The sequence below is a fragment of the Miniopterus schreibersii genome (assembly GCF_964146895.1).
Source record: "Miniopterus schreibersii genome assembly, chromosome: 12".
Lineage (NCBI taxonomy): Eukaryota > Metazoa > Chordata > Mammalia > Chiroptera > Miniopteridae > Miniopterus > Miniopterus schreibersii.
The window spans coordinates 7131103-7275281 of record NC_138112.1 but is presented as its reverse complement, the minus strand read 5'-3'; the positions used below and the strand labels follow the sequence as shown (position 1 = coordinate 7275281).

At 43.0% G+C, this 144179-nt stretch overlaps 2 protein-coding genes and 1 pseudogene across 17 annotated transcripts in view; 1 reads left to right on the top strand and 2 right to left on the bottom strand.

Moving 5' to 3' along the window:
* Window positions 1-12896: 12896 nt before the first annotated feature.
* On the bottom strand, window positions 12897-14518 carry LOC308564929 (protein FAM118B pseudogene; annotated as a pseudogene). The gene is made up of 2 exons: window positions 14387-14518; window positions 12897-13762 (listed from the first exon to the last, which is right to left on the bottom strand). The product of its transcript is annotated as a protein FAM118B pseudogene (transcript).
* A 26938-nt stretch (window positions 14519-41456) lies between these two features.
* USP28 (ubiquitin specific peptidase 28) lies at window positions 41457-102763 on the bottom strand (the record flags this gene model as incomplete). Of its 15 annotated transcripts, none has more annotated exons than XM_081155699.1 (26): window positions 102512-102763; window positions 85945-86022; window positions 84784-84916; window positions 82045-82150; window positions 80960-81119; window positions 75210-75296; window positions 74104-74241; window positions 73093-73166; window positions 71312-71388; window positions 69765-69913; window positions 67861-67988; window positions 65647-65742; window positions 62468-62647; window positions 56160-56374; window positions 55360-55430; window positions 53791-54019; window positions 51267-51455; window positions 50292-50431; window positions 49952-50137; window positions 48842-48937; window positions 47987-48165; window positions 47798-47876; window positions 46364-46443; window positions 45685-45808; window positions 44122-44317; window positions 41457-43052 (listed from the first exon to the last, which is right to left on the bottom strand). In XM_081155699.1, exons 1-26 carry the CDS (start codon window positions 102575-102577, stop codon window positions 42877-42879), a joined length of 3432 nt encoding a protein of 1143 aa, XP_081011825.1. In that variant the 5' UTR covers window positions 102578-102763. The 15 variants fall into 15 exon arrangements, with proteins under 15 accessions (XP_081011825.1, XP_081011818.1, XP_081011826.1 ...); XM_081155692.1 differs by having other exon boundaries at window positions 71312-71391; window positions 102512-102708; XM_081155700.1 differs by having other exon boundaries at window positions 51267-51452; window positions 71312-71391; window positions 102512-102708.
* A 34351-nt stretch (window positions 102764-137114) lies between these two features.
* HTR3B (5-hydroxytryptamine receptor 3B) overlaps window positions 137115-144179 on the top strand; it is a 26999-nt gene continuing 19934 nt past the window's right edge. The window contains exon 1 of the mRNA XM_081153596.1: window positions 137115-137325. The gene's annotated coding sequence lies outside the window, so the exon portion shown is untranslated. The remainder of the gene's footprint in view (window positions 137326-144179) is intronic.

Here is a 144179-nt window from a genome sequence, read left to right as displayed (position 1 = left end):
GACTTTCTTTTTTGGCTACGATTACATTTCTTTGGTTAGCAAAAAATATTATTCACAGGTTAAACAATACAAGTTTCGATTTCATCAGAACGCAACAATTTTGACTTTTATTTTTTAGAATAGAGGAGAAAGGAAAAATCAGTGACCTATAGAGTGATAGATGCGGCTTTGTTTGCAGCAGTAATATATTAGTTTGTGAGACAGAAATTTTATATGTTTGCCTGTGGTTACTACTTCTTGTGGTTATATTTTGACTATGGACCTATTCATAAGCTATTATATTCTTCTTGCCATTTTCTTCTAAGAAAAGAGTGCCTTTTGCCATAGCTATTGATTAACTGCTTAAGAATGCTTTTCGTTTGTTTCTTTGGGAGCGAGCACCGGCGTGGCCGCCGCCTTGCCGAGCGTTTCATGAAGGGCAGGTTTTCATACTGAACATGCCTTCCATTTACAGTAACTGTTCTGATACCGTTCCCATTGGAAGCACCTATGTAAGGCAGAGGAGGGTCTGGTAGTCTTTTCACACTGTTAGCCCCTTTAGGGGGATGCCACAATCTGCCATTTATTCTACGTGCTACCCAGGGTGGTCCTTGTACAGCAGGCGGGGGCGATGGCCTTTTTCCTGTCCTCGACTAATCCTGCATTCATAGGCGGAGGCACTTGAATATAGGCGGCTGTGTGAGCTCAGCTTTCCCTAGTTCCTCCGTAAATTCCTTATTGGGGGCGCCAGGGGGAGTTTTCCTAGCTTCTTCTAATAACAATTTGTTAAAGCATCCGGCACATGTGATAGTGACTGGACTTGGGGAAATCGGGACTTCTTCAGAAGTGATTTTTAGGGACACATCATTATTTGCCATTCCCAGGTTAGTTATTGATTTTACGGCCCAAAAATCCCCCTCCAAGGAGGAGAAGAGATATTCCCATTAAGCCAATTCCTCCCACCCACATGCCATGTCCTCTCCCCAGAAGACACCTTCCGTGAAGCTTCCTCTCCAAGTCCGGACCTTGTCAGACAACATGGTTGGAAGAGGACGTGGCACCCCACCCCACCCCCATTCAGAGTCAAAGTAAATCCTTTCAAAACAACTATCTTTCTTCCCGAAACTCATTGTGTGAAAGACCCCATGGACCCCAGGAAGGCACACGGGCTTGTTTTCTCCATCCAGCTCTGCGGCTGGTGATTTAGACCCTGTGTCCAGGACCTGGTCCTTGTCTGGCTACCATATGGCTCAATAAACCCTTTCTTTCAGGACAACTTTCCGTTTGGAAGGTTTTCCTTTAACATCATTGACAGGCTACATTCGTGGATTTTAAGGCCTATCTGAGGTTAACAAACTGTAATCATTGTACATTTCGGTTGTTTTACAAATATGTCTTGTGCTCCGGTATGAATGTGAGGGAAAACTGGTGGTTAAAGTTTTCCGAAATTAATAGCAGGATAACAAAATAAAAATAACTATGGGAACCCTGGCTGGTGTTGCTCAGTGGTTAGAGCGTGGGCACCAAAGGCCCAGGGGTTCAAGGGCAAGTACCTGGGTTGCAGGTTTGACCCCCCATCCCCCAAGCATGCGGGAGGCAGCTGATGGCTGTGTCCCTCCCACTCGCGTCGTTTTGTCTTCCCCCCACCACTGGGTCGCTCTCTGGCCCTCTCTCTAGAAATCAGTGAACCAGGGACAGTAGTGCAGTGAAGGCGGGGAGGGGTCAATGGTGGAAAAAGGGGACATCTGTAATACTTTCAACAATAAAGATAAATTAAATACATTAGAAATCAATGGAAAAAATATCCTCTTTGAGGATTAAAAAACAACACACAAAAAACAGTGGGAAATTAACCAACAGCGAAGAGAGCGGAGGAAGATTGTGAAAGGTGACATTGTACTAGACGCATTTTTATCAGTCCCTTTTAAAGGAGATTTAAAAATGGTAATCTTTTAAATTCTCATTACAACCTAGCTAGTGTGCTCCATTTTACAGTCGTGCAACCAGCCTCTGAGGGGCTTGATGACTGTGCCGGAGCTGGTGCGGGTGCGGGTGCGGGTGCTGGTGCAGAGGGAGGCCTGGAACCCAGCCCTCCAAAGCCAGGTCAGGCCGCAGCCCTTGAGGACAGGACACATCTTTTCTAATGATGCCTGACTGGAAGGCAGCAGAAATAATGAAAGGGGAGTTTGCTGCCTGCCACCCTCCTCAGGATCCCGGGCGATCGACGCCTCCTTCAGAAGTTATTTTATGTGCTGGTTCTTTCTTTGAAGGAGTCTGTTCAGGGTAAAGACATTTTTATTTTTGTTTTTACTTAATTTTATATAAAGAAGCATGCACTTTCATAGATATGAAATATGAATCCCAAAGATGATTAAAATCAACTGATATAGAAAGTATTATGAAATAAAAGGTGCTTAAAAGGATAACTTTAAGGAAGTAGGAAAATCTATGTTCAGCTCCAGAGAGGTCTGAGAATTGAAGGCAGTTCTCTTATTTGCAGCCTGAGCTAGTATCAGTTGGTCGTGTATGTTAGAGAGAGGCAGGTAATTCTGGTGCGATGCGTTTCTCATCTCTTCCAGTGACACTACTTTCCAACATATTACACTGTTTCTTGTTTTCTTTAAACTGAGATGTTTTAGCATGTTATTTAAAAGACTGTACAATGCGTGGATGGCTTCATCTATTATCTCCTCCATTAGAGAGGCATGAAACTTACAGACATTTTATTAACCTTTTCAATTCTTTCTTAAATGTTGATTATAGCTTACCTTTAATATTATTTTGTATAATTTCAGATGTACAGCTTAGTGGTTAGACAATCATATACTTTACAAAGTGATCCTCTTGATAGTTCCAGTACCCACCTGGCACTGTACATAGTAATTACAATATTATTAACTCTATTCCCTCTGTTATACTCTACATCCTATGACTGTTTTGTAACTACAGATCTGTACTTCTCAATTCCTTCACCTTTTCACCCAGCCCCCCCAAACCCCCTCCCCTCTAGCAGTCATCAATCTGATCTCTGCAATTATAAGTCTATTTCTGTTTTGTTTATATTGTTCTTTAGATCCCAGATATAAGTGAAATCACATGGTTTTTTCATTTCTCCGTCTGACTTATTTCACAGAGCATAATGTCCTCTAGTTTTTTATCAGGGAGGACCCCCATATAATTGTCTAACCACTATGCTGTACATCTGAAACTAATACAAAATAATATTGAGTGTAAACTGTAATTGAAAAATAAAATTAGGAAAAAAATAGTTGATGGCAGTTTTCCTTCCACTGACCTAAACTATAAAGCATTTTTAATGAGTTAAAATTAAGGAAGAACTACACCTACGAGAACAGAAGAGAAGGAAGTTTTATTAGTCTGAGCTTTAGGGTCTCGCTAGGGGCCAGCTGAGGCGGGGACAGAGTGTCAGCACGGCAGGCGGCTTCCCCGAGGGCTCAGCGCTTCAGTGGGCTGAGTGCTCCAGCAGCAGAGCTCACTGACCTGCTGCCAGTTTCTACACTGCTCGGCTGGGCACAATTCAAAAAAGAAAACTCTTATTTATTCCATTCTTCTGGAGCTCGGTGATAGCATTTGATAACACCCCAGCGGGATGTCTTCCTCATATGTTATTACGGTATTTCTCCAAGCAGGTGCTGAAAGATAAAGGGTCTCTTGTTCTGTTAGGCTCACACCCGTTCCATCCAGCTGTTCGTGGGTCTCCTGGGATCCGTACCCTTGCGGCTTTAGCACAGCGCAAATGCATTTCAGCACCGTTCGTCTTCATCTGTCTGCAGAGACAGGCATCCCAGCATTCCTGCCTTTCATAGGTGCCTGTAAATCTTTTTGGGAGGAAGAAGGTCACAGAGAGTGTCCCCCCTGGAGAGTGCACGCCAGAGGGGGGCACGTGATGTGAGGGCCTGAGGGTGAGAATTCTCAGGTGACAAATGGATCCGCTTGTCTGTAAGCATGAGCAGCACGGGCTTGCCCTGCATGGGGTGTCCTGCGTGGGGTGTCCTGCGTGGGGTGTCCTGCGTGGGGTGTCCTGCGTGGGGTGTCCTGCAAGGGGTGCAGTAGTGGCTCTAGCAGGTCTCTGTGTAGACTGTGCCTGTGAAAGACAACCTCTAGCTGTGCCCTCAGCTGCCGTCCTGAGGCTGTGCCAGCTCCTGGGCCGACTGGCTCCCCAGCAGACCACTCGGTGCACGGTGCCCGTCTGGGTGCCCGTGCCGCCTGGCCGAGGGGCAGGAGGTTGAATGAGGAGGAGGCGGGTGGCAGGAGACCTGAGGGAAGGAAACGAGGGTGGGCCCAGCCCCTGAGGAGACACAGCGTAGTCTCCTCTAGTGTCTTCAGCCCGGCCCAGGAGGAGGAAGAGGTGGCAGCTGGGGCAGTGGTGGCTGAAGCAACAGTCACTGCGAACTCCGAAGACCTTGGGAAAATGTGGCCCTTGGAGGCTTCACAGAAACCCCAGAAAGCTCTGGCCTCGCCCCAAGTCCCGCCGCTCCCCAGCAGGGCCTGGTTCTGACCAAGGGCCCCACGGCCTCCTCCCCTTCCAGCTGGACTGCCAGAGCCACCGCTGGTCACCCCACCCAGTAACTCCCTACTCCTCTTGGGACTCCCCCCGGGACTCCCCCCCCCCCCCCCAGAGCAGCCTGCAGCATCTTCCAACAAGTTGTGAGGACAGTGCCCAGGTGTTTGGCCAGATGCACACCTTTCTGACCTGCTTCCTGAAACAGCCACTATATTTTCTAACAAAGCATCAGCTTCTGTTGTAACTTTGAGACAAGACCCTGGGAAACAAATTACAATAGAGAGAGCTGTTGGCACCTTGTTGGCAGTAGACTATAGGAAAATTAATTTACTCACTTTTTTTTTATATATATCTTTATTGATTTCAGAGAGAGGAAAGGAGAGGGAGAGAGAGAGAGATAGACACATCAATGATGAGAGAGTCATTGATCAAGCCCACTACCAGGGCATGTGCCCTGACCGGGAATCGAACCCAGATCTCCTGGATCCTAGGTCGACGCTCAACCGCTGAGCCACGCCCAGCCCGGCAATTTACTCACATTTTTAAATTGATTTGAGAGAGAGAGAGACAGGGACACCAATGGGAGAAAGAAACATTGATCGCTTGCCTCCCGTTGCCTTGGAAGGGGGATGGAACTCACAACCTAGGCGTGTGCCCGGACCTGGTATCAACCTTTTGGTGTACAGGAGGACACTCCAACGAGCTGAGCCACTCGGCCAGGGCTAATTTATTTACATTTTAAACTTCCAACCCACTTCCAATTCACCAGGTGTCTAGTAGAGCAGCTGAATTGGAGTTAAGCTTTAAGTAGCTCTTTGTGTTTGTGTCCTTACAGCATACAGAGTGACACTGCATGAGCAGATACCCAGCTCCTTTCTCTAGACAAGACAACAGAGAAAGGCAACACTATGCAGTGACTGAGAGAATGGGAGCTGGTGCCTGATGATGACCTGGGTTCAAATCCCAGTAGAAGCCATAGGACCCAGCGGACATCATATAACCTTCTACAGCTCTTTTCTCTGCACTGTCGCATAAAACTTCAGTAAGAATGGATTGAGCAAACACACACAACACAACACATAGACACAGACAGCAGTGCTGTGAAATAGCAGAGGGAAAGGGGGGTAGGGGTGGGCGGAGGTGGGCAAGGGGGTTATAAATGGAGAAGGAAAGAGACTTTGCTTTGGGTGATGGGTACACAAGGCAGTGTGCAGATGGTGTTTCATTGAGTTATACACTTGAAACCTGTATGGTTTTGTGAACCACTTGTCACCGCAATAATTTTAATTAAAAATAAAAGATCTACATACTTGCTTTATGCTCTGATGCCTTTAAGAATCAGTGAGGTTACACAGTGATACTCTGTGAGGTTGACACCAGGCCTCCCTGCTGGCCCCTCCCTTTCCCATCACGAGACCTGCCCAGCAAGAGAGCTGGAACATGGTCCCCTTTCTAGGGCCAGGTGCACACTTTGTGGGTCCATGCAAAGTGATGATGTGGGACCCCTTATGCAAAATGTAGAGAATAAAGAGCACTTAAATATACAGTGGTTTTCTTTAAGATATTATAGAGCATAATAGTGGGGATAAAGATACACACGTAAAAGCATAAACTCACACATCACAAAATAATACTGTGGTGTCATAGTATATGTAACCCAATAAATATAACTTTATTAATTTATATCTGATTGATCACACTATTTTTAGAAATTCTCTGTTAATGCATTTTATATCCTGAAAATGTATAATTTTAGCAAAGTAATATTTAATCAATATAACTAAAGGCAATGTTAGTCACTATTGCTAATTCAAGATTTCAAATAATTTTTAAAATTGAGAAAGATCTTCCTCATGACACAACTGTTATTGGAGCTCACAGAGCATATTCTAGGCTGTGACAATGAATTTCTGATAATTCTTTGAAACGTAAATTGTTGTTTTTATAAGAGTTTCTGGTTCTTCGAGAACAATTTAACTCTTCAAACATGTGGATTACAAGTCAGTCTAAATTTATTTATTATTTTTACAGTAGCATTTTAAATTAAATGTATTGGGGTGACATTGGTTCTATTCACGGTGGCCAAGACATGGAAACAACTGAAGTGTTCTGCAATAGATGATTGGGTAAAGAAGATATGAATTTAATTTTAAATATGAACTTCCAAAAGTGTAGTTCATTCTTTTTTAAAAAAATATGTCTTTATTGATTTCAGAGAGATGGAGGGAGAGGGAGAGGGAGAGACATCAATGATGAGAGTCATTGATCGGCTGCCTCCATCCTCGGACTGGGGATGGAGCCCAAAAACCGGGCTTGTGCAGAGACCAAGAATCAAACCACAACCTCCTGATGTGTGGGTTGATGCTCAACCACTGAGCCACACTGGCCAGGCCCATGTACTTCATTCTTCATCTGACATTTCCTATAAGTTGTGGAGGTTGTACAAGTAACCAAGTTGGAATCTGGATTTGTGTATAATTCAAAATGCCTGTTTATTTAATAAATCACCATTATCTGCAATCATGAAGGAAATTTAATATTAAGATTGTTTTCTTCATTAATAACGGGCTCTTCTGAATCTTCATATTAAAATAAATTTTCTGGTTTTCTTACTGCAATGATCCTTATATTAAATTTATTATTTCTTCTTTTAATTTAAATCATTTTTTATTTTTCAATTACAGTTGACATACATTATTATATTACTTTCAGGTGTACATCCCAGTGATTAAACATTCTGTAACTTACTAAATCTTCTGCTGCTAGCAGTACCATGAACAATCTGGGTCTGGGTCCTGGGCCTAAACACATGCTAGGGGCCTGTCGTCCCTGAAATGCTCAGGGGTACACACACACACCTGGTATGGTAGCCATGCCAAACCCTCCACTGCATGGTGCCCTCTGCCTGTTGGGTCTCGTGCCTGACCCCACAGGTACACAGACTGCTACCTGGATATCTCCTATGCTCATGCAAGGGATCTGTAGTCCTATAATATTTCAAAACAAAGCAAAAGTTCAAAGATAAAAATTAATGTACAAATGCATAATTTGTATGTCCATGAAGAGGACCCAGCCACCTGTCCCACAGGCTTCCTTCTGCAGCTCTAGGAGAAAGACCTGATGTCATACCCACTGGACTGCACATTTATAAAGAAGTGTGGCCACATACTCTCCCCCTGGAAGCACTCAGGACTCAGTCTGGGTGAATGAGAAGCAGGTGGAAACCTCCCTCATCACTGCGCCCCCAACATACAGCCGCACCTGATTCTTGGCTCCAGCTCTTCTGTGTATTGAGTTCAGGGATTTCGTGCTAATCAAGAGAAAACATACCACGAAAGTTGGCAGCAACACACAACAGGCTTTATTTGGGGAGCACTTTGACAAACTAGCAGGCATTGGGGAGCACTTTGACAAACTAGCAGGCAGGGGGGAGTTCATCCCAGCATGAGGCCTTCCAGAGACAACAGGATGGGTCCCCATCTAAAAAATAAAGGCAGGTAGCTCCGGACAGAGAAGAGAATCAGCCAGGGACCTGAATTGTCCAGTGATTTTGCTCAGGAGCATGGTGAGGGGCTCTGGGTCAGAGAGCCCTGAGGGCTGCAGTGGGTTGAGTTCGTTCATATCCTCTTGGCATCGTCTGGGCAAATGGACTGAGGAGATAGAAAAGCGGTCCTTCCTCCCTGCACCGGGGGCCTGAGGGAATGATGTGATCCCCTGGGAAGCGTGTGAACCGGCAGCTTCCTAATGAAGCAGGCTCGGTGTCCAGGTCAGCTCCCCAACCCATCAGGCTCAGCAATGTCCAATTCCCTTTGCTCCCTTCCTTCATTAATATTTGGCTACTTACGCTAACATATTCTCATGTAGTTTATCTTTCTCCACAGAAGAGCCAATAATATGTGTCCTTGTCACTGGGTTAGACTTCCTTGGGGCAATCCAGGCCACCAGCTTAATACTTGGAAAATAAATGCAGGCAAAGGCCCGAGGCAGGAAAAGATTCTGCAACCTGACCAACGTCCTGCTCATTTTTTTCCAACCAAAGCCTCTCTGAGGTCCCTTGGGAAAAACAAACACTCAGGCACCCCCCTCCATTTTACACCCCCCCCACACACACATATTCAGGGTCAGATCTTTTGCCCTGAGCCCTTCTCATGATCAGGTGACCACACCAGTGACCAACCGTCTGCTTGGCTCTCAAACTGTCTCAGAACCTGGAACATTCCAAACCAACTGCCACGTGACAGCTTGGCCAGGCATCAGCAGTTATTTCAACTGACCGACCCTGGAAGAGCAGTTAAGGCAACCAACTGGGAGAGCAGCCAGCCGGGCAGGAGCTTTGCTGGGCTCACGCGTTCGGTCTGTAGGCCGACTCTGGATTCCAGCTACTCTGTGCAGCCCTGACCGGGGCCTGATGAGCCTGGCAGCGGCTGCCCTCACACTTGACTTTGAAATGAATCAGTCTGCTTGTAGCAATATTGATGGACTCAGTAAAATGACTTTCCACGTGTAAAAGAAAGCACGGCATTGCCTTTTCACAGCTTTCTCTTACACACGAGGCATTAAATAGCTACAATGATTAATTTCGAATCAACTGGAAGGTATAATTTCCACAGTACCTTAACCTGAGTCATTTGTAGGGTGCACCCGGTACTTGGCAGGATGTAGTTTTTTTCAAAACTACTGACTGCTCTTGGAAAACGTCTCCATTGGTCCTACCTGGAATCCCGTTACCCAGCAGGACAGATTTCATCGTTACTAACGCTTTCCAAAATCCCCATAAAAAGAGACATCTAGGAGAAAGTTAGGCCCTGGCCGGTGCGGCTCAGTGGGTTGGAGGGTTGTCAGTACACCAAAAGGTGGCAGGTTCAATCCCCAGTCAGGGCGCAAACGGGGGCAACCGATCGATGTTTCTCCTCTCTCTCCCTCTCTCTTTCTCTCTCTCTCCCTTCCTCTTTCTAAAAATAAAAAGCATATCCCTGGGTGAGGGGAAAAAATTTTTTTAAAGAAGAAAGTTATGAGGAAGGAAGGGCTCACTCACCCCTTTATCCAAAGACCGGCAAGGCTGTGCTGGCTGACACCAGGTCACCGGCTCTTTCTTCTGCATTCACAGCACAACCAACTCTTCTTTTTTTTTTTTTAGCCAGTGAGTGATTCCAGAATTTATACCAACATCGCTGACACTTGAGGCATCTGCATTTATATAAAACACTGAGGGCTAGGTCAAGCTATGCAATTTTACACACAGGTCTGTTTTAACTCTCGGTAAACTGAAAAGCCAACAAACAGCAAAAAACAACAACACGGACCTAAAACAAGTTTTGAATCAAAGGTCAGAGACCCCAAAGCAAATATAGATGACCCCTGTTGAAAGGCAGGGGCCTTTTCTGGAGCATGGTACCTATCAAGTTCATTGGGAAACCAATTAAAAATACTTAACCCAACGTGGGCAACTAGGAGGGACAGACTTCCCCATCCAGTTTATAATGGATGCTGCGTTTTCAAATGTCCTTTTCAATTAGATATCAACCAGGAAAAGACATAAGGTCAACATTAACCTAAAACATCCAGGGCACTGTGTGTGTCTTGCAAATTGCACATGATCAGATTTTTATATCTGAATTTAATTAAAAAGGAAAGAACCTGTTAAAGCAACATTTCTATATAACATCAGCAAAGGGGTCCTTACATGAACACAAATGTTTTGACTTCAGAAGTTACATTCAACAGGGTCTCAAATAAAGCTAGAGGGACACAAAATAGCCATCAGTACCCTGGTGGGTGCTAATTAAATATTCAGGGAGCTCGTCTTGGTTTGGACAAGGGGCGAGAGGGCGTGAAGACGGTTAGTTGACAAGTATGGACTGAGCTGCTGGGCCATCACACCAGGTGGAAGACAGGCTACAAAGGGGAGGAGCAGGAAAGAAAACAGAGTCTTTATAGAGTTTTCTCTTACATACAAAGAATTTAAAAACTTAGTTATTCGCTGTGTACTACCCTCAATTTAAACATAGGTTTGGTGCACCATGGTGCTTGGCAGGACATAAAGTTTTCAAACACACTGCTGGTATATTCTGGCTGCTCCCGGGAACCCTACCCCCTTTGGTTTTTCTGGAGTGTTACCCAGAAGAACAGAGTTCACCATCACTGACACTCTTCTAAATCTACCCTGCGGAAACAGATATATCATGACTGGAGTTGTTAGTGAGAGGGGCTCACTCCTGCCTCTGGACGCCAGTGAGGCTGTGCCAGCTGGCGTCAGATCACCGTATTCTTTCCTCGAGTCACAGCACTTCCCTGGAGACTCACTCAGCTCATCATAGACCTACACGTGGGCCCATTTTCTCTAACCACATCCACATGCTCATTTTGGGACCCAGAGTTAGCAGGGCTCTATAGGTAAAAGCCAACTTTTTTTTTCAGCCAGGGAGTGATTCCAAAATACATACCAATATTCCTGATGCTTGAGGCCCCTGCAGTTATAGAAAACACTACGAGGGTTAGATCAAGTTGTGCAATTTTACACAAGTCTTTTTTTACATTTAATGAATTTTTAAAAAGATACAGAACTGGGGTTGAGTCAAAAGTCAAAGATCTCAAAAGAAAGTGTAGTGGACACTTACAAAATTGAAGCAGCATGTACCTCTCAAGTACTGTGAATTACAAATTCTTAATCCATTGAGGCAAAATGGTCTTGAGAAAAAGACCGCCATCCAATTTGTAATAGATGCCATCATTTCCAAAAGTTGTCTTCTATCAGGTATCAACTGGTAAAAGACCCATAGTCTGTGCTAACCCACCACATTAGGGGCACTTTTATGTTATGTATACTGTATGTTGTCAGACTCTTATATCTGAATTTGATTTAAAAATAAACAAAGCAAGATTTCTATATAACATAAATAGAGGGGCCCTTAAACAGCAGAAGTTCTTCCTTCAGTAGGCGCCTCGGAGTTCTCAGATGGAGCTAGGGGAACAGAGAGCAGCTGTCATTACCTTCGTGGTTGCTGATCGTGAATTACACAGGGAGCTTTGAGAGGTGTGAACAAGGCACTGGAGGGTATGGAGGTGGCTGGTTAACCAGTGTGGACTGAGCCTCTGCTGGGCCATCCTCCCGAGTGGAAGACAGACGACAGAGAGGAGCGGGAAGGAAATGATACAAAGGGTGTTTGTACAGTTTTCTCTTACATGTGGGAAATTGGAAAAAAAATCACAATTATTCATCTTGAATCAAAATAAAATTTGAATTTTTACAGTACCTCCAATCCAAACATAGGTAGGATTTACCCTGTTGCTGGGCAGGGCATACATTTTTCAAACCCACTGATGGTATATTCTGACTGCTCCTAAGAAGTCTCCCCACTGGTCCTACCTGGAATCCTGTTAGCCAGCAGGACAGATTTCATCAAAACCAGCGTTTTCCAAAATATATTCTGTCAAACCATAGACAGAAGGAAGAAAGTTATTAGGGAGAGGGGCTACCCCTTCCTCCCGACACTAGTGAGGCCATGGTGGCTGACACCAGATCACCTGCTCTTAACTCTGGATTCCTAGCACTTCCCTAGAGTCATGCTGGCCATGGTCTTACAGGTGACCACGTTTTCTCTCACCACACCCTCACGCCCATTTCAGTACCCAGAATAGGTGGCTACACAGATGAAACACAACTCTTTTTTTAATTCAGCCAGTGAATGATCCCTGATACTTGACTGCATCTGCAATTGCAGAAAAGAAAACACGATAGGGGTCAGATAAAGCTGTGCCATTTTACACAGGCACGTATTTGAACATGCTAGGGCTCTTGCACATGCATGCGTGTGCACGGGAACAGAGGCACACACGTGTGCTCACCAAGGAGAAGGACTGGAACACCGGACACCACCATTGAGGGTGCGCCTCCTGAGGGGGAAGGACTTTATTTTTTGGGTTTTTTAATGAACAAGCTTTTAATACAGCTCAGGTATGTAAAATATTGTACACTGTAAAAGGTTTCGAAAACTAGAACTTCAAGCCTTATTTTTAAAAGGCCATTAAGCTTAAGTGAAAACCCAAAAGTAGAGTACAAAACTGCAGCGAGGGCCATGATGCTTCCACGGCATCCACATCCCGAGTCCTTCTTGCGGGACGGCAGCTCTCTCGGTGATATCACACTGATCTGTGGGTGGACACGGGGGCGGGGAGCTGCCTCTCGTCCCACTGTGACCTGGGTATCCTCGGACTGGAACAGGCCACATAAGAGCAAGAACTGGCCTCACGAAGAATTAAATTGGAATGCCGCCCCCCCATACTGCGTAGCCCCAACCTTCACCATCTGGGTTTTGGATCTTCCTAGGAGCTGTGTTGAGTTCTTGCAAGTTTACTGTTCAACACTGTCTAAGGAAGGGCCCTCCAGCTTGGCCTAATGGTGGTGATGTCTGCAGCGCCCTCGTGGACGGCAGTCTCTCACTTCACGGCGTGCTGCAGACGCACCATTTAGTTGAGCCTCTCACCATCCCCTCTCCACCCCTCGCGGAGAGCCCACAGGTCAGTCGCTTGGAGTATTCTGGGTGATGAGCACATTCATTTCCACAGGAGGTGACCATGATAGCTTTGTCCAGCATATTTCCCCAGAACTCCTGGAACTCATCTACATCTCCCCTCTGAACAAGCATGAAATGTTCTATGATTTATGCTTGATGGCCTCCAGAAAAAGGGCTTGGAAAATGGTGTCATCCACAGTCTGGCCACAATCCAGGAGGGGGAAATGGCTTGTTTTCATAGAGTTCCTGACCCTCTCTCGGAACTTCAGTGTTTCTGAGCACATTCTGATACCCAGCTGGATGGACGGTGCCACTAGGGCCGGTGTAGACCCCATGGGTGTGGACCACGCTCAGATTCCACTTCTCTTGAGCCCACTCTGGTTCCTTTTGTTCATCAGTAAGGTCAAAGGATTCAGGTTGTGTTCCCTGGTCTGCTGCATACAGTTCCAGGAGAGTGTTGAAACCCGTAGTCAGTACCAGGGCCTCATTTTCCATCAGGTGGAGAGCTGACGGAAGTAGCTGTTTTCCAGAGTCTTCATCTTCGACTCCCAAGTCATTGAATTGCATATAAACAGTCCTTGAAATACGTGGATGGAGCATTACTAGTACGAGGAGAGTTTCTGCATAACATGGGCAACGTGAGCAAGATTCTTGTCTTCAGGAGACGTTTCTGAAACCTTTTGCTTTCCTCATCTTTTAGAAGATCAAAGTCAGCGGCAGCCTCGGGAAGGCCTAGCGGCGTGGGCTGTGGAGGAATGCACAACGGAGGGAGAGACAGATGCACGGAGGACAGTTATTTTACTTCCAAAGGAGGAAAGGGCCGTGCGTTGCTAGTCAAGTCAGGGTGGGGGAAGGAAGAGCGGCTTTCACTTTTAAAGAGCAACCAATTGCTATTGCTAGGCGACAAGGGGGGGGGGGATTGTGTGGGAGCCAAGCAGATACCGGGATGTCTTAAAAAGCTAGTTTGTTTGCTTTCCAGAAGACAGTCTGGCAAATGTCTCAGGGAGGGGTCTTACCAGTATTTCTCCCGAGCCTGTAAAGCAAGCTCAGAGCATAAGTTACGAAGTGTTCAGAAGAGGCCTGTTTGAGGGGGTGGGAGCAAGAATCTCTCTCCTAACTAGAGACTCCTCCGTGGGAACTGTCCTGTCCTTGAGCTGTGCAAAGAGCAGGGCGGAGGGGGATGTGGGAACGCAGCCTTAGGAGTAGCTTATCTTGTCTGAGGTTTAAACAGGGGGGCTGTTTGAATCAGAGGAGCCAACAATCTTGGGGTTTAATTTCCGGGTGTTTTTCATTAATTGTGGAAGGCCACAGCAAAGAAGAGGAGAGGCCTTCTTCTGTCCTTACACTAACCCCTTCCAGGATTTCAGGCCTGGGACCCGAGGTGCAGCTGCAGCACTAAGGCCCGTTCAGCACTAAGGCCTGTTCCAATCCCCAGCACAAGTCTCAAGAATTTCTTTCTAAGCTTAGAAGCAACGTCCTGGCTTTTTGGTGGGGGCGCCATCGCTGAAGCATCCAAAACTCTTGTCTGTGTCAGAGGACTGGCTCCCTGTAGAAGCCGTCCAGTTCCTTTTGGAAGCGCCTGACACTTAATTCCATTCTTGCCTCCTCTGGATACTGTGTTTTCCTGGTTTTCCTCCCATCCTGCTGGTGGGAGCTCTTGCTCGGCTCATTCTTTGTCAGCTCCAAAGACCGCCCCTCTAACTCCAATCTTAATTCCTTTAGAAATCACTGTTTACCATAATAAACCCTTACTGTCCTTGTCATAATCACCTTTAAAAATTCAAACTGAATAATTGCCTTTACTCCATAAATGAGTAATAAGTGAATAACATTAACATAATTTTAATGTTTTTAGAATTATAAAAGTAATGCACTGTCTAAAAAATTTAACCGCCACCTAAAGGAGAATTAATTCGCAAGCCTCGCCTCCAGAGGTGACCATCAGGGGTGGTCTGGTGGGTCTCTCTGGCTCTCTGCTTCTCATTCTGTCTTTTTCTGTCTGTCTCTGTCACGTGCATTTACACATGTGCATGTCTGCCTGTTGAAATTACATGTCATGTCTAACTGGTGGGATTCAGGGCAGACGGCTGGTCCACGCGTCTCACCTAGAGAACCGCTGAGGTCTTTATCTGTGGCACATAAAGACCCTGCACCTACTTTAAGAGCTGCTCAGCTCCACTCCTCCGTGTGAACCATGACAGATAAAATGCCAACCTCTCTACACAGACATTAGTGTTCTTCCAATTCCCAGCTGTTTCACCAGTGCTCTGATAGGTAGTCTTGAAAATATAGCTCTTTAAAACATTGGGCAAGTATTTCTGTGGGGTAACCTCTGAGAGTGAGCACTGCCAGGTGAAGGTGGGCACCCGTAGAAGTTCGAGAGTTCTGCACCCCATCTCCCAGAGCTGGGGCCTTTCCCCCTGCTGGGGCCTCTGCTTGCTCACTTTGTCCCCAGTGTTTACAGGGCTTGTGATCCCACTGGGAAGGTCAGGCATCTCTGAAGTGTACTGGAATGTGCCCTGCATCTCATTGGAAGTGCATATGTTTGCTCTTTGCCCATTTTAAAAACAGTGACTTTTGAGAGTTTTCTGCACGACAGGAATGTTAAACTTTTCTCTGGCCTTGGGTTGTAAGGAGTGCTTTTCAGTTATGATTTTTCTTTCCAGCTTTCTGCACTTTTCTTGTTTTTTGTTTTGAGGACAGGAAGAACTAGACATGTCCTGACTGGTTCCCGGCTCTGGGCTTACACTTATAACAGAGGACTCTACTATATATACCCTGAGATTACGCACATACTAACAGGGCTTCTTTCTTTATAGCTAATCTCTAGTTCATCTGGAATTTTCCTTTCAAATAACACAAATGCTAATTCAAATAAAAACTGAAAACAAATTAACCAGTCCCTTCTTGAAATATGTGAGCAGCCACAAAAAAGCAACTGTGGTAGATTCCATTTATAGGAAACATCCAGAATCGGTAAAGGAGCGGGGACAGAAAGCAGATCAGAGGCTGCCAGGCTCTGAGGAAGGGAGGAATGGGGAGTGAGTCTTTTGGTAAAGGGTTTCCATTTGGAGAGAGAAAACATTCTGCAGAGAGAGTGTGGTGATGTTTGCGCAGCCTCGTGAATGTACATAGTGCTCATGACTTGCACAATTTAAAACGAAAACATTTTATGACATGTAATTTACAACTTGAAATAAGTTAAAATATACAATAGTTAAAACAAAAATATAAAATATAAATAACACCAAGACAAAAGCTCAAAAGGGCGAGGGTAAAGGGACCTCTGGGAGGAGAGCAGGTTCAACAAGAGGCTCCACAGCCGGCACTGAGGAACTTTCTAAAACCGGCTCTTTTTTCACGGGTGGTGGGTAATGTGCCAGCTCCTAGTCTCCTGCAAAGTGCAGTGCAGGGGCAGGTGAAGGTTCTACCTGCAGGGGGCTGGGCAATGGGCCAGCTCGTGGGTGCAGGTACAGGTGATGATTTTCCCAGGGGGGTGCAGGGAACGTTGCTCCACACGCTGCCTCCTGCCCCAGACCTGCTGGTGGAATGGCTGCTGGTGTTGCCGGCAGCCCTGGAGCGGCTGCTGGAGGAGGGCTTTCCCCCAGTTTGGGAGCAGCCTCTGCTTCTGCACTGGTTTCTGCACCTGTACCTGGCTCCTGAGGATGTGCAGGCAGTTTCCAGAGCTAATGCTGGGGCTGGGAGAGGAGAAAAGATCACCCGTGTGCCTGCCTTTCCATGTTCCCCCAGGGACAGAGCCCAGCCAGGGCCTTCTAGAGAAGCCCCAGCCCAGGACCCACCACAGGGTATCTTCCCTGCCTTCAGCCCACCAGGTGGGTGGTCTGAAGCCAGACTTTGTTCCTGGCCCAGTGACAGCCTCCAGGTTTCCTTGCTGTGTGTCCAGCCCAGCCCTCCCTATGTGCTCTCACGTACTCCTAACCCCACTTCCTTCTCAGGGTTGCCCTCTGCTTTTGAGGCTCCAGGTTCTCAAGCCAGTGCTCCAGATCAGGGCTGCACATGAAGAAATGCACAAAGGCATGGACGGGACCCTGGGAAGTGGCCAGGGCAGCCTCTGGGCCATCCCCAGCCGTACCTGGGCCCTCTCTCTGGAGACCCCTCAGTAGCCACATGAGCCCAAGCCTTCACTGACCCTCACTGGCTGCGTGGCACACATGAGCTCCACTAGGGGAGAGGGAGTGGTCCCCTCAGGGGGACTTCCTGAGGAGAGGGCCTCCTGAGTGGAGCTCTGCAATGAGAATGACCATTAGCTCACCTGGAGGCATCAGAACCCCAGGGGGACATAAGAGTCCCCTCGGGGCTCAGGCTGAGGACACTGCCCCACACTTCACATCCACCCAGCCAGCCTTGACCTGTGGGGTGAACGTGACCAGCCCACCAGGCTTCTGACACCTCCTCAGTCTGCTCTTTTTCAGGGCACACCCTCCTGCTTCACACAATGGAAGGGATATAAAGATGTCCAAGTGGGGTTATCGTGGTGGCCTGGCCTGAACTGGGCCACCCGGGGTCCCCCTGCGTTACCTCTAAGTCCCTCCAGGAAAAAAAACAGAGATGTCTGGGGTGAGATCTGACCCAAAGTCTGCAGACTCTAAAGAGACTGTCACTGCAGGCTTTCCCAAGGCCAAGGCCTTGAGACCTGGGATGCAATAAGTAAACATGCTGCTCTCCTGAGCAACTCCAGCTAAGTGAGCTGGGTAGAAGCATATCTAGAATGTGGCTGCCCGGTTACCAGGGTTCAGAGTTCTGTTGAGCTCTATCATGAGCCTGGGTTCCCCTACCTGAGCTTCCTCATGAAACAAGAGCTTTCCAAGGGCCCCTCTGAGCTGTTGACTGCTTCCCCTGCACCTCACACCACACACAGTTACCCAATAACTGTCCCTACAGTCTGCCCAAGTGAAGGGCTCAGTTTACTTCTTTCCTTTCTTTGCTGTCCTTTGCCCCCTGCCATTCGGGAACCACTGGGGTTCCTCTATGACACCCTTCTCAGGATGGCAATGTTGAGGGATGCCCCTTGGCCCTGACCCAAACGCTGTCCTTCATGCTACAGAGTGAGAAGCTCACCATGCAAAAGCCAGAAGCAAATCTTTGAAGGTGGTTGCAGAGCCTGCACTGGTCGACTAGTGACCACCTGTCCCATCTGCCCCTCACTACAGGCTTCCCTGTAGACCATCTCCTCCCAGTATCCTTGGTGGAGCTCTGCAATGACAGTGATGGGAAGCTGGACTGGAGGCATCAGAGCCCTGTCATTTCATTGTCACTGCTTCTTTTCAATCTTCTGCTCTCAGATCAGGCTGGAACCTGTGTCTGCCTAGACCTCCACTGGGGGGAATGAAATTCACCTCCAAGGATCAGGCTAAACCTCAGGCAGAAGGATCTGCCCCACACTACAGATTGACTCTGCCAGACTCGACCTGGAATATGAATGTGGCCAGCCCCGAAGGCTTCAGAACCCTCCTCAGGCTGCTCCTGCTCAAGACAGGCCCTCCCATGTGAACCTCTCTTCTTCCACACACACACACAGAAGAGATGTGGAGATGCCCAGGTGGGGTCAGAGTGGTGGCCTGGCCTGAACTGGACCACCCTGGGCCTCCACAAGTTTGTTGCCCTTTGGGTGTCTCCAGGGAAATGGCCAGAGGCTTTTGGTGAGATTGACCCAAAACCTGCGACATCTAAAGAACCGGTCATTATGGGCTTTCTTTTGACCACAGCCTCGTGACATGTGGATGCAACAGATTAATATGTCACTCTATTGAGCTTCTCCAGCAAAGGAAGCTAAATAGGGGCATCTCTAGAATGTGGCTGCTGGGTTACCAGGGTTTAAAGTTCTGTTGAGCTTACCAACAGGAAAGGAACTCAGTGCCTGGGTTCCCCAACCTGAGCTTCCTCATGAGACAAGAGGTTTCCAAGGGCCCCCCTGGGTTGCTGACTGCTCCCCATGCACCCCACACCACGCACAGTTACACCATAGCTGTCCCTACAGCGTCTGCCCAACTGAAGGGCTCAGTTTACATCTTTGTTTGCTTTCTTTTAACCCCCTGCCATTAGGGAACCATAATGCCATTAGGGAACCACTGGGGCCGCTCTATGACACCCTTCTCAGAATGGCAATGTTGAGGGATGCCCCTTGGTCCCGACCCCAATGCTGTCCTTCATGCTTCAGAGAGAGAAGCTCACCATGCAAAAGCCAGAAGTGACTCTTCTAAGGTGGTGGCAGAGCCTCGTTGTTCTCAGCCAGCCCTCTCCTCGGGCCACCGCAGGATGCCTCATACCGTTTGTTAAGCACCTGGAGCCTTGGGAAGGGGGGATATGCGTCCCTCCTCGAGACAATTCAGAAATTAGTAGTCAATTACCTCTCTGCTCCTGCAACATGGAGGCTCCTTTTCCGTAAGGTGTGCTGACAGGTGACGAATCATCTGCAGAGCCAGCCAGCAGCCACACACCCGGCAAGGGGAGAAAGGAGAGAAAGAGAGCAGGCCGTGCACACTGGATGGTGGAAAATTAGATAAGTACCCCTCGCTGAAAGCATCTTGGACTTTGCATTCAAAATGAAGGGATTTGGCAAAAGGATCGCTGACGTCAGGTAATGGGTAATTCTATTTCAGAGAAGTAGCGCGGCGGGAGGATTCAGCCATCCCGACGTGCTCCAGTCCCTCATCTGTCCCCTGCCCCCAGCGTTTCTTCCTATAATCTGAGCTCAGCCACATCACCAGAGGGAACATTCTCAAAGTCGTGCGGCCTTTTTATTTTAAAAAATGGGGGGGAGGGAAGGGGCATCCTTTTGCTTCTATGACCCCCTTCAAAAAAAGGAAGACTTGTGTAATTTAGCCTTTTTCTGCATTTTCAGTCTCCTCTCTTACTCCCCTAATATGGTCACATACGTTACATTTCAGCAGCTCTGTCTGTAGGTCCCCAAACTCAGCGCTGTTTGGTGAATCCATGTTCCCTTCTTTCTAAACTCCCTTAAATACACCACCCTCCACCCTGGTGCTCAAAAGTCTGGGGGCCATTCTTTTTTTTTTTTTTAATATATCTTTATTGATTTCAGAGAGAGGAAAGGAGAGGGAGAGAGAGAGAGACAGAAACATCAATGATGAGTCACTGATCGAGCCCACAACCCGGGCATGTGCCCTGACCGGGAATCGAACCCCGATTGCCTGGATCCTAGGCCGATGCTCAACCGCTGAGCCACGCCTGGCCGGGCTGGGGGCCATTCTTGACCACTCTTTCCTGTCCCCCACACCCCATCCATCTGTAGGTCCCGTGGACGCCCCTCCTCCATTTCTCTCCCTCTTCCCTCTAACAGCCTGGTGACTCTCCTGCCACCGGGCACAGGAGCAGCCTCTCCAGTGCACGGCGCACTGTCCTGACCGAGCTTCCCTGCCTCCCACTGGGCTCCTCCAACTGGAAATCAGCTCATATTATTTTTGAGCCTAAGACTTTCCATTGTTTTTGTAATGATTTTTTTCACGGTGTCCCACATCACTCCCCTATGCTCCCACCCCACCATTCGGCTCGCTGGCCTCCTGGCGCGCCCTCTGCCTTCGCCCTGTCAGCGATGGCACCCAAGTCATCCTCATTGTCTACGCCGCACTTGTCACCTCTCCTGTTTCAGTTCTGTGTGAGGGCTTCTGCCTCCTCTGCCTCCAGCTCGGGAGAATTCTCTACTTTTAAATGCTCATGTAATTAGATGGTGCTCGCATTAATAATTCAGATATTTCCCTATTATAGCATCTGTAATATTCCACTTGCAAAGCAAAGGACTCAGTTTGCTTCTTTCCTTTCTTTGCTGTCCTTTACCCCCTGCCACTCGGGAACCACTGGGGCTCCTCTGTGACACCCTTCTCAGGATGGTAATGTTGAGGGACGCCCCTTGGCCCTGACCCCAATGCCATCCTTCATGCTTTAGAGTGAGAAGCTCACCATACAAAAGCCAGAAGCAAATCTTCGAAGGTGGATGCAGAGCCTGCAGTGACCTGCTGGTGACCTGTCCCACCTGCCCCTCACTGGTGCATGTGGCTGTCGCCATAGACCATCTCCTTGAGATATCCTCGGTGGAGCTCTGCAACAACAGTGACCGGCAGCGGGACTGGAGGCATCAGAGCCCTGTCATTTTGATCTGCTCTCCATGCAAAAGCTACAAGTGAAATTATATAATAAAATTATTCTGCCTCTGGCTTATTTGATTTACATTATGTTTGTACTATTGCAGCAGTGATATGGGACTTAACTTTCATGTGCTGTAAGATTATACTTTATGAATATACCTCTATTTATCAATTTTACTGTTGGACTTTTTTCCAGTTGGGTATTTTATAAATAATACTGCCGTAAAAATTAGTTAACAAATTTGTAAGTGTATATACGTTTCTATTGGGAATATATCGAGTAGTGGAATTGCAGAGTCATTGGGTAACTAATTAGTTGTTAAATAATTTCTAGATATTTTTTAACTTCATTTCTTGATATACCAACGTAAAACTAAAGTGTTTCTCATTGTGATTCTCAAGAAGAGTAAACTCCCTTAGATTATCTGATGGGCCCAAAGTAGTAATCACAGGGGTCCTTATTAAGAGGAAGGCTGGAGATCAGAGAGAGGCAGGTATGTGGTAACGGGAGCAGAGGGAGGGTGATGCCATCGCTGGCTTTGAAGATGGAACAGGGCCACGAGCCAAAGAATGGCAAGCAGCTTCTAAAGGCTGGGAAAGGCACGAAACAAATTCATCCCTCGAGCCTCCAGAAGGAAGGCAGCCATGCTGGTACCTCGATTTCAACCCAGTCAAACCCCTTTTGGACTTCAGTTCTGCAGACTGCAAGATAATCAATTTATAATTGATTATAAACCACTAAGTTTGTAGTAATTTGCTGCTGCAGCAATAGTAAACCAATGCATAGCTCTCTTAGCTTTATAGTATAATTTTTTAAGTTTCTAAAATATTAATTCTATACATTAAACAGAAGTCCTGAGACAGGCCAGGAATAATGCACTTCAGCAGCAAGACACTTTCCATATGAAACTAATCTCATAGATATGAGATTTAATTCTAACAGGAAATGATAGGGAAAGATGGGCAATAAGAATAGAATCCATTGATTAACAGCTATTCGCTGTATTCACTATAGATAAGAGATTTTCTTACCCTGGGAAACTGGAGGAAATGTTGTAAGAAGAAAAACAGAGTCATAAAGATAAATCGACCTTGAAGTCCAGGTGGCTCCATCACTGAGAAAAAAGATACATTTCGAAGGCAAATCAAGGACAGGACACACCTAAAGGGAGACAAACATCTGGGGGCTAATCTTTATGACAATGATAGAAACTCGAACTCACATGATTTTAGATTCTTTCCCACCCTCTAATCCAGGGGTGGGGAACCTTTTTGCTGCCAAGGGCCATTTGGATATTTATAACATCATTCGAAGGCCATACAAAATTATCAGCTTAAAAATGAGCCTGCTATATTTGGTCAAACATTTAACTCAGCCCTAATGTGATGGCTGGAGCCGCTTCTCTTAGGTGAGGCCTGTGATGGCAGCTGGTGTTGACGATGTTGCTCCTCGCAGCTGCTGTTCCAGGTTTGCGTCGGTCAGCCTGGAGCGCCGTCGACTGCGATGGTAAGTTTTGAAAAGAATTGCTCACAGCAGTAGGTTGTTCCAAACACAGATGCACATCTAACGCATGTCCCCTCAAAGCGGGAAATTCACCCCTGCCTGTGTAACGCTGTGGCACTCGCAGCGGGAGCTGTTGCCCCCAGCTTTCAGCCCACCGTCGCTCCGCAGCTGAATGGTTTCGTGTTGTAAGCTATCAGGCCCATCAGCTGGGCCCACACTGAACGAGTAGCAAAGAGGTTCAGTTCCCCTTGTTTCCTCTTCAGGTCCCTGAATCTTCATTCACTGCCTCAGTTAGTTTTGCACGTTCACCGGCATCTTCAAGTGTCGAGGGGGCTTTTGTCCTTCCAGCTGTGCCTTCCCCAGCCTTCGTCTAGCTTCAAGTGCTTTCATGGTTGGAAGCGGGGGGCTCAAAGCTGGTTGGGGCCCTGCAGCTTGATGGTCAGCTCTGAGAGGGACTTGGTGATGTCCACCACGACGCTAGATCCCACAGCCACTGCTGTCACTGAGTTCCCCGACAGGCTTCCCTTCATCTCCATGAGCTGCTTGACTTCATCCCGCAGTTCATGAAACCTCATGAGCATGTTCCCGCGACTCAGCCACCGCACTTCACAGTGATAAACAAGGTCACCGCACTCAGAGTCAAGGTCATTCAGCAGCTCCTTAAACTAGCGGCTGTTAAACCCTCAGCTTTTGACAAAATTTATACACGACACTACTGCTGGCATCACATTGTTGAGGAGCAAAGACTGCAGGCAGACTTTCTTGGTGTATGGTGCAGTGGCAGGTAATTAAATCACTTGGATCCAGATGAAACGATTCAGTTCTTTCTTGACAAATGCAATTAACCCTTTGTGCAGCCAGCCATGGCTGGAGCTCCAGCTGTAATAAGGCCACTTAACTTTTCAGATGTTAGCTCAAGTTTTTTCACTGATAAAGCAAGTCTCTGAAACAAGTGCTCACCGCTTGCGGTGCCAAGCGTGGCTTCCAGTGACGGCAGCCGGGCTCACGTGTCAAACGCTGCAGTAATCCCACAAACGAAAATGGCCGGTTGGGCAGGATGTGTTAGGTCCGTTGTCTCATCACAAGCCAGAGAGAAAACCTGGAAATCTCCTGCAGAATCCTTCTGTGTTTTTTCAATATCTTGTGCTAAATCAGTAATCCGATCTGAGACAAACTAACACTCTGGGACGATGTTACTCTGTCTGGGACCGAGCCCCGCAGCAGCCGCCGGGCCCTCTCAGGAACTCTCCCTCTGCGCCAGGCCTCACCTTTGCAACTGGCTCGCTCACGACACACCTCATCTGAATTACTTTGTCACAACGGGGCCCAGTGAAAGTGGCTTGTCGTGATTCCAAACTCTGCTGAAGAGCATTGATTTTTTGCAGACACATTGGGGCTCCCAAATCGCTGAGTGTAGCTTGTTTTGAACCCTAATGACGCTCCAGGTTGGCTTTTCTCATTCTTGCTAACGCATCGCCACAAACTAGGCACACAGGTTTCCCTTCGGCTCCGACAAAAAAATAATCATTTGTCCATTTCTCTTGGAAAGCTCGACACTCTGCTTCAGCTTTTCTTTGTAGTCGCCATTTGTAGGATGTCGAACCTCTTAAATTTTAATAACTATGCACTGTGTGTTGCCAGCTACGCGACTATTTTGCTTTGCTTGCAAAATAATCTTGCACCTTGGACTTGGAACATATCCAACGTTCCTATCATCCACTCTTGAGGTCTTTCCACGTGCTCTAATTCCCTTCATCTTCATTTGAGATTGGGGTTTTGCGAGGGTTGTTGATCATGGACATGTGGATAAAGGTTGGACTGGAGTTACCATCCGTGTCGACAGAGAAGTCAGCGACATCGTCCTCAAGCATCGGAGGCAAGGTCATCATCTCATCACTTCTTGTCCCTCATCACCGATCGCCGGGGTTTCACCACAGTGGTTAACACTTGTGAAACATGTACATGCCCAGCCTCCTGGCACTGCCTGGCCTCTGAGCCACCGAAATACAGGCAGACAGGCCATGGGCAGCCGACCAGAAGCATACGTGTCTGTCCTGTCATGTACTAGTAGGTGTCCTGTCTGTCCCGTAATGGACGTTCCTTGCTTGTCCCTCAAAATTTATGTTATTATTATGATTCACTTAATATACATTTATGTTACTATGAATAAAGCTCCTAGATTTATTGAATTTTGAGTCGTGCCTGCGGTGGCCTTGGCAGGATCAGACCAAATGATTTCTCAGGCCGTACACAGCCCGTGGGCTGGAGGTTCCTCACCCCTGCTCTAATCCTATATAATGGATGGCTTGAGAGAAGATGTTAGAGTGGTTTTTCAGGGTACTCTACCTGCCACTCTCCCAGATCTCAAGCATCTGAACAAAAGCACCTCAGATTCAACCTTGTCTCTGCTTATTGACTGGTAGTGACAGGCAGCAAGCTCGGGCACACTTTGTTCTGGTTTCAGTCCCATGGAACCTAGTGACCACTCTAAGTAACAGACCCATGTTAATGTTGTACAGCGTGAGTATATTTAGAGCCTATTAGCGCAAAATGTATTTGAATATAACTTAAGAAAGTCTCTCTGTGTAGATAAAACATGCAATTGCATCTTCATATTAGAGGGCACAAGATACTGGGAGAAGTTAACTTGATCAAGTTCACAATAGAGCCAGGCCTTAGACTGCAACCTACTGTGTCCCATTTTCTAGAAAACACCCTGTTTATGCTCTCATTGTCTTTGGCATATTAAGTCAAAATGTTATATATTTGGACTACTAATGTACCCATAAACATACAAATTACTTTAAATCTCAGATTTCTACACTCATTCAGATATATTAAATAATCCAATATTTTAAGCAACATTTAGGACATTTTTACCGTTAGATTATTCAAGGTGATCGAGAAGGATAATATGAAAAATTGTTTTCCTTTTGTGAAAAGCTGGGGTTTTGTAGTTGTCTTTAAGTAATCAGCATGTAGTATCATGTTGTATAATGGGGGATTTAATTTTTACTTTTATTTCAGTAAGTGAGGGAAGATGTATGCTTTTAAACTTATTTTCAAGATAGTTATATCATTATGAGGATTTGCATTAACTTGTTTTACTCCCTCCTGTAATAAATTTCTTGACTGATTTGAAAATAAATTCTTTCAGTTATGAGTCCTATTAGTAACTTTTTATTATAACACTTCATATTATAATTTAACATTTATGTATATGATTATTTATTAAGCATCTCTCTCCTTTGGTAAAAAAGCTTTGTGAAGTCAATGCTGGGAACTCACTAGTTAATCATCAGTGCTTTTTATGTATTGCATACCCTGTAAGAGGTCCTCAAAAAATTGGTGTTAAATTAATGAATTTAGGTGGTGGGAGAACGGTAATGCCATCGGAATGTTACAGGGCAGTAAGGAGCTAGGAAAGTTCCAGGGCAAGTGGAAAAGGGAAACTGAGACGGGAAAGTTAAAACAAGGCCCAACAGTCGGGCAATTTGCAGCTGGCTTGTAAATAACAAGCCATTCTCTTCCCCAGCCAAGGACACTTGAGAGCAAAGGGTTAAAAGCCTCCCTAAGGAGAGAAGGCAGGAAAGGAGGGGGGAAGGGGAAAGGAAAAAAGGGCAGTTTTACTCCCTAAGCAGAGAAGCCAGCAGTCTGGGGCTTGGCAAGATACAATAGCAGGTGCTTCTCATGAACTCTGGGAAGGCCACACCAAGTACAAAGGGACCTTGAGAATTAATCTGTACCAAAATACTCAGCAGGGGAATTTGAAACCAATAGACAGGAGGGTGTATAACGCCTCAGACCGCCATCCAACGGGCTCTGCAGATGAGCTGAGATCTGCCCTTCATAAGCCAGGTGTATAGATTTGCTCTCCTTGCTTCTTTAATAAAGGTTTAGTTGCTCTTGCTTGAGTTGCTTTAATAAAATTGGCTTACTCACAATGCAATCAAGGTCTCTCGTATAAATTCATTTACGTGAGAAGACAAGGATGGAGTTGGGTTCAGCCCTCTCCCAGGGACTCAGGGGGCTGCCTGGTAACACTGCTCTGGTGTCGAGAGAGGAGAGAGGCGTCTCTAACAAGAACATGTTGTTGTTATTAATCCTTACCCGAGGATATTTTTTCCATTGATTTTTAAAGAGAGTGGAAGGGGGGGCGGGAGAGAGAGAGAGAAACATCGATGTGAGAGACACATCGGCTGGTTGCCTCCTGCACCCTGCTACCCAGGTACGTGCCCTTCACGGGACTTGAACCTGAGGCCCTCTGGCTCACGGGCTGGCGCTCTAACCCCTGAGCCACACCAGCCGGGGCAAAACTATAACTTTGGAGACAGCATGTGAGATGGCATATTTAATAGTTACATTAATAGTAGTCAAACCATGTTTAGATAGTTATATTGGAGGTAATAAAAATGAATGGATGTGTTAAAATAGGGAGAAAGAGAAGCAATAAGGAGAAGGCAGGAAACAGAGTGTAGCGGGCGGGAAACAGGGAACACAGTGAGAGGAAAACAATGAAACTTCTTCTGTTTAGTGAAATGGGCCCGTCAGAGAAAGACAAGCACCATATGGCCTCACCCACATGTGGAATCTAATGGACACACTGAACCAACAGGCAAAACAGAGGCAGACTCGGGAAGACAGAGCAGGGGGGGGGGGAAGCTCGTGACAAGGACAGTGGTGTGGTGACTGGGGAGGGGGGGGAGGCGGGAGAGGGTATGAGGCATAAGTGGTGATGGGAATAAAATAAAATTTAATGAAATTTTTAAAAAATAAAAATTTAGCATCAGCCAGCAGTGCTCAGCGGTTCGAGCCGGCCTGCACGCCACAGGATCACGGGGCTGATTCCATTCCCGGTCAAGGGCACTGCCTGGGTTGCCGGGTGCAGGAGGCAACCAAATGCGTCCCTCTCACATCGATGTTTCTCTCTCTCTCTCTCTCCCTCTCCCTTCCACTCTCTCTAAAAATCAATGCACCAACATGGCCGTGGGCAGGACCGGAGTGAGCGGGTGAGTGTGAGTGGATGAGTGTGTGCCAGGGAGAGAACGCGTGGGTGTGAGTGCGGGTGGGCATCCGCCTGTCAGTGCAAGAGCTCCAGGCGGGCAGTTGGGGTGCCCCTGGCAGAGGAGCTGCGGGTCGCCTGGGAGCTGCTCCGCCAGGCCTTCTCCCCCCGAGGTTGGAGAGCGCACCATCTGGAGCAGCCGCAGGCTCTCCCTGCAGAGGGGAAGGCTATAGGGAGCGGCAGTGCTCCGGCTCCCCGGGGTCACAGACAAGCACATGCCCCCCGCTGGGACCCGAGGCCCAGGGCCCAGGGGCCAGGCCGGACATAGGAGCCCCTCGTTCCTGAACCATGGGCCCCAGACGACCAGCCCACTGCCTTGAAGGGCGGCATGTGGGGCCTGACCCACCGGACTGGCGAGGTGGGCGCCCTGCCAGCCCTGCCCCCTCCACGAGCAGCTGCCCCACAGCCTTGACAGTTTCAAATGGCCGCTGAGCTGCCGCGCCCACAGGCCATTCTCAACTCCCGCTGCGCCCGAGGAGCGCGGCCTCGGCACCTGCCGCGGGTGCTCACTGAGCCGCCCCCCCGGGCTCGGCTCCAAGGTGCCCTCCTCTGTGCCCTCCTCCTGGCCCGGGCCCTCCGCATCCGCTGCTCCCTGACCCTGGTCACACCTCGCCCCCCAGACCCCGTCTCCCTCGGCCTGGTCCCAGCCTAAGGCTCGTCTCTGCCCGGCTTCCTCCTTGGCCCTCAGCTCCAGATCCGTGTATCTAACTGCCCACTGGACATACTACTTGGGAGCCTAATAGGTTTTTAAAAATTAACATAAATAAATCAAACTTCTTATTTTCATCCCCAAACCAAAACGACCATTCTCACCTTCATCCAGAAAAATACAACTAAATTTTTTGTTTCAGCTTTTCTTGGCAAAAATCTAGAATTTTCCTTCACTCATGTCATCTTTCCTACTTTAATCCCAAGCTCTCAGGAGTGGCTCATAAGCCTGAAGAAGGAGCCCAACCTCGTTGCCCTCCGAAAAATCCAAATGCAACCATGAGACCACTTTATCACCCAAAGGATGTCAAAAATTAGCATCCCTGAAAAATATCAAGTGTTGACTATGTCTAATACAGAGACATTATGCATTATAAGTCATTCATTATACATTGTTGACGGTGTTGTAAAGTGGTGTGACCCCTTGGGAAATCAATCAGCACTACATACATTGAATAAGTCTGAACAATTACATTTTCTGCGCGCACCACATCAGCCATTCTCCTCTCAAATCCGATAGAGGCTTTTGTTCTCTGTACCAGAAAATTATACAAGTTTATTCAAAGCCACATAATTTGTAAAAGCCAAACTAAAAACAATCCTAATAAATGTCCTTTAGAAAATGGACAAATAATGTGTACTGTATTTATAATTTAAGGGTAATATATGCGTAATAGATGGAATAAATTTGAATGAAGCGGAGGTACCACCGTGATGTGCCACAGCATGGGTGACTCTTGGAAACATCATGTTGAGTCCAAAAACCAAGTCCCAGGAAACTATACCAGTATATGTCCTTCAAAAAATTTACAAGTAAATATGCAAAATTAAATTTTTTGTTGTTTGGAGATACATTCACATATGATTAAAGCATATTTTTGAAAAAATAAGAAAATGATGGCCTAATGTAGGAATGTTTGTTCCTGGTGAGAAGTCAGAGTGAGGCCAGGGCCGGATAGAGGAAGCACATGTTGGCGCCCTCCTTCGGTGGCAGGCTCGCTGGCGTTCATTCTAACATGCTGCTTCACACATTTTATGTTGCAAAGTTACATATACATATATATTTATATGTAAAATATTTTTAAAGAGAGTGAAGAAAGTATAGGAAATTCATGTAGAAATGAAATTGACATGTGAAGTGGTGAATTAGTGTCCGAATTCCATTTGGTTGAGTATTTGCCAACATTCCTGTCTCACCCAGAAGTAATTTGACTTTTGTAATTAGAAAACACTTTTAAAAATGAATGAATGAGGTTGCTGTAATTTTTCTTTAATTACCACAAATATATTGGTAGCTACTCTGGCAAGTTTACATATTCTGTGCATTTTGTTAATCCTTCTACCCATCAAGCAGTGTGTCCTATAGCAGGATTTTGGAATTGTTTCTTGATTTTCTTATACCTCAAGAAAGCAATTTTTAAAGAAATATATAAATATAGTGCATTGAATTTAATACAGTTTCAATATAAGAATTTTAAAACTTTGATTTGAGAGAGAGAGAGAGGAACATCTGTTTGTTGTTCCATTTATTTGTGCACTCACTGGTTGCTTCCTGCATGCGCCCTGACCTGAGATGGAACCCCAAACCTTGGCACATGGGGACAGCCCTCTAACCGACTAATCCACCCGGTCAGGGCACACAATATTTTATCATTAGGTTTTGCCACTGGTTTTGTAATGCCCTTATGGTTGGTGTGTGTATGTGTGCAAATTTATGATAAACTTATGTTTTCCAAGATTAGTATTTTTAAAAATGAATTTAGTGAGGAAGAGTATACAGAAAATCATTATGTAAGTTTCTCGAATATTTAAATTTAATTTATTTTTGTCTTTTCGAACTTTAGCCCAATTAGTATTATAATCATTTATAAAATCAATGTAAATTAGGAATTTTAAATGCCTTTTTTGAATTTATATATAGTTGTGATTTTTTTCTAAAAAACACCATTGAAATGTGTTCAACATTTCTAAAAAGAAACCTGTGTGACTATGCACTTGGTCATTATATATGTATTTTTTGTTGATTAATTTTATAGAGGAAGGGAGAGAGCGAGAAAGGGAAACATCGGTTGGTTTGCTGTTGCGCTTCTGCGTGCGGTCGTTCACCGATTGATTCTTGTGCCTGCCCTGAGTGGGATCAACCCTGCAACCTTGGTGTCTCCGGACGACACTCTAACCAACTGGGCTACCTGGCCGGGGCCAATTGTTACATATTTTTGACACATTTAGTTATTTTTCTATATGGACTCAATAATTTCTAGATATCTTAAGTATGTCAAACTTTAAACATTTATGAAATAATAATTAGTTTTTATTATACAATTATTTTATGATACAAAGATGCCTTTGGATATGCAGGTCATGTTATAACAATATATAGGCTATTTTTTTGAAAAGTGGACTCTGATATAAATATGTGTCCTTTAATGTTCTTGACATTTAATTTAGAAGTAGTGAAGTGATTGTATAAAATAAATGGTCAATAAACATTTTCTGATTGTGTAGTTGTCTAGTTAAAAACAATTGTTATTGATTTTTAGAGAGAGAAGAAACATTGTTTTGCTGTTCCACTTTATTGCACTCACTGATTGATTTTTGCATGTGCCATGGCTGGGAATCGAACCTGCAACCTTGGCGTATTGGGACAATGCTCTACCCAACTGAGCTACCCAGCCAGGGCTGTGATTATTTAGTTTAAAGTACAGTTTCTAATCCATCATTCCAAAACTGGAACACCTTAAATATGTAAATAAATGTGACCAATTATCTGTGCTCTAAAATATTTTTAAACTTTATTCTCTTGAAAACCTAATTTTGTGATCTTGGAGAAGTTGTCAATATTTCTTAAAATTTAATTTTTCCATCTGTATAATGGGAATATTGGGAATACTATCTGAAATGATGCTATGAAAATTGTATATAAATAGCATGACTTAGAGTGTTTTCAGAAAATGTTAGTTTTGAACTGGTACAGAGTAACTGTAGCTTCCCTTAGAATATCATATATTAACAAATCTAAAAGAATTCACAAAGAGTTAGTTCTGGGATGTATAATTTGAAATTTCTGTTTAGAGTTTGAGGTTGCTATATGAAATTTTCTGTTGCTAAAAACATATTTATGAGAACAAGTTGCTCTCTGTGAGATAATCAAACAGGTATTTTGATTATGCCACTTTCAGGTGAACAAAAAAATGAATGTTTATGGAAAGCAAATTATCTCTAGTTAATGATTAGTAACTGCACGTGTGGTTTGCTTTTAGAGTATTAGTGCTGCTTTACTGAAAGCAGGGTAACAAATAGATGTTTCACAAATTTGCTCTAGAAGATTGAACAAATATTACTCATGGAACAAAGTGTTTGAACTTGCCTGGTGACATCTTTTGTTTCGTGTTTTAACCACTGTTTTACTAGTTTAACTCAGTCGGCTTCTTCACTAAAGGCCACCTCAAGTCTTTCGGCAACACGCCCCGCATAAACAAGTGATCGTGTGTAACCTTGAATCCTTGCCTCGCTCACCCTTGAACAGCCTCCACAGTCCCATAGTGATGGTGCATTACCCCGATTGGAGCTTCATGTTGCACCGATGCGTGTGTCCCTTTTAAAGAGAGCTCCTAGCCCTGGCTGCTGGGCTCACTGGTTAGAGCACTGGCCTGTGCACTGAGGGGTCTTGGGTTTGATTCCCGTCAAGGGCAGGCACCTGGGTTGCAGGTTTGACCCTGGGCCCCAATCAGATTTGGGGGAAATGTGACATTTTTTTCTAACATTTAAATGGAAAGATTTAAGTGTAAGACTACTGTTTGCAAATCCATTTTGCACATGAACTAAAAGGAAATGGAAATACATAGTAATATGTTGAGATATTTTTTTAAAAAAAAATTAAAGATGTTGAGACTGTTGCAGAAACCAAACAGAACAACCACCCAAAAATCAATGTGCAGTGAGAATCACAGTATCAGAGTCAGCCCTTGGGTGTGTGAATCGAGAGAGCATCCGGCGGAGCTGCGGGAAACAGCTGGGCTTCCAGGGCTTAGGGCCATGGGGAGATGTACGTCCTGTGACCACAGGGGGGCACTGTGGGAACATCTTTCAGTTCCTACGTAGCTGCTCCGTGAGGATTTTTCATTCAAAGGAGCCTGGGCCTGGGGGCTGAGCCAGACGCTCACAAATGAGGACTCCGACGTGTCCTCTCTAGCCTAGCAGAGTCGCCTGAGCCAGTCCTTCCTCCCACAGCTCTTCCAAGGGGTAAAGCTAACCTTCATCTCCCTCAGCCTGGGTGTGAGCTGAGCTCCAGCACCAGGCTCAGGGAGGGGCTGCGCAGTCAGTGGATGAAGGCACATTTGCGGGGACAGCCCCTCCTCTGGCAGAGACTGGAAAGAACAGGAGGCCTGGGCCAGCCCAGCCCCACTGCGAGGCTCAGGCTCTGCGTGCACCCAGGCCTGGTCTCTGCTCCACCTTAGGCTCCTCCCTCACTGCACAGGCCTCAGGGACAAGGTCCTAATTCTCAGTTTTATTCCTTACATGTTTACTTTCCTAAGACGCCTTACCCTGCTTCCTGCCCCATCTCTGACAAGTGTCTGTGTTGGCAGATTTCCTGTTTCAGTCTGTGCTGACTCAGCCACCCTTCCTCTCTGCGTCTACAGGAACAACAGCCAGACTCACGTGCACCCTGAGCACGGGCTTCAGTGTTGGCGACTCTGCTGTAAGGTAGTTTAAGCAGAAGCCTGGGAGCCCTTCCCACTATCTCCTGTCTTTTAAATCAGGCTCGCTAAGCACCAGGTCTCCAGGGTCCCTAGCCAATTCTCTGGATCCAAAGATCTCTCAACTAAGGTGTTCTGCACATCCCTGGGCTGCAGCCCGAGACTGAGGCTATTACTATGATATACGGATCGGCAACTCTACGACTGACAGTGTTCTAGAGCCACAAAAAAGTGAGAAAAAACCTCCTCTCTGCTCTCCCTTTCTCTGCAGTCACCCCTGCTCGTGGCTCCGACCAAGTCAAGCTCAACGGTGACTTGTGTTGTCAGATCTTCATCCAGCACCTGCTTTTCATTGGACCAGGAGTGCTGACAATGTGACACCCTTTCCTTTAGTTCAACTTTTAGGTTGATTTATTGCTTATATATTCCCACTTTGTTCATGTTTGCACAAGCAAACTTTTTTTCGCTCAGAGATTTAAAAAATCCTAATGCAGCCCGGTCGGGCGTGGCTCAGCAGTTGAGCATCAACCTATGATCCAGGAGGTCGCGGTTCGGTTCCCGGTCAGGGCACATGTGTGGGTTGTGGGCTCGATCCCCAGTGGGGGGTGTGCAGGAGGCAGCCGATCAATGGCGACTCTCTCATCATTGATGTTTCTATCTCTTGCCCTCCATATCCCTTCCTCTCTCTGAAATAAAGATTTTTTTTTTTAAATCCTAATGTAGATATTTGAGGAGGTCAAATCAGGTTGATTCAGGCAGTGCCCACTATAATTTTTATTATTTCCTTTCTTCTACTCACTTTGGGCTTTGTTCTTTTTCTAGATCTATTAGGTGTAATGTTAGATTGTTTATTTGAGATTTTTCTTGTTTCCTAGGTAGGCCTGTATTGCTATAAATTTCCCTCTTAGGACTTCTTTTGCTGTGTCCCATAGATTTTTGGTTTGTTGTGTTTTCATTTTCATTTGTCTCAAGGTTTCTTTTGGTTTCTTCCTTGATCTCATTGTTAACCTGTTCATTGTTTAGTAACATGTTATTTAGCTTCCATGTGTTTGTGTGTTTTTCAGTTGTCTTCTTATAACTGATTTATAGTTTCATGCCATTGTGGTCAGAGAAGATGCTTGATATGATTTCAGTTTTCTTAAATTTATTGAGACTTGTTTTGTGGGTTAACATGTGGTCTATTCTGGAAAATGTTCCATGTGCACTTGAAAAGAATGTATATGGTGTTGCTTTGGGATGAAGTGTTCTAAAAACATCAATTAAATCCATCAATTAAATCTGATCTAATGTGTCATTTAAGGTCACTGTTTCCCTATTGATTTTCTGTCTGAAAGATCTATCCATTGATATCAATGGGGTATTAAAGTCCCCTACTACGACTATATTACTGTTGACCTCTCCCTTTATGTCCATCAATATTTGCTTTATATATTTAGGTGCATTGGGTGCTAAATATTTACAAAGGTTATATCCTCTTGTTGGATTGATCCCTTTATCATTATGTAATATTCTTTTTTGTCTCTTATTATTATTATTTTTTAAATATATCTTTATTGATTTCAGAGAGAGGAAGGGAGAGGGAGAGAGAGAGATAGAAACATCAATGATGAGAGAGTCATTGATCTGCTGCAGCCCACAGCCGGGGCATGTGCCCTGACCGGGAATCGAACCCTGACAGCCTGGATCCTAGGCCGATGCTCAACCGCTGAGCCACGCCCGGCTGGGGTCTCTTATTATTTTTTGTTTTAAAGTCTATTTTGTCTAAGTAATGCTACCATAGTTTTTTTCATTTTCATTTACATGAAATATCTTTTTTAATTGAATTTATTGGGGTGACAATGATTCACACCACCATATCGGTTTCAAGTGTTCAACTCAACAAAACATCATCTGCACACTGCAGCGTGTGCCCATTGCCCAAAGCAAAGTCTCTTTCCGTCCATTTATCCCCCATTTGCCCACCTCCACCTACCCCCATCCCCCTTTCCCTCTGGCTATCACCATACTGCTGTATGTGTATGTGGTCTTTATATATGTATTTTTTGCTTAATCCCTTCACTTTCTCTCATCCAGACCCCCAGTCTCCCCCCCCCCCCAGACAGCTGTCAGTTTGTTCCATGCATCCATGCCTGTTTCTATTTGGTTCATCAGTTTATTTCATTAGGTTCCACATATAAGTGAGATCGTATGGTATTTGTCTTTCACTAACTGGCTTCCTTTTGATCCAGCAATACCACTTCTGGGAATATATCCAGAGAAACCCGAAACACTAATTTGAAATAATATATACATAAAATATCTTTTTCCATCCTTTTAGTCTGTGTGTCTTTCAATCCGAAGTGAGTCTCTTGTAGTCAGCATAAGTATGGGTGTTTTTTGTTTTGTTTTTTTAAATATGTCTTTATTGATTTCAGAGAAAAGAGGAGAGAGGGAGAAGGAGAGATAGAAACATCAATGATGAGAGAGTCATTGATCAGATGCCTCCTGCACGCCCCACACTGGGGATCGAGCCTGCAGCCTGGGCATGTGCCCTGACCGGGAACCGAACCGCAATCTCCTGCATCCTAGGTTGATGCTCAGCTGCTGAGCCATGCCGGCCGGGCTGGGTGTTGTTTTCTTATCCATTCAGCTACCCTATGACTTTTGATTGGAGCATTTAATGCATTTACATTTAAAGTAGTTATTGATAGGTATGTATCAATACCATTTTATTATCCATATTTACATTCTTTATTTGCCTTCCTAAAGAAATCCCTCTAACATTTGTTATAATACTGCTTTGGTGGTCATAAACTCTAGCTTTTTCTTGCATGGGAAGATCTTTTTCTCTCTTTCAATTTTAAATGATAGCTTTGCTGGGTAAAGTACTGTTGTAGGTTCTTGCTTTTCATCATCTTGAATATTTTGTCAGTCCATTCAGGCCTGCAAAAGCTTCTGTTGAGAAATTAACTGACACTGTTATGGGAGCTCCCTTATAGGTAACTGCCTTTCTTTTACTGCTCTTAAGATTCTTTCTCTTTAACCTTTGCAGTTTTAATTATGATGTGTCTTGGTGTGGGCCTCTTTGGGTTCATCTCGTTTGGGACTCTCTGTGCTTACTGGACTTTTATGTCTATTTCCTTTGCCAGGTTAGAGAATTTTTTTTCAAATAGGTTCTCAATCTTTCTCCTCCTTCTGGTACCCCTATGATGTGAATGTTGTTACACTTGATGTTGTCCCAGAGGTTCCTAAACTATCTTCATTAGTGACATTGAGCATCTTTTCATGAGTCTATTGGCCATCTCTACGTCCTCTTTGGAGAAGTGTCTGTTCAGGTACTCTGCCAATTTTTAAATGGTATTTTCTTTTGGTGTTGAGTTGTATGAGTTATAAATTTTGGCTATCGAAAATTTATTGAATGTATCATTGGCAAGTATCTTCTCCCAACAGGTAGGCTGTCTTTGCGTTTTGTTGATGGCTCAGAGAAAAGTAGTTAATGACTGAATAGCTAAGAATTTGAGCTGTGAGCAAACTTTAGGAAACTGATGTGTTTATGAAATTAAAACAAAGGTTAATTATACAAAAACAATTATTTTTCTGTGAAGACCTTGGGGGTGGCAGGGGGGCAGTGGAAGGGGTCAATGGGGAAAAAAGGGGGACATCTGTAATATTTTCAACATAAAGATTAAGAATTTTTTTAATTTATTTATACTGTATCAAAGTTGATTATAACATGAGGAATGTGCCAAAAGTAAAACATATTAAGAGCATGAATGTCAACTATTATTGAAGAAGGTTCTACAGTCTTTTAATGAAACCATAGAATTCAGTATGTTGATGACAATGTAAAAGCCACTTTCTAAGTAGTTCTCAGCCATGACTGTGTCAGAATCACCTGCTTTCGAAGCATGAAAGCATCAGGGGCCCGGAGCAAATCTAACAAGTCAGCAGCTGTTCTTTTGTTTTGTTTTGTTTTTAATTGATTTGCGAGAGAGAGGAATGGGGAGAGGGGGTGGGGAAGAGAGAAAGAAACATCAATTTGTTGTATCACTTTTTTTATGCATTCCTTGGTTGCTTCTTATATGCGCCCTCACTGGGTATCAAACCCACAACCCTGGTGTATAGGGATGACGCTCTAACCAACTGAACTACCTGGCCAGGGCCTTGATAGCTGTTTTGTTTTGTTTTGATTAATCTTCACTCAAGGTTATTTTTTCCATTGATTTCTAGAGAGAGTGGAAAGGAGGGGAGAGAGAGGAAGAGACAAGAGAGAAACATTAATGTGAGAGACACACATTGATCAGTTGCCTCCTGAATGCACCCTAACCAGGGTGGGGGTCCTAAAACTCAGGTATGTGCCCTTGACTGGGAATCAAACCCGCAACCCCCTGGTCTGAGGGCCAACACTCCAACCACTGAGCCAAACCTGCCAGGGCCTTGGCAGTTGTTTTGAAAAATCATACAGCTGATTCTGAACTGTTGGCCAAGGTTAAGAATCACTGACACACTTTGACTTAAATCAGCCAGGGGAAAAAAAAAAAAAAATCACTTGCAAAAGAAAATAACAAACATAGTTCTATGAAAACACCAAATAATAGCATTCTTATAAACACAAAAAATTCTAGGCTTAGATGGCTTCGATGATGAACTCTTCTGGACATTAAGGAAGAAACAGTTCTATCTTACTCAAACTCTTTCAGAGAACAGAAAATGGGAGAACATTTCCCAAGTCAGTATAAGAAAAAAAATTAAAGGCCAATCTTTCATGAATATATATGCAAAAATTATAATCATGTGAAAAATAAATCCCACATACATGGAAATTATAGCATGATCACATTCAGTTTACTCTGTTAACACAGTTTAACATTTGAAGTTAATGTAATTCACACATGAGCAGAATAAAGGAAAAGGTTCATGTAATCATTTCAAGAAAAAAACATTTGATAAATTTCAACATCCGTTCGTAATTTTAAAACTCTGCAAACTAGGAATAGAAGGAATCGGTCTTTAATAAACAGAATTTACAAAAAGCCTAGAGTATATTTAATGATAAAATATTTGAAAATTTTTACCCTGATATTGGAGAACAAGGAAGCCCACTATGGACACTTCTATTCAGCATTTTATCAAAGGTCCTAGTAAGTGTGACCAGACAAGAAAAATAAATGTTGTAAGAATTTGAAATAAAGAAATAAAAGTCCTCATTCAGATAACGTAACTGTATACATAGAATATCTAAAAATACTACTGATACTCTATTGGAATTGATGTGAATTCTTCACTGTCATTGGATACAAAGTTGATATAAAAATATCAATGGCTTTCTGATCCGCCATCTGCAGTGGAGCCCCCACTAAGATGCAGACTTTCATGAAGACTCTTATGGGGAAGACTGTCACTCTCGAGGTTAAACCCTCGGATACAATAGAAAAGGTAAAGGCCGAGATCCAGGAAAAGGAATTCCTCCTGATCAGCAAAGACTGATCTTTGCTGGCAAGCAACTGGGAGACGGACCTACTTTGTCTGACTACAGCATTCAAAAGGAGTTGACTCTTCATTCTTGTGCTGAGACTTCATGGTGGTGCTAAGAAGAGAAAGAAGCCTTATGCTCTCCCACGAGGAGTGAGCATGAAAAAGGTGAGGCTGCTGTCCTGAACTACTACACAGTGCATGGGAGTGGCAAAATCAGCCACCTTCGTAGGGAGTGCCCTTCAGTGAATGTGGTGCTGCAGTTTTATGGCCAGCCACTTTGACAGACAGTATTGTGGCAAATGTTTTCTGATCTAATGCATCCACAAACCGGAATTCAAGTACTTGCATATGGGTTAATAAAAGACAAGAACTAACATTTTTTAAAAATCCCACAAAAAAACAAACAAGAAAACCCACATCAATTTTTTAGATATAGCAACAACAAAAATGGAATTTAAAAAATGACATTTACAATAGCTTGGAAAACATCCAGAAATAAATTTTATGGAAGATTTGGAAGATTTTTATACAGAAATGAAAGAAAACCTAAGTAAATAGAATATATCATGTTCATAGATCAGAGAATATCAGTTCTCTCCAAATTATCTCTAGTCACTGTAAATCTAATCAGAATCCCTGGAGATCTGTGTGTGCATGTATGAAGTTGACAAATCCATTCTAAAATTTATATGGAAATATACAAGATCAAGACTAGCAGAGACGATCTTGAAGGGTGCAAGACTGGGTAATGCATTGTGCGGAAATGAAGACTTACAATGCTATACTAGTTCAGTGTTCTGTTGGTACAAGCAGACAAGCCAATGGAACAGACAAAACAGCCCAGAAACAGACCCCGACACAGACCCTTGATCTATGACAGATGTGTAGCACTGGGAAATCGTCAGTTTTCAATAACTGGTGTGAGTTGATTAGCTCCCTGTGAAATGTAAAATAGTAAAACTTCTGGAAGATAGCACAGATATCTTCATGACCTTGTAATAATTTCCTCAACAGGGCATAGGAGGCACTAACTAAGAAGGAGAAGACACCATGGTAAGCTGGCTACATTCACTTAAAAAACTGGTTTTCATTGAAAGATATCAAGAGTGCAAAACCAGAGTGGGAAAAGATACACGCAATGCATAGGACCAAAAGTTTCCATACCTAGAATACATTTTTTACTCCTATAAGTCAATAAATAAAAGACAATAAATCCAACAAAAAAGTGGGCAAAAGACTTAAATAGGTATTTCACAAAAGATCACAGCCAAAGGCCACTAAGTATACAAAGAGATGCTCAACATCATCAGCACCTGAGAAGTGCAAATTAAAACAGAATCATCTCACATCTACCAGAAAGGTAAATTTAAAAATATTGACAAAATCAAATCTTGACAAAGATATGGGGCAACTGGAACTCTTACAAACTGCTGGTGGGAGTTTAAGTTGGTGTAACTGCTTTGGAAAACTGTTTGGCAGTCTCCAATAAAGATGTATCTATCTATTCCTATGACTCAGTAATTTCACTCATAGTTACACACCAACAGAAACGCATTCGTGTGTGCATCAAAAGACATGCACATGAGTGCTCCTGGCAACAGTATGGGTAGTAGCCAGAAACTGCAAACAACTCAAATAACAATTAGTGAGTAAGTTTTAAGGTATATTTACACAATGAACCAACCAGTGGAAGTGGATAAACTATAGCTACAATTAACCCCCCCTGTCCTATCCCTGCTGCATCCCAGGATCCCATTCAACACTAGCCTCTAGTTTACTCACTATTTAAATTGTTCTATACCCACTTCACAGCTCTTTCTTGAAGTGGGCAGGGTAAAAATGAGCTTACATACCTCACAGTTCTTTAAAGAGTTAACAATCCACACAGAAGAGGGCTGCAATTCCAGCTAACCAGGGAAAATCTAACCCAGTCTCAAGGGAGTGTCGACTTGAGGCATTTTAGGTAAGGGTTACACAGGTTCCTCCTCCTCCCGCCCGCCTTGTTCATTTTACACAACCCTTTAAACACGTGAAAACCATCCTGAGCGTGGGGCAGTTAGTGAACTCGGTAAGAAACCAGGCCAGCCAGAAGGCAGCCAGCAGTGAGGGAAAGAAATTAGTTCCCAGCACTCCCCCTGGTGGTACGAGGGAGTCCCAGCCTTGCAAACTCAACATCGCACACTATAGACGCTCTGTTCCTTCCTTGGCCCACTGTGGATTCCGGGTAGCTGACCAGGAAATAACTAATGTGGAAAGGTACAAAGCAGATTTTACAAGACTACCCAGTACCGTTGAGCAGTTGTTAAAGCACAGGCTATGAAGTGAGACCACCAGGGTTAGTGTCCTGGTTCCACTACTTATGACACCTGACCCATCACCATCCCAGGGTTGTTACATGAAGGGAAATAATGTAACTGCACAGTATTCAATAATGACAGGGATTTAAAAGTGAAAGGCAAATGGCTTATAATTTCAAACAGTAAAAGGTAGTCAATGGGTAAGAAAATGGATCAATTTCCCATGAAATAAATCTTTGCAGTAACTTTAAAACACAAAAGGTATCTCTGAATATCTGTAAAAGATGACCAAACCATAAATTTAATAAAAACATAAGAAATTCAGTTAAAAGGGTTTTTTTTTGCCTTATAAATTTGACAAATTACAAAGTGGATCACTTACATGCAATACAACTAGTTAAGTGGGATGAGAAGGTATCAGTCACCACTAGGTGCTGCTCAAGAGCTGCCTGTTTGTTGCCTGCTCCTATTTCATCCCCATTAAACTTCTTAACCCTTCAATTTACTTTTTTCTTTCAAAAAAGAAAAACTGAAACATGACAAATGCTTACCAACTCCATTTCCAAACTACAAAATACACATTTAAATACACACCAAAGGTAAAACAAATACTTTTATTGCACATTTATAAAATCTGCATAGTTGTATCAAGTGTTCTTCCCTCCCACAATTCCCTCATTAATCTGAAAATTTGGTTAAAACACTATACCCAAACTGGAGCCTTTTTAAAATGGTCAACAGGGGATAATTCTCTCTCTACATACACACACACACACACACACACACACACACACACATTTTTCTTTTTACAAACCCACATCCCTTATTTTTTCAAAGCAAAGAGGAAGAGGGTATCAAAACATTCTTTTGGGCCAGCAGCAGCCCAGGACACGTTTCCGACAATTTTCAGACCCTAGAAAATTTTACCTAAATGGTTAACAACTATCAAAATGCTATCTTTAACCAACAGTTGGATCTGTTCCTATGGGTCTGTTTTTGTTTGGTTTTGGGGGGGAGAGGTGGTGGGAGGGATGGGTGAAACAGGTAAAGGGAAGTATAGCCAATAACATTGTGGTAAATTTGCATGGTGGCAGATGGTTACTAGACTTAGTGTGGTGATCACATCGAATAACTCTACTGTATCCCTGAAACTAATATAATATTGTATACCAACTATATTTAAATTCAAAAAGTAAAACAAAGGCTCCCCCACCAAAAAACAACAAGGTCCACTGTACTAGTATGGGACACCCAAGAGTTTACATATGCTCACTTTCTCATTTAAAAACAAAACAAACAACCACACAAACCCATTACCATTGTCAAGTTTCACAATGTTATTCCGTCTAAAGTCCTTAATGTTTTCCTTTCTTTCATTCAGGACTGAGCATGAGGTTTTCTGGTTTATTTAAAAATATAAAGTAAGAGAGAGAGAAGAAAGGAGGGGCAGCTTTCTTCCGACTGTTCAGCATCTTACGGCCACATGACCTTGTATTCTACCCACACATAAAAGGGTGGTGGCTTATCAGCAACCCATTTGCCATCCTGTCAAGAGCCAGGCAAGGTTTATATTTCTTGTTTCTGGCAGTTAAAAATTTTCAAATGTCACCTGTAAAAACTAGGAGCTTTCATCTAGTTCAGGTTCTGATGAATCACCCTCCTATTCTGCTGTCAAAAATATTAATGACTGAAGGACAACTTAAAAAGTGGCAAAGGCTTAGAGTAGCTCAAGCATCCCGGTAGGCACAAGAGGCCACCTCAGGTCCTTGGGCATAATCCAACACCTCAACGCACTGGTTCCCACCTCTTTCAGTAAAACTGCTTTAGTGATTCTGTTCCTAAAAAGTGCAATTTTATTTTTAATCCTTTGTTACACAAAAGCATGGTTGGGGTCAGGGTCTGAATCTTACTTTTTCACCTAATTCCTTTCACAAAGTAAACAGTGGGTAACAGAGTTCTGTTCAACAGGTAGGCGACCAAAGACCAGGACGGGCCTTGAACCCGTCTATGAGGCTTATTTCACAGTTACAGTTGAAACCCCTTGAATCGACTCCATGACGGCTGCAAACCGGCTGCAAAGGTCATAAGGAGAATTAGGTCGAATAGTTGGAGGTTCCTTCAAGACAATGATTTCTGCAGAAGGATCTAGAAGCCTGGGTAGAAACTCTCCTAAGCACAGCTGCAGATTTTCTGTGGAGAGAAAATGGATGGTTACATATATAGCTAAACAGATCTCGGAGTAAAAGTAATTAAATCTGCAACCCTATGGGAAGGCCCTCCATACAGCCCACTACCCAATTTCAAAGATCTGCTCGGGACAGCTAACAAAAGACGATTCCTCTGGGCCCAACCAGAAGAAAGATCTACTCGCCAAATATACCAAAGCTTCAGGTCACTGCTGTCAGCCACCTGGCACATGGCAGAATAACTATACTGACTTCATTATGGACAGGTCTCCCAATCAGTCATCCTTTTAAACCTTGAGAGCAGATGTAACACTCTGTACCATAAATATAATGGAGCTATTTTCTTTCAAAGGATTAAAATGTACAGTGTATGCACAGAGCACTAAGTTAAGCTATATATCACACATGGTCTAAACAAAAGCTGAAGACATTAAAAGGAAATTCATACCTACTAACTATAATAGCGTTTTTCAATAAATATTATAAATAAGCACTGTAACAGTCAATAGACTATGTCTACACCAGTGAGAAACTAATAGAGAGGGTTCATATTAGAGTATACACCAACATTCTAAGTCCATCAAACTCTCCTAAAAGTAACTAGCTTTGGGATCCCTCCCTAAAATACTTCAGACAAGCAAGAGTCCATTTACGAACTGACTGGGCTCAAGGCACTTTGGGAACATGGTATGTGTTGACACTTCAGGCCTGAGGAACCTGCAGTGACGGCACCACTGGGTAACCAAGCTGTATACAGGGATTCTGATTTTTAAACTATGAAATTAGAATCCAGATTTTGGCAAATGAAAACAGAGGCCGGACACTCCTGGAAAGCAGTGACATTTCAGGAGGGGACACTTCAGCAGCCACAGAAAAGGCAAGGAGAGGCCAGGAGGAAGAGGCATGGCTCCCACCCGTTTCTATACAGCAGACCCACTTAACTCGAATATATCCTAGGGGTTCCCATAATTGCTTGATAAGGTTTGGCAACCGGTGCTATAGAGGGAGCCCACTGAAGTTTCTACAATTCCCAAGAGACTTAAAAATTATTGGGATTGTTAAAAACAACATACCTGCAATATCCTGCCCAAGATAAGAGCACCAGTGTTTTCTCATGACCTCAATGGCATCCAGGTCATCCTTGGAGATGTCATTATTGATGATGAGGTGAATGCAGGGAATGATCAGCTCGTTCATCACATTAATGCCCTCTGTTACCGCATGGTCATCATTGGTTTCAAAGAGAGAAGCCGCTTTGGCATTCAGCTCCTACAGATAAAAGGAAGAGTGAAAAAAAAAAAAGCCTGAAAAACATAAATATCTATTTGAGAAGATCCTAACACATGGTTTCCACACTTTACTGCACATTGGAATTGCCTGGGGAATCTCTAAAAACCATTTGATCCCTCCCCGACCCTATAAGCTGATGTGATCCTATGAAGGTAACCTGGGCATTGGGATTTTTAAAAAGCTCCCAAGGTGATTCTCATGCAGCTAAGCCTCTGATGCACTGGCCTCAACTTACAAGTGAAGATCGTGCCTAACACCTGCATCCACTCTAAGGCCTATTCCCTGGCTCCCATCTCCACAGAGCATCAGAATCACCTGCAGAAGACACGCAGCTGCTCAGGCCCCAGTTTGGCTGCCTGGGGAGGGACCTGCGCCTCACCCCCAGTGAAAGCTCCCCAGGTGATCTTGATGCACACTGAGGGTAGAAAGCCAGTGATGGGTACCATCTAATTCACTATCACTGCTACCTGAGCAGGACATTCCAAATGTAATCTATCTTCGGCCATTTAAAAAGTAAAAGTACAACTCTAATAAAATTCAGATCCATCCAATCTACAAGCCCCTTTCTTCAGCTTCCAAATACTCTGCCACACCTGTAACTAACACAGAAATCAAAGTATAAACCAGAAAGTGAAGCTCCGGAGGCCAGTGTGTGTCATACTTGGCCTCCTCCATTCGGTACTAACAGGGCAGTGGCAGAAAGGCTGCCTGACTGCCCTGGAAGGGCGTTCTGCTGGGTCAGGTGGGGTCAGGGAAGAAGCACAGCACACACTGAGGGCAAGCCCCACTTTGTAGTTTCCTGAAGGAAACGGGCCTCTTTAGACGCTTGGAGGCAGAGGGGTATCATTCTGCCTCTCCATGTGGCTGCCTAATGCAAAGCAGGCCAGGGGACCTTCCGCAGGTATGACCATAGGAACGGGGGGCCAGGGCCCATTCTTATGGTTCACACCTTAAAAAAAACTGGAGTCTCTTTAGAAGGAACACAAAAAAAACACTGCATTCCTTCAACACACATTTATTACATGTGTACTATGTTCCTGTCACAGAGAAACAGCCAACTAAGAAAATCTTGCTCCAGGACCCAGTCTGGTAGGAGAGCAATGTGATGAAGGGCAGGTAACATAAGGGCACAGGAAAAGGGACAATCCACTCTCAGCCCGACTTCTATTCAGGCCTGAAGAAGAACCAGATTCACTTAAGCAATTTAAAATAACCGGTATCAATGTTAAGCTCCTCTTGAGAGTCTGGAAAAATCTGAAGCCTGTTGGAGATTAATTTCTTCCTGGCTCCAGGAGCAGAGGCAAAGACAGAGCAACAGGGATGTAGGGCTTTACAGAAACACAAACCAGAAGGCATTTTCTCCGGTACAGAGCGATCACCGCCTCCTTCACGCCGCGGCGGGGCCCCTTGGTCAGCAGAGTGGCGTTGCTCTGGTAGGCGTACACCAGGTACGAAAGGGCCTCTTGGTACCTTAGGAAATGGCAGGTAAACAACAGCTGAGCGTGCTCCTCCAAAACCCAGGGCTCAGACCTCCCGTTTCCTCAGACAGGATTTACGCGGCTGCATTACAGAAAATTCTGAGAGAAGGAAGCAGCAGTGGGTACTGGGAACAGCCAGCGTGAGGGCCAAAGACAGCAGCGAGTCTCAGCTCTTCTACAAACTGGCCAATGCCCAGGACCAATCCTGAAAGCTCCCTGGGCTTCGGTCTTCCTGACAGAGATGTGGAGACATGGACTAGATGCTCAGCTGAGGGCTGCACCAGCTCAAAGATTAATTCTCTGAGTTCATCTCATTTATCACAAAGAAACCTGGCCACTAAGTCTCTGTACTAATACCTCGGGCACTATGTGAAGGATGGAAACACAAGTGTGATGTTCAGAGCAACACCAAGGGCAACACTGGGAAGTAGAGACACACAGCACAAGTGACGGGTGGTGCATGCCTGTGCCTCTCAGTATTCCTGGGTGGGGGTCGATAAATCAGTGTCCCGACCAATAGTCTTAGTGACATAAAAGGAAAACTTACTTTCCCTTTTGATAGAGTTCCAGGCCCGTCAGCAGATACACAGACACCTTTCGAAACAAACTGTAATCTTCATGCCACTTCTGAGAAGGAATGATTCGTGTTAATGATTATGACCACGACAAACTACTTCCACACTGCCCACCACATAAGTTTTAAATTCCGTACAAACATTTACTGAGCACACGTGGCCAGGCACAAAAACAGCAAACATGAAAACTTTCACATAAAAATATACTCAACATTTAGAGCAAGTCTACTGTTCACCTTAATTTTTTTTGTTTTTTTTTGTTGTTAATCCTCACCAGAGGGTATTTTTTCCATTGACTTTTAGAGCGTGAGAGGGAAGGAGGGAAGGAGGGAGAGAGGGAAGGAGGGAAGGAGGGAGAGAGGGAAGGAGGGAAGGAGGGAGAGAGGGAGGGAGGGAGAGAGGGAGAGAGGGACAAACATCGATGTGAGAGAGACATCGATGGGCCACCTTCTGCACACGCCCGACCAGGGCTGAGGATCGAACCTACAACCCAGGTACGTGCCCTTGACCAGGAATCAAACCCATGACCCTTTGGTGCACAGGCCAATGCTCTAACCACTGAGCCCACCAGCCAGGGCTTGACCTGAATTTTTAATGTCCTGTTCCTTCTAAGGTATTCATCTGAGCTTTAGAATTATCATCCTGATTTCCCACACCCACGTCAATGCCATTCCGCTCTGGTTCAAATGAATGACCTCTCTGGTTCTGAGGAAACTGTCCAGATGTGGGAAGATGAAAGGACAGGCCGTCCCACTCGCACCGGACAACACTCAAGCTCAGTAAGTGTGGGCACACCTTAGGTGGCACGTAACGCTGTTTTACGTACAACACAAAGCTTTCTTAAAAAGCTTGTAGTTATATATGCATTTTAATGCACAGAAACTTAATTTCCAATACAGAAATATTAGAAAACTATATTATTTAAAACAAACTCAAACCATGAGTTCAGGAACTCTATTGCCTAGAACAAGCCTAAAGCACATGTTTACGAAAACGAAGTTCATTCATTCTGAAAATGGAATAAAGTAATGGGCTATTCTGAGGGTAAGAAAAGGCCATTCACCCACCCTTATCCAGTGTTTTGTGGGGTGGGGGTGGGGGTGGGGAACCAGTCACCAAATTATTAGTTTAGCCCCAGGGAGGAGTGTTCGATTTTTTTTTTAATCCTCACTCGAAGACACTCTTCCCACTGCTTTTCAGAGAGAGTGGAGGGGGGGAGAGAAACATCGATGAGAGACACACATCAATTAGATGCCTCCACACAAACCCCGACCGGGGCCAGGGGTTCAGCCTGCAACCAAGGTACGTGCCCTTGACCCAAGACCCTTCAGTCTGCAGGCCGACGCTCTAACCACTGAGAAAACCGGCCAGGGCAAGGCTTTGTAGATCTGAAGAAAAGACTTCACCTTATACTCCTCCATATTCATGTCGTCTGGACCGATCTCCTTCAGCTTCGCCTGGGCCACCTTCATGATACTGATGGACCTGTGTGGGACAAGGTTCAGGAAGCAGGGAAAGTGCCCAGGGCGTGGCTTCCCATCAAGGAAGGGTCAAGCCAGACCCAGGAGGGGATTCGCAGGAGCAATCCCTCTCACCTTTCATCATAGCTAAGATTCTTATCTGCAAACTGTTCCAAAAGGGTCCGCTCCACCACCCTTTTGGGTGCTTCATTCTGGAAGAAGTAGACAAGCACGTGCTGCAGTCGAGGATCACTGTGCGGGGTGGGGGCCTCTCTAGCAAGCTGGTAGAGCCGGGAGTATTCTTCGTGGAATGCCTATGAAAGACAACGGAGAGTGAGAAAGGATGCCCCGTAGGCGTCTATGCAGACACTGATGCCTGGGGGCCTCAGAGGCTGTCCTAACTCTGGAGAGACTCCTGAGAAAGTCTTCCTACTGAGGAATTGGACACAACCATGAGTCTGCAGGCCATTTGCATGTCATCAGGGATGAAGCTCCTCTGGTACTATGGCACCAAAGACATACTATATTCATAAGTTGGCTTTTCATAAAGTTCTCAGAAAAAATATTTAGTTTTAATTATTTCAGGCATATCCTTGAGTCCCAAGGGCCCAAATTTTAAAAATCTACATGAATGCAATTTATTCACATACCTTAAATTTTATCCTAGCACGTTAAAAAGCATGGCCTACCTTCTCATATTAGAGCCATCCAGTTACAAAGGCAATGTCTCAATCACAGCTTTACTACCAGACATTCCCTAAGAACAGCAGTGAGCCCTCGGGGGGGGGGCGGTTGACAGAATGGCACTGCTCACCGCGGCAGCATCAGTGCCAGGAGGAGCGATCAATACGGCGGGCCAGCCTATTCACTAGACCGGAAAGGGAGTTTTTTACTTCACTTCAAAGTGTAAGCAATAATCCTATTGTTTACCATCTGCCCCACTATTATGATACCTGTGGTACAAGGATAAGAAATTAAAATCAGAGATACCTTAATAAGCCCTGCTTCAGACCCATCTCGGTCAAAGGTCTGACGGGCTTTAGCTATGGCCAGGATGACCCCTTGCATGGCAGGGCTCAGCATCACCTACCACAGGAGGGCACAAAACACAGAGAAAAAGCAGAGAAGAAAGGATCAAAGGAAGAGTGTATGAGACAGGTGAGCAGACTGCTGAAGGAAGTGGGAGGGCTGCTCCTCAGTCAGCACCTACTGCAGCCCAAGTTCCACACTCCCACTCCCGTGCACACTTACGGCACTGCCCCTCCACACAATGCCAAGTTCCACACACCCACTGCTATTTATACTTACAGCCCAAGACATGCCATTTCTACATATTCTCTGTAATGCACAGATGAATAAGTGTGTGTGTCTAAAACCACCTATGATGGCACTGCTGCAGAACCGAGTTAAAGTAGAGCTCTCAGTGGGGATGCGTCTGAGAACTCCAATTCAGTTCTATAGTTTGGGTGTATATCCTAACACACAAACATGTTAGACCTTTACTGGGACAAACAGGACATTTAAAACAGGAACTAGGGGATGCACAGATATGACTTCATAAAATGAAAACCTTTCAATGATTTAAACATAGCTCTCATAGGACAAAACAAATCTGAGAGACAGGATTCCTGAGTTTATGTGCAGTGACCACTGTAAGGAGCTCCACCACTGGGATTCTGCAGCTTCATCCCGAAGCTTTAGAATTAAAAACAACTCCAATCTACATTTGTTTGGCTCACTAGACATCTGAAAATTTTACACTTGGAGGAAAACAATTAACTAATACTACCAAAGACAAAGACTCCTGACTTAAAAGGCAATTTTTGTTCCTAACACCAAACAAGGGACTAGATTCTGTCTCTCTGAGCCCTCTAAACTCTGCAGTGGCCCCATGAATACACGCCTGGGTAGACATACTGAAGCAGTAGACAGCGGGAACAGGCTCTTTTTAAAAGCAGTAACTAAGGTCAAACCAGATTAGGCCTCTTGTCCATTGTTTCAATAAGAAAATATTACACATCGTCAAACACCTCTGAGTACATTCAGTGACATGCGGGGTAAGACTGACAACAAGCAGCTCAGCCTCGTGCTCTGCTATACCTCCTCATCATATCCGTCTGCATGCGATCTAACCAGAATCCTTCCCACACTGGGAATCTCCACTTCAGAAACCTCAGAGTGAGGCGGGGCAGCAGGCTCGGCATCGGGAGCCTCTGGGGGCTGCTCTGACTGCTCTGCCAGGTCTGTTTCCGGGGGCAGGGGCTTCCTGGGTTCAGCTTCCTTGGGCTGCAGCAGCAGAATGGAGAGAATGAGTACGAAAAAAATGGAGAAATAAAGGGGTTGGTCAAATGCAGCAGAGACACACAATGACGGAAAAGTGAGAGAGCTGTGGGAACGACGCGGAAAGCCCGCCCTCTAGTGGGCTTCCTCAGTCACGCACCTCACTCAGGGCTGCTTCCACACCACCCTTCTCGTAGGCATGTGCAGTGTTGGCGATGGCCTGCGCGGTCTGCTCCTTGGCGATCACGGCATGCTCAGAGGACAAGCAGCGAGCCCCATGCGAAGGGGCTACTAAAGGCTCTGAGAAAGAATTATACAAAAGAATTAGCATCTGATGGTAAGTAATGTCTAGAACACTCTATAAGGCAAGCAGGATGGATGCAAAGTTTAATATACAACCTTTCTAACAAACCTTTTTAAAAAAATCTGTTTCCCTTGGAAACTGTGACTAGAAAAAATGGGGCTAATTCAGAAAACCCCCATTGATGATCCTGTAAAATTTAACATGCTCCCAACTTGGTCATATTCCTTTATGCCAAGATGGCCTCCTACAAACAACCATCTGTTAGGAAGATAGCCTTTTTTTAATAAGAAATTTTTATGTACATATTTTTAAAGTTCTTGACGTTTCACATGTTAACATCTGCACACAGCATTACAATTAATGCTGTTATAAATTCTTTTTTTATTAAATTTATAGGGGTAACACTGGTTAACAACATCAAATTTTAGGCATACAAGATTATAACTGGACACCTGTGTACTCTATTGCGTGCTCCCCACCCAAAGTCTAGTTTCCTTCCATTACCATGCATTTGACCTGGTGGAAGTTGACCTTTGAAGAATCGTTTTCATGAGGTCTACCTATTAATCCTGTCCTAATTCCTCCTACAACCTGGGAAATAAGCAAAAGCTAAACAGAGTAAAGGTGGTACAGGTAGCCAGCCTTTCTGCTATTACTTCTACTCATCAGAAGTCATGTTCTGAAGCCACGGTTATCCCATCATGTTTTGCAATACTGGCTCTATTTGAACTGCACTGCAGCTGCAGACAGAGGCTTCGCCCGTCAGATGAAGCGCACAGGGCTGGCTGAAGGAGAGCAGCGTGCACACACCAGATCAAGCCTTCTCGATACCTTGTGACGTAGACAGATCCTGTGATGCTGAGGTGGCTTCCATCTGAGGAATTTTACAAGACTGCTCTTCTTCCCACTCCTCCACTTCCTGTTCAAATCTCCAGTTATCTTCCTGAATGTAATGCTTAAGTTCAACAGATAAGGCTTCCAACTCTTCTAACATCTGATCTGATTCATTTGGGGTTGCTTCTGAGAAAAAACAAAGATGGAGAAATCAAAAGGTCCTTCCTAATAAAAACTACATACACACAGACATAAGCCATCACCAGCATTGACAAGATAAGGCCAACAGTCAGAGCACATCAGTAACAGTGCCTGGCGTATTAGTAGGTAGACTCGCACTGAATATCTGTAGGTAGGTAGGTAGGTAGGTAGGTAGGTAGGAAGGAAGGAGGGAAGGAAGGAAGGAAGGAAGGAAGGAAGGAAGGAAGGAAGGAAGGAAGGAAGGAAGGAAGGAAGGAAGGAAGGAAGGAAGGAAGGAGGGAAGGAGGGAAGGAGGGAAGGAAGATAAGGATTTGGAATAGAGGCCAATTACTGGCAAAAGAATAAGAATGGACCAAACATTTCATGGAAATTCAGAAAAATCATTAGATCCAATGTAAATTTCAAACACAAATAATTTTGTCAATGTAACCACTGCATCTATTATTGATAAGATCTATCTCAAGATGATTAGAGATGAATTCCAAGGCATTTATGGTGTCTCAAGTTCGATGTAATTAAGTGCTATCAAAAAGCAACTTGATACAACAGTTAGATGATCAGTAATACCTGGTTCATTAAAAGCTATGATGAAAAATGGCAGGGTATCAAGGACATATTAAATTTCATTTCTAACCCTTTTTTGTTTTGACCAAAACAAAACAAAACAAAAACCTCCAGAATAACACATTCATGTACTGGTCACCATTAACTAGTCTTTTCACTAAGCAAATGACAGTTTCCACTTGTTTGTTTCTAGAATATAAAAATGAGCCATATGTGTAACACCGAGGCTCCTATATACCAACTGCCCGTGTAGGCATTTATACAGTAACTCCACAAGCAGCTGTCCCTGCTTTTACACTGCAAATATGCAATTATGAAGATTGATTACTGTAGGTGATCATTCCTTCCTCCCTCCCCCAATCTCATTAGCAAGTCAGAAAGACAAGGTGCTGTCTAGACCCAATGCCTGATGCATTTTCTTACCAGTGCAACAGTCAAGTGTGAATAGCGAAATAAAAAGCCCCCTACGATCTTAGATGTGAAATGCTGGCCATGAGACCTCTCAGAGAAGATGCGAAAGGAAGAGAGAATAACGTAAATGGAAAACAGCACAGAATTTGGAGTCAGAACTGGATTTGAATCGTGCACCTGCCATTTATTTACTGGAAACCTAGAGAACCTCGGCTGGAAAATGTAGTAAGAATTCCTACCCCGCCTACCTCCCTTTTAAAGCTATAAAAACTGAAAGCATGCAGTAAGGAGTAAAGTACCAATAGAAATGATAAGTACGACTGCTCTTAGCATTAGTAAAAGTATTATGAGAAGTATAAAATTATTCTGGCCAAACCACTTACAAAATTTAGCTATTTTTCAAAGGGCACAAAATGTTATGAAAAAGAAAAAAACTAGAGACAACTTAAAAGTCTATCAATGAGCCCGGCCGGGCGTGGCTCAGCGGTTGAGCATCAACCTAGGAATCAGGCTATCGGGGTTCGATTCCCGGTCAGGGCACATGCCTGGTGCAGGCTCAATCAATGACACTCTCATCATTGATGTTTCTATCTCTCTCTCTCCCTCTCCTTTCCTCTCTCTGAAATCAATAAAGATATATTTTAAAAAAAAAAGAAGTCTATCAATGAGAGGCTGGTTTAATAAATTATATATATATATATATATGTTCATTCATTCCATACAATGAAATTATATGGAGTTGTTAAAAAGAAAGAGCCCTGGCTGAGTGGCTCAGTTAGTTGGAGCATCATCCTATGCACCAAAAGAGAGTGGTTTGATTCCCAGTCAGGGCACATACCAGGGTTCGATCCCTGGTCAGGGGGCATAAGGGAGGCAATCAATCAACGTTTCTCTCTCAAAAAAAAAAAAAAATCAATAAAAACATATCCTCAGGTGAGAACTAAAATAAAATAAAGAATGAGTTGATTTTATTTATGACAATATAGAGGTCACTAAGATCCATAACTAATGAAAAAGATGCAGAACAGAATGGAAAATATCCATTTGGGGGAAACATGGGATGAGGAGAGATGCCAACAAGTAAATGCAGCACCTGCACAGAGCAGGTTTTGAACACTGCATAAGAAACCTGACAATGGTTACTTGTTGGGCTCAACGATGGACGCCGGAGAGCAAACTTATTTTTCCTCTTCTTTCTCTTTTGCACTGTTTGTATTTTTAAAAATTCATTATTACTTTATAATAAATTCTAGGGTAAAAATTATTTTAAACTATGAAGACTGTTCTCCCTTCCCTGAGCAGTAAAGATTTCCCCCATCTCTGGCTCCTGCGAAGATATTTTTACCTGCATTGAAGTGGGGTAGCTTGTCGTTAATGTACATCAGACAGTAAGCACTAACATTTCTCAGGCCTCCATAGGAATCTCTTTCAAGTTCTTCCCAGGAAGATTCGGTCACAGAGATGTCGTTGTACTTGAGCCAGACTTGCCGGGGCTGATTATAGATATAGGCCCAGTAGTGTCCAGCATTTGCTTGTCCTTCATGAACAAGCACCGCGTGCAAGCGATAAGGCACCTACAAATCAGAAAGCACATTTCTGAGCGAGAGTCAACAGAGTAATCTGGCAAAGTTTAGGATATTAAAATTCAAGATCATTCCCAACTATCAGACATAAGAAAAGTATGCATGTGTTTGTTACAGGTTCACATCAAAACATCTTGATGATTCAGGATGAACAAACAAAAACACAGCCTTGGAGTCTAACAATTATGTCTCAGTTTCTGAATCTTTAAAACCAGACAACTGAACTAGATAACCTCCTCTGAGACCTCGTTCAACTCTAAACTCTTATGATTATAGATCTAAAACCAAAGATAACTAGACCTATTTATTCTCCCAATTCCAAACCAGTTTGTCTAAAAATGGAATCACCTTGACCATTACGCAGAGAAAATGCTTCCGACATTTGGGACCAACATCAAGTTTAGGGGCCACATTATTCTGTGTCTATTTTATTTGGTATCAACATTTAAGTTAGTATATTTCATTATGAATCAGTCACATGGTCCCTATATTTCTTCTTGTAACTGTTCACCTATCTGGGGTGAAGGCCATTTTAACTACATACTTGTTTGTTTCAACATTTGAGAGGCATTTCTTATTTACGCAGAAAATAAGTGCTAAGTAACTACTGGTGGAAAAAAGGAAAGTCAGCCATAGAATCAAGTTAAACTTACTTTTAATCAGTACCTTGACATGTTTTTACTGGTGGAGAAATTTTTGAAATAGTACAAAAGAGAAAATGGGGGGAAACCAAGATTTACATGATGCATTCCTGCCATGCAACAGAACCATGTCTCCAGGCAACCCTGAGACAGCTCTTCTCCTCTGGTCACTAAGAGGTCATGCCCCTAACTGGAACCTCTCTTCCCCTCCATGTCCAGAATGTGATTCTAAACAAAACTTTATGTGGACAATGAGAATTTCTGCCCTGCATCCCTCCCTTTTAGAGTCACAGGAGAAACGAACCTTGAAAGCATGCTCGTAAACAAAGGACCAAGGTACTTTGGAAGGATAGGTAACTGGTTCCTAGTTCAGGTTTCCCCATTGCACTACTTAAATTACTATTGTGTGAGAAATTTTTATTAATATTTGATAGCAAATCTTTCTAATATACCAAAAAATTACATGTGGCAGAATCAAAATTAGTATATTTTGGGCTCTACTTGTGGCAGAAGATATATTGGGTTTTAGCCTAAAATAATAAAAAAAAAGAACACCATCAATTTCTTCCCTAAGTTTATTCTTATATCACAAGGAGGTTCCCATTTAGTTTCAAAGAAAACCATGCAATGTCCTTATTCTAACCCACCACTAGAATACGCCTTGACTACATTCCCAACGATTCACTCTACCTGGCGAAGGAGGGGGTCACAGTACATCTGCTCAATAGTCTGGGTAGTGCTTGCAATACAATTCTTTAAATCTGTTAACAAGAGAAGACTTAGTTAAAATGATTTCACTCCACATCACAGAAGCGCTTCAACTATGCAAAGAGCACTGTGCCACGGTTCTGGTGACTTCGACCCCATTCAATGAACTGCGAAAGACAGTCTTAAAGCAGCTAGTGCTTCAGGTTAGGAAGGCTGTTAGTCTAATATAATTACATTAAGATTTTTGAAAAATTATCTCTTACAATTAGCACCAAAATTTCTTAAAGAAAGAGCCTACTTAGAAAAAAACCTTAATGGCTCACTTGGGTACAAAATAAATGTCCCAGAGACAAGACCTGAAAGAAGGTGGCAGAGCAAGGCAGGGCTAAATTTCTGTAAGAACCTGGGAAGAATCTGAATTTTTATTTTTATTTTTTGCTCCCCAGATAAAAGGAGAAAGTAGGGGAGGAAGAAAAGGCTGAGTAACATGACCATGAGGCTATACAGAAAAATCCCAACCAAAGGTGATCATGAATGTCTGAGCTACCCCGGAAGCCCAGAAATGTTGAGGAGGGAATCCAAGAGGGGTCTTCCCACAGCTGTATAATGGGAGTCTGTGACTCAATATTACAGGGGACTAAAGGAAGAAGTCACAATTCCCATGCCAAGACTCAACAAGTATACGACAATGGCAGCAAGCATACCCAAGGTGCTAAACTTCCAAATATTCAAACAAACAGAAGGCAAAGAGTAGCTGTTTGACAAGTCTTAAAAGAGCCAACCTTGTATATCTTGTTCGATCTCACTCCTCCACCTCTGGAGACAGGTCTTAACGAAGTGGATCTCCTCTTCTGTGACTGCTCGAGGAGCTGGGTGTGCAGGCATTTCCACACAAGACCGGGAAGATGGAAGTGGTGTATTCACCGTCTTAGACTTGCGTAGACAATCTTCAGGAAAGGTACTTTCAACGTCCTGAGAAGAGCTTTCTTTACTTGTACTGAAGGAAGACGACACATCATGCTCACATGATAATTTCCAAAGCACGCTTTGGCCTGAACTAACGTGCTCTACAAGCAAGCAGCTACGTGGCAAAGTACAGCTACAAGCAGGCGAGTATTCCCTCTGCTCAGGTGCTGAGCCCGATCTTTCCTTTACATGCATCATCTAGTTTAGCACAACTTGCTTATGAGACAGACACTAGTACTACACAGATACAATCCCTATTAAGCAATTACAAAGCTAAGGTTTAGGAAAATTGAGGAACTTGCCAAGTTCATCCAGCTAGTAAACGATGAAGTGGTATTAAACCCAGATCTGCCTGAGTCTACGGCTAATGCTCTCCCCACTTGTTATAACGCCTTCTCATGAAGGAGGGAGGGGAGAGAACACGGAGAAGGGACGATGGGGGCTGGGAGAAGCGAGGAATCAACTGCAGTTTCCAAGATGCAACTGACTAAAGTGGGATGGACGGACGAACCAGGAAAAAAATATATAGAGCAAGAAAAATGAAGTACCAGCTGAACATCTAAGTCACAGGAATACAAACTAGGTGACACCCTGGGAAAATAATGGGGGGACTCTAAGGCAGACCAGCTCTACCACTCCTTAGTTAAATACCCAAGGAAGAGTTAGTAGCCTTGGGTAAGTAATCTAATACTCAGCTCTAAATGTAAACATTAACTTCTTTACTCGATTGCCCTAAACTGAGAATAAAGTATGTAAAGTAAACATTAATTTATCTACTAATTAACTATTGTCAAACTACACAAAGACAAACCAGCAGGAATATAAACTAAGCTTCTAATTGTACTTAGGTTTCTGTTTCACATCAAAACTGAAGAATAGCCTGGCCAGCGTAGCTCAGTGGCTGAGCGTTAACCAAGGATCCAGGAGATCTGGGTTCGATTCTTGGTCAGGGCACATGCTTGGGTTTCAGGCTCGATCCCCAGTAGGGGGCACGTAGGAGGCAGCCGATCAATGATTCTCTCTCATCATTGATGTTTCTATCTCTCTTTGAAACATTAGAGATGATTCCTCTCTCTGAAATGAAAACATTTTTTAAAAAAACAAACTGAAGATCGTAAATTTCCTGCAGCTTTGACTTAAAGAAACCCTCACTCCCTACTCTTACCACTTGCTCTCTCACACACACAAAATAATGGAGAAAGCCTCTTCCCCAAGGAACAGTATATATGGAAAAATACGCCAGTATAAGCAAGAGAGCAGATATCTCAATCTCAGGAGAGAGCACACACATAGAGTAACTTTAAAATCTAATACCATGCAGTAGGCAGTATTATTGTATGTGATTAAACAGATTGCCCAACCGCTTTTTAAAAATTAAAACCATTGATATTTCATAAAGAACATGAAACTATTCTATATAAAGTCCAAACACACGAGTATAGACGGGAAAAGACTCCTCCATCCCTTGACTCCTGCCACCCCCCTGAGGTACGCATTTCTATGCATACATGGATGAATGAATATTAATATGGAGGAGGTTGGGGAAATAGGTGGGCCTTTTAAAACATAAAAACTTAACCTTTTTAGTCAGTAACCAGGAGGCCACAGGGTTGGGTGGGAGCTTCTGGCTGCTGTGGCTGGGAGGACCCCCCCCCAGCTCCCCACTCCCCCTGCAGGTGCCATGCGCTCTCCCTGGGAGCTGCTGCATGAGTGGAAATGCAATGATGGAGAATGGACTGGACCCCCCAGCTGCCATCCCAGTCATCAAGAAAAAGCTAGTGGGATCCCTGAAGGTGGTGCAAAAGCAGTAAGTGTCCTCGAACACAGTGGTCACCAGCAAAGAAAGATGCCAACACCACACGCAGCACCCTGGAGGCCGTGTTTATCCACGAAACTGCAGGATAAGCACTTTCAAGCCGAGGCCAGGGGTGGGGAAGGAGAAGCCTCTGCCGCAGCCTGAAGCCTCTGCCGCAGCCTAGCTTCTGGCCCCTCCTGAAAGCTGTCACCCAAAAACATCATCTGGGAATTGGAGTATCTTATCACTTTCAGCAGGGATGTGGGCCACTGCTGCACCCAGCTGTGGCCGGCCCTCAACGATGGCCTGATGGAGTGCACGCTGCCTGGCAGTGCGAGTACTACCAGCCTACCACCTGCTTGGTGATGCCCAGGAGGGCAAGTTCTTCAGCTTCCTGCAGGGAATAACTTGTGGCCTCTTCTACAAGTCCACCACTTTAAAAAAGTGGACACTCGCCCACTCTCTGAGCTCAACCATCACCACCTCAGGTGCATAACTACAGGGGAAGGAGCCTCTGGATTCCATTCCCCATTCCTCAGGCTCAAATGACATGGAAGGCCAGCTCTAGGGCCATAAGATCCGATGGAGCAGGCAGCTCACTGCCCTCTCCCTCCGCCTGACCTTCCAGTTCATCCCTCTGTCCTACAGCCTAGACTCTGACAGCCACCTACTCCAAGAGAATGGTTCCAGGAGTCCAGATTGTTCTGAGGGGCCCATGTCATACGACTCAAACCTGGGACAGAAAATGCTGATGATTCGGACTCATCTCTGCAGGTGTTGTCAGAGTTCAGCAAAGCCCAGGTAAACTCGCTGTCAACCAGCGGAATGAGTCGAGAGACTGAGGCTCCCATGCTGCAGGCCTCCCTCTCCCTCTACAGCCCCGGCCTCCATACCACACACACCTGCACTTCCCTGTGCCTCAGCGCCTGGCCCTGCCCAAGCAGCCTCTGGGACTCCGGATGGTGGCCACAAGCAGGAGCCACTTTCCCAGACACCTGGCATCCTGGGCCTGCAGCATCAGGCACTGCCCAAGCTGTCACTAGGGAGTACATCAGACAGCAGCCTTCTACTCCTGTGACAGCAGTCAGCAAGGAGGGGGCGGGCAGCAGAAAGAAGCCTGTGGTGGGTGACGGAGCTGGACTGAGCCTCGGCCATTCTCACCCTCCAGTCCGAAAAGCAAGACCTGGATCTCAGAGGATGACTCGCCAGCCTTCCCAGGAACGAATGATCCCAGAGAGGCTTCAGATCACTCCATGGCTTCTTCCAGAGGGGCTCCAGAGTCCAGGCCTGGTCTCCTCAGGCATTTTTCTCAAGGACCGAGGAAAATCTCCTCCACGGGGGCCTCAGAAAGCTTGTGTGCCTTTTCCAGGAGGCAGGAAAAGCCAGGCAGCCATGGCGCAGGAGCACCAGAGCCCCAGGGTGGTGCACCGCAGGCGATGGGAAGGGACTGCAGAGTTCCTTCTGGTGGTTCTGAGGGCCTCTTTTCCATTACCAACTGGGTGCTGCCTTCTCACAAGAAAACCCTCCTCTCGACATGTAATAAGGAACACACTTGCTGAGTAACTCAGGAAAGCACTGCAGGACAAGTACTATATTTTCTCAGGCAATCTTGAAAACCAATGCCCAAAACTGCCTACAGAGTGCAAAGTTTCACATAATGAAATGGAAAATATTTTCCCTGAAACCACCCTATAAACCTTATTACACAGAATTCTTGATTCTGTCTGTGGCCCAGAGCAAACCCTGCCTCTTGAAGGCCCGTGGTTTCAAGTGCTCCTTCCCAAGGCCTCTATCTCATGTGGTTTATTTATCAGCTGTTTGTTTAGTGTCCTCCATGTACTGTTTACGAGGCCAGCTTGATCCCCACGCTGGGGAAATCCAGAACAGGTTAAATAACCATAACTGAATTTTTCTGCAATCCTCATAAATGGCTTCCTTTTTCAAACAAACAAAAATGTATTCCCTGGAGTCAGTCTTTCTCTCATTTCCTGTTTGCAGTGACCCAGCAGAGAATTCCAGCCATGCTTCTGGTACCCTGGCTTGGGAGCACGGGTAGAGCCCTGGTCTCCATGCTGGCTCCTTTAGGTGCTTCTGTCAGCCCGTGGACGGTGGTAACCATGCTGGAGGAGGTGTGCTTGGTACCTAGGTCGTCAGGGATCCCTGAGGAGGAGGAAGACCCTCTACAATGGTTCGAAATCTCCAAGGCTGGTCCAGGTTGGGAGAGAGAATTGTATGTCCTTTGGATGTCCTAGTTGGTGGCAGACCCCCAGGAGGAGGGAGCATTCATTGAGCAGTGTGTGGCACATGGGCACTTACTCATTCAGCAAATATTTAAGCACTTGTGCTGTGCCAGGTGCTGGGGACACAGCAGGAAACAAAACAAAGTCCGAGCTTCCTGGGACTCAGAAAACTAATGAGTAAACATATGGTACAGGCAGGTGATCACAACTGCTATGGAGAAAAGTAAATCTGGGAGCGCTAGGTTGGAGAGTGTGCTGGATGGCCCAGGGAGCCCCACATACCAGGTGACACCTGAGGAGATGTGAAGGGAGAGAGGAAGACACAAGCCGAGCTCTGTGGTTCAAGCAGGAAGACCAAATGCAAACTCTGCCAAGAGAACAGCTGACACATCCAGGAAATGGTAGAGAACAGAGTAGCTGGAATAGGATGGAAGGAGGCAGAGTGCGGCCACAGTGATGAGGGCCTGTGGGCCACAGAAAGGACACCGACTTTTGTGCTGAGGGAGACAGCAGCCTCTGGTTTCAGGCAGAGACATGATCTGACATGTTTTAAATGGGGATTCATTCTGGCTCATATGTTGAGACTACAGGGAGAGAGACCAATTAGGAGGCTACTGCCATAACCCAGGCCAGGGATGTCAGTGGACTGAACCCGTGAGGTGGTGAGAAGTGGAAGATTCTGGATACGCCAACAGGATGTGCTGATGGATTCGATGTGTGGTACAAAAGATAATCAAAGATAACTCCTTATCCCCACCCTACCCACCACGTGCACACACAGCAGCATCGCTGCTCCACTGCAAACACAGCCTGATCAGAGCCTGAACTGCTCCAGATGCCAGAGTGGGCAGTGCCACCTGGGCCTGACCCCATTTCCTGGGGCCTGAGTATATTCTATATTCCAGAAGGTGTCCTTGGAGTTGGCAGGAGTGCAGCCCTGAAGACTCTCAGTTCAGTCTACCCCTGCTCCCCAGAGATCAGCAGCATTAGACCTGACCCTCTCCCCATCACCCACAGCTGCTGATGCTTTCAGATGAGCTGACTTTTACCCTCACCTCCGATGGAAAACTGATGTGAACCTCAACGGTGGCGACACTATTTTTTTTTTTCAAATATGTCTTTATTGATTTCAGAGAGGAAGGGAGAGAGAGAGAGAGAGAAACATCAATGATGAGAGAGTCATTGATCGGCTGCCTCCTGCACGCCCTATGCTGGGGATCGAGCCCACAACCCAGGTATGTTCCCTGACTGGGAATTGAACCCTGATCTCCTGGATCCTAGGTCAATGCTCAACTGCTGAGCCACACTAGCCAGGCACCACACTATTATGAAGATGTCATTTTATGCAATAAACTGTCTGCACTGTGGGGAACCTGCTGCTGTGTGATGTTTAAGTGATCTCGCAGTAAAGACCTAATCTTTCTTAAATAAATAATCTAACCTTTTAAAATAGTTCCTAGTGTTTTGTTTTGTTTTTTTAGTTAGGACACATATACCAAATTTAATCTGAGCTGACCTTAGTGGTTCCTCCAGGCTACAAAGGTTGCTGCCTGTGGCTGGGCCAGAGCACAACCAGAGGGCTCCTGAGCCTTGGCCTTCCTGTTTCTTCACTGGATAAGCCCCTCCAGGTTGTCCTCTTCCTCTACTAGCCAGTTCTTTTCATGTTTTAGTTTTTTATTTAAGAATAAGTCTCTTTCCTTGCTGTTTCCTTAGTCGTGTGTACTTTTAGGAGGAAGAGTAAGATGTCTAGAAGAGCATGTTTCCTCTTAGAAAGACCTCTGGTAGCAGCTGGATAATAGGGAGCTCAAAATGAGGCTGCCCTGGTGCAGAATGACCACTATTCCAGACAGTTCAGGAAGCCTCCAAAATAACCCCAACCCTCCTGTAAGCAGGTGAGTGTACTGGTGGGAATCAGGAACATTTTCCCAAGTGACAGCTGGCAAAATCCTTCCCTTTAAGACAAAAAGCTCACAGACCTCAAGCTCATATGGGGTGAGTGCTAATCAGATGGAAAGAGAGTGCACAGTTCAAATTAAACAACAATAAATATATATATATACTTATACTATTTAAAGCATTTTTGTATTACCTTTCCTTGGCTGTCAGGTCAGAAACTGGGCAGTGCACTGGAGAAGGTGGTGATGTCATGCTTGTGTCACTCTGAGACGGAGAACTTTCTGAGGCAGGTTTTGTACTAGCAAATTCAATAACGTATTTCAACATGTCTGGGAGTGGGAACTGAGCTGGGCCCGAGCCGTACTTCACATACCTAAGAGGCAAAGACAATGGTGCTCTATTGGCCATGTCTATCTTATATTTAGAGGCTTACTGACAAAAGATCTGTTATTATGTTCAGAGTCAATGAAAAGGCTATTCCTAAAGACTACACAATATTTAATACATTATTCAAACAATCCATTGGGCAAAAAATCCCTAACTACAAAAGTAGTAAGTTTTAACAATCTAAATTTGTATACCTGGCAGAAAAATATTTCAAATGAACTCCTATTAAAAGTCATGCCAGTTATGCTTTCTCTTGGTATCATGTCACAATTAGGCTCTGGTCAGAAAAGTAAATGCTGTCTCTTGAAGGCAAATGAAAATATTACCAGTACTCAAATCTGAAAATAATCCTGGTGAACTAGTACCCAAGGATTTTTTCTTTGCTACCCTTCAGATCAATCACTTAGCAATTTTAGGAAAAAAATGAAAGCTGAAAATGGGAAGTAGGTGTTGGTAAAGGTCAGAGTTTAAGAATACTGGCAAATCTTTCTTTTGTGGAGTTCTAAGTACCCTATTACTCATACACTCAACAATAGCATAGCCCAGGCATAAATTATTAAAGATTTCTTTGGGATTAGTAAATAATATCTGAAATATGTAATCAAAATAACAAGTTATTTTAATAATACCCAATATTCTGCTACTACTAGCAGATGTTAGACTCAGTAAAGAAACTTACTTTAATGAATTCTACAGTTTACTATAGTAGACAGAGTTTGAATGGTACAATAATTAAGTTGACCGACTGGTACAGGTAAACTCTATAATTCTGAGATTCTATTTACAAAGGACAGAGTCAATTCACATTTTTCTTCTCTGAATAAAGGGGGAAAAAAGAAACAGGTATAAAGCTAGGAAGAGGGAAAATTGTCTGTTTCTGTATGAAAAAGGACATTAGGAAATGAAAATACTAGTGGAAAGTAAGTATAGTGCTAAGTCAACAACATGTTAAAGGATACGTAGCTAAGACACTCCATCTTCACTAATTTAAAGGAGAAACAGCATGTTTTCTCCTGTGGGTCCGGACACCAGAGAGTTACAGCTTTCATTAAAAAAAATGGTGAATATGTAAAGCTAGAGAAAACTTAAAGAACTGTTCTATTCCTTAAGATGCATTTCCTTGCCTTAATTTCAGCCATCTAAACTCAGCTTATCTAAACTCTTTCAAGACCTACTTTCTCCATGAAATCTTCCTCAATATGACATGCCCCCAACACTGGAATGAACATCTACTCTCCCTGAACTCCTACAGTGCACGAACTAAACCTCTCGTCTATCCCATAGTGTACTTCCTTAAGCCCTCAGTGTTTGCTGAATTAATACACAACTGGCCTGAACCAAAGGAAACAGTTTCTTACTGGCAATGTGGCACTGATAACCTGTCACAGGATTTTTAAGCCATCACTTTACACCTGTAACTCTTCGCAGGATTGCTGTATTTTAATGATATTCAAAATTTCAGGAAAAATTTTCCTCTAAGAAAGTCATCTTCAATTTTATGACGTAATTATTTTCCTGTTCTACCAAATTCCTTTCGACCAGCTACTTCATACAATGCAGTACCTGTATTAATTTAGTAAAATCAGAGCAAAAGTAGTTTCAAAGAAGATGTCTACACTGTACATAACAAATCTTATTTTTAACTTTATATCAAGGTATCTTAGAGAAGAAATGGTGAACATTTTTTTTAATGATAAAAGTAATACAACCACCTGGTAGGAAAATTCAAATATAAAATAGTGTAAAACAAGCCATAAAAGTCACCCACCCCCATCTCAGTTCCACTACCTAATGATATTCATTAAGTTTCTTGTATATTTTCCCAGGAGTATGTCACACACAGACAAGCAATTTTTAAAAAATTATCCAAGTTAAGTGATCTGAAATTTAAAAAGTCATTTTATTTAAAAAAGAGTAGTATCACATTACAGAAAATGCTCCAATATGCTATTTTAAAATCTAAATATGCTAGAATGCCTTGTTGGTTACTGGTAAATTGAGTATTTTGAGCTATAATACATCAGGTATATTTGGCTCTAGGAAAACAATAAAAACTTTCTAGTCTTACGAAGTATCACCAAAACCTGAAAAGTTAAATACTGTTGCAAGTAGAGTCCTGTAAATCTCTTCCAGGACACTATTTAAGGAATCAATCCTCAGCTTAAGTCTATATTGACAAGTAGATAATCCGTCACAATAGGTCTTGGGTAAGTTCTTCCTAAGTGAGGAGAGGAGGCTGGGGAAGGCAGACCTATAGGTGCTAGGTCTATCATGGGCTGGTATATAGTGTTGCCTCTCAGGGAAATTAATGACCTAGCGACGGAGTGCATAGAGCTGGGGTGGTGGTAGCAGCAAAACTGATAAGCAGATAAAAGGGAGAACAGTCACTGATATTGTGTGGGATTCCTTCTTAAATGCTAAATCAATGTGCTCTATCTTAACTAGAAAGAAATTACATTAACTCTTCCTTAGGACGTCACAGGGGTGACTCCACAGAAATAGTGTAAAATAAACAAAAGGGACTGATTCCTCCATAAGACAAAGGACTTTGTACGTCTCAGAAATATTAGTCATTTTAATCAGTTAGCACTGCTCTAGGTAGAGCAGCATTGTTTTCCTTTTTTACCTTTCCCAGATACTCAGAAACTGCTTTCCCAGGACAAAGGGAAAGGAGCACTGTGACAATTACCCTCTCTCATGTTTGTGAAAAAGACGGCAAGGTAAGTAGAAAAAGTAAAGGGCTATAAAGTCAGAACTTGGTCCTCTAACATACACTGCCAGTAGCTATGGCTTAGGGTCACTTGAGTCCCCTGGGACCACTGTTTACCCATGGATACTATTAGGTCATTCTGAAGACAGCTCCATCCTTAGAAAAAAAATTTTTTTTTTAATTTTCTTAAACTTTGAATTTTTAAATATAAGCAAATTATCTGACTTTAATGTTCTACTCCTATATTTCTAAGCACAATGGTGTCCACAACTTACCTTTCCAGTTTTTGCTGCAGGACTTTTACTTCCTCCTTCAACTTTCGAATACACTCTCTCTTACTTCGAACAAGCTCTTTGCTTCTGTACATATATCTAAGCAAGTAAGCCCAAAAACACAATTTATATTTAAAAACGTTAATGACACAAAGTCTCAGCAAACTAGGGATACAAGGAAACTCCCTCAATTAGACAAAGGGCATTTGTGAAAACACAGTTAATATCGTACTTAATGGTGAAGACTAAAAGCTCTCCCCTTGGAGAGAACAAGGTAAAAAACACACAATTACAATAAAATTAAATATGAATTTAGGGATAAACATTAGATATGTGCAAGACCTGTACACTAAAAATAAAACACTATTGAGGGAAATTCACAAAGAATTAAATAAGTGGAGCTATACTATGTTCATAGATTGAAGGACTAGAAACTGTTAAGTCAGTTTACCCCAAATTCATCTAGACATTCAATGCAATCTCAATCAAAATCCCAATCACTATTAGGTGGAAACTGACAAGCTGATTCTAATATTTATATAGAAATGCAAAAGACCAGGATAATAAAAACAATTTTGAAAAAAGAAAACAAAGTTGGAGAACTTACACTGAGGTCAAGATTTATAATAAAGCCACAGTAATCAAGACAATGTGGCAGTGGCATAAGATTAGAAAATAGAACAGAGACTAAGAAATAGACCTACAAATATAAGTTTAATTAACTTTGACAAAAGTATCAAGGTTATTCAGTGGGGGAAAAGCGTGTCTTTTCAACAAATGGTGCTAGAATAATTGGACAGCCACGCACCATATTTCCCCCTCCTGTAAAAACAACAACAAAAAACCACCTTTTATCTCACACTATATATAAATATAAACTCTAACAGGGTCATAGATATGAATCTAAGAGTTAATATTACAGAATTTTTAGGAAAAAAATAGAAATAAATCTTTGTGACCTTGGTTTGGCAAAAATTTTCTTAATTAGAATATAAAAAACACAAACTATAAAAGAAAAACTGATACATTACACTTCACAACTAAAACTCCTGCTCTTCTAAAAGCACTGGAAGAAAATGAAAGAGACAGGCAGATGGGAAATATTTGGATTTATATCTAAAATATATAAAAAACCTTTTAAAACTCAGTATGAACACAACAACCCAGTTAAAAAAGTGGACAAAAGGTTTGAATAGACATTTCACCAAAAAAAATATATAAATGACCATTAATTGAGTACATAAAAAGTTGCTCAATGTCATTAGTTATCAGGGAAACAAATTTAAAAAAATAAGATAGTCTTACAAACCCACTATTATGGCTAAAATTAATTCCACATATTGGCGAGGATTTGGAGCAAATGGAGCTGGTAGAAATGCAAAATTGTGTGGCCACTTTAGAAAACAGTTTGGAAAATTCTTATAAAGTTAAACATACATTTTTCATACAACCCAGCAATCTCACTCCTGGGTATTTTACATGGAAGCACTGAAACCCACACCAAGACTTTTAAGTAAATGTTCACAGCAACTTTACTCATAATAGACTAAAAGTAGATACATCTGAAATGCCCACCAACTGGTGAATACTGTGGCACATCCACAGAATGAAATGCTACTCAGTAATATTAGGGAACAAATCACTGATACATGTAACATGGATGAACACCAAATTCAAAATCATAAATGAAAGAAGAGAGTATTAGGTACATACTAAATATTAATGTTCCTAATTATAACATCCTACAAATGCGTAACTAAAGGGCCAGAAAACGAGTGGTGGGGGAAGGGACTGACTGCAAAGGGGCACAAGGTAACCCTCTGGGTGATGGAATGTTCTGCATCTTGACTGTGACGATGGTTACTTGGCTGTAGGTATACATTTGTCAAAGCTCTTTGGCTGTACACCTAAAAATGTACACCTTTGGCTGTAACCTTTTTCATATGTAAACTATACATCAATAAACCAGACTAGAAAGAAATACACTGTGGTTTCTCCATGTACTGTTCTTCACCTAAAGCCCAGATCCTCAAATTGTAGTCCAGAGATCAGAAGTGCTATTAGCATCATCTTGAGAGCTTTTTGGAAGTGCAAACTCTTCGGTCCCAACCTAGACCCACTAAATCCAAATTTGCAGGTGATTCGTATGCACAATATACTTAGTATGGGCTCACTTCTGCTGTAAAATATCTTAAGATAATCAAACACAGAACTCACCTGTCCATATAAATGATCTGAGGAAACTCCAGCTTATTGTGAATTTTCTCTGGCTGACCAAGAGACTGATTGAACTCAAATCTTGAGAGTTCAAAGGTCAACACTGGAGGTAGTTTTGTAAACCAACACTATGTCAGGAGTAAAAATGCGGGAGAAAGAAGTTATTTTTAGGAAATGGCAATAGCCAGATTTAAAATATGCCTCATCGAACTTGTTCCTTTGAATTTATATTCAAATCTAACTCATACTAGAGCTTTTGTTTACTCTCAAATCCTAAAGGAAATGACCCCTTAGAATCATGCCCTCGCTGAAAATATGGTTAAACATTCCTCAATACTCCAGCTCAACTATCATCCTCAGAAATAACTGCCCTTAAATATGTGAACTGCACCACGCACCTGTGCAACTCATTTATTAAGCCATCAGGACTCAAAAGAGATTTAAAACCTGAAGAAAATGGTAGCCTAACCAAAGAATTAGAAATTATGACCTAAGCAGTATATAAGTAAGGAAACAACTGTCTCCACGAATCAGCGAAAAAGACTAATATGTGTACATATGTTATGTACTATTTACTTATAGTCTATTAACCATAATTTGAATACCCTTTATGTCTAAAAAAGAAACCTAAAATAGCCTCATGATTATGAGTTCTCAAATTTCTGAGAAAATCTCTCAATTCCAACAATTTATAGACATCTTCTAAGGGACCCAGACATCTGAGCCTATAATGTTGAGTTTCAAGAAAAGAAAGCCCTGACTTATAAAAAGACCTCAACTGTCACTGATCATAGATGAGGAAAAACTAGACCAGGAAAGGCATTTCTGTTCAATTCACCTGTAGGCCAGAGGTCTGTGTGACAGCTTTAAAATGTTCTCTTTACCAAAGGTAAAAACAGCTGTTCCCTTCACATACCCTGTTGCCACAAGGGAAATCCAGATAGCCTGTCTGACTACCTCAGGGCAAAATCTAAACAAGCATAATGATTTCCTTTATATATATAAAGAGATCCCATCCTTGAATAAAGGTCTCCAGAGGGCTAAGTAGCTAATGAGCATCCCCTCTCTTTTGTGAGCACACTCATCAGCTCTGCACAGCTCCGCACAATCAGGAATTAGTACCGTCCTTGAAAAGCTAGGGAGGCAGCTCCTCTCTCCCAGTCAAGCCCTGTTCTACTGCTAATGCACTCTCACAAGGCTCATGTTATGCTCCCTAGTTTAATTCAAGAAAGCTTTTCTTTCTCCTACAGTAATTACTGAATTGGACTCATCATTTAAGCCACAATTTTATCTCAAAATGTATGATTAAAAGAGAGTAATCTAAGCAGTGTGGTTTGCCAATAATGCCACTACAAATGCAATGCACTAGCTCTTAACCCAGCTGAAATGCTGAGATATTCATTACCCTTGCTCTCCCTTTAATGTCTCCCTTTCTTTCCAACCCACAAAAATAAATAAATGAATACAAAATTTTTTTAAAAATTAAAGCAAAGGCAGAAGTTACAATGGAAAACAGTAAGTACTATAATAGGGAAAATATTCTAAATAGCATACCATAGGAGTTAATCACTGTACTTTTACCCTCCGAAAATATGGAGGCAGTGGGCTCTCCCTATTCAGGTACAGGTAGGCTTCAACAGAAAGAGAGAAACTTGATCACGTTTGAAACATCAGAAGCAGCACACAACCTTTATATGACTGATAACTCAAACTCCAGATTCATACTTTCAGTAAAGAAGTTATCAAACAGTAAGACTCACTAACTCGTATCAACTCATGAGACTTCAAACGAGTTCAAACTCTACTAAGTGTAAAGTTATGTAATGGGAAAACAATTGGCCAAAAAGCTCAGTCTACTAAACTGGCTTTGTGGTTGGCACACCAAATAAAAGTATCCAACTCACCTCTTGTCCATACTTCACCGAATTATCAGAAGGAAGAAGCTCAATGTCACCCTCCACCATGGCCCCTTCCAAGCATTCGTCTAAGTTGCGATAACCATTTACCTGAAGGGGATACTGGCCGAAGGTCTCATTGTTACAAAAGGGCTTTCCTAGACACAAAGAGACAGATTGATTTTTAAAAAACATCACTACCAAAGCGCCTTTTTTTTGATACCAAAGAGACCATGTCTTCTTAGTTCAGCCACATCCTAAGAGCTGATCTGCAGTGCACTTAAGGCTGTGTGGCAACCGCTCATGAACCAGTGGATCCAGGCCCTGATCACTGACAACTGCTAACACTACAAGAAGAAACGCAATCAGACAATAAATACCTCCTGACCAAGACTATCCCACCATCTGAGAGGCTGTCTTGCCTAAAAAAGCCTTACCTCCAGGCAGTCAAATACTAGATCCAACTAGCAATTTATAAAAAGAGGAGTAGAGGAATATGTTAAACTCTACCATGGATGTGCAAGCAGCAAAATTTCAGAGTATGGGGAAGACAAATACTAGAGAACAAACAAGCAATGTCTTAAAAATATGTATTTCAAGAAAAAAAGATTGGCGGAGGAGGGAGAGTCTACAGATTTTGAAAAGAGACTTAAAAGATATCAACCAATCATAAATACACTACATTTGGATCCTAATTAAAAGAAACTATAAAAATAAACACACTCTGCCTGCATATATAATTATACAACAAGTTAACAATTTGAACACTGACTAGGTATTTTATATAAGAAGTGCTACTTTTTTTGGAATGATAGTGATATTGGATTGTTTTAAAAAGAATGTCAGAGGGGTAAGAGTAGACAGAGGTTACATGGGGAATGCCTGCCATAGCCTAATGGTTGCTGAGTTCATGGAGATTTTTATACTGGTCTATTTGTATGTGTTCAAAATTCTCTAGAGCTGAAAAAAAGAAAAAAAAATCTCATGTATCCAACATGCAGCTTCCATAGTAGATAAACATTTTGGCAGAGTCTAACAATAAACTTTTTGAGATTAGATATCACACTGGAAAGAACAATAGGCAACTGAGTAACATCACTGTGCATCTAAAATTAATACTAAATTTGGGTAATGCAAATGTTATAAATTTAATATAACAACTCTGAGATAATGATCAGGCCCATCTTTTTTTATTTTTATTGATTAATTTTACAGAGAGGAAGGCGGGGGGAGAGAGAAGACATGGATTTGTTGTTCCACTTATTTATGCATTCATTGGTTGCTGCTTATATGTGCCCTAACCAGGAATCAAACCCACAACCTTGGTGTATGGAGAAGACATTCTAACCAACAGAGCTGCCTAATTGGGCCCATCTTATAAATAAAGAACCCGAGGATCCAGGAGCTCACATAATTTGTCCATGATTATACAGATACTAAGAGGCAGAACCAACATCCGGGCCTGCATTTGTCTGACTCCCAAGCCTTTTCACTACACTGCCTCATCAAATGGACACAGTAATACAGATTTGGTCATAGGACAGCAGAGAATTTACCTTCACGAACCCCTTCAGTGAGGAAAGTACCGTAGAATAGCTGCACCATTGGATTTTCAGATTTGTTCTTGGGATTGCTGCTTTTAAAAAAAAGAGACAACTCTGATCATTTGGATCAGATAAGCACTACACTAAACCCAACCATCATTCAAAAGCAAAAACACTACATTTTCATTAAACAAAGAGGCAGAGACGGTCTAAAACAAGTAATGGATTATTTCAGTCCAAACATTCACTGAACAAGTATATGCTAAAATCAGAAGGACAATATAGCATGATCCCTGGCTTAAGGGGCCGAAAGTCTAACATGCATCTGTAAACATTTGATACATATGTAGAGACAGAAACAGAGATAGAGACAAAGACAGAGATAGAGACAGAGACAGAAATAGAGATACAGAGACAGAGATATATCTCCAAGGTATACAAGGTACAGAAGTAGTGCATAGATAAGAATGAGCCTTCCTGTGTAGTTCTGCAATTAAATAAAGTTTTCCCAATGGCCAGTAGTAATGGAATGGAAATACAGTTACTCTTGAATAACAAGGACATTACGGGCAAAGGTGAAATCCATGTATAACTCTGATTCTCCCAAACCCTAACTACTTATAGCCTACTGTTGACCTGAAGCTTTACTGCTAACATAAACAGTTGATTAACACATATTTTGTATGTTATGTATTATATACTATATTTTTATAATAAAGTAAGCTAAAGAAAAGAAAATGTTATTAAGAATATCATAACCCAGCTGGCATGGCCCAGCGGTAGAGCATTGACCTATGATCCAGGTGATCATGGTTCAATTCCCAGTCAGGGCACATGCCTGGGTTGCGGGCTTGATCTCTAGCAGGGGGCATGTAGGAGGCAGCCGATCAATGACGCTCTCATCGATGTTTCTATTTCTCCCCCTCCCTTCCTCTCTCTGAAATAAAATTTAAAAATTTTTTTAAAAAAAGAACTGTAGCTAAATTAAGGCTTTATGAATTAATAAAAAAGAAAAAAAAAAGAAAAGCATACATTTTCCACATTCATGACATACCTAACTTTTTCTTAATTTTTTTTGATATATCTAGGCTATGTGGTTTGTCTTAAGCTTTTTCAAATTGTTGCAAATCTCCAAAAATGTTTTCTAATATATTCACTGGAAAAAATTCATGTACACATGGACCTGCACAGTTCAAACCCATGTTGTTCTAGGGTCAACTGTAGTTTATATTTACAAGCCTATCTTAAATTGTTATTAACTATGTACGTTTTCCATTTGCAAAGCTGTTTTATGATATACATTTCCTCTACCCAAAGTTACAACAATTTAGAAAACAAATTCCTCAGCACCTGTATTGAGTGATGGATACCTGTATCTTTGCCCTGAATTTCACTTTTGCTAGTGACTGATATGACTAAAGGCTGTTTTCTAACATTCTACATAGATTTCACCAGTTGTCTGAGATTAAATTTAATGATCCAGATTATACCACCATGTTCACATCTACGATTGATTTAACCTTTTAGCACATTTTACAGTACAGGCTATGGCTTTAACAGAGTTAACAGTTATGGCCCTTTTAGTAAAAACTTGTGGGTTAACATGATTATCGATATCCTCAAAGAGAAAAACCAAAGGCTATGGGGATACACAAATATATGAGTGGTTGCCCCATGAAGTCTGGTAAAAACCAGCAACTTCTACTTGAAATGAGTCCTGTTCCCCCTTAATCCTAATTCTCACTGGACCACTGTGAGCAGGAAGGATGTACAAAAAGACCCTCAACACTCACTTAGCATTAACAGCAAGCTGGAAAGCATCCTCCAGCCAATCCAGGAGCTTGTGTGTGAATTCACTCACATCTTGCTGTAAGAGAGGTAACAAATTGCGTAAGAGTTAGACTCCACACTATACTCAGGAAAACAAACATTTGCTCTTATCCTACCAATGACTAAGATTCTATTACAATGAAAAGATTTCTACTTTAGGGCCAAATATCATGAAGATAAAGGAACACTGGAACCCAGGTACTACAGGTAAAAGAGAAGGCACGTTAGGCAACCTCTAAGTTGTGGCTAGGAGGAAATTGGAACTCTGCCACTTCCAGCCACATCTTCTTGTAACAAATAACAAACAAAATCTTCCCGTTAGGACTTTTTAAAAAGGTCCAAAGAACACACTGTAGTCCTCTAGAATTTAAGAGATCTGAATGGAGAAAGGAAACTTTTGTAAAATGTTTTGAGATACTGTAGAACTGTAGGACCTTTAGAGAAAAAAAAATTAATTTTATGAGGAAGAAGCTGCTTTAATAGTGAGAGCTTTATTTTCTAAAAGGAGGCAGGGAAAAGAAGGTACTAACATCTAGAAGATTGCTCAGAGAAGCTGCTGAACTCAGGGTCTGCCAGTTTTAAAAACAAGATTTCTAGTTGGACCATCCCCAGCAAAGGTGCAGCAAAGGGCTTCACTTTTCTCAGTGACCCTTTGCTAGGACTCACTGGGCTCTTTTCCAATCTCCTCCTACTTCAACAGCCTCTGTATAATTCTATTTTTTCTACTACTACTTCTTACATTCAGAACTGCCAGTCTCCCCACCCCCCATAACACACACACACACACACACACACACACACACACTCTCCTTAGACATTAACTATACAGGGCAAAGGCAGACACCCATAGTCCTGCCTACTCATGTTCATAGTTTATTACACAGTTAAAAAAAGCAACATTACAGTAATGTTAGGCACAATTTCAAACTCCACAGAGCTTGAAGGAAAAGCTGTGAAGAATAGGCTTCGTATACCTGCTGTTCCTCAGGTGATCGGAATGCTCCCTTTAAGAGATCTAGGGCTGCTGAAGGGTCTACAAATTTTCGATTTGATCCCATCATGAGAGCAAACAAATACTGAAGCTCTTGCATAAACATGATATTTCTCTTTTCCTGTAGAAAACACAGCAATGTATACTTTCACAACTTCTTACTTGGAAAATTAGAACATATACAGAGAAAAGTTGTCAATGATCACTCCTTAATTTATATTTCCATAGATCTAGACCAGGGTCAGGCCTCAAACTCTGTTACAGGTACTCTGATAAGGTCTCTGTGGGGGATTACCCTAAACTGAAAGAATGTCTGTGCAGAAGAGAGATAATAGTGTCAGAAAAGCCAACATTCTTCTTTTCTGAAGCTGGGGCCCTCCCTCCAGCTAGGAAGATCTGTCACCCAGGAGAAATCCTGGGAAGGGTTGGATCACTGGTGGGAGGCTTCGTCCTTGGTGAGAAACTACTAAAGCCTCTTTTTTATTTTTTTGTTAATCCTCACCTGGGGATATTTTTTCCATTGTTTTATAGAGAGAGTGGAAGTGGGGCAGGGGGGAGAAACATCGATGTGAGAAAGACACATTGACTGGTTGCCTCCTGGACACATTCTGACTAGGGCCAGGGATCATCCTGCAACTCAGGTACCTGCCCTTGACCAGGAATCGAACCCTCGACCCTTTCGGCTCCCAGGCGGACACTCTAACCACTGAGTCACACCGGCCAGGGCTAACACCTCTCCTAAGGCACAGACCTCCAGCACCAGGCTGCCTACTCTGACTTGCTAGGTCTGGATGGCTAAGGGAGCTCAATGCTCGCTGCCACAACAGAGCAGCGATTTCTGCGCCCACGTGCTGAGGTAGGCAAGCAACTCACCACTTTCTTAGAACTCTTTTTCTAATTTTATTCCTACTTAACTTTACATTTTTACAAACCCTTATTTCTTGTCACAAAGAAGGAAAAAGAGCCATTTGGAAGTGAAAACAATATTAACACAAGCCAAAGAGCATCACAGTTATCAGCTTCAGCCAAAAAATTAAAAGCTTTGGGGATGAAAGGTACTAAACAGTGGATTCCTCAACAGCAACTTACGGTGTGACTGGGACAATTTTCAAGTACACTCTGTGGCAGACTGTAGCTCAGAACAAGTCTTCGAAATGCAGGCAATTGGAAGAGAGACTGAAATGAAGAGAGAAATGGATTGACAGCCTTTCTTTCAAAATAACTGCAGCAAGAAAATACTTCTCTTACCTTAAAAGTATGTATAACTGTCCACATAGTAATTTTACTTCTATTATGTCGAATGAAATAATGGGTATGCATAAAAATTGAGCTGAAAGAATGTTAACCCTCTTAGAAAAAAAACAAAAAACAACCTAATGGCTAACCAGAGGAATAGATTAGATAAACTACAGTACATTTATACAATAGACCATTATATAACAGTACATTTCTACAATAGACTATTATGCAGTCATTAAAATACTTTTGTAGAAAAAATGTTTTCATAAAAATGGATTCCATATAACAGTGAAAATGAATGATCAAGTTACATGAATCACCATGGATAAATCTCAGATATAAATTTTGTGTGAATTAAAGTTACAGAAAAGTAGAGTACTATATTGTTTCTATTAAGTGTAATTATATGTGAAACAGTATTAGATATTGTTTAGGATTCACACATACATGGCTGTATCAGAGGGAAAGGAGGCGCTGACTGGGGATGGGAACAACAGAGACTGGACAGCACAGATTAGTTACATTTACCTCTGAGCGGGGCGGCGGGGGCAACACTGTTTGCCATTCTCCACTCATCCTAGTATCATTTTTTTAAAAAATTAATAGCAGATATCTGGCTGGCAGAGTTAGAAGGATTACTTTGTTTTATAACCTATACATTTTTCTACTATGAGTATCTTTTGAAAGATAATGTTTTCAAATCAGTCATATGACTATGACTCCTTCTCCCAACTCCTCCTCCTCAAATGCAGCCCCTGCTCGAAGCTGCCGGGCCTCGCCCACCAGGGGGGAGGGGAGGACAGCTGCACCGGAGTATCAGCGCCCTGCCCTCTGCTTCCACCTCCACTGCCTCCCTCACATGCCCCCATTCCTTGCGGTTTCACTGCTGCTCTGCTCACCGCCCCCACTAACCTTTTCCAGGACTTCGGTTCTACCACGAGAAAATGGCTTTACATTTTCAGTCACGTCACTCCACCTCCTCACCTTCACCAAAATCGGGCTTCCCCCCAAATGCCACTGTAAACCACAAAGGGTACCCCACTTCCCAACCCAACATGACACGATCCTCCGACGCCTGCTGCTCCTCCTATATTTCTGTACCACTCAGTTACACCCTCATCCCCCAGGCGTCAAAGGTGAGAAACTCGGAATGGTCCTGGAACCCTTTCCTGTTCTTGGCCATTCCCAGCCTACACAGAAGGAGAACCTGGACTCAGCCCCTGGGTGCCACATACAACCACCTCCCTGCAGCCAAACTCCCACCGCTGCTCCTGGGGCACTGTCTCCAGAACGTCCCTGTGCCCATCACCCGCCACGCAGGTTCTCCCATCTTTCTCACGTGACCAAAATGAAGCTCCCGACTCACTCAAGACTAGTCTCTGGTAACGGTTCTTAGAATCCCAAATCCTGTCATTCTACTAGGTGACTTCAGTCAACATGCAACCCTTGGGACCTCCTGTGAGCTCCACCTCAGAATACAAGAATCTAACCTCTTTACTTCCGAGGCACTGGCCAGCTGCAGGCCACCACCTCGCCCTCGGACGACTGCAGTGGTCTCAATGGGTGTCCCTCATCCTTGCCCACTCCACCCGCTCTCACAGTAGCCAGGGTGCCTTCTAAAACTCAGTCAGAGTCCATCAGCCCTCTGATCAGAACCCTCGATGACTCCCCTTCTCACTCAGAATGAGAGACAAGTTACCTCTCCAATTTCATCCCCAATGACTCTCCCATCTGTTCCTAGCACTCCTGCTACTCAGGACTCCTGGGTGCTCTGCGCACACACCAACCCCATGAACACACTCCCACTTCAAGGCATTGCTCCATGGTTCCCCCGACCTGGCATGTTCTTCCCCCGCATCTGCCCGACTCACTCCCTTGCTCCCCAGTTATCTGATACTTGCTCCAATCTCCTCTCCTCAGCCTGACAACATAGTTTACACTGCAACCTGCTCCTGGTCTCCTGCAACAATTGCAACCTCCCTTACCCTGCTGTTGTTCTATCACACTGGCCATAGTCTGACATAGTATATAAATTTATTTAAACCTTAATTCCATGAGGGCAAGGCTCTGTCTTGGTTGTGTTACTCCTGTATCTCAATGGCCTAGAGCAGCTCTAGACATACAGTAGGTGTTCAACTAGGATGTGCTGCGGGAACACACTCATCCACTCGGCCCAGGGACCAGTCTTCCTGAGCGTCTTCTCTAGGACACATTCCTCCAGTCCACCTCGATACCCTTACCTGAGGCCACACCCAGGCTATGCCAATACCTGAAAAAATGCCAATGCTCAAATCACAAATTCAGGAAATCCCACTCTTGAACCATAACCTGTCTTCTGGCTTATTTTTTCAGCTACCCACAGGACACCTGTCTTTTCATTTCATCAGGAGCCCAAGGAAACTGACCACTTTCCTTTCCCCTCAATCATTAGTTCCTTCCTGTCTTCATTTTTCCCTTTCTAGCTTTGATACCCTTCATTAAATTCTTAAATTGCCCTTTTACCTTTCATCATACCCAGCAAATCCTCTAACCTAAATGAATTCAATTTTCTACTCAACAGTTTCAGAGTGCTGCTAAGAAGTCCCAACAAAAACAGGACATACTGATCTCACCATACATTCAAGGTCAACAACCTTAAAATTGTTAGAAATACTGCTTTGTATTCTGGTGCCAAATGGTTGCCCAATGTCTGCAAAAACTCTTTTAAACTTTCACTCCATTTAAAATCTGACTCTCCCCTTCCTCCGCCCAGGCTCAGAAAAGGGCTGTTTATTTCACAGGGGAAAAAATGACTCTTAGAAACTCTATCAGCTTTAACTTGCAGTCATTTCTTCCTTGTACTTTCCCTACTACTCCCGCCCTTTCCCTCTCTGTCCCTGTATGTCCTATACCCTGTCCTCTCATGCTTTCTCAGAAACCTTACTCGGTTATCCCCTCTATCTGCTAGTTCTTTCCAGCATCTCTCACAGGAGCGGAGGTTGAGGGGCTGTGAATATAGGGAGGGTTCTCAGTCTCTCTCTCCCTCTAAGAACTGACTGATGGCCTTAATTCTACATTACCTCACTAAATCCTATTCTCAACACAGAGTCCAATAATCCTCTTAAATCGCAAGTAGGATCAAATCACTTCTCTGCTCCAAAGTCTTCAGTGCTTTCCCATCTCCTATATGATCCCTAAATCCTCACCGTGACCCCAAGCTCCCGCCCCTCCCCTCTGACCTCACTGCCATCGGTCCTCCTCTCCCCTACCACTGAGCTCTAGCCTTTCCATTTCTCAACTCATTAAGCAAGCTCCAGAACCTGGGTTTTTTACTTGCTGTTCCCTCTGTCTACAATGTTTTTATGTAATTATATGAAATGGTCTTCATGTAATTATATGGCTCATGCCCTCGCCTAATGAAGGCCTCTGCTCAGATACCCACTTTATCAAAAAGGCCACACCTAACTACCCTATATAAACAGCAACCCTTCCCTCTGTAGTTGATCCCTCTCTGGGCCCCTTACTCCCATGCATTTGTCTTTATGGCACTTATCACCACCTGACACATACTTTGTTTACTGTCTGTGCCACTCCTTTCAAAGTAAACTCCATTGGAGTGAGGGTTATTTTATTCACTGTGGTTTCCCAGGGCTAAAGCTGTGCCAGACACAGGAGTCCACGGACTTTATGTGTGGAAAGGGAAGATCCCACTTCTGGCTGAGCAGCTGGGTGAGACTGCAGGGGAGGGATCAAGTGCCACACATGGCCATGTCGGGTGCAGATGCCTGAGAACTCTAGAGAGGCCACTCTCTCTAGGGGACTCATCCACTCCCTTGGCTTTATCAACACCCATTCTACTGATCCCCAGAACCATATCCACAGCCCAGATCTTTTCATTGAACTACAGATTCACAGAGTTTGTTGCCTACATGATACCTTCACGTGGCACCTCAAACTCAGCGAGTATAAAACTGAACTGATCCCAAAGGCCTGCCTCACAAAAATTAGATTTGAGGTGCTGGATTGCCAGGGCCACCCCCGGCATCTGAGTCCCTTTATCAGAGCAGGAGTTAGGCCATGTGACGGTTTGGGCTTGAAGGCCATGACCACCTCACAAACCTCACGGCTCCACTGTGTCAGGAAGTAGGAGGTTCCAGGAGTGCGACGGCAGCAGATGGTAGGGTGATGGCACATTTGCACACACACACACCAGCAGCTGTCCAGGGAATGCATTGCTGGCTGACTTTTCAAATGGAACTGGAAGGGCCAGGGGGTGGCTCTGTGGCTTCCTGCTGGGTTTAGGTTAAAGCAAGAAGTCCACTGATAAATTAATCCTAAAAGTCACTTTGCAAAGTACTCCTGGATGGTCACACAGAAGCCTAAGGTGGCAGAGGAGTCCCTGCTTCTGTGAGGTTTTAGTTGGAGATTCCTAGGGGGGAAATCTGCACATGTATGTCAGGGATGACAGGAAGCCCAGTCACGTCATCGAGAAAGAAACCGAGCTGCTAACCTGGGGCACCCAGTGGGAATGGGGCAGGCACGGCCACCCCCTGCACGGACAGCTGTCCAACGCTGTGCTCACATCACTTCAGTCGGAGGAAAACGGGGCCAAGTCCATCCCACTTCTCACATGAGGGACTCCAAGACCATGATGGGGCCACAGCAGAGTCAGCCCCGGGGGGTCACCTGGCTTCCCAAGGCTTCCTCAACCACCAGGGTTTGTTCTCTTAATCCCTCTGTATCACAGTATGTGACACATTTTCTTTCACCCACTCAGTTCACTCACTTATCTGCTCAAGAAACCCTGAGAGGTGAATCATACACTATCTCTGCCTTCAGGGAGCCCCCTGTACAGGACATGTGTTGCTTTTTTTTTATTTAGTATTTAGAAGTATTTTCAGTGAAAAGAGCATTATACATGGATTCATAGAAGATAAAAAATTAAAATGAGGACTCTGGACTAGAGTGCCTTCAAGGTTCCTCTCTCATCCACAGTCTATGATACTTTAAGTGACAACCTATTCTATTATTTTTGTCACATATCTTGGCTCTGCCACCTAATAACTATTAGGAAAAAAAATGAACAGAAATCCCACCCTTAACACACACCTGAATTAGCCCCCCCGAAGTGCCAAGAGGCATCATCCACCTGGTTAGTCCAGCTAGAAACCTTGGGGATCTTCCTCCGCCCTCTCTTGCAAAGATCCTGAATCTAGTCACTTCACCAAATCCTTCAGAACTGATCTCCTAATACCTCCAGAATGCTTTAAGTCTGTTCCTCATGGCTTATGCCCCTTCTCTGTTGCAGACCACCATCATTACCTGCCTGGATATGCAGGACGGCCTCCCAACAACTGGCTTCCTTACTAACTCTTGCTCTGCTACAACACAGGAGTCACTGAATGCTGATCCAAAACACCTACTCAAAATACTTACGACCACAGACACCAGAAGCATATAAACCCAGAACACAAGAAAGCAACCAAATACAGCAATGCCATGGGGAAACTCTCCAGTTTTATATATGTTTCCATTTTTTTTAGCTATGTTTCTCACATTTCGGTTTGGTAAATTATAACATTGTTTCCAGAAGACACAGTTGTCTCGTAAAAATATCATACCTGAATAACAGCACTAAACCAACATGTGTTGCCAACATTTTTCAGCCCAACTGGCCAACCATCGACTCGCCTCCAGTCATTGGGATTGGGGTTTTCTCCCCAGACTTCACAGCGTTTCCTCTTTGAGCGTTTAGTTTCTGCAGAGGTTGCTTCGTGCATCCTGTATTGCACCAACATACCATACACCAGAAAAGGAAAAGTTAAAGAACAACATACTACATGGAAGATGCTGGTAACCTTTCATAGACAGTTCAAAAGGCCAGATAAACTATTCACTGGGGATCAATGGCTATACAGTAATTATAAAATTATAACCTAAGTGAAAAGTAAGGTTTAAACTTAGAGATATTAATCCTTCCATAACAGAGATTATTACTAATAAGGTGCCTGTTGGAACTGAATTGAGACTCAAGACTATTTATGGCTATCATATTAAAAGTTTTAGATTTCAACAACAGTGCCCTATCTCAGACCACATCATTGAAAGAGGCAAGAGAGACAACCTGCTAAAGAAAAGAGCCTCCTAACTGTCTAGCACACAAACCACAGACCTGGGTTTCCCTGAAAGAAACAACTCAACAGTATGTGGAAATAAACATATCTGGAAACTGACAGGCCACCACTGGACCTGGATATTTGTGGACAATTCCAGCCAATCACCAACTTAGTAGCAATTAAAAAACTATATTCCCTGTTCACTTCTGAAACAGGGTAGCTGGGTCCTTATTTCATTTTCAAAAGTCAATATAACCCTCAATGTTTACAAAGGCTCAAAGTTTATAAAGGGCATACATATTTATTGGATACTTGCACTAGGATGGGTTTTTCCCACCATCAATTAGCAATATGAACTATACAACCTGCAGGCTTCTACTCAAAGATCACAGGCTGCAATAAGACACTTACCATATTTGGCATTTTCAAAAGTGAACCAGAGTAAGTTAAATTTAGCAAATTTTCCTTAAAAAATTTAATTCAGGTGCAATTAAAGGAGCGTGGCAGAACTGTTCCTGAATGACACAGAGCTATTGCCTTTGACCTACACACTAATGTGGGGAGCAAAGATTATAAATTAAATCAATTACTTGTTAAGATCTCTTCCATCAGCTTGAACTTTGGGGGACTCCAGTAGACTCAAAGCAATGGCAGCCTGAAGATCATCTTTGTTTTCATGAGTAAGGTCTATTACTTCTGCAAGATACATTGAAATTTAATTAGTCTGCATGCAGGAAACATTGTCCTTCTGTCTGTATTGCAGGAAAAAAAGTAAAAGCATTCACAAAACTAGATATACACAAACTCGCACATGATTACAAATGCAAAAAACCTAAACAAAACACTAGCAAACAGAATCCTGCTAATGTACAAAAAAAGATTCTATATTAAGACCAAGTTGAGTTCACTGTAGGAAACATTGAGTTAACATTAGAAAACAGACCAGCGCCCGGCCAGACGTGGCTCAGCGGTTGAGCGTCTACCTAGGATCCAGGCGACCGGGGTTCGATTCCCGGTCAGGGCATATGCCCAGGGTTGTGGGCTCGAGGCAGCCGATCAATGACTCTCTCATCATTGATGTTTCTATCTCTCTCTCCCTCTCCTTTCCTCTCTCTGAAATCAATAAAGATATATTAAAAAAAAAAAAGAAAACAGACCAGTAAAATTCATTATCTTAACAGTTAAAGGAAAAAATGATAACCTCGATACAGAAAAAGTAGTTGATAACATTCAACCTCTATTCAAGCATAAAAACTCCGAGATAACTGGAAAGAGAAGAGAGTATTCTTAGGCTGAGAAAGAGAATCCATGAAAAGCCCACAGCACACTTTATACTTAATGGTGAAATGTTAAACATATTTCCTTTAAAACCAAGACTAAGACAAAGATGTCCACTATCAAGGCTTTTGTTCACTATGGTTCTGAAAGTTCTGGTCAGTGCAATAAGAAAAGAAAAAATAATTTTTAATATAAGAATTAGAAAATAAGAAAAAAGCTGTCATACTTCACAGGTAATGATCACCTACAAAATAATCAATAGAGAATAGTTATAATTAATAAAATGTGGTTAGGTAATAGATCAATATACAAAAGTTAAGTGAATTTCTATACATGAGCAATGAAGAACATTTAATTTAAAAAGAAAAAAACACAAAACTGTAGTAATCAAGACTGTGGGCTACTGGCATAAGGACAAACATACAGATCAATGGAACAGAATCAATGAACAGAAACAAACCTCACATTTATGGTCAATTGGTTTTCATCACAAGTACCAAGAGAATTAATAGAGAAAGACTATCTTTTCAACAAATGGTGCTGGGACAACTGGATATTCACATTCAAAAGAATGACTTTAAATCCCTACCTCACACCATTTACAAAAATGAACTTTGATTGTGCCCTCATGACAACAGCTAATATGATAAAACTCTTAGAAGAAAACACTGTAAATCTTTGTGATCTTGGATTGAGCAATGGCACCTTAGAGATGATATTCAAAGCACAAACCACCAAAGAAATAACAGATAAATCTGACATCAAAATTTTAAAAACCCCCACAAACCTTTGGGCTTCAGAGGACACCATCAAGAAAATGAAGAAGAAAAAACAACCCACAGAATGGGAGAACATTTTTGCAAGTCATGTATCCAGTAAGGGACCTATATACAGACTTTTCTCTTTTCTGTATCAACTACCTGGAGAGTTTGTCCAGTCTCATACTTTACATACCATTTACAGGCTTATGATTCCAGGTTTTACCTATCTCCAGCTGAATCTCTCCCCTGAACTGCACACACGGATCTCCATTGCTTTTGACACTACATCTGAATGTCTAACAGGCATCCCAAACTTAATATTGCCAAAACCCATTGCTTCATCTTCCACCCCAAATTTGCTCCATCTGCAGTTATTCCCTTGTCAGTTAAGTGCAACTCCATCTTTGCAGCTGCTTAGGAAAAAAACTCAGAGTCACCTTTAACTCCTCTTTCACAATCCTTGTCTCTGTAAGCAAAGCCCACACAGCAAGCACTTCTCGCCCTTCCACCACTACATCCCACTCCACCCAACACCATCTGCAATAGCCTTCTCACTGGTCCTTAGCTCCCTGCTCTGACCCATCTCAGAACCCACTCCCCCACACTCTGCTTTCAACACAGCAGTCAGAACAATCTTAGAAAATGGAAACAGTGTGCATCATTCCTCTGCTCCAGATTCTCCAGTGGCTAGCCATCTAACTCAGAGGAAAGCCAAACACTTATGAAGGCTCTGCATGATCTGCTCCTGTTCCCTCCACAGCTTCATCCCTTCCTGCCCTCCTCACTCACTACGCCTCGGCTCTGGCCTCCTTGCTGCTCCTTAAGCAAACCGATGTATGTTCCCATCTTAAGGCCTCACGTGACTTACTCGCTCACCCCTTCCCACAAGGCTCATCCCAGTTTGAATCTAATCCTCAGAACTTCTTTTTTCATTCCACCCTGTACTTTTTCTCTATGGTACTTAGCATGTTCTAATATACTATATAATGTTCATCTCCCCTCAAAAAAATAAGCAACATGAAAGCAGGGATTCTTGTTTATTTTGTTCATCTTGTTTATTCTGTTCATCAGTGCCTAAAAGAGTGCTTGGCACATAGCAGGTGCTCGTTAAATAAGTGTCAATGAATGCATCTACGGAAAGTACTTACAATTGTGCCTGGCACATAGTAACGGTTTAATAATTAGCTATCATTACCATTATTTCCAAAGGGTTGATGTGAGTGATAGGAAACACACACTCATCTGTTATTTTTTGCTAGTTGAAACAGGACTACAACAGGATGTACTTACTTGCTAATACTTCTTTGTTGGCAGCACTCCCCTCTACTTCAGATGGTTCTGTAGCAACAGTGTCTTGACTGGGCTCCTTCACTCTTTCATCTGTGAGAAGACTGACTGCCAGAGTGATGTCACCATTACTGGCCTAAGGAGAGGGAAAAAATAAAAACTTCAAAAGTAAAGCATCACAGAATTTAAAATAAGTAGCATATTAGTTTCTTGCTTGGTTACAACTCCTTAATACCCTGGTGACATACTTAGTAAGTCTAGGCGTAAGTCTAGGGTAGAACTGGGGGGGTGAGGGGGAGTACAGTGGATAGTAAGGCACTGTGCTTAAAACATGTACCAAACTCCTAGTTACACGAAAGGAGCTGCTATGCTCTGATTTACCACAAAATGCAAAACAGAATGAAATCTTGCTGGAGACTTGTTCTTACTGCCTTGGATGTTACTACCTCTGATTTCACAGAACAGCGAAGACATGATGTATCAAAAAGGGGGTTGGCAACACAGACTCTAAATGAAGTCAGCCTCTAAAGTAAAAATGCTAAGCAGGTATATTCTGTAGTGGTGACCATACTTGTATTTGCTTTTAAATTTTTATTAGGAAAACTTTCTAACATTTACAATAGTAGAGGGAATGTATAATTGAACACATGTACCCATCACGCATCTTCAACAGTTATCAAGGTGGTCGATCTTATTTTATCTATTCTGCCTACTCTCTCCCAGATATTTTGAAGCAAATCAGAAGTATCTTTTCAGTTCATCAGTTAACATTTCAGAATGTATCTTTTTAAAAATATAACCCCAATGCTATTATCACACCTGAAGAGTAAGCAACAGCTTTTTAAGTAACAGATAACCATTTCAAACTTCCCTGGCTCAAGTATCTTTTCATTTGTCTGAGTCTGGATCCTTACAAAGTCTATACAATGCAACTGGTTGATGTTTCATAAATCTCTTTTACGCTATAGGGTTTCCCCCTACTATGAGTCTCTCCCATCCAACCCCCCTTATAATTTACATGTTGAAGATCCTGGGTTATTTGACCTGTAAAAGCTTCTGTCACTATATACACTTTCATTTTGGCATTAAGAGTTTGAATTGACACAACTACGACATGAACAACTGGTTTAAAGCCTATTGACTAATAGAAGCCTTGAAACTAACCTTCAGAGCTTCATGAAGGAAGGAAGGGTCCTGAATGCCCGTGATTTCTCTCAGCTGATTTAACAGCATTTGGCAGCTCTACATTTGAGAAACAAACAAACCAAAACAAAACATAGACAAATGTCAGTCAGAAAGTAAGCTGGGATACATTAAAGAATACAAGCATCAAAACTAAACAGGTCTGAGATTTGCATTTTTTACTTTAAAGAACTGACAACTTCAAAGCAACAAGGCATTGATGTTGTGGGGTCTGGTCTCCCATAATGTGCCCCCTGCCATGCAGGTTATCTTGAGCTGAAAACAATTACCACTTAACAAAACAGGAAAAGTTATCCACCCTTTCCCACCTACTGAGATTCAAATGAAAACCCTGCTTCAGGAAGGGAACCTTAGCATAATCACCTTAGCAGACTCACTGGAGCACGTGAATTAAGTGCGGCCCATTGTTTCTGAGTCACCTAGTAAGAATCTGCTTGCCACTTTGTTGTATACCTGTGAATTGCGGATTTCCCCTCAGAAATCCCAGACTCCTCCTTTCTTGTCCAAACTGACAAATCTACCTCTTGTTGCCTCAGTCTTTGGAATTTTCATGTTTATGTGAATTCTTTGTGCGCACTTACTAAATTTGATCTTCTGTTAATCTGCTGTATGTCAGCTGAATTACTCAATCAGCCAGAAGAACTTAAGGGGTAGGTAAGTGGAAAGTGTCCCCAGCCCAACACTGTCAAGGCATATTCTGAAATGCCAAAGCTGATACTCTCTTGGACACTTCCTCATGGAAAATGTTTTTGGCTCGTGTAGAAGAACTATAAGTAAACAGTAAAACTGGAAGTACACAAAACATTTAAATGTAATATTCCAGCCCTAAGGGATGCGTCAAGGGCCTCCGGGTCTTTCTGGGAGTGGTACATAAGTACAGAGGTCACACATGGAGTGCAGGGAATGTGCACGGATGTGAAGATGTGCTATTTTAAGCTTCACTGTGCATGCCATTTGTATGTGTCATTTTTCACTAACAATAACTTTCCAATCATGTGATTAACAAATGATATCACCCACATCATATTTAAAACTTTAGGTTTAATTGCTTAAATGAAGAATAAAGCTAGAATTTTCTGAATTATAAATAAAATTCCAGGGAGAATACTCTATGGAATGTTTTCTCTTCACTGATTTAAATCATGGAAAAACCTATGTTGTGGTAACTTCCGGCTACCCCAAGATCCGTTTATAGCCCCTTTTCAGCCTTAACATCTTCACTGGAACATTTTATCCTGTTTTGCACAGAGACAAAAGTTAACACAAAACAACTATTTACAAGTAAGCTCAATTTAAATAATTGGCTGTCCAAATGAAGACAATGATCATTTAGATGAATACTGAAAACAAAATAATTGAAATTTAACTCACTGAGAAGCAATCTAGTTTATATCATTCCTAAGATTATCCCAGAATTAAGCCCAGACTCGTACTTACTGCTTCACCACTGACTGTCTTTCAGTTAGTAATACATCCCAAGAGGCACTGCGCTTTCACCGCCAGCTGTAACAGAAACAGGATCCTATGTTCCTCAACAGCTGCGGGCCCAGTGCAACACGTAAGAATCACACGACTAGAAATAACTAAACGCAACACCCCTGTAGTCAGTCTTTCTGTCCTAGTCCAGGTCACAGTCATAGGCTAGAAATGAAGCCTGACCCTGCTGAGACCAGCAGTCCTTGAGGCTGTGAGTCTTGTCCAAGAAAGTCATTGCCTGTGGACTGGGAGAGTGACTCTCAGACTAGCAGGTGTCCAGACTCAGCCTTGGCAAATGCCGAAAACAAAGCATGTGGATTTTCCAAAAATAAAATATTAAAAAGTTTTCTCCAAACTCTAATTCCATTTGATTTTATTAGGTAGAAGTATCTGAATCTCAATCATACACAATTTTCTAAGAATCAAAACCAATATACCCTGAAAAGAGGGGGAATAATTGGGAGGGAAATGAGTAGCACAAACCTAAATTAGAGCCAAGAAGGTAACAATGGGTGAGATAATCACATCTTTACTTCAAATGACTCTGTACATCAACTGATACCTGGTGTTCAGAGAAAATAATCCCAGTAAAAAATAATAAGTAACCCACGCTGCTTACCTTTAGCGAGGTGTTCTTCTGAACACTTCATGTGTATTAACTAATTTAACCCTCACCACAAACCTGAGATAGATATTACGCCCATTTGACAAAAAACTGAGGCACAGAGAGGTCAAATAACTTACACAAGGTTACTGCTAGTAAGGGGGGAAACTGAGATTTGACCCCAAGTTGCCTGATTCAAGTCTGCCCTCTAACCTCTGTGCATTGCTGTATCTGAGAAAAGAGGCAAGAACATCTATTTGATGCAAAACAACGCAAATATTTTATTCTTGTATTTTGACCTTGACCTCTGCATCTTAACAAGTTTCTTATTTTTTTTGCCTGCCTTTATATAATCACAACTTTGATTACTTAATAGTACAATCAGTACTAAACAAGTTATCATCAGGAAGACACTGTATTTGAGGTAAATACTATATTTGACTGCATCTAAAGTTTCATCAGTTATAAAAAGTACTTTACGCAGCACTAAGGAGAAAAACCATTGCCATTTAATTTATGATACAGTGCCTTCATGACAGTCCTAGGAGACACATGAATCAGTCACACCAGCTTCTTGTGGCTCTAAAATTTATTTATGTTGAGAAATATAGCCATTTCTCTTGCTTCCAGGTGCACAGCGTGGCATGTGATAGGCAATTCTTCTGTACCTTTCTCAGTAACAAATATACCTACGGCATCTTCCTTTCTTAGGTCCCATAAGGCACTTGATTGCAGCTTTGCAAGAAAATGTGAAACATTTTGTTTCATGTAAAATCAAATTTATATCCTGTGATTCTGTTTCTGTGCCTTCATACAGTTTCCTTTTTCTATTTAAAGTTGAATCACAATGTGATCTCTTTAAAGACATTTTAAGTGGGAAGTAAACTAACTGTGTAGCACCCACAGTACATATAACTCAACTGTCGTGACACTAAGAATGGCTATGACCAAGCCTGTATGTGTGCAGACAATGATGACTATATCACATCTGGAAGACAGTAAATGTAAGAGCCCTCAATTTTAGAGATCTCAGAATGCCAAACAACTGCAAATCAATGACATACGGTACGCAAATATTAAATCACTTATTTTGTAATAGGTAGCAGTGGACCATCAATACATATAGCATAACACACTCAGGAAAGGAAAATACACTTAGTTTCCATTTTCTAAAGCTATTGGGCAGCGATGACAACTTTGTAAAATCATTTTGTACAGCTCTAAGAACAGTGTTCTACATGTCACCTCAAATCCAGATTCATCTTGTTATTACTCACAGACTATTACTTGGTTCTGCCCTTAACCTGCTCAACCTTTTCTACTACAGACCTACACAATTCCTTACTTCACAGACTCAGTTGAAGCATTATTTCTAGCATTCCTAGTAATACCTCCTACATTTGATTAAGCATAGAATGCTAACCTACAGTCAAGGGTTATATTCATCTTGAAAAAATATATATGTTTTTATTGATTTTAGAGAAAGAGGAAGGGAGAGAAAGAGAGACATCGATGTGAGAGAGAAACATCAATAGGTTGCCTCCCGCACATGCCCCGATCAGGGAGCAATCCCGAAACCTAGGTATGAGCCTGACGGGGAATCCAGCTGGCGGGCGACCTTTCAGTGCGCGGGATAAAGCTCCAGCCAACTGAGCCACACCAGCCAGGGCAACGGTATTCCCTTGAACTCTCGTCCTTACTATTTCTCCTCTTTCTAACTTCCACTGTTGAGGGAACAGATGAGTTTGTGAATGAATGAGACTATCTTTACCCAGTATTTCTCATCCTGTGGTTCTTTAATTGTTTTAAACATGATAAGGCAAGAATTATACAACATATTTTCTAATTTGAATTATCCATAAGACAGTGCTCATAACAACTGTAACATTACTGAACACCTTTGTGTCAGCAACTTTAGGTGCTTCACATACACGTAACCTTATAATAACCATTAAAGGTAAGAATCATTATCTTCATTGTGGGAATTAGAAACTAAGGTTTACAAAACCTAATCTGTCATCAAATGTCTTGAATTAAAATATAACTATTAAGAGTTTGAATAACAAAGGATTAACCTATGCTGTTAATGCAAACAACTGCTATTACATGACTTGGTCTTAATAAATAGTCACCTAAACCTAAGTTCTCAAATAGTACCCACAACCAAAATCCTAATAAGTACTAAGTATCAAATGTTAATTTTACAGTAACAGACCAACTAAGATCACTAGGATCCTACTGTATTACTAACTCACAGTTTCTCCTGGGACTTCACAGGAAGCTGATTTAAATATTAACTTTACCACTACAAGGCTGCTATATATAGTACACACCCAACAAGGGACAAGACAGAGCCTGTGCCCCAGTCATAATCAAGCCAAATAACAGGCAAGAGCCAACAGGTTTGCATTTCCTTAGCTGAATTCACACTGTATTCATAAAACAAAAGTACTCTCTTTTCCTGCCCAGAGGCAGAGAAGAAAGAGGCACTGGAAAGGAGGAGCTCCAGCTCTCTGACCTTGGCTACTTGGTGGTTTTGGCGTAACCCAGTTCACTCCTCAGGACTGAGGTATGCTTACAGCAACAACAGCAACTCATCCCATAATAAGCAGTAAACAGGATTAATCAGCAATAAAAACATTAAGCAACCAAGTTATTGTAATAAACAGTAACTGGCCTAATCCTACTGCAACTAATTAAAACTCTCTTTGATCAGATGTGGCAAATTTGTGAGATTACGGAGTTTTATCTTTAAAATACCCAGTTTAGTATTGGGACAAGGGGCAGGGATGCTATTTTCATCACTCTGACACACATATTTCCTGATCTCAATTGTCTATTCTTACGAAGACATTTCTACACTTAAAGCTAAGTAAATATTGCCCGGGCTGGTGTGACTTACCAAAAGGTAGGGGGTTGGATTCACAGTTAGGGCACAGGCAACCGACTGATGTTTCTCTCTCTCTCTCTCTCTCTTTCCCCTTCCTCTAAAACCAATTTAAAAAAACAACTAAGTAAATATTGATAAATGTTCCTTTACTCCAAAGAACTGCCAAGGTGTGAACAATAAAGTTCCCTCCAAAATTAAAGATTTGGCTTTCCAATTTTAAAATAAAACTTCAGTACCAAAAAAAAGCAAAGTAATAACTATAGGAGTCAAAGAAAATATATAGAAACAACTCCAGAAATCCAGTCTGGACAGCAGGGTCTTAATGCATGTTGAGACTAACACTAACCTTTCCAACTTCCACAAAACAAGAAGAGTCCACAAGAGCCGTGGTGCTTTTTCAGTTTTTCTTCCAGCAACAACTCTGTGTTGGTCCAATTTACTGATAAAGCAGAAACTTAACATATTAACAAATTACGAATTCTGAGATGATCTAAATTAAAATCACAGCAGATGGAGAATGAGAGCCTGTTCATAGCTGTGGACCAGCCCTGACAAAAGACTGCTCAGGTTCCAGTGTATCTGTTGTAACTTGGGATTAATTTCCTGGTGGCTATAATCCACAGGAACAGACACTTCCTCCTTACAGCTCTGTTGCGCCCATCTCAGAATTAGCCCCTATCCCAGAATTAGCCTCTTTCACCTTCTCCCAGCCCCTTTGTCTGGAGCTAACATAAATCCTTTCTGAGAGGCTTACACTTCTCCCCACTCCCCCACTGATGTATAAAACAATGCAAAGCTCCAGGATGATGGACATGTGGTCCTCACCCAGCCATGCTGCTGTGGTTGGTTTAGACTCCACGACCCAACACCTGTCTTCTTCTTTATCTATTTACATTTTTTGGTTAGCAATGGTCTCATAAACTCTTTCGTTTAAAAAGACTTTTGGCAGTGGAAGTTAAGATTTTCTGTTTAACAGTGCCAGAAGGCTATGACTCTAAAAATGACTAATAGCAGTTTTTTGTGGGTACAACTAAATCCCGAAATAGGCTGCTCAATAACTTCTTTTAATGATGTAAAAACATCATTTGAAAACGACTGTTTCAGTTCATTAATTGGCTTAAAGTTTTAAAAAGCATTAAGAGCTTTTCAAATTTAGTCACTAATATGGTATAGAGGAGTTTAAGTTGGAATTAAAAGAAAAAAAGGAACTAATCATTATTTACTTTAAAATTTTCTCATCTCTTTTTCGCAAATGCACTGAGTAAGAAATTCCAACAGTACAAAAAGATATAAAATGAACAGGAAATTTCCCTCTTCTCCCCATCCCAGTCCCATTTCCCAGGAGTAACCACTATTAATAGTTTCTGATTTGTCTTGCCAGAATAGCCTATGCACATGAATATTATTTTCATACTAGCTATCATGTCCTGCACCTTGCCTTCTTCTTACTTTAGAAGACATTATTAAGACAACACTTTCTCATTTCTTTGAATACATGACTGAACCAAATACAAATTAGGTTGGGAAGCAGTTACAATAAGGTCATATGAAATGCATCTTCAAAAGTTAAAAAAATGCCATTGTTAGTAATATACTGTTAAGTTTGAGAAGCTAGGAAAGTATGGGGAAAGACTTAAGAAATCAAGTTTACATGCTTATAGTTTTAGAAATCTAACAACAGTAAAATTTTAAGTTATTATTAGGTACGCCTCAGTGTGTAGTTTCTATTTTTGATAAATAACAGGGGCCAGAGAAGTGATGTGGGATTAGATTAGAAAAGGTGCTATACGTCAGGATGAGACTTGACCTGGTGAGCAATGGAAACTCATTACAGATTCCAAGGCACGGGAGACACTTCGGGGGGGCACCTTAAGGGAATTAATCTAGCACATGTGAACAACTAGTTCAATGTGGGTTGAGACTAGGGAAAGAAAGCTTAACTAGAGTTACAGGGCTATGGAATAAGCCAAGTGTGATGAGACAGCCAGGATGCTGGTAGGAGAAACAGAAAGGTAGGGTATACTCTGAGCATCTCAAGTATTAGTCAAATATTCGAATACGGATGCCTAAGAGAATGCTACTGCCAATGACGTAAAAGAAAAGCAGTAAGAAAACCAACCAGTATAATATACCACACTAATAGAATGAACAGGGAAAACATAAGATCATCCTGAATGATGCAGAAAAAGCATTTGACAAAACCCAGCACCTTTTCATGACAAAAACAATCAGAAAACTATGAATAGAAGGGAATTTCATCAACATGATAAAGGGCCTTTAGAAAAATGCAAACAAACAAAAAACCCCTCACACCTGACATCATACTCAGTGATGAAAGACTGAAAGCTTTCCCACAAAAATCAGGAACAAGAAAAGGATGCCCACTTTCACCAACGCTATTCGACACTGTACTAGAAGTTCTAGCCAGAACAATTAGGCAAGAAAAATAAAAGGCATCTAATTGGAATGGAAACTGTAAAATTATCTCTATTCACAAATGACATGATATATAAAATCCCAAAGAATCCACCAAAAAAGTTACTAAAGCTAATAAACAAATTTAATAATTTTGCAGGAAATAAGATCAACACATGAAAATCAGTTGTGTTTCTATACAGCAGCAATGAACAATTTGAAAAGAAAATTAAGAAAACAATTCCATTTATAACAGTATCTAAAAGAATAAAGTACCTAGGAATAAATTTAACCATGGAGGTGAAAGACCTGTACACTGAAAAGTATGAAACATTGAGAAAGTTGTTAAAGGAAATCTAAATAAATGGAAGGATATTCAAGTTCATGGTTTGGAAGACTGGGTTAGTCAGGTTTCTCCAAAGAAACAGAACCAAGAGGGGATGTGTGATGTGTGTTTAAAGGAACCCTTGATTCCCAGTTTCCTGTGTGTGGTGGTAAATTAATCTATTATAAGGAACTGGCTTTTACGATTATGGAGGCTAAAAAGTCCCAATACCTGCAGTTAGCAAGCTGGAGACCTTCAGCAAGCCAGTGGTGTAGTTTCACTCTGAGTTAGAAAGCCTGAGACCAGGAAAGCCGATGTAAGTTCCAGTCTGAGGGCAAAAGAAAACTGATGTCCTAGCTCAGCAGTCAAGTAAAGTTCCCTCTTAACCAGCCTTTTGGTTATTCAGGTCTTCAGTTGATTGGATGAGGCCCACAGACATTAGGGAGGGCAACCTGCTTTATTCAGCCTACTGATTCAAGTGTCAATCTCATCCAGGAGCACCCTCACACACAAGATAATGTTTGACCAAATGTCTGGGCACCTCTCCACTCAGTCAAATTGACACATAACATTTTTTTTAAAGTTAATTTATTTATTTATTACTTATTTCTTTATTTTTAATTCTCACCCAAGGATATTTTTTCCATTGCTTTTCAGAGAGTAGAAGGGAGAGAGAGAAAGAGAGAGAGAGAGAGAGAGGGAGAGAGAGAGAGAGAGAGAGAGAGAGAGAGAGAGGGAGAGAGAAAAACATGGACGTGAGAGACACACATTGATTGGCTGCCTCCTGCACACCTATTGGGGCTGGGGATCAAGCCTGCAACCGAGGTATGTACCCTTGGCCAGAATCGAACCGGGGACCTTCAGTCCACAGGCGGATGCTCTAACCACTGAGCCAAACCGGCTAGGGTGACATATAAAACTAATCATCACAAAGACTTAATATTTTAAGATAGCAATACTACCCAAAGTGATCTACAAATTCAATGGCATCCATATCAAAATTCCAACGGCCTTTTTTTGTAGAAATTGCAAACTTCATCCTCATACTCACATGGAATTTCAATGGACCCTGAATAGTCAAAACAATACTGAAAAAAGAACAACGGTGAAGGACTCACACTTTTTTACTTCAAATATTACTACAAAGCTACAATAATCAGGATGGTGTAGTACTGGCATAAAGAAAGACATACAGACCACTGAATTATACCCATACATCTGTGGTCAATTGATTTTTGACTAAGATGCCAAGACCATTTTGATGGGGAAAAATAATCCCTTCAAAGAATGGTGCTAGGACAAATCGATATCAACATGCAAAAGAATAAAGTTGGACCCCCTACCTCACACAGAAACTAACTCAAAATGGATCAACAACCTAAATATGAGCTAATCCTATAAAACTTTTAGAAAAAAACATAAAGGTAAATCTTCATGATCTTGGATTTGGCAATGGATTCTTAGATATGATACCAAAAGTACGAGCTACAAAAGAAAAACAAGTAAGCAGGACTTCATCAAAACTTAAAACTTGTGCATCAAAGGACATTACTAAGAAAGTGAAATGACAATACATAGGATGGGAAAAAATATTTTCAAATCTTAAATCTGGTAAGGGTGTAATATCCAGATTACATTAAAACTCTAAAGACAAACCCAACTCAAAAATGGGCAAAGGGCCCGTGGCTCAGCGGCTGAGCATCAACCCATAAACAAGGAGATGGTGGTTCCATTCCGGGTCAGGGCACAAGCCCGGGTTGCAGGGTTAATCCCCAGCACGGGGCATGCAGAAGGATTCCAATCAAATGCCTCTATCTCATCACTGATGTTTCTCTCTCTCCCCCTCTCCCTTCTTATCTCTGAAATCAATAAAAATATTCCTTTTTAAAAAAATGGGCAAAGGACTGCCCTTCTGCCGCAGCAGCCACTGAGAAGCAACAGCCATGGCTCTGCCCTACCCCAGGTCTGTGGCCTCAACAAGGGCCAAAGGTGACCAAGAACATGAGGAAGCCGAGGCACAGCCACCGCCACAGGCACTTCACCAAGCACAAGTTCATGTGCAACATGATCCGAGAGGTGTGTGGTTTGCCCCCTATGAGCAACATGCCACAGAGATACAAGCGGGCCCTGAAGTTCAAGAAAAGAGTGTGCCACATTCACACCAGGAGGAAGAGAGAGGATCTGAATGATGTCCTTGCACCCATGGGGAATGCAGCAGCTAAGAAGGTTTGTCCCATCCCCTCTGTGTGTAATAAAACTTGTTCAGAAACTTGGGCTTCCTGGGAGGGGAGGTCGCATCTGGTCCATTATCTGCCTGAAAAACCCTCCTAGAACACAGTAATGTGGGGCACGGTGGTGGGCACAGAAAGAAGCAACAGACAGGCAGTACTGGAAATGCTTTATAATCATATAAATAAGTTCTTATGTGCCAGAAAAAAAATGGGCAAAGGACTTGAATAGATATTTTTCCAAAGAAGATATACAAATGGCCAATAAGCATATGAAGAGATACTTAATAACATTAGCCACCAGGAAAATGCAAATCAAAACTACAATGAGATACCACTTCACACACACGAGACGGGCTATCACAAAACAAAAACAAAAATGGAAAACGTGTTGGGAGAGGATGCGGAGCAACTGGAACCCTTGTGCATTGCTGGTGGGGATGTAAAATAGTGCAGCTGCTGTGGAAAATAGTTTGGCAGTTCCTGGAGCAAAAAGTGAAACAGAGTTACTATATGACCCAGCAATTCTACGTCTAGGTATATACCCAAAAGAATTGGAAACAGGTACTAAAAAACCTGTACATGAATGTTCACAGCAGCACTAGTCACAACAGGCAAAAAGGCTGGAAATAACTCAAGTGTCCACCAACGGAAAACCGGGTAAAATATAGTGGATACGCAGAGTGGAATACTACTCAGTCATTAAAAGGAATGAAGTACCTTATACATGCTATAACTTGGATGAATCTCAAAAACATTATACTAAGTAAAAACAGCCAGACACAAAAGGTCTCATATTGTATGATTCCATTTATATGAAATACCCAGAATAGGTAAAACCAGAAACAGAAAGCAGATCAGCACTGCCAGGGGCTGGGGGAACGGGAAGTGACTGCTTAGTGAATATGGGTTTCCTTTCGGGGTGACGAAAATATGCTGGAACTAAATAGAAGTGGTGGCTGCATAACAGTACGAATACACTTAATGTTAACTTTAAGAGCCATACACTTAACTTTATATGTATTTCACCTCGAGTGATTTGTGCCTGCTCATGTACCTGCGTGCATGCACACACACACACGCACATGCACACACCAAAAAAGAAAAAGAACACTAGGAAAGTACTAACTTGGGAAGTAATGTTGAAAAAAGAAATCATCTGTTTAGGACATCTCAAGTTTACACTGACTACCAGCCATCACATAGCACGCTGCTAGCACCTACTCATGCAGACCTTTAATAAGGCTTTGTATGTCTAGTATTTTGGCCTCCCCTTGATTTAGAAAGCCTAGAAAGTGGAAATAGCACTATGCAGCCCACAGTCCAGCACACACTAGCCTCTGAGCAACTCTCAACTTTTCTAAGCATCAATTCCCACATCTGTAAAACAAAGTATAGCATCAGCTTTAACAGCACCGGTATGACTATCAAATGAAATAATGCAAACAGGAATTGTTAATAAAATGGAAAATGCTATATAAACGTAAAATTTTGTGACCTGCCTGTCCAACGAAACACATCTAGAGGTTGTAAGAAACATACTGATATGTTAGGAGAAAACGCCTATGCTATCTATGGTTTTGGTTTTATCACTTACTAGCTGTGTCACTTTGCAAATTTTACTTCCCAGTCACTCTAAGTTTTACTTCATGGGGTTGCTATATAGGTTCAATGACAACATATGTTAAAGTGCTTTATAAATTGTCAAGTGGTAGTCAGAAAGCTTGGCTTTAGAAAGGCATGTATGGCAGTGTGGGGAGTCGAATGGTTTCAATCTTGAGTAAGAGTAGCCTCATTTCTTATCTGTGATATGGACGCAAATGGACTTCGGTTTAAAATCTCATATAAGGCCCTTAATAAGCTATATTAATATCTGAGTTTCCTCATCAGTAATAAGGCATAATAATTCTTACCTTGCAGGATTTTTGTAAATATTAGAAATGTACAGGAAAGTGCTTAGGGCAGTAACTGGCATATGGCCAATGCTATTACTATAACTATATATCCCCGTGCCTATTACAATAAGTGTGGGAAAAGTAGCTATGCAGCAAATACTTAATAGCCAAGGAGGCTGACATGCAAGTAGAACTGTTCAACAGCATTTCCAAAGAGAGAGGTAGAAGATTACAAATGCAGACAGGGAAGCAATTAATAAAAGAACAGTAACAGCTAAGAAAGCAAACAGGTTAGCCCATAGCAGAGAAGAAAGATGGAAGAACCAGAATACAGGGCCCAAAGGTCCAAAGGAGGGAAGCACTGAGGGTGCTAACAGGACACTGAACAGAAGCCTGAGGCCAGGGCTCTGCCTTCAAATGGGTGATCAAGAGTAATCAACTGCCTAAACCCACTGCTGCATTTGCAAGATGAAAAAGGATGTATTAGAGAAATTCAAACATCCTTTGCACGGCTAATTTTCAAAAGAAAATTGTAACGTTATGTAGCCAATTCAAAAGGGCCAACACCATATTTCTGTCTGTGATAAAACTACAGCAAATCATGAAAAACTATACACAGGAAGTTTTTAGGGAAAAGTGAACAATTGATAATAAGTAGCAGTAAAATCAAATGCCAAAATAAGTGGCAATAAGGAATCATTACAAATAAAAGTATGAGAATGGGACTCGAGGGGTACTTGAATAACTAAGGTAAAACAACAAAAAGAAATTACTACTAAAAGGCCACTGATTTGACCAGAAGGTGGTCAGTCATTGATCATTTCCAACAGATCTGTTCCATTTGCTAGTGACAAATACTAAAAACCTACCACTGGGAAGGCTCTGGTTGGGCAGCCTGGGGGATGCTGATCACTCACTGCCCTACAATCTAACCTTCTGCTGCCTGGTCAGTCTCTCTGCTGAAGGGCCTCTGGACAATCAGCCCTCTTCTTGCTGGAGCCTAGACTGGTCCCCAGAGCCAACTCCTAACTGGGCATTTGCACAACCTGTTGCTGCCACCTCACTGTGGCATCTGCCAACCAACTTGCCTCAGTCTGGGGGCTGTACCTCCTATCAGCCAAGAGCTAATCTTTTGGGGTCTGCATTTTCCAAATTTTCTACAGTGAATTGGAATTACACTGCAATTGGAAAAACACTTTAAAAAAGAAACAGGGAGATTTTTAAACTGTTCAAAAAGTAAACAAAAGAAAAGAGGTGGACAAGGAAATAGCTGGACAGGGCAGAAGAGAATTTTGTTGTTCATATTTTATTTGAGGACTGGGGACATGTGTTCATGGCTGAATGCAAAGTGGGAATTCTGTGGACAGAATTCTCAAAGGACAGAGCTTCTCAAAGTTTACCACCCAGGGATCTTGTCAAAGGTAGTTTCTGAATCAATAGGTCTAGGGTGGAGGCCCAAACAGTGGTGTGATGATTCTCAGAGTTTGCTTATTTCCTTGGTATTAATATTCCCACTGTGGCAATTTCAAACTAGCAACATGAGGTCACTAAGTGGAGCTGGGAAGAGATGTACACAATCAGGTGGAGAGGCAGTAAAAGCTGGCTCCAGCACATCCAAACTGCTACATTTCTAACAAACTCCTAGGTGATACAGATGCTGCTGGTCCATGGACCATATTTTGAGTCACAAGAGAGAAGCTGGCAGTAAAGGTATCTAGGGGTTAGGCTAGTATAACAGAGACTGAGATAATTTAAGAGTGTAAGGAGAGAGATCATCTAGATCAGGGTTTCTCAAGCTCAGCATTACTGACATTTTAGGCCAGATAACACTGTTTTAGGGGCTATCCTGTACACTGCAGGATGTTTAGCAGCATTCCTGGCTTTCACCCACTAGATGCCAGCATCCTCCTCCAATAGTCACAATCAAAAGGTCTCTAGCCTTGCCGGCAGCGCAACAGTTGAACATAGACCTAGGATCCAGGAGATCGCAGTTTGATTCTGGGTCAGGGCACATGCCCAGGTTTCAGGCTCGATCCCCAGTAGGGGGCATGCAGGAGGCAGCCAATCAATGACTCTCATCATTGATGTTTCTCTCTCTCTCTCCCTCTCTCTGAAGTCAATAAAAGATATTCTAAAAAAAAGAAAACTTCATAGCGTAGTCATAAGTATTGAGATCATATATGTTAAGTTCTGAGCACAGGGTTTGGGACATAGTACATGCTCACCGTTAGCTACTGTTATTATCAACATCATTGTTTTCCTTGAAAAATAGCTGCTTCACTTGGTTATTGCTTTAAACTTCTCTGATGAAACAAGACTCATAGAAAGATCTTGCCTGCTGAGGCATTATTTGTCAACGTGCTTTATAAAGACTCCTCACTGTGTAAGCAGAAACTGTTTGTAGCTGGGAAGGCATGAGAGTTGTGGAAGCCAACCAATCACTCATTTACTGATGCTCCAAAAATCACAATTAATGAGACAAGGTAAAAGGAAATGAACAGCCAATAAATCCAGGGAAAACAAAAAGGGTGTTAAATTTTCACTGAAGCTGGCAGGTTTTCACAGGGCTCCAGGTAGCATAGAGAATGTGTGATGAAGCCTAGTACAGCTGCCAAGGACAACAGGTTTATAAGAACCAACCTGACTTCAAGTTGTTCATCCTACAATAACAGTAAATGTTGCTGCTGGGTTTTTATCTAAGTCAAGAATTGATTAAAATACATAATCTGCCTGTAAGTAATCTCTTTAGATACTGGAACAACATTCTGTAGTCTGGGGGATTTAGTGTCACCAGTGTCCTCTTTTAGGTTTGACTACGCACTAGGAACCTACTCCAAGAGTACATCTCTCCCTTACTAAACTCCTCCGGGCTGTAGAGGGTTCTGTCTGTCCCGCGTACAACCCGCCAATAAGCGAAGGGAAGCATTCTAGGTTTTAAACAGCTTCTCCAGTGTCTGGGGAGGAAAGCTCTTTTCAACTAGAACACTTAAAGATCCTCTAAGGGAAATGTAGAATGCTACAGAGAATTCAAAATAAAGTCCATTCCAACATGAAACGTATCAAGCTGAGGAAGAAGGTATTGCTATCTTTCCTCTAAGATGTGAAAGTTACTTTCCCCATATAAGATTCCTTCAACCTGGCCTGCTAACTTCAAGCATTTTACACTAGCAAAAGCAAAAAGGGCAAACATTATCGACATACCACGCTTATCATCTGTCCCTCCGTATGGGGCAAATCATGGGGACGAACAGTCAATGTCATCACCGCAGGCTGCCAGGAGTTAGGGCTCTGCAGCCAACCACGGCCACTGGATTCCCAAGCTTTCCAAAAATAGCTATGACATACATACAAGTGCTCATCGAACACCTCGGCCACACACACGTCTCCAACAGGCAGTGATGAGACAGCGGTCACTACTCAAACTGTGGCAAAGGGAATCGAGAGTACTGCTGGTTAACAAGCACAGACTCGGCGGACAGAGTCCTGAGAAATTCAAATTACTTGCTCTCTCTTAAAACAGCCTTTTCTCTAAATCAACACAACTGTCCCAAAACTAAGATTTTGCCACCTGTTTTTAGTCACTGTCCTAAACACTAACAGAGCTGATCTCTGAAACCGGAGAAAATCCTGCCTCGGTTCCAGTGGGCCCTGGGGCGCCCCTAACAGCGCTACTTCCATCAGCAATCAGCACCCACGTCCCGTTCGGGGCGCGGGACCCGGCGCTGCCCGGCGCCGCGCGAGTTTCAGAAGGAAGCGTGTCCACCTCCCGCGCTGCTGGTCTCCCGCGCGTGGAGGGAGTAGACGAGGCTCCTCACGTGGGGTACTGTAAACACTTTATGGAATTCCTCACTTCCAATACTCGGCCCAGGTTTCCCATTTTTTTATCCGAGGGGCGGTGAGGCAGCCGAGGTGGGAACACTGCAAAGCGACGCGGGAAGACATCCTCAGACTGCGCCCTTCCCAAGTTTCTTCACGCAAACGTTAGCCTTCGGGTTTTCTCCCAAACCAGCGCCCATGGACTCCCGCCCCCGTGGCCCAGGAAGCCGAGCGCTGGTTGGGATCTTCTCAGATAACAGAGCAGGAAAACGCCGTCCGCGGGCCTCGCCGCCGCGACGCCCGGCTCCCTCCTCACAGCGCCTCAGGGGCCGCCGCCATCGCCCGGGGAGGCTGCGCTCGGTTCCGCAAAGCAGCGGGGGCGGGGGGCACCGCGAGTGGAAACGGGACCCGGTCTTCCACGGCGCTGATAAATCCCGGCTTTAAGTTAACTTCGCTCTGCGTGGAACTTTAGAGCGGCACCGCCACAAAGCGGATTTAAAAATAAAAACAGCAACCCCCGATGCTGCCCCGTGGAAGTTTCTCACCCCAGGTCGCGGCCCGGGAGCGCTCCTCGGAGACCCCTGAAGCCGACAAGCCCACGTCCAGCCTTTACAACTCGTTTTCCAAAGGAGCGAATCCCCTCGAACTTCAGCGACCCCAACTCAGTCTCCGCACCCCAAGCCTGGCGAAGACTTCAGCCTCCTCCCGAGCCCCCTTTCTCAGCCTCGCCGCCGCCCGGCCGTGGCCCTCGCGGCCCCCGCACCGCGCCCAGCCCCACAGGCCCGCTCGCCCGCCCCCGACCCGCGCCGCTCCCGCCCTAGCCCCGCACCCCTCCTCTCTCCGGACCCGGAGCCCGCCCCCGGCTCCCATGGCCGCCACCTGGCCCACCGCGCCTTGGCGATCGGCTGCTCCGGCCGCGTCGTCCTGCTGCAGCTCCGCAGTCATGGCCGAGACACCCCTCCACGGGTCACCGGCCTCCCGCCACTGCCGCCGCCCGGCCTCGCAGGAGGAGGAGGAGTGGGGGAAGGAGAGGGAGGCCGCGGAGGCGGTGGCGGCGGCGGCGGAGGCCCCACCCCTGCCCTGCACCCCGCCCCCCTCCAGAGCGCGCCAGAGATTGAGCCCACACGCCCCGCCCCCGGCCTGCGCGCGCACCCAATGCGCGCGACCGAGGGCCACGCCGCTCTGCGTGCCCCGGGGCACGCGAAACCGTGACCCGGCGTCGGTCACGTGACACCAGCCCCGCCCGCAGCTAACGGTCAGCGTCGCCGCCCAGGGCAGTTACGTTACCGGCGGTGGCGCCCCGGAAGTGCTTTTGGGGCCCGCGGACTCTGCGTCGCCGAGGCTCGCTCTCCGTGCTCTGCTTTCAAATCTACTCCTTTTCAGGACTCACCACCGGCGCAGTCTTCCCCTCGGACGGGTTAAAGCTGCTCCCAGTTGGGGACCCTGTCCAGGGACCGCGTAAATAGAGGGTTTCCCACCTGACCGTGTAGCCGCCATGCTTCAGTCCGGAGACAGGAAAAGTTGTTAATCTTTTTAAAAAAGAGAGGCAGGAGTTGAATGGAGTGGTCTTTCTAAACTGAACCAAACCCCTGTGCACTGATGCCCAGTGTGGTGCCCTAACACTGACCAGGGCGCGGGATGGGGAGTGTGGACAGTACCCACTTGGTGGTTCCTCACCAAAAAGGATGGGGGGGGGGAAGGTTGCACCTCGGTGCACGTGCTGCGCTGCTGTGCGGACAGAGGCACTTGATAGAGGGGCAAGAAAGTTAAGGAGAGGCGGTCACAGCCAGGGAGCTTATTGCGAGCAGCTCTCCCTGCAGGGCTCCCTTACAGCGGAGCTGGCGCGCCAGTGCCGACCAGGCCCCTCCCACTGACCTTGTTGCTTTAAAGTCTTAGTCCAAGTCTGTATCAGAAGCAAGTTCACGAAAACCTCACTGAGACCAAGGTACATAAGCTTAGTGCCTCTGGTTTTCCCCCTGTGTTGCTTCAGTCCTGTGTTCAAGCCTTTAATCCATTTTGAGTTAATTTTTGTGGATGGTGTCAGCAGGCTGGTTTTCTTCTGCATGTGGCTTTCCGGTTTTCCCAACACTATTTATTGAAGACACGTTCCTTTCTCCATTGTATGCTTTTGGTTTCTTAGTCAAAAATCCCACATACATGTGGGTTTATTTCTGGGCTCTCAATTCTGTCCCTTTGGTCTATGTGTCTGTTTTTCTGCCAATGCCATACAATTTTGATGATTTTCGTTTTGAAGTATAGTTTGAAGTCGGGGAGTGTGAAACCTCCAGCCTTGTACATTTTTCTCAGAGTTACTTTGGCTTATTGGGGTCTCTTGTGGTTCCATGTAAATCTTAGGATTATTTGTTCTAGTTCTGTGAAAAATTCCATTGGGATTTTGATGGGGATTGCATTAAATCTGTATATTGCTTTAGGTAATGTGGCCATTTTAGCAATGTTAATTCTTTCAACCCATGAACATGTACTATTTTGAGAGTATTATGTTAAGTGAAATAAACCAGACAAAAAAAGGACAAGAACTGTATAGTTACACTTATATGTGGGCTATAAAACAAAAAGCAACAAATAAACAAATTTTTTTAAAAACCCCAGATACAGACTACAGACTACTATCCCTTTCCCTGGCAGGCAACTTTTGAAGTAATCAGAATCTTCCACATTCAAAAGGCCGTGTTTATGCCTAATGGTTGTAGGACTGTTTTTTGTAGCTGTGCCCTTTTTTAAATGAGTAATCAAAACCTGTGTTCATGCCTCAACCTGGAGGGTCATTGCAAAACAAGTTTATTCTTTAGCTTTGTTTATTTGCAGCATTGTGTGTGCTTGTATGTTGCTAGAAAGCTCTATATCTGTGCCTTTACCGTGACTCTGGGCCCGCTCTTTTCATCTTTGCACATTCATTTTGGGAAATTGTTTATTTAATGTGAAAGTGGATGGAAACCTATTATGTTTATTTATGAAAATTTCCTTGAAAGACCACCAAAGACTGCCTATACCCATGTGTCTGAAAGAAGTATGTACAGATCATTTAGTAAATATAGACCCCTGAGTTTTGATTAAGTGGCTTTCTGGTATATGGTTCTAAACAGGGCTCCAGATTAATAAATTTGACCTAATCAATTTGAGGGCTATAGCCCCGTTGGGTTTAACTACCACCTGGTCCTGGACAGAGATACCCTGTCCAACCAGCATATTTAATGAACACTCTACATCAGTGCTTGGCCATCAGTTGGCAAGCATCATGGTGATCAAATAACAAAAGTATCATGGAACATATACGCTGTCACCACAGGGAATCCCCTCTCATTCCTCCTTACGTAAAGGTTTCAGAATAATTACATTAGTCAATAATCATTTCAAGAGTATTCAGGACAAATAATATTAATACAGAGCAATAAGTTGTTGACCTGTTAAAAAGGGGGAAATAGTTCCCAGAGTATTTTCCCAAAGAAGAAATTGAATTTTTTTTCCTTTACTAGAAAACTTTTTGTCCCAATGTTAGGTAATTTTCTGAGTCAATGGATTTATATTTCTGCCTCTGATTTACCTCAAACTCCAAATATAGTTTCTATTATAATAAAATTATTCCATTTCAATATTATTGAATGCTTCTATGGAGCTTTGTGGGGTAAGTGAAAAGGAAGGGAAGGTGTTAGGAAAAGAAAAAAGAAAAGGGGAAAGAAAAAGTGTATATTTGTATTTTATCTGGGCTTCACTCTATAAATAGTTTCTGCCACCATCTTTGAGCAACTGGAGTTGAAAGCTGCTGGCTGAGGCTGATTGACATCAGCCATAGAATCCTTTGAGCCATAGATTCCTGTCCAGGAATGATCTAGACAGAAATATCCTTAAAGGCCAGCTTCTCAGCAGTTAGGAAAATGGCCTTTCTTACTATAGAGGAAAGAATATGGACATCTCTGTTATAACCCCTAGATTAAAGATTTAGGTTATGTATAAGGTTAAATTATAGATGTTGAGAAAATGGTTCAGAAAAGACTTTCTTGCCCTATCCGGTTTGGCTCAGTGGTTAGAGCATCAGTCCATGGATTGAAGAGTCCCAGGTTCGATTCTGGCCAAGGGTGCGGACCTCAGTTGCAGGCTCAATCCTTGGCCCTGCTCGAGGCAAGTGCTGGAGGTGACCAATTGATGTCTCTCTCTCACATCAATGTTTCTCTCTCTTCCCTCCCACTCTTCTAAAAAAAAAAATCAATGGGAAAAAATATATATATCCTCAGGTGAGGATTAACAAAAAAAATTTTTTAAAAACAAGGCTTCCTTTTTGCTAGTTGAAAAATAAGTGGGTTTCCAACCTTCCTGAAATTTGTACAGTAGGCAAAGGTGGTTTGTGAATTGAAACAACTAACAGTAAGGTTAATGAGTTAATGAGTTCATTTTTTACAAGTATTTGGCCTTTGTATTCAGAATAACAAACTCATGTCCCCTTCCTTTTGTTTCTCTATAAATATAGACACACTAAAAGAAAAAGCTCTTAAAATCATGAGTTCTGAAGAATTCATGAAAAACTTAAAACACTACAGATCCAATTTTCCTTTTATAGGAAAGCAAATTAGCTTTAGCCTCCAAATAATAAGGTAATAATAACAATCAGCCTGGGTGGTCAATCCCTCCCACTGATGTGCCAACAGCAACCAAGTCTCAACTACAACAGAAGGGTGCATACAGCCCACATGGGAGGAATGCCCAGCTTGGGTGACCAGGGAGTTTGCACCCTACAGGACACCTACTACAGAAAGCCACTCTACCAAGACTGGGAAACAAAGCAGCCCCTGCTAATACATAAAAACAAACACAGGGAGGCAGTCAAAACGAGGAGACAAACATGTCACAAATGAAAGAACAGGAGAAATTCCCAGAAAAAGAACTGAATGGAGTCAAGCAAACTACCAAATACAGAGTTCAAAACAATGGTTAGAAGGTTGCTCAAGAAACTTAGTGAAAACTTCAACAGCATAAAAAGGGACATAGAAACAATAAAAAAGAACCACTCAGAAGTGAAGACTACAATAACTAAAATGAAGAATACACTAGAAGGAATCAACAGCATGTTAGATGAAGCAGAGGATCAAATCAGTGATTTGGAAGGCAAAGCAGCAGAAAAACAATCAGCAGCAAAAATGAAAATCCAAAACAATGAGACTAGTTTAAGGAACCTCTGGGATAACATCAAGTGCAACATCCACAGGAGAAGAGCAAGGAATTGAGAACCTACTTGAAGAGATAATGAGTGAAAACCTCCCTAACCTTATGGAGAAAAAAGACACAAGATTCCAGAAAGTGCAGAGTCCCAAACAAGATGAACCCAAAGAGGCCCACATCAAGACATACCATAATTAAAATGCTATCAACTGATGTTCATTGGCACCAAATCAATGCTAACAGGAATCTCCAATTCAGGGTGTTGTGAAGAAGGAAACTTTAGTCAATGCAAAACAGCTCAATTGTGATATAGCTTAGCTGTGAAAACAGCATGGCTGTGAGGTGGCCCTAGGGCTAGGTGGCCCTGAGGCCAGGCCTCTCTCTGGCCAGACGGCTCTGCTCTGCTCTTCAATGGACTACCTTGCACTGCCCTGGTCTGCTTCCCTCTGCTCTGGAGAGACATCTTCAGTGTTTCAGCTCAGCCAGGGAAACACAGTCTTCTGTCTTTAGTGGACCGTGCACTCTAGGAGACAGAAGGGAGCTGGCTTATATGGACAGAAGTCCCAGCCCCTGGTCCCTGATTGGTCTGTCCTCATGCAAATGAGGATTCCAAATCCTCACGGTTTGATTGGTCCAAAAGGCACTGTCCTGATTGGTTAGAATAGAGCTGCTCTGAGTGGTCAGAGCTGTGCAGCCCTAATTGATGGGGAAAGTCTCAGTCCTATTCTGTTTCTAATATGATTCCAGGAACTCCTTTGTAAGGGCTGGCCCAGATGACAGAAACATAGTGCAGAGGCAGGTACTCCAGCACCAGCTTCTCTGTGAAGTGCAGTTTGTGTGAGAGGTCTCTGTGCAGAAATAGCTGCTAGACTCTGTTCTTTGTGGAGTTTTTTTGCTTGTTTTTTGTTTTTTTTTTTTTGGTTGTTTTTTTAATTTGAGCCCAGTTAGCCACCAAGAAGGAGCCCTACTTAGTAAGTGTCTTTTTTTCTCAGGGTTCACAAAGGTTAAAGATGAGAGAATTTTAACAGCAGCAAGAGAAAAAAAGGTAGTTACTAGGGAGCTCCCATAAGGCTGTCAGCTGATTTATCAACAGAAACTTTGTGGGTCCAGAAGGGATTAGCATGAAATATTCAAAGTGATGAAAAGCAAAAACTTACAACCAAGAATATTCTACCCAGTAAATTTATCATTTAGAATCAAAGGACAGATAAAGAGCTTCCCAGACAAGAAAAAGCTAAAGAAGTTCCTCACCACCAAACCTGTATTACAAAAAAGTCAAAGGATCTTCTTTAAGAAAAAGAAAAAAAAGATTAAAATATATGAATTATAGCAATAAATACATATCAACAATTACTTTCAATGCAAATGGGTTGAATGCTCCAATCAAAAGACATAGGGTGGCTGAATGGATAAGAAAACATGACCTTTACATGTACTGTCTACAAGAGACCCAATTCAAATAGAAAGACACATTAAAAGTAAAGGAACGGAAAAAGATATTTCATGAAAATGGAAACAAAAGAAGGTAGGGTAGCAATACTTATACCAGATAAAATAGACTTTAAAACAAAAGCTATAATAAGAGACAAAGAGGGACCCTGCAATTCCACTTCTGGGTATTTATCTAAAGAAACCAAAACACTAAATTGAAAAGAAATATGCATCCATATGTTCATGGCAGCATTATTCCAATAGCCAAGATGTGGAAGCAACCTAAATGTCCATCAATAGATGAATGCATAAAGAAGTGGTGCATATATGCAACGAATATGACTCAGCCATAAAAAATATATTTTTCAATATCTATTGATTTCAGAGAGAGGAAGAGAGAGGGAAAGAGAGAGAGAGAGGGGGGGGGGAAACATCAATGATGAAAGAGTCATTGATCAGCTGCCTTCTGCACGTCCCCAACTGGGGATGGAGTCCACAACCCAGGCATGTGTCCTGACCGGGAATTGAACCCTGGTCTCCTGGATCATAGGTTAGATGCTCAACTGTTGAGCCATGCCAGGCTGGGGAAGAATAAAAACTTGCCATCTGCAACAACATAGCTGGACCTAGAGTGAAATAAGTTAGAGAGAGAAAAATCCATATGATTTCACTTACATGCAGAATCTAAAAAAACAAAATAAATGAACAAGCAGAATAGAAAAAGACTCATTAGTCCAGAGAACATTTTGACGGTTGACAGATGGCAGGTAGTTGGAGGGATGGGTAAAAAAGGTGAAAGGATTTAGAAGTACAAATTGGTAGTTAAAGAATTGACATGGAGATGTAAAGTATAGCATAGGGAATATAGTCAATAATGTAATAACTATGGTGTCAGATGGGTGCTGGATTTCTCGGGATGATCATTTTGTAGGTTGCATAAGTGTCTAATCACTGGGTTAAATACCTGAAACTAATACAATGTTGTACATCAACTGTAATTGAAAAATTCTTTAAAAATTATTTTTTAAAAAGTAATAATAAAATAGAGAACTAGAAATAAAACCATTTCTACAATCTTGATTTTTAACAGACTAGCATCAAAGACCAGTGGGGGATAGGGTAGACTTTTAATAAATGGTGCTCAGACTGGTAGTTAGCTATATAAAACTTAATTTTGGACTCTTACCTTACATTATACACATAAATCAATTTTAGGTATAGAATTTATTTACCAGTTGAGAACCACTGATCTAAACTAGGTGAAAAATTCTTACAAATTAAAGGAAAAAGGCAATGCAATAGAAAAAAGGGCCAAAGGCTTAAGCAGGCACTTCACGAAAAGAATCCCAAGTGTATGAAAAGATGCTAAACTTACTGGTAATTAGGAACACATTAATCAAAGCCATAAAGATACAATTTCATGCATACAATTGGCAAAATTTTTTAAATACCACAATAACATGTTGAATGTGGAGCAATGGGAAGACATTTATACACTGTTTGGTAGTATAAATTAGCACAACCACTTTGGAAAACAATGAACATAACTACTAAAATTTGAAGCTGTGCGTGCCTCGTGGCCAACAATTCCTCCCTGAAATCGTAGCCTAGAAAAAATTTTTTTTACCAGGATATATGTATAAAAACATTCACAACATTTTTAACTGCAGACAAAACAGGACACAACCTAAATCTATCAACAGTAAAATTGATCAATTTTTGTATAGTCATTTAATAAAACATTAGAGAGCAATGAATATGAATGAATTACAGCTGTGCAGCATCATGGATGATTCTCAGGAACACCATGTTGTGGGGCAAAAAGCAAGCCACAGAAGATGACATACAACAAGATTCCATTCATACGAATTACAAAAGTAATATTAAATAATGTATTTCTAGGGAGATAAACATATGGTTAAACTGCAAATAAAAGCAAGGACATAATAAACACAAAATTCTGAGGCAAAGAATGGAGAAAGGGCATGTAGGGGAATTCATAGATATTGGTAATATCCTATTTTCATGAATCAGGTGGTAGATACATGAGGGTTCATTATATCATTTTACATAGATTTTATAACTACTTAATAAAAGATCAAAAGAACACTATTCTAATAATAAAGATTAAAAACATATCTTCATTTTCTAATATTTTTTGCACCCACCCAAAATACTGAGAAATATAAAGTTTCTTCAGTTTACAAAAGATAACCCTTTTATGCCAGCTGATGCATAAGGCAAAGATTTAACATTCTCCCCTAATTAGTAGGAATTATGATTTGACTGTCTTCAAGATAAAACAAATGAAAAATATTACCATTCCCTTTTAAGCAGAGTGTGCCAAAAATCCAGACTTTAGATGATGTACCAGAAGTTTTTGAAGTCTATTTTGAAAATATTTTCTCTTTTATCTCCAAGTATTTAGGGAAAGACTTCAAAAGCCATCTACAGAAACTAAAAACATGACTTAGGATGCAAACCAGAAAGCTACCCACAGAAAGCAAATAGAAACTTGCATGATGCTTCAAGTACTGGGACATAAATTGGCACACCAGGTGATTTAATGTTTTCACCCAGGACACCATTAAAGTAAAAAAATCTTCCTCCTCAAAATTTGAAAAAATAGACAAGGCAAAAAAGGTAATACAAACTTCCCTTTAGAAATGCAAATGTTTTGGAGATTAAAGATGATGTCAGACTGAGTGGAAAGCTACACTGACATTCTCCCGGGACCAAACTGGGATTACAACTAAAATATAGAAAAAACACACTGAATAATCAACTGCAGCTGAAGACTAGCTGGAGAGCACCCTGATAACCAAGGAGGAAAAGAGGAGACCGTGTAGAGACTGGTAGGAAGTGCGGAGGTGCGAGAGAGCTGACTGGGCTCCCACAGGAAGCAGCTGAAGGACCAGAGGGATATCTCAGCTGTGGGGGGTTCCCACTGAGGACTGTGGGGCCTAAACCCCAGGCTGGGCTCCCCAGCCCAGAGCACCAGAACTAAGAAAGGTGCCCACATAACATCTGGCTGTGAAAAGCAGCTGGGTTTCTGTGTGCCAGGGAGAGGTGGCTGGAAATGCAGACACCCTCTTAAAGAGCCAATGGACAAAGTTTCATGTACAGCCACTCACCTTGGGCTCCAGCAGAGGGAGGGCAGAGTGGACTGGAGCTGTGTGAGGAGAATCCAGGGTTGTGGGCTCTGGAATAGAGCTCAGAGGGCACTCTCTGGATTCCTGTGCCGAGTCATTACCCCAAACTGCAGAGGACATCTTTCGCAGGCAGACATTTTGCTGCTTTTGCCTGGGGTGGGGTGGGGGTGGGCAGCAATTGTCTCACCCTGCTGGAAAATGTCTTCCCCTACCCAGAGGAGTTTCTACAGCCTGAGACTCATTAAGAGAATCAGATTAATCAGCCTGCAGCCAGAGGTGGACCTCAAAGTGATTGAGTCTTTGCCTGATCTGCTCTAGGCCTGGGCCTTGGAAAAGCAGACTTTAGTGTGCATCTTGGTCCTGTCCAACTGTACCTTGCCCCAGCAGAGGAGACCTCAGGCAGAGGGTTGTTGATAGCTCCAAACAGGTTACTCAGGGCCAGTCACAAACTGCATCTGACATTGGCCTGCACCAGAGACTGTCCAAAAAGACTGAGAGTCCTAGCAGATCTACCCAAACAGGCAACCAAAATGGGGAGACAAAAAAAAAGTCCCAAATGAGAAGAGCAAGAGGAGTCTCCAGAAAAAGAGCTAAATGAAATGGAGATAAGCAATCTATCAGATATAGAGTTCAGAATACTGATTGTAAGGATGCTCAACAGCATGAAAAAAGATATGGAAACTATGAAGGAAATTAAGAATGACATAGTAGAAATCAAGAATACATTGGAAAGAATAAACAGCAGATTAGAGGAAGCTGAGGATCAGATCAGCAAATTAGAAGGCAGGGTAGAAAAATCAATCAGACATCCAAAATGAAGAAGCAATGAAAAAACAGAAAGAAATTTAAGAGAGCTGTGGGACAACATGAAATGTAACAATATTCACATTATAGGAATGCCAGAAGGGGAAGAGAATAAGCAAGGGATAGAGAATTTGTTTGAAGAAATAATGGCAGAAAACTTCCTTAACCTGGTCAAGGAAAAAGTCACACAGTTCATGAGGCAGAGAGTCCCAAGCAAGAAGAATCCAAAGAAGCCCAGGCCCAGACCCATCATGACTAAAATGCCAAGAATTCAAGACAAAGAAAGAATATTGAAGGCAGCAAGAGAAAAGCAATCTGTTACCTACAGAGGAGATCCCATAAGGCTGTCAGCTGACTTCTTTTATTTATTTATTTATTTATTTATTTTTAAATATATCTTTATTGATTTCAGAGAGAGGAAAGGAGAGGGGAAGAGAGAGAGACAGAAACATCAATGATGAGAGAGTCACTGATCGATCCCGCAGCCTGGGTATGTGCCCTGACTAGGAATCGAACCCCGTTCGCCTGGATCCTAGGTTAACGCTCAACCACTGCGCCACGCCCGGCCGGGCAGTCAGCTGACTTCCTATGAGAAACTCTACAGGCCAGAAAGGAATGGTATAAAGTATTCAGGGTAATGCAAAACAAGGATCTGAAACCAAGACTACTCTATGCAGTAAGGCTATCCTTCAAAATAGATGGTGAAATAAAGAGCTTCCCAGGCAAAAAAAGGCTAAAGGAGTTTATCACCACCAAACCAGCATTACAGGAAATGTTAAAGGAACTGCTGTAATTAGAAGTAGAAATATATAGAGAGAGAAACATAGGCATAAAAAATTAAAATGGCAATAGATAAGTATATATCAATAACCTTAAATATAAATGGATTAAATACTCCAATAAAAAGACTAGGGTGGCTGAATGGATAAGAAAACATGACCCAAATATATGCTGTCTACAAGAGACCCACCTCAAAACAAAAGACTCAGACAGGATGAGAGTGAAGAGATGGAAAAACATTTTCCGTTCAAATGGAAATGGAAAAAAAAAGCTGGGGTAGAAATATTCATATGGGACAAAATAGACTTCAAAATGAAGACCATAACAAGAGACAAGAAAGGTCACTACATAATACTCAAGGGATCGATCCAATGAGAGGATATAACCCTGATAAACATATGTGCACCCAATATAGGAGTACCTAAATTTATAAAAAATACTTCTAGAAGACTTTAAAGGAGAGATTGATTGCAATACAGTGATACTAGGGTACTTTAACATCCCACTGACTTCACTGGATAGATCTTCCAGACAAAAAATCAACAAGGAAACAGTGACCCTAAATGACACACTAGTTCAGATAGATTGAATTGACATTTATAGAACATTCCACCTCAAAGCTAAGGAATATGCATTGTTCTCAAGTACACATCAGTAGATGAATGGATAAAAGCTGTGGTACATTTATACCATGGAATACTATGCAGCTGTAAAAAAGAAGGATCACTTATCCTTTTTTTTTTTTTTAATATATCTTTATTAATTTCAGAGAGAGGAAAGGAGAGGGAGAGAGAGAGATAGAAACATCAATGATGAGAGAGGCATTGATCGAGCCCACAACCCGGGCATGTGCCCAGACCGGGAATCGAACCCTGATCGCCTGGATCCCAGTCGACACTCAACTGCTGAGCCATGCCCGGCAGGGCAGGATCACTTATCCTTTAGGACAGCATGGAGGGACCTGGAGAGTATTATGCTAAGCGATATAAGCCAGTCAGAGAAAGACAAGTATCACATGATGTCACTCATATGTGGAATGTAATAAACAAAATAAACTGATGAACAAAATAGATCCAGAGACATAGAAGCATGGAACAGATTGAGGGATCTCGGAGGTAAGGCGGGAGTGGGGGAGTGGGTGGGGAGAGATTAATCAAAGAACTTGTATGTTTATAGGCATTACCCATGGATGCAGACATTGGTAAGGGGAAGGCCTGGGGGTGGAGTGGATGCAGGGTGGAGGGAATCAATGGGGGGGGGGGGGAAGGGGCATTTGTAATACTTTCAGCAATAAAGACAAATTTTTTAAAAGGAAAAAAAAATACAAATGTTTTTGCTGAGGTTTTGTAGATTCTGATAATTGAATCTAGAAAAAAACAGGACATTTTTAGAGAAAGTAACAGCTAACTTTACGGAGCAGTTAGAGGCTAGGTAGTGTTCTGAGTGCTTTTGTATGGAATCATTTTATCCACACAATAACCTATGAAGTGATAAAATCTGTGGCTGAGACCTTCATCTGGGCTTAATCAATTTGAGGGACTGTAGAAGGAGCTCTTACACCCCACGTGCTGGAAAAGCCCTAACTCCTCCCAAACTCCATGTTTACAACAGAACTCTACAGCTGGGGCAGCCCCTCCCCTGAACTCCCTCTTCCCTCTGTAAAGTACCTGCTCCCCTTCATCCAGGCATGAAGCTCCATATGGCTCACCGTTGGCTGCGGGCACTGGACTGCAATCTTTTGTCATTCTTGAATAAATTATTTTGGGTAATGCAATACCTAATCAATTCTGTCTTACGGTCAACAAAAGTGAGTGCTGTTATTATAAAGATGTGCTTTACAAATGAGTAAACGACCACAGGCAGGTTAAATAAATTTGCCCCAGGTCTTTCTACTAATAAAGGTAGCGTCCAGGTTCTAAGCCAAGTGGTCTAGCTCTGTCTACAGTCTGGGGTAAAAGATGAGATTCTGGTTTAGAGAAACTCTCACTGGGAAAGATGAATAATTAAAGAAGAAGCCTGTAAAGACTATTGTGAGGTGTCACCTGAGCTCAGTTGACAGGCAGGGAAAGCTGAGAGGAAGGCAAGGGGAGTCTTGGCACTCAGTAAGAAGACTAGTTTTCCTCTGGATAATCACAGGTCCCAATTGCCTGGGGCAATTCTTGTTTATCCCTGTTTTTCCAGCATGATTATTAGTAGCTCCTCCTTTATCAAACTTCCAGGTTGCGATGATAAATTATATGATCACCCTACTTACAGAGCAGTTCATCTTGAATTTAAGCAATGGTCCTAGAGAGTCTTAGCATGGTATTTCCCGAACTCTTTCAGATACCGCTAAAATGCTGATCCCTAGGCAAATCTGATAAGCATTCATCATTAACAAAAATTGGCTAATCCGCTTCTAAAGAACACAGCCAGAGGAACCCCACTGAAAGTGGGTGGGGTCACTGCCTAAGTGAGTCCCATGCGCCTAAGGACTGCAGCTTTTCAATTTTGTAAGCCAACTTCAATGTCATTTAAGGCCAAGTGCCCAGGGCAGTCATCGCATAGATGGAGACCATGTGGAGTTAGGAGGGAAAATGGTGATGGTCTCCGCCAGGGCGTAAAAACTAAAGCCGGAGATGAATGGAGCTTTCTGTCCCCAGTGGAGAAGAGAGTTTAGAATTTCAGGTCTGGAATGGCAAAGGCACAAACTCTGAGGTACGGAAACAATTCCTTTTTGTAGTATTTATTGTCTCTCTTAGTTCTCCAGAGTCATCCATAGCAAGAAACTTAAAACCAAAGGCGCGGGTGCTGAATAGACTGGACTCCTCAGCCATTCCTGTGAAGAGCTGTGACCCTATAGAGAGGGTGTCAGTCCCTTCATTTCCTCAGCTTCACGAAAAGATGAGCAGTGACCTGAACAAACGTTGTTTTATGCTAAAGCTCCTTATTTCATTGGCAAGACAAAGAGAATGGGATGAAGGCAAAACCGGTGCTGTGACTTGATCACAGTGAGTAGGCCTCTCAGGGTCTGATCTGGTTACACGATAACAGAAAGAACATGATGAAAATATTTTGAACATTTTGCGGTGACACTTGAATACGTTTTTTGGTTGTTTTTTTTCCTTTGGCTTGTTTGTTTTTACAATGAGTCTGTTTATTAGTCTCATTGGTGGAAAAACAGCAGTTTTCTCACATGATTTTCAACCAGCAAGGGCTATTTACGTAGCTGTAGATGTTAACATTGCACAAAGCAGAGATACTGTTGTTTTTAATAGGGAATCAGCATACGTAAAGGGGCCTAAAGCTTTACTTATTTGGGGGACAGGTGTTAGACTAAAAAAGCAAAACTGGTATTTTGCCTGTCATCATTACATATTCTCTTCATGTACCTCAGAGAAAAAACTTTGCAGTCTCAGAAAGACCACCAAAAAAGGGGGGGAGTCATTCTTTTTTAGTCTGACACTTGAACAGTTTTGATTTTTACAAAAACTAAATATGCACTGCTCAAATTTGATCAGATAAAGAGCCCCTTTTCCACCACTTTGTGGACATTATTTAATAAGCCCATGCATTCAGGGCAGATTCTAGAGATGGCTTGAGGGAGGTTGCTTGAAACAAGGTTGTAAACCAAAAGCGTTTATTTACTTTCACTGCTAGGAATTCATTTTCAGTACTTAATCATACTAGAAAGCTAAGATATATCTTTTGCCTTTTCCACTTGTTTCAAATTAGATGACATTGGCAAAAGGATGCTAGTGGTTCTCCCCCCAGAGAAAATGTTGTCCCCCAGGAGACATTTGGCAATGTTTGGAGACATTTTGGGTTTTCACATTTAGGGGATGGTACTACAGATATCTAATGAGTAGAGGTCAGGGCTGCTGCTAAATATCCTATAATGCTCAGGAAAGCTCCCACAATGAAGAATTATTTGGCCCAAGACATCAATAGTGCTGAAGTTGAGAAACCCAATGATAGACAAACATATCAATGCAACAGAGTAGAGAGTCAAGAAATAAATTCAGAATCAACTGATTTTCAGAAAAAATGCCAATGCAATTCAGTGGGGAGAGTAAAGTCTTCTCAATAAATGGTGACAATGAGATATTTGTATGGAAAAAAATGAAACGACTTCAATCTTACATCATAAGTAACAACTAATTCAAGATGGGCCATATATATAAATGTTATACCAAAATTCTAATGCTTCTAGAGACAAGACAACATGAGATCATCTTCTCTACCTGGATATAGGCAAAAATTAGCCTGACAGGACATAAAGTACACTAAACATAAAAGAAGAAATTGATAAATTGGCTTAATCAAAATTTAAAAATTTATGCCCCTCAAAAGTCTGTTAATAAAATAGAAAAGTTAGCCACAGACCGAGAGAAAATATTTATAATATATAATCTGAGAAAATAATTCATAACCAGATGTATAAAAACTTTTACAAATCATTAAGAAAAAGTTCAATTTAAAAATGGGCAAAAGACCTTAACAGATACTTTACAAAGTAAGATATATAAATGGCCAATACATCATTAGTCATCAGGGAAATGCAAATAAAAACTATAATGTGATACTACTACACACCAACTAGAATGACTAAAATTTAAAAGACTTTTTAAAAAATTGATTTTAGAGAGAAGAAGGGGGAGAGGGAGAGGGAGAGGGAGAGGGAGAGGGAGAGGGAGAGGGAGAGGGAGAGGGAGAGGGAGAGGGAGAGGGAGAGGGAGAGGGAGAGGGAGAGGGAGAGGGAGAGGGAGAGGGAGAGGGAGAGGGAGAGGGAGAGGGAGAGGGAGAGGGAGGGAGAGGGAGAGGGAGAGGGAGGGAGGGAGAGAGAGAGAGAGAGAGAGAGAGAGAGAGAGAGAGAAACATCTATGTAAGAGAAAAACATCGATTGGTTGCCTCCCACATGTGCCCTGACCAGGAAGTTCAGGGTGTACAGGGTGATGCTCTAACCAACTGAGCCACCTGGCCAAGCTAAAAGACTTTATAAAGTGTTAGAAAGGATGTGAAGCAATGCAAACTCACATATATTGATAGGAGGAATATAAAATGGTAAAACCACTTTGGAAAACCTTTAGTTTCTTAAAAGTTAAACATGCACATCTAATATCCAGCTGTCCATTCCTAGGTTTTCACCCACGAGAACTGAAAGTGTGCATCCACAAAAATACTTGCTCCAGATGTTCATATATCTTTCTTTATAACAGTCCCAAATTTTAATGACCCAAAGGTCCACCAATAGGAGATTAGATAAACAAAGTGTGTAATATCCACATGATAAAATATCATTCAGCAATAAAAATCAAAGAATTGTTGATATAATAACAACATATGTGAATTTCAAAAACCTTGAGTTGAGAGGAAGAACCCTGACACAAACGGTACGTACTGTATGTATATGATTCTAACTATAGGAAATTCTAAAACAGGCAAACATGAAGCAACATTTGGGGGATGTATCATATCTTGATAGGGATGCTGGTTACACGAATTTATACATTTTTCAAAACTCTTCAGATTACACATTTAGGATTTGTGCATTTTAAATTATTACCTCCTTTGAACAGTAACACAACAAAGCACAAAAAAAGAAGAAAAAAAAGTAAAAGAATTAAAAAGTGAGTTGGCCAAACTTAGGGTGAAAGCTAGAGTAAAAGCCTTTAAATAACTGTTTCAAAAAATCGCATGATCATATCAATAGATTCAGAAAAGGCATTTGACAAAATCCAACATTCATTCATCATAAAAACTATCAGTAAACTAGGAATAGAGGGGAACTCCCTGAACTTGATAAAGAATATCTACAAAACCCTACAGTTAACATTATACTTAATGTTGAGGAACTAAGCTTTCCCACTAAGATCAGTTAGAAAGCAAGGATGTTCCCTCTCACCATTCTTTTTAACACCATATTGGAAGTTCTAGCTGACTCATCAAGACAAGAAAAGGAAATAAAAGGTACATAGATTGAGAAGGTAGAAATAAAACTATCTATTCACAGATGACATGATCATCTATGGTAGAAAAGCCAAAAGAATTGACAAACAAATAAACAAACAAAAAAAACCCACCCATGTCTGGAACTAATAAGTGTTTATAGCAAGGGTGCAGGACACAAGGTTAATATACAAAAGTCAATCATTTTCCTGTATACCAGTATGAAAAAGAGGAATTTGAAATTACAAATACAAAACCATTTACGTTACCCCCACCCAATGAAATACTTAGGTATACATCTAACAAAATGTGTACAAGATCTATGAGAAAAACTATAAAACTGTAATGAATGAAACCCAAGACAAAATAAATGGAGAGAAACTAATACAAAATAACATTGACCGTAAACTGTAATTTAAAAATAAATGAACGGATGAATGAATAAATAAATTCAGAGCTATCCCATGTTTGTGGATAGGAAGCGCAATATTGTCAAGATGTCAGTTCTTTTCAACTTGATCTATAGATTTCATGCAACTCCAACCAAAATCTCAGCATCTTGTGGCTATCCACAAACCGACCCTAAAGGTTATATGGAGACTCAAAAGACCCAGAATAGTCAACACAACATTGAAGGAGAGGAACAGAGTGAGAGGGCTGACACTACCCAACTTCAGACTTATTCCAAAGCTACAGGAATCCACACGGTATGGCACAGGCAAGAGAAGAGACAAAAAGAACAATGGAACAGAACAGATTTAAGTGCAGAATTAGACCCACATGAATATAGTCAACTGGTCTTTGACAAACGAGCAAAGGTAATACAGTGGAGCGAAGAACAACTGGACATCTACATGCAGAAAAACTTTAATTCTAACACATACCTTACACCCTTCACAAAAATTAACTCAAAATGAAATACAGACCTACGTGTAAAACACAACACTATAAAACCCCAGATGACCTTGGGTATGTTGGTGATTTTTTTAGACACAACACCAAAGTCATAATCCATGAAAGAAATAACTGATCAGCTAGATTTCATTAAAAAGTAAAACTGCTGCTCTGTGAAAGACAATGGCAAGAAAATGAAAAGACCAGCCAAAGACTTGAAGAAAATGTTTACAAAAGGACTGCTACCCAAATATAAAAAGAATTCTTAAAACTCAACAATGAGAAAACAACTTGATTAAAAAATGAGTCAAAGACCTCAACAGACCCCTCATCAAAGAAGATAAACAGATGACAAATAAGCTCATGAAAAGTTGCTGCACATCATTTATTGTCAGGGAAACGCAACTCAAAACAACAACAAGATGCCAGTACACACCTGTCAGAATGCCCCAAATCTGGACCACCGGCCGCACTAACTGCTGGTGAGGATGTGGAGCAGCGGGAGCTCTCGTTCGTTGCTGGTGGGAATGAAAAATGGTGCAGCACCTAGAACACAGTTGGCAGTTTCTTACAAAACTAAACAAGCTCTTACCATAGGATGCCCAAATCATGCTTCTTGGTATTTACCCAAAAGGTTTGGAAACATATACATACTAAACCCTGTACATGGATGTTTATAGCAGCTTTATTCATAATTGCCAAACTTCAATAGGTGAATGGATAAATCAACTGGGGTACATCCAAACAATGGACTGTTATTCAGCACTAAAAATAAATAAGCTATTAAGTCAGGAAAAGACATGGAGAAACCTTAAAGTAATAAGTGAAAAAAGTCAATCTGAAATGCCTGATTCTAACTATACGACATTCTGGAAAAGGTAAAACTATGGAGACAGTAAATAGATCAGCAGTTGCCAGGGGCTTGAGGGGAGGATGGGTGGAGCTCAGAGGATGTCCAGGGCAGTGAAAATACTCTGTGTGGGACCTTAATGAGAGCTATGTGTCATTATACATTTTTCTAAATCCATAGACTGTACAACATCAAGAATGAACTGTAATGTAAACTATGGACTATAGCTGATTATGACGTGTCAATGTGGGTTTATCAGTTGTAACAAAGGTACCACTCTGGTGCGGGATGTTGGTACTAGGGGAGGCTATGCATGTGTAGGAAGGTGCAGGGTGTATATGAGAAATTTTTGTGCCTTTCCCTTAATTTTGCAAAACTGCTCTCAAAAATAAAGTTTTAATTTTAAAAAATGAAAATAAAGCAAAGTTTAAAAACCTGTTCCATTCTAGTTTTGATAATAAAACTGTGTGCTGGAACTTACCTATTTTTCTGAAGTTTGTAGGCTTAGATTTCCTCCAAGGGTTAGTCATATAATTTGGAGTAATTCAATCTGTAAGATTCTTTGAAAGTTATAAACTAAGAGTATGAAGGAGCTGGCACATTTACCAGTGATGCAATACCCAAGGTTTTAGTTTGGAGGATCACACTAGGCCTGCTTCATTGCAATCCATAAAAGTGTCTCGAATAAATAAATGAATGAACATGCATTGTTATGAGCTGAATTGTATTCTTACGTTGAAGTCCTAACCCCAGTACCTCAGAATGTGACTATATTTGCAGACAGAGCCTTTAAAGAGGTGATTAAGTTAAAATGGGGTCATTAGGGTGGTCCTTAGTCCAACATGACTGAGGTCCTTACAGCAAGAGATTAGAACACAGAAACACACAGACCAAGGGGCAACCACATGAAGACACAGCAAGAAGACGGCCATCTGATGGCCAAGGAGCAAGGCCTCAGAAGAAACCAACCCGCTGACACCTTTATCTTGGACGTCTGTGAAAAAAGAAGTTTCTGTTGTTTAAGCCACCCAATCTGTGGTGCTTTGTTATGGCAGCCCTAGCAAACTAACACATACACATTCTATTTGACAAGCCTAGTAATTGAACTCAGCAGCTACCTATTGAACATCCACTGTACGCGCTGGATGACGGCTGGTGGTTAAGTGGCTCTAGCGAGGCAGACAGACCTGGTGGTGAAGAATGATTTCTACATAGGCTCAGAAACGTACATGCATGTTGCCCACAGTCCTCTAAATAGTTTACCTGAAAAAGATATTTTTGGCATAAACTTAGTACCTGGCCAAGGTATCATTGTTTCAACAAAGGCTTTTTAGTTGCAAGTAACAGAAATCAGCACAAAGCAGCTCTAATAAGTGGAAGGGAGGGTGATTTTTTTTTTAACCCTTACCCAAGGATATTTTTCCCATTGCCTTTCAGAGAAAGTGGAAAGGAGAGAGAGAGAGAAACATCAATGTGAGAGAAACACATGGATTGGTTGCCTCCTGCATGTGCCCTGGGGCTGGGGATTGAGCCTGCAACCGAGCTACGTGCCCTGGGCCGGAACTGAACCAAGGCCCCTCCAATCCGTGGGCCGATGCTCTAACCACTGAGCCAAACAGGCTAGGGTGAGGGTGATTTTCTTAGAGGCCACAGAGCAATCTCATAGTAGAGCAGAGCAGCGCCACACAAACTCTGAGACCTGTTCTCAAAGAATCGTTAGGAATCAGTGACTCCTCTCTCGGACAGCTGGCCCATGTGGCTGCTCCTCCTGACCGCTCTGCAGGTTTGCTTTCTGCAGCCCAGCATCCTACGCTTCCCTGTGGAGATGCTGGACACTGACATCACTCCAGCCTTGGGCCCACATACTTCCAAGTCCCAGGACCACTTCCACTGGCTTCAAGTTGTAGGACAGAGCCTAGTGGTCCACTTGGACCCGATACCCACCCCTCCTTGTCCTTCTGCTTTGGTCAGAGAGGGTGATAACCCGATACGTACGGCCACCGTGGCTGGAGAAAAAGGCAATTCTCAGAGAAGGGAACTGTAGACTGCGCTGCTTTTCCAACAGTTTCCTTCTATAAGCATCAAAGTAGAATTTAATAGTAATTGAATGAAGGGAAATCAATAGCTTTCATCTGCAAAAGAGTCTATTGGCCTTGATTTAAACTTGTGGTTTTCAGACCTGGCTGCACATCAGTCACCTGTGCAGTTGCAGAAACCCACCAGTGCCTGGTCCCACCTTATACTATAACATCAGAATCTGTGGAGGTGGAGCCCAGGTAATTTTTTTCTTTAATATGTTTGTCTATTGATTTCAGAGAGAGGAAGGGAGAGGGAGAGAGAAACATCAATGATGAGAGTCATTGATCGGCTGCCTCCTGCACGCGCCCCATTGGGGATCGAGCCCTCAACCCGGCCATGTGCCGGGACCGGAACCGAACCTCGATCTCCCGGGTCCTAGGTCGACGCTCAACCACTGAACCACGCTGGCCGGGCGAGCCCAGGTAATTTTTTAAAAGTTTCTAAACACTCCAGATGATCCTAATGTTCTGCCAGGGCTGTGGACTACTTGTTTAGACTTCACATCAGTATAATTTAAGACTTCAGACTTTATTATTTTATATCTCCTTCCTTTTTTTCCTTATAATCCTCACCTGAGGATATGTTTAAAGAATGGAAGGGAGAGAGAGAAAGACATCGATGTGAGAGAGAAACATTGATTGGTTGCCTCCCTTACGCCTCCCGATTGGGGGATCGAACCCACAACCTAGGTACGTGCACTGACAGGAATCGAACCCGAAGCCTTTTGGTGCACAGGATGACGCTCCAACCAACTGAACCACCCGGCCAGGGCCATATCTGATTCTTTAAAAATGTGATCAAGTTAGGAATCATGTGCCTCTGCAAAACTTTATGGTAAAGTCATCATTGAGTGTTCTGAGGAGAGAAGAGCTTCCTTCAGGAGGGATAGTATTAATTTGAAAACAGCTATATATATGTTTTGGTAGGATTAGCCTCTGAAAACCTTGATCCTCAGGTTCCTTAGGAAGTAACTGTGTTCTGGAGAAATAAGAAACTTCGCGCCTCTCACAACTCTGCTGTCTGCAGCGGGAGCCTTCAGCGGTCTTCCCGAGCTCTTCAGGTCTCCTTTCACTGTTTCTGCTCCCTCTCGGGGCTCCCGGGTTGCACACAGAACTCCTTTCATGGGCTACCAAATGGTTTGCCTGCCCAGGAAAAAAGCAGAAATCGCCTGGGAGTTCACTACCTGCCCCCCCCAGCCCCCCAGCAGGCGTGAGTGAGTGTGACAGCCGGGCTTCCTCACTAACAACAGACTCCCAGGCTCGTTTTCACTGCCAGGGTTCCCTGCTGGGCCAGGCTACAGCCACCCTCCTTCCTTAGACGTTTCTTTTGTGAGTCCTGCAATGAGCACTGGTAGGCAAATCCTTACCAGGCACGCTTCAGAAAACCCAGTCTAAGGCTGCTTCCTGGAATCTTAACCTTTTTGTCTAATATTAAAATTCTATGTGGCTTTTTAAAAAATGTACTTTTATTGTTGAAAGTATTACATATGTCCCCTTTTTTCCCCATTGGCTCCCTCCACCCCGCCCCCACTCACCGCCAGGCCTTCCCCTCACTATTGTCTGTGTCCATGGGTTATGCATATATGCATGTAAAGTCTTCGGTTAATCTCTCCCCACCCCACCCACACCCACACCCGTCTTAATAACACTCTTTATAACTTCTCAGAGGCGGACAGCCGAGGCTTTATTTACTCCCGCTCTTAGGAAGACAGGAGAGGTTACCCCTAGAGCAGCCGCTGACTCACTGGGAAGCTTGGGAGCTTCTGGGGTCAAAACGTTTGGAGGCAGGAGAGTCAGGGAGTGAGCAGGGAGGGATCTGTTGACAGTTGGAAGTAGAGTAGAAATAAATTGGGCTGGTTGGTGTGAGTTGGTGTTGGGGAACCTGCAGAGGGACGTTTAGAGCACAGGAAAAAGAGTGGTGACATAGCAGAGCATGACATGGCTTTCAAGTCACGTAAGAGTGCACAGTATAATACAGGATGTCTGACCGTTTCCATCTCATGGCACACACAAACTAATTATTAAAATTCTGCGACACGACAAACTATATATTTTTTGCCAATCTGACAAAAAAATAGGTCTAATTTTTATTTATTCACACCAGATGGCTATTGTGTTAGCTGTTGTAATTTTTTAAATTTGACAATCTAAGGGAAAAGAGGTCAGTGCCCCTGACTAAATAGTCAGGTATGGCATGTCTGAAAAATTCTCGTGTCTCACCGGTTGAAAATCGCAGGTTTAATAAAACGTAAAACAGGCTGTTTTCTGGGGCTTGCAGGCATGGCAGCCGCCACAAGGGGGCGCCCCGACCACATTTACTTTGTTTCCCGAGCTTCCCGCTTCCATCCCCCGCCTGCAGCCGTCGGGGCTGTAACTAGGGTCTGTCACGCTCCAGCCACAGCCGCCAACCTGCTATTAGTGCCAAGCCTTCCTCCTGGAGCAATGACAGTGTAAATCTCAGCAACGGCAGGAAGGGGACAAACATAGCTGGTGTGCATTTTAGAATAATTGCTGCAGGCCATTTGGAGACAGCTTTATAATTGCAGCACTTACACAGACTTATACAGTATTTCACTTTTCATTTCCCTAACACTTGGTAACGTGAGCTCGTTAATACATTCAACTCATGCTAATCTGGAGTAATCTGCCCCCTCCCACCCCGTTTTACAGAGTGAGGTGCTGTGCTCCCATCCCCCCGCCCCGCCTCTTCACGTCCAGTTCTCCCCCGGGAGCCCCGCGCTCTCCTCGCCTGGGTCACTGTCTTTGTGAAAAGCCCCCCCCCCCAAGGCTGGGGCCCCTCTCATTTACCTTCGTCTTGCGCAGGCCACTCACCTGCTGGCATCGGCCTGGTGGCTTCCTGAGTGTTCCCGTCTGTCACCCCCACCCCCAGGTCCCCGAGCGCTCTTACCTTTCCTGCCCCGGTGTCTACCGCCACTCCCCACGGGGAGCCGACGGGGGAACAAGTGACGCAGCGCGGGAGGATGAAAGGCCGGGCCCCATCCTGAGAGATGCCCAGAACTTTGGGCCCAAACCGGACTCTTTGGCGGCTGTGGCTGACAGTGTCCAGGCCTCTCCAAGAAAACCTCTCCTGGGCCTCATGGAAAAGCCCCGGGCTCTGCGACGAGCCACCGAGGGGAGGGTCCCCAGCGGGGCCCAGGGGACCGGCAGGCCCAGGCTGGGGCTCGGGGCTGGACGGCACAGCTCGCGGGGTGCCCCTGCGCCTGGGGGTGGGGTGGGGGGCTGAGCGCTGGGCTGGAGCCGACGCGCTGGGCGCGCGGGGAAGCAGCAGGCGCGCGGCCCCCCGTCCCCGCTCCTGGGGTCTCAGGCCGGGAGGCTGCAAGGCCGCTGCCCGCAGGCGCCCCTGAGAGCCCGGGCGGGGCAGGGGCGCCCGAGCAGCCCGGCTCCGCGCCCAGGCCCGCGCCCTCGTCCCGCCTTTGGAGGCGAAAGGAAAGCGCACTGACGGGTCGCGGGGAAGCGAGGCCCTTCCTGCTGCCACCGGTCACGCATAAACCACAGTCCTTTCCCGCCCGCTTAATGACTGCGCCCCGCTCCTGTTCTCGCCAGACCTTCGGGGAGCCCCCGCACACGCAGCCCGGAGGCGGGGAAGGCGCGGGGCTGGGCCGCAGGGACCCCGGGGGCCGCGGGGGCCGGGAGGCGGGGAAGGCGCGGGGCTCGGCCGCAGGGACGCCGGGGGCCGCGGGGGGCGGGGGCGCCAGCGCCGCGCCCGGGAAGAGTGACGGCGGAGCGCGCGACCCAGGGCTCCCGGGAGCGGCCCGGCGCGCGGGGAGATGTCAGTGCCCGGCGGCGGGGCCCTGGTGTGGGGTGCCCAGTCTTCCCGGGGCTGACGCTCCCGTCCAGGCGGACTCCGAGCGCAGCGGGAAGGGGCGCGGCCGTGCGCCCTGGGGGAGCCCCGAGGGCCCCCTCCACCCGCGGGTCCGCGTGGGCGCCCCGCGCAGGGCCGCGCGTGCTGAGCCGGCCTCGGGCCCTCGGGTCTGGGCGCTCGCGCTGGAGTTGTGTTCCAGTTATGCGGCCACAGGAAACTAACCGGGGCCCGTGGTGCTCTTTACAGGCGTGAAAACGACGGCTCGGAAGCAGCGAGCAAGCCGACCACGACCCTGAGCGCCCAGCGGGGAGCCTGACTTTGCAGCCGGGGCCTCAGCTCCTGCGCCCGGTGACCTCCCGTAGAGGAGCCCAGGAGAGCCAGAGTCATGGGGACTCTTTTCTGTGTTTATCTCTATTTTTTTAGGGACCAAAAAAATGTGCATTATTATTATTATTAATGAAATTCTGAGCCAGAAGAAAATCAAATGTTGAGTGTGGCTTTGGACTTGAAGTGGGGCCCCAGTGGTTACCTGGATATATACTTCAGAGGACAGTGTTATAGAGTAAGAATTTCACATGGGACTCTCCTCATTAACTATCTGAGTTTGGCTGCAGTGTCCGTGTCTGCCTTCCTCCTCTGGCCTGACCAGATGTGCTCAGAAAATTTGGTTCCCTCTGAGTATGTACATCTGTCAAAATCCCTGTCACTCTGAGCAGGACTGCCAAGGGAGCGAACAAAGAGAGCTGGCGATTAACTTCAAAGAACTTTGTTGGAGAGGAATAAAGATATTTAAAGGCCTATTTTGTGAACTAATTGCATTTGCATATTTATGGGATTTACTGATATAGCAGTAATTAAAAACTATTTAGTAGTCTTAAAGGACACATAACTCAGTTGCTGTTTGCATAATAAACACTTCCTTATTATATTTGCATAATAAACCCTCTCCCCCTGCTTCCTCCGAAAGACACTGGTCCATCTAAGAGGTGCCATGTCTTACTTGGAAACAATGGAGAAACACCTGCACAGGCTCATGAGAATGTGGAGAGGGGATGTCAGAAAGAAGTATATTTCTAGGTGCTCTCATAATGATAGGCCTGCCCTGAACTGCTGTCAGAGAATGGCGGGTCCAAACCTCAGATTTGTAAGTCTTGCTTTCTCCCAGGTGAGAGTCAAGAAACCTGCGTGCTTAGACCCTGGCAATTCTAATTTTTATGTAAACAGTAATCTGCTTGAAGGGCCTGAATGGAATCCCCCAGCCCTAATAGTCATCCTTCCTAAGGAGATATACAAGGGGGTGAAACCCTTGACCAGTGGGTTATAAGAAACAATTTGAGTTAAAAGTGCTGTATTTAAGGAGTGAGCAGCCACAGCTGTCATGAAAAATTATAGGTTGAGCAGAGAAGACATACCAAGTCGAAAGGCACCAAGTAACAAACTAAATGCAGCCAGGACAGTAAAGCTGGAAAAAGGAAGATCTGAGCCGCCTGGCTGTGTGGGGCAGGGTGGTCAAAGGAGGGTCAGGAAGCATCAGTATGCAAAGGACCTTGAGGACGAGTCGCTCACACACAACCTTTTCCGTGTTGGCAAAACAATCATCGATAAGGAGCTGTAATGGGCAGGATCACCAGGCTGTTGTAGGTGAGCTAATGAAGGCTGTAATGTACCTGTATACACATCGTTAGCAAAGGCCTTGCAGTAACAGATGCGCGCACGAGAAAGTGAGAAGAGAGGGAGGGGTTTGACTAAGATGCATGGCAAGAATATAGTGTCCATCGCCATCTCAAAGCCTTGCATAAAAGGCAAGCTTCTGTGTTCCTTTCCCATAGAAAGTGTTTCCTACATAGATACGCTGCCTTCAGCTTGCTTTCCTTCTGTCCAAATTCACCTCATAGGTAGAAGCGACAATTCGGAGAACTGATGGGAAGGGCTGAGACTTCGAAGGCCAGATCAATCCCTGGTGATCTTATCTCTCGATGCAGCTCCCTTAGCTGGTCACCAGATAGATAAATCTAGATATAAATATCTCTGATGAATATTTCTCCAATAAACTTGCTATAACTTTGTATTAAAATTTGTCTACCAGTTAACATTTCATTTTGCTTCCTTCGGAATTATTTTCAAATGCACAGCAAATTGGAAGAATAGTAGACTTCCTCCCACCCCCACCCCCTAACCACTTGAGAGTAAGGTGCCAACACGATGTCTTTTACCTGTGAGCACTTAGTGTTTTATTCTTACAAACAAGAATATCCCTTTACACATTCTCAATATAATCAAAAGCAGAGTATCAACGTTGTTACATTACTACTATCCCACCCACAGACTCTATCTAAGTTTAACCAATTCTCCCCCAAATATTTTTTGTAATAACACGATCCAATTCAGAATCACACATTGCTTGAGTGTCATGCACCTTTAATCCACTTTTGTTTGATGCAGTTTGGTAGTCTTTCCTTGACTTTCATAACTTTGACTCTGCTGAAGATTACATACCTGCTACTTTGTAGCACGTCCCACTACATGGGATTGTCTGGTGTTTCCTCCAGGGTAGGTTCAGTTACGAATTTTCAGCAGGAGAACAGAAGTGCTGCTGTGCCCTCTCCATCCCTCCTACCTCATGGCACAAATTCCCAGGCCCGGGGATGCTCATTTTCACAGCTGGATTAGGTACTCTCTGCCACATTTCTCCACTGGAAGTGCTTTTTTTCAATCTCTGTAATTACTATCTTGTGTAAGTGTCCTGTTCCTCATCAAACTTTCACCAGCTACTTTTTATCGCCCATTGATGTCTTTTGAGTGAATTGTTACTATGCAGATTCATCATTCCTGCTACATTTATTAGCTGGCATTCTATTTAAGGAAAGGCCTTCCTTGCTTCCCACTCATTTATTTACTTAAATCAGTACGGGCTTATGGATGACTACTCATTTAGCGTGCTATACTTTTTCCACATTTCTTGTTGGTTTTGATGCTCTAATTGTCCCAGACTTGGCAGCTGGGAGCCCCTCCAGGCTGGCTCGTGTGTCCTCGCATCATTATTTCAGCAGTTCTTTACTCTGCAATACAAGATGTTCTGGGCTCCTCCCCATCCCTCTCTCAGCCTTGGCACCCAGCATTTCTCCATGCTTTCGTATTCGGTGATATGGTTCTTAGAAACTAAGACCTGGGTACTAGATGTGCTCATTGCTATTGGGGTGCTCCTGCTCCCGGGCCCTCGAGTAGACAGAGCTAGGGATATGTGTATGTACAAGCGTGTGCACACACTCTTACATTTGTATTTATTTCTATATTGAGCTACATATATTGAAAACTCTGTGTTACGCTGATATCCCCAAACCAGCTCAACACCAAGGGGTCATCCTGGCTTCCCCTTTTCCATGTTTGTGGGAAACCCATTGGGCTACATTTTATCAGTAGATGAAAAAGAGGAGAATGTCATGGATCCTAAACAAGGGCCGGAATGATCAGAACAGGGGCCAGGAGACACCTTCCCTCTCAATTTGCTTTGTGGAAACTTATCTCACACTTGTGCCTCCACAACCCCATTTATAGTAGAAAGAAGGCAACTTTCAAAAATGGCACGAAATGCAGTGTTTGTTTCTAGAGCATCCAGGAGTCCACCGATGGAAAGCAGAGTTATTATGTGGAATCGTGCAGCATTTTTATATGGAAAAGTGAATGAATGGGGGCGCAATCAAACAGGGAAAAAATTTTATCAAATGTTAAACTTTCAGGGTTCTCATGTCCAATAAGCCTAGAACATCCTCTCTCACGTGGTTACTTTCTGAATTGTGGGCACTGGAAATTTAGAAAGCACTTTCAAATATCAAAAATCGATGTTTCTTTTTATTAAAGGGGCTCAGGAGAAACAAAGAGCACTTTACCCCCATGCTGTTCGAGCTGTTCTCTGTTAGGCAGCACCGGGCTTCCATTTCCTCTGTGTGATTCGAGTCCAGAATCCACTGAGAAATGCTGAAGACCTTACTGCATATTTAGAACAGCTATCTGAGTCTCAATTATTAATGAGATTAGTGTCCTGAATGCTAGCAGAACATTGCCTTAGGTAAAGGCTGTAAAGGAAATCATATTAGTGTGGAATTTCCCGTCCTCGGGGGCTCCTCTTAGATTATATTACTCACTTAGACATCTCCTGTCGGGGAAATTGAAATGCTGGCCACGATCGGGTTCTGGGGCAGAACCAAATGGAGAAGTTAAGGGATGTCGCGATGGTACCATTTCCAAAACGTTTCTGTGGGGCTGGTATCGCCTCTGGTTTCCATTTGGTGTTTGCAAAATAGCTCCAGCAAGGACAGCAAACAGAGAGGGACCAAGTGCCGAGGAGACAGCGAGTGCCGCTCCGTCCCACAGGCAAGCGCGCCTTCCCGCTGTCCAGGGGCCCTGGCGCGGGCGATGGCGCCCCTGTGGCCCTTCATCCTGGCGGCTGCCTCGGGTGAGTCCTCTGAGTGATTTAACTGGCATCAGGACAAACTCTTAGAGACTAGAGACCGTGTTTTCTACATTGTGCTGTGTAACTAACTCCTCACAAGGGCCCGTGTCTATGCACCTGTAGCAGGCCAGTCCTGTGAGCTACGAGGAGACTTGGCTCCCACATTACAGGCGTGTTTCCCCCAGGGCCCCGCAGCGGGAAGCAGGCTCTGGACCCTTCTGACTGCTGCTGAATCTCTGCTCTGGGGCCTCTCTCTGCCGCAGTTACATGGTGGGTGTGGGGCATTCTTTTTCAGATTTGCTTTTGTGTCTGAATCATACATTTTTATTTTCCAAAACAGTCCTGGCTTCATCACAAGCTTTTAGGAAACCAGAGAAAGAGGCCCGCGGATGCATCGTGGCCAGAGAAGCCTGAGACCGTTTTGGTTGCGGGGCTCCTGTGGAGCCACACGCAGGCTGTGCAGGCGCGTCCGTCTCCAGACCGCTCAGCTCGCAGGTTCCGAGTGGACAACTTCTCTTAAAAATACCTTAGAAGCTAATATATATTTTTTTCTAAATTTTTCAAACTAAACTTCCGTGGCACCTGTATTAACTCTACTGAATTGAACCATTTTAGTAAGGACACCACTGATTCTTAGAAAACATGCACAAATCAAGAATTTATCTTTATGCTGGTGTTTCCCGATATCCCCTTTCTCGAGGGTTCTCCCAGAGCCCATGTCTGAATTTCAGTGTTTTAAAATACAACTGGAAGTGGAACGAGTCCATTATGGAGATGAGGAGGGAATTTGCTAGTCAAGAAGCTGGAAATGATTTTTTTATTCAGTGGAGGGGAAAAAATAGCCACTTATCATTAAAGTATAAAAATCCTGATTATTGAACTTAAAGGATAAAAGCCGATCTTAATTATAAAAATGAAAACAGAGGAAATTTCATTAAATGCCAAATGGATTTCTTAGCAGAAAATAACTGTGACCATTATACTAAGATAAAGTAGAAAAATGAAGGTAAGAAAACAGAAGAAATTCTTCCTAACAATATCCCTTTCTAATGTTTTGCATTATGCTTGATGTTTGTTCTAAATGTTGCAGAAAAAGGTGTTTTAACAGTGTCTAGTAATCTGTGCTTGAACATAAATCATACTGAGCACATTTGCTGCAGAAAAATCCATCCTTGGGAACTTTACCTGGGTTAATATCAAGATGATTTGTAAATGTAAGACCACTGAACCGGCCACACTTCACGGCTGCTCCCCGGAAGGCCTGGGTGAAGAGAACCTTCTAGTGCCTGCTCCGCTTCCCACCAGCCAGGTGACCCTGGGAAGCCAATCAGTCTCTTAGAGATTCGGTTTTCCTGCAAGTTAACCATGTAGTTTGTATATTCATGAAGATCAGACAAGATAGCATGGTGAAATTGTTAAGGTGCAACACAAACAGAAGATATTACTGCCCGGCTTGCGTGGCTCAGTGGTTGAGCGTCAACCTACGAACCAGGAGGTTACCATTCGATTCCTGGTCAGAGCGCCTGCCCGGCTTACGGGTTTGGTCCCCAGTAGGGGGCGTGCAGGAGGCGGCCGATTAAGGACTCTCTCTCATCACTGGTGTTCCTATCTCTCTCTCCCTCTCCCTTTCCCTCTCTGAAACCAATAAAAGCATATAAAAAAATTTTTAAGATATTATTGACCCGAAAACACACATACGCAGAAAATAACAATGGGCTCTTTCTGCCCAACACTGAACAGCATGCAATGCGATCTGTCCTTACAAAGGTTACTCACTGCTGTTGTTAATATTTTCAGGGAGCGGGGTCACAGATCAGTTGTGTTTAAATTCCAGCCTCTTTACTTGCAATGGCCCTGGGTGGTACCCACCTCGATAAGTCTAGTCCTTCACCTGTAATAATAGAGACACACAGGGCTGGAGAGCATCTATCTCATAGGCTGTTGCAAAAGTTAAATGAGATAATTCACGTGAAAGGCCTCTGGCCTAGTTCCTGACATATGCCAAGTATTCAGTCAGTATCAGGTACTCATAGCACCACATGCCAAAACCTCTGTTTCCTCGTAACCTCCCAGATGTATGTATAACTCAGAATCCTAAAGATGGTATACTCACTAAAGCCAAAATAGCTCTTCTTTTTTTCCTTTTTTAAAAAAATATGTCCTTATTGATTTCAGAGAGAGGAAGGGAGAGGGAGAGAGAGAGAAAAACATCAATGATAAGAGAGTCATTGATCGGCTGCCCCCTGCAAACCCCTGCTGGGGATGGAGCACAAAACCTGGGCATGTGCCCTGACCGGGAATTGAACCGTGACCTCCTGGTTCATAGGTCGACACTCAACCACTGAGCCACGCCGGCCGGGCACGAATAGCTCTTCTCATCAAAGTGCTGGGAGCACTGTAAGATAGGTGTGAAGAGAAACCCATTCAAGTAAGGAAAACAAGGGAATAATTCCACTGCATTATCTTTAAAAAAGTCTCTCTTCACCTACAAGTGTTTCCTGTCTCTGTTCCTGAGACATTGCCCCTTCCTGCGACCTTGCGAGGGAGCTGTGTGAAGCTGGCTGTCAGGGGCAGTGCAGTGAGGACTCTGCCCTGTCCTGGGCCTGCCGAGAGCTTCCCTCGGTGCCTGTTGAAACATCACTTCACTGTGAGTCATTTAGCGCTTGTGTGAATGTCACATTAGCTTTCAAGGGGCATAATTTACTGTTAATTAATGGTCACTTAGATCCTTAATCTCCCTCCTGTAATAGATCTTTCTCCTCAGGCAAATTTGCATTCATCGTGGAAATGTAATTTATTATTTCTTCCCATTTTCAACAAAGAACTCTTTCCCCTGTAGCTTATTTAAGTGATTTCCTTTTGCCTCTTACTTTTCTCCTGTCCTTGGTTATTTCTCTTCTGTTCCTCGTTCTAGCTTCCAGAACTTCCTCTTTTTACCCAAAGATCTTGACATGCTCCAGGAAAGATGTGTTTATCCACGGGGGACCTGTCGATTGTCTCCCAGAAAAGATAGTCGTGGGGAATCTGAGTCTTTCTGAGCACAGGGTGTAAGGAACCACGCTCAGAATTACACACGCTCATTTCTCAGAGCTACACTTGAACTCCGTCTCGGGCACTTTCCTGCATTGAAATTTGCAGTTTCAGTATTTCCCCAACTGGGACTTGAATTGGGAGCTCCCAAGCGAAGTAAAAGCGAAGTAAAAGCGAAGTTACCCGAAGTGAAGTTTGCAGGAAAAGCTCCAGACCAGCTTGACTCTGCGTGCTGACTTCTGTCCCCTGGGGTAGCCAGCCAGACGTGGTCTCAGGTAGAGAGATCCACAGCACATTTTTAACGATTTCAGTTCACAAAACACCCTAAAAATGACGGCTGACGCCAGCCACCCACCTCGGCCTGCTCGCCCGCATAGCCGAGGCCGCTCCAGGCGTCTTCTGGGCGAGCAGCGAGGAAGTTAATATTCTCATTAGCGTCCCGGCTCGGAGGGTAATGAAAGTAAATATCCCACTGCCCGCCACGAGCCTGCAATTGCACCTCCAGCGTCGTCGTTAGCATTTTAGTCACAATGACATTGATAAAGCATAGAAATTGCTGCCTGTGGTGGCAAGTGACACGACATCATTCATAAAGAAACGGGTCTGAGCAGGATTGTCGCACAGGGAGAAGACCCCTCATTTACAGTTTCCCGCTGGATCCCGCATACAGTCAGCAGCTCATCAGAATAACCATCAGAGCCGCCGAGAGCCAGGCGGCCTCGCGAAGAGCACGCAGCTCGGCTTCAGGCCCGGCTGCGGCAGGAGGTGTGCAATTCGCTTCAGACCAATGACTCAGGGAGGCTTTGAATTCCCCAAGGGCTGGCAACGCTTGTGAACAAAATATCTTTTCGCAATTCAGAGAAAACTCTCACGAATTTGTCACCTCCAATTGTTGACACTCACTTCTCCGGCTTCCTTTGCCCTGGCCTCCCCTCCCCCAGCACCAATCCCTGCTCCTCTGCAAATCAAGATTCCTGGGTCATTGCAGATGGTTGCTCCCTGGAACCAGAGAGAATTTTCCCAAAATGAAGAGTTCATTTTCTGACAAGTGCATTTTATTTAAAGACAGACCAAATGAGAAAAGTGATTTTTCTTTTTTTGGGGGGGTGGTGTGAAAAGTAAAAATTGGGATCTCATTAATCCCATGATTTAGAAATCCACGCAGATCTTTGGGATCATTGGTTCATCCATGTTTTTGCCTGGGTTTTCTATTTAACTGTTGAATTACAAATGGAAAATCAAAAGAAAAACCCGAGGGGAAAGTTCAGTTTGGGCTAAGTGTATAGGAAGGTTTCTCTCATGTACCCGGAGGAGGTGGTACAGGGACAGGGACAAGATTCGTCTCTGAGATGCATGATCGCTGTAAAAATGGAATTGTGGGTGCAGCTTGGCATCCTTGGAGATGGGTTGATTTATTTATCTTTGCAATGAGATTTCTCTATTGGGCACACAGGCCATCAGCTTACTTACATCAGTTATTTAATACTGTCTGCCAAAAACCTACCAGCTGGCTGTGGATTTAAGCAGATTGGGGTGAGCTGAAACTTTCTGCTAGGAGCCACTGAGTCAGGAATAGTCTGAAATCTCCTAAAGATCCTAAGTTCCTCTTATTTTCATCTTCACAATGATATTTTATTTTCCAGGAATCCTAGCCATCGATGTGCCTCATCCCAGGAACTCAGCTCTGTATCATCTCACCAAGCAGCTCTTACAGAAGTGCCACAAGGGCGTGAGGCCAGTTCACGACTGGACCGAGGCCACCACTGTCTACCTGGACGTATCTGTCCGTGCAGTACTGGACGTGGTAAGGACCGCTTACCCTTTCCTATTCCTGCTGCCCTTTTGTAAAACTCTCTGCTGCTTACCGGAGCTTAGGAGTAGTTTTGTTCCTGAGACTCTAGTTGAAATGGCAGGGGGGCTCTGCTAGGCTCAGTTTAGCAGTGAGCATGAGGTAGAATGTTTATTAGGCAAATCCTGCTTTCTAGCCCCCAACTTACATTGGGAAGGGCAGATAGTCTAGTAAGATGAGTTTCACAGAATTAAGATGTATCAAGAATTCTGGTCATTGATCTGGTGCATATTTTATGAGCATTGCTGGAACAAAAAATGGTAATAGGCATTTCCCCCCTATGGTTCACATTTCACAGTGATAGTAGATTTAAGAAAACATCTGCCACTTCTTGCCTGAAAATTTAAGGGAAAAAAGTGCTTCGGTATTGAGTTTTAAGGGGTCTTATACCTAAGGTCTTTGCTAAGGATGGAGGAAGAGTTGTTTACTAAAGCATGTTTTTCCTACCATATCTGAAAACTGAGTTGTTGTGAAGAGTTAGCAGGTCTTAGGAAGCCCTCAGTGACTGACGGCCCGGATGACTATCCCTGCTCCCTCTTTCTCTTTTTTCTTTATTACAAAGTCTTCAATACCAGTAGGCTCAGATTTATTTCGATTTCTCTTATTTTAATTTATTTTTTCAATACAGTGGGCAGATAATATTATATTAGTTTCAAGTGTACAACATAGTGATTAGACATTAGTGTACCTTATAAAGTGATCCACCCAAGTAAGTCTAGTACCCATCTGGCACCATGCATTAATTTCTCTTACAAACAAGCAGACTTTACTGAGCTTGTTTTGTTAAAGTCGTTTAATGATTGTTTTTCAAATTACTTCTCAAAACTACTTTTTCTGATTGAAGTATTCAGTACACATATTGAAATGCACAGATCGCAAAGGTACAGTTTGATGAGGTTTGATGACTGCGTGTAACCTATCAGTATATCAAATATTTTCAGCACCCCAGAAAGATTTCTCGTTTCCTTCCCAGTCAGTCCCCACCCCCTCCCTCCATAGGTACAACCACTGTTCTGAGTTCTGTCACCATGGATTATTTCTGCCATTTCTAGAATGTTAAATAAATGAAATTTTACTGTATGTCTTCTACCATGCCTGGATTTTTCATTTAGTGTAATGTTCCTGAGGTTCATGCATGCTGAGTACTGATAAGTAGCATTTGGCTATGGCTCTACCATGATTTGTTTATCCATTGTCCTGTTGATAAGCATTTGGGTTGTTTCCAGTTTTAGGGTACTATTAATAAAGCTGGTATGAACATTCCTGTACAAGTCTTCTGCGTACTATGTTTTCATTTCACGTAAGCAAACCCCAGAAGCGAATAACGGAGAAAGGCTGAGTTACAAGGTGGCTGCTGTCTTACACTCCCACCAGTCGGCTGCGAGAGTTCCCGTTGCTCCACATCCTCGGCAACATTTGATATTCTCAGACTTTTAACTTTCAGCCACTCTGGTGAGGGTGTAGTGGTATAGCGTCGTGGTTTTACTTTACTTTTCCTTGATGGCTAATGATTTGGGGCTCTTTTTCATGTGCTTTTTAGCTACCTATGTAACTTCTTTGTAAAGTAGCTATTTAAGTATTTTCCTTGTTTTTATTTGGCTGTCGGTCTTTTTATTATAGATTTATAGGAGCTATTCTGGACACAAGTCCTTTGTCGGGTATGTATTGTGGATGTTTAGTCCCAGTCTGCAGCTTGTCTTCTACTCTCCCCTTAATGGGTCTTATGATGAACAGAAAATTTTAAACTTAGTGAAGTCCATTTCTATCAATTCTTTATTAATGGCTATTGCTTTCTGGGTAGTAAGAAACCTTTGTTACTCCAAGTTCACAAAAATATTTTCCTACAGAAGATTTAAAGCTTTTAGCTCCTTAGATTTAGTTCTATGATTTATTGAGAATTAATTTTTGTGATGCTATGAGGTATGGGTCAAGGTTTTTGTTGTTGTTTTTGTGGGTTGTTTTTTTTGTTGTTTTTTTTTCAATTAGGTAGGCGTTGTTCCAGCACTATTTTTATTTTTTTTTAAAAAGGCTTTCCTCTGCCCATGGAATTGTTTTGGTGCCTTGGTTGAAAATTAAATTAACTGATAAGTGTTGGTTTATTTCTCTTGAAATCACGTAGTATAGGTCCTTGGAATTTTTTCTTTATTTTTAAGATAGTTTGGCTCTTTATGACCTTAGTATTTCTTCATAAGTTTTACAATTATCTTGTCTCTTTCTTTCTTTCTTTCTTTCTTTCTTTCTTTCTTTCTTTCTTTCTTTCTTTCTTTCTTTCTTTCTTTCTTTCTTTCTTTCTCTCTCTCTCTCTCTCTCCCTCCCTCCCTCCCTCCCTCCCTCCCTCCCTCCCTCCCTCCCTCCCTCCCTCCCTCCCTCCCTCCCTCCTTTCTTTCTTTCTTTCTTTCTTTCTTTCTTTCTTTCTTTCTTTCTTTCTTTCTTTCTTTCTTTCTCTTTCTTTATTATTTTATTAATCCTCTCCTAAGGATATTTTTTCCACTGCTTTGTCAGAGAAGATGGAAGGGAGGGAAGAAGGGTGGAGAGAGAGGGACAGAAACAATGATGTGAGAGACACATCGACTGGCTGCCTCCCCCACATACCCCAGTGGGGATGGGAGCAGACCTGCAACCCAGGTATGTGCCCTTGATTGGGAATCAAACCTGTGACCCTTCAGTGTGCAGGCCAACTCTCTAACCATTGAGCCACACCAGCCAGGGCTATATGATTTTTTTAATAAGAAAAAGTTTATTTAGAAAGTCACACAGGTAGAAAAGGTGAGCCAGCTGGGCTGCGTGGGCTCAGGAAACAAGTTACAGAGGCAAAAGAAGGGCCCTTGGAGTTTAGTAAAAAGAAAGGCAGAGAGAACAAGCCTGGGGAAGGAGAGGGGGAAAGGTGTGCCTGTGCTCCAGAGAGAGTCGCAGTCCATTTCTTTTTTTTCCAAACCCTGCTTGGAGTTTGTTTTGAATGGTGTGGGATCTACAGATTTAGGGAAGAATTGACATCTTAACAATATTGAGTTTTAGAAAATGACATTTGTGCAATCCCTAGAGCTCATTCAGGTTTCTCCAGTTTCACATGTATTCAGATTGGTGTGTGCACGGCTATGTACTTTTACCATATGTGTAGCTTTGTGTAGCCAGTGCCACCCCCACATCAGGCTACGCAGCCATCATCACAGGGCTTCCTGGTGCTGCTCCTTCCCAGGCAGGGCCCTTTCTCCTTCCAACCCTTCACTACTGGCAACCAGTCAATCTCCTCTCCATCTTTATAATTGTATTTTCAAGACTATCATATAAATGGAACCGTTCATCATGTAGCCTTCGAGACTGAGTTTTTTCATCGAGTCTAATTCCCGTCCTGTTTCGAAGCTGTTGTGTATGTCAGTAGTTCATTCCTTTCTGTTGCTAAGCAGTAATCCAGGGCATTGCTTTTTAAACCAGTCGATCCACGCATTTTCATCGAGGCGTTTCGTCCACTTACCAGTACCATCTTGATATTTGTTTTCTAGTTGTCCCATCTGTTTGGTGTTCTTTTCCTCTTATCCTACCTTATTTTAGGTAAATTAATTTCTTTAATATTTAATTTTAGTTCTCTTATTGGCCTTTTAGCATCCCTCTTTATACTGGCTTTTTAAATGTTGTTTTATGCACTTCCATATCCATTATTCACTTCATGTAATGTACTCAGAATTAATGTTATTACACTTCACATAAAATGTACGAATCTTACAGCAGTAAAATTCCATTTACCTGCCCCCCTCCTTTGCACTACCTTTGCCCTCATTTTACATTTACACACATAATATACCCTGCAATGCAATGTTATTATTTTAATGTCCTTATATTGAATTAAGTTTAAATAACAATAATTCCTGCTTAAATTGCTTTAATATAAGCTTTTTTCTTTCTTTTCTTCAAGTTTTATTTTTCAATTACAGTTTACATTCAATATTATTTTGTATTAATTTCAGGCGTAACAGCATAGTGGTTAGACAATCACATACTTTACAAAGTGGTGCCCCAACATGTCAAGTACCCACCTGACACTGAACATAATTATTATAATATTATTGACTATATTCCCTGTGCTGTACTTTATAATCCTGTGACTGTCCCCTAACTGCCAATTTGTACTTCTTAATCCTGTCACCATTTTCACTCATCCCTCAACAGTCCCCCTCCCCTTAGGCAACCATGAGTCTGTTTCTGTTTTTTGGTTCATTTATCTTGCTCTTTAGATTCCACATACAAGTGAAATCACATGGTATTTGTCTTGCCCTGTCTGACTCATTTCACTTAGCTTAATACCTTCTAGGCCCACCCACTCATCTACTGATGGGCACCTAGGTTGCTTCCATAGCTTGGCGATTGTAAATAACATTGCAACGAGCAGAGGGGTGTATATATTCTTTCAAGTTAGTGTATTGGGTTTCTCTGGCTATGTACCTGGAAGTGGAATTGCTGGTTCATAAGGCAGTTCCCATTTTAATTTTTGAGCAACCAATGGAGGTGGTTTTCTGTGTTAATATCTGACTGCTATGCTATGAATCATGGACTCTGATTTCCTGATTGAGAATTAGACATTGCAATTGATAAAAATAACTTAAAACTAAAAGTATAATTGACATGTTATAACACTATTTAAATTATTATTTTTTGTCTGATGCAAGTAATTTTAGAATATTTTCCTCCAGCTTAGATAAACCCTAATCATTATTTCTTTGTAAACAGGAAAACTCAAATAATGCAAAAAAAAAAAAAAAATCCCCCATAACAACCAGTTTTACTTTTCCTAGCTTTATTTTCTCACTCACATTAGTAAAAGTACTAGATCTAAGATCCTAGAAAATGCTGTTTAATTAAATGCCAGGAGGTACCCACCTCTACTCCAGAAGGCCTCCTCTTATGCAAAGCTCCAATAGAAAACGCCTTTAAGTCCCTTTTCTAATTGGATATTGAACTAAAATTTTGGAAACAATTTCTTGGGGCTGTATTGTTACCTACTTGAGAAATATTAGTCCTCGCTACTTAGTTGTCAGTGGGTTATTATCAGATATTATACAATGAAAAAGCATGACTTCAGTAAAGACACATGACACAAATGATGTCATGTGAAACCTCAGGAAGAGGGACAGTCAGCCTCGAGCAGGGGGTTGAGACTCCCTTCTAGGTCTCTCCTTGCCGCCCAGTTCCTAGCTTCAAACTGATTCATCTAGAGTAAAATTGCTCAGACTTTCCTTTAGAAGCTTTTTGGAGATAAGTGTAGAAAAGGAGTACAGTTTTTATATTAATAATTTCCCTTAGAACGACTATATCAAACTGAAAACTTTTATCTAACTTTTCCTACCTTAATAAAAAAATAAAATCAGATTCCTTATGGTAATTAAAGAGGCCACAATTATTTTTTCAAAGATGTGTTTTTCTCCACTGTTGTGGAGCATATTAGTTTTTACTAGAATATGTCAGACATATCGTATTACTGGGTATGGTAAGCTTTCCTTAAGAAATCTGCAAATACTTATATTCCATTCCTCTATTTTTATCCCCATCTGCTGCCTTAACCGTGCCGTCCACGTGTGCTCAGTACCACATTGCAGCTGAGACCCTGTCTGTATGCCATTCGTCCTGCTGCTTTCTCCACCGAACGTCTTCATTCTCCATCTGCAAAATATTATCGACCTTCTAGTCTCAGCTCCTAGTGTATTCCCCCTCAGTTCTCCAAGCTGACAGCAACGTCTCCTTTCTTTAAATCCACTGAAGTCTGTGTTTCTCAACACACATAGTTATTTGTTAAAATGTCACGTGCCCTAATTTGTTTTATTATTGTTTAAAATATTACAGATGTCCCTTTTTCTCCCCAATGACCCATTCCACCCCATCCCCTCCCCCTCCCCATACCCTAATTTATTAATAAGCTACTCGAGGGAAGGACTTTCTTACTCATATTTCCCCCAGGATGCAACACAGTGTATCTTGCTTCAAAGACAGTGGATAGATATTTGCTTAACAAACTAATTACGTAACTACGGATTCTAGGATTGCCCTTATGGGTGACTTAGTCTCATAGGCTTTGCAAAAGTCTTTCTTACGATCAGGTGGGCTAACCTAAGGTTCGCTCCAGAGGCAAGGCCAGTTTAAAAGGACTTGATCGGGTCACTCACACATTCTGCTCAGACAAGGACACTCCCAACGCGAAGAGAGAACTTGCTGGAAGGATCTGCCGGCGGCTGAACTGCTGGCAGGGTTTGTTTGGCGTGACGAGCTTCCACCCCAGCTTCCATCCCGGCACCTCCCTTGGATGATACAGTCGTGCCTCGTGTTCTGTTTATGCGAAAGACTGCAGTCTTGTCTTAGAATCTCTGGGTATTATGAGGACCTTGGGGAAATCTGATTATAGAGATCATCCACTCAACGGTGAAAAGTTTCAATCTGCTTCTATTGCGCTTTGTCATTCGAGCCCCAGATACCTTTGTATTCCAGCACATGGACCGGAGCCTCCCAGCCAGACGCCGAGGCATCTGTTTCCATCGTCTTCGGAACTGGGAAAGATAAATAAGAATGTGTGTGAATTATCTGTATATTTGCTAACCACCAATTTAGATCTAAATAGACTCCCTCTGTTAGGAAGACTAATGAATTCCAATTCTCTGAAATATCCTTTGCTTTTAACAAGCAAGATAGAAGGTATCTAAAGGAAAGAGAGAGAGACACGGGGGAAAAGCTGTGAATAATGTCACTAGAGAACCAATTAGGTTCGCCAGCTGGCACCGAGAAACTTGCCTCCTTTGACAAAAACAGATTTCCGCTTCAGCTTCAAACTCCTTTCGACGCTGTGTTCTTTGGGCTGAATGACAAGTCCTCCCCGACAGCCCCGTAGGATGTTGAAAAGAAATTCGGAGCACTGTTATTACATGTAACGTGACGAAGAATGGAAAAGGAGAGAAACGGCCAGGGCCTCAGCGGGGCGCTTCAGAAGCATCAGCTGAATAAAAATGAAGCGCTGTGGACATTAAGACACAGACCTTCCCGGCCACGGACTGAGCGGGCGCGGTACATTCGTGGCCTGGCGTGGCAGCGAGAGCCCGCGGGGCATGTCACGGGCCTCGAAGTGTCTTGTGGTGCAAGGGGCGCTCGCAGCTATGTTTCCCAGTAACGTCAACTGCATTGGGACTTGTCTCTGTCCTATTAGCGGGAAACCTTCCTGATCGCAACAAAGCCTAGAATTGAGCCTTTCGGGCTTTCGTGGGTGAGATGTGACTTATTTCAGGACCTCTCAGCTGGTGAGGCCTGGAAGGCGGCGGTGTCGCCTAGCCTTGAGCTCCCAGCAGAGGTGTTTTGTCAACTGCCAGGCTCCTGCATCGCTGATCTTGACTGGGCGTCCCCTCTGTTTCTCCTCCAAGCTGTTCTTTGTGGAAATGCTTGTGAATTCAGTCTTTTTACTTTGTGTACTACTTTAAAACCTGCCTTTTCCAAGTACCCATTTGAAGTCCACAGAAATCTGTAGAGCAAGTTCATTCAGACTAGGCCCTGTCTCACTGCTAAAAAAGGGCCGCTCCTATCTGCTCACAGTCCCTTCTTCTTGCTCAAGGTGCCTGGAAATGCTTGGTCATCAGCAACTTGCTTTCTTGATTGCAGAAAGGGGGAACTGTAATCTAAAATGTTGCTTGTTTCTCTTTCAAATGATCCCGTCCCATGTATATCTGTATAGTCTGTGTACTGCACAATTTCAGGTGCACCATCTTAATGGACCAAATATCAGTGGTCTCTCCCTATCCCCCACCAAACGTGGACTGAAGAGAGAGGTAGTCTTGACCCTACGCACAAAAATTATACACTTTTATGTGGTTGGATAACTGACTAGATAACTGATTTACTATACCTATTCTGGGAGAAAAATGGAGTTGTTATTTGCTTTCATGCCATCAAATCACCGAACTCTATTATTTTATTAAAATCTTATATTGTACTAAATACTACACAAATACAAAGGTTATCCAAATGACTCCTCAGCTCTGAACCTAAATCATCAGGGGAAATGTTTTACACATTTTATTTCAAATGTCTTCATCTTGAATATTTCATTTCTCTTTTTCTTCTTCTAAGAATGCAATTTTTATACATGAAAAGAAATGGAAAATATGAGTGCAAGGTGATTTCATTAATAGTTTGTATCAGCCTTTTTACTTATAAATTCCCTGAAAATATCTTCAAAATGGTTTCCTTTTTCTTTATTAATACAATTTTAAAATAGTAGCTTAACTATTCAGTGGTGTTCGATATACAACCATCGCCACTAAGTGTTACAACCATCACCA